Source organism: Lampetra fluviatilis, chromosome 42 (genome assembly GCF_964198595.1).
Source record: "Lampetra fluviatilis chromosome 42, kcLamFluv1.1, whole genome shotgun sequence".
NCBI classification, from domain to species: domain Eukaryota; kingdom Metazoa; phylum Chordata; class Hyperoartia; order Petromyzontiformes; family Petromyzontidae; genus Lampetra; species Lampetra fluviatilis.
Window position 1 is genome coordinate 1,407,290 of NC_136316.1, and position 144,179 is coordinate 1,551,468.

Here is a 144,179-nt window from a genome sequence, read left to right on the forward strand (position 1 = left end):
AAGTGACCATTATTAACAATTGTCCTCTCTGAGGGCAACACCCCTGGACATAGAAAACAAAGTAAGATGTATGGTTGACCTGAGTGAAATTACATTTTCCAGAATGTATGTCTTTTTTACAGGCAGCAATCACCACTTGATAGGTATTTCACATTGTTTCGCAAATTTCGCTGAAAAATAATGCAGCCACATATTTAAACAGGCAGTTAAATTTGACAGCATGAAGAAAGATGCCCGTTGTAATTCATTTTACCTTGAATCGCCACAATTTAAAATGTCCTTTAATATCCGTATCGTTTAGAGTCGCAGTACAACGTCGCATATCCGACCGTCAAATATCCACCCTGACCTATTAACCGCCCACACCCAGTCCAGGATTTGTCCAAGGTGCGACTGCCATTGCATATATATTCACTTATCCGACCCTTTCACATATCCGCCTATACCTCAGTGCCCAGCAAGTCGGATACGCGTTGTTGTACTGCACCCCTCTTTGAGAGGAGAGCCGATGTGCCAACTCAGCGCGCAATCACAAAGTCTGGTGCAATCAGCTCATCGTCTCGATACGACATCTGAACGAGCATTGCCTTTGCACAGCTGCTTCACTCTTCAATGTCCTCTCCATTGAAATCAAAAGCACAGTGGATGTGAGAAGAGGCAGTGGAATCCTCACAACATCAATCACCGTCATAATCAGCCATGAGCTCTCCGCTGCTGCACGACGGCCTTCTCCTGCTGTCCGCCATCTGTCAGAGTCTAACGATGTTGCAATCCGCATTGCTCCCGCACACGATTTAGAGTGTGTCTGCTCCATCTCCGCGATGGATGTCCTCTTGGGCAACGTTGAGCTCCCACTGCGCGGTTCGTCTCAACCACCGGTCATCATCCCTTCCAGGGACGGATTCTGCCCAAGCCCCCCCCCCCCCGATCTGTTTTGTGCACTCAATGTGATGTCTCTGACTTGCATATGTTCTGTAATCCATGCGCCCCGCCCTCTCTCGGTCTCAGTGTAACAATCGATGTTTCTCACAGAGGTGTTAAATACGATTGGTATGGCAGGACGGGGGGGGGGGGTTGATTTGAAGTCAGGATTAAAACAAATTAAAAGGTTAAATGCATGACTTCATTAAAAATATAACAGTTTATGCGAGGGCCGGTCACAAGATATTTGCTACTGCTAATAATGACGGGAGCAAGTGTATAGCAATGTGATTGCACAGCTGTTTGGGAGGTGTGTTTGTGCAACCTCCAGCAGTTGCATACCATTAAGGGCGTGCGCTGGAATAACAAGACCTCCCGTTGCATTGCTGTTTGCGCTGTCTTGACTGACAGCTGAATAAATTGTATTAATATATTGCTTCATGTTAACACATCGCTCGTTAGTTAACCGCCGGAGCAGGCAGAGTGTTTTGCGGCAGATCTGCGAGAGAGAGAGAAACACGCTCGTTCGCGCACACTACACACGAGTCACATGTGTGTCGAAGTGTGCGAGAATATCGTCTAATTATGAAATAAGGTGTGCGGATTAAAACAAGTTGCATATTTCCACTGTGAATTCCATCCAGACTCAAAGTGCCTTATCACTGAACATTTAACAGGAGAAGGACCATTATGTTTTTGTTATTTGATTAAATATATCGAAAAAATACATGTACACAATTTGTTTTTTGTTTAAGTGGACTGATACGTGTACTCGGTGCATGGCCAATCTACCACATGACAGGGTTACTTTGATTTCTGGGATGATGGTGTGTAGGGGATCACGTAAAAAAAGGTAAAAAGAAAAAGTAAAAAAAAGTTTTCAATGCACACACTTTTATTTGCACAAAAAACCAGGCTGCCAAATCCTGCTACCCCCACTGCTGTGTCACCCGCAAGCCGGAGCCACGGTGATCCCGATCTTAATTTATCGCCGGAACGAGACGGGTTCGCTAAGGACGGTACAGAGATACCTGCCGGGTTTGCATCGAGTTTTACGGATGCATCGACGGAGACTGTGAACGCCGTACAAGCAGCACGTCACGTGACGGATACGTCACGTGACGGATACGTTACGAGAAGTGACACGGGGTTTTTTTTTAAATCGGAGGATGAATTCATGATTTTCATAATGTAGCACTTTTGGCATTTTGCTCAATTCAATTTAGCTCAGCGCGATCGCAAAGGTGCCATGTGATTCACAGACATCATGGAGGCGTTTGGGTTAGATCGCGTAAATATAAATGCGTCGTTAAACCCGCCACCATCCGACACAGCCAATCAGTAAGGTTTGTCACGTAAACGAAACATGCCAATTCGTTACTAGTTAGGCACACCGCCCGTGTGTTGGAGAGGAAACCCACAGCATGTATCATTCGATTACCGTGACGTCTCGACAGTAACTAACAACCAGCACCATCAGATGGACAGCCAACGTTGTGTAAGAACCCCCCTGCTCCGCTCGTCTTAACTAGAGGGGGCAAATGTGATATCGTCACTTGTGTGGGGGTATCGTCTTGCCAATCGGTCGGGATGTTGCTGTGTGTTCATCCCTATTGAGTAATTTCAGGATGAATTCGTTTTCAAATGTGGACCATGATGCCAGCAGCACACGGTGGACTGCTCATTTTGAATGACTTCAAGATGATCTTTCATGTCCGTGCAGCGGCAGGCGTCTACCACGGCGTGGTTAAGACACGTGCAGTATTAACCACGATGGCCCACCAGGTTCGAACTCACCACGAACCTTCGTAAAAAAAAATCGATCTCATGACGTGCAGGTCGTATATGGCCGTGCTTCACAATGTGGGTTGGTAACGGTGGGCAGCATAGACTTGGAGGCACAGAAGTACAGTACAACAATGGATTGTATTGCACTGCGTTTGGAGGGGGAGGTGGGGCTAGGCAAATATATTTTCTGGAGCTCTGCCTGGAACAGCTTCGGCTGAATTTAACAACCAAAGAAAATGAGCTTACGGAAAACAATATAACGCAAGAAAGAAAGCTGGAACAGTCTTCATTTATTTAACGCAATAAAACGTGAAGAAAATATGCAATGGTGCAACCAGCACATCACTTGTATTGTTCTGTCTGGGCAGCCGGAGCGGGTGCCTGGCCAGCCAAGGGCGAGTGGCCAGGGGCGAGTGCCTGGCCAACAGGAGCGAGTGGCCAGGGGCGAGTGGCCAGCCAGGCGGGTGAGAGAGGCGCGTGCGTGAATCGTGCTCGCCACGCGGCGTCGTGGACGTTACGCGTAGTGTCCGCCAGGGTGCACTGCAGAGACGCGAAGGAGCGACCCGCTCCCGCAAGAAGCACATTCGCTTTGTGAACTTGCCAATTGTGAATATTAAAGAGAAAACTCTTAAATCCAATCACAAGTAAATCGAAATTTTTTTTTAGGGGGTGGGGGGGTGAACAAAGTCTGAAAACATCGATGCTACATTGATCAAATATAACCACAAGCATCGTGCTGGAGAATATAAATAGACACGCTGACAACACTGTCCTCCTGCACCGAACCGTCTTGTCCACATACAACATATACAAGTTCCGTGCAGTATTTCATATGCCACCAATCAGTCGCACGACCTTATTGGCGTGCACAGTAGCGTTGTCTCAAGACAACCAAACTTTGGACCGGGTTCGACATTCAGTGTTTCGACAGCAGAGGCAGGATACATTTGATTCATAGGTAGTTGTTTCGATAGTCTCAATGTGAATACTTTCGATCACTACCATCTGCAGCTCCTCATCTGTCTCTCGGTTAGTTTGTTGGCTTGTGTTCATACTTCGCACCGTCAAACAACTGTATTATTCAGAGAGTTCGGTTAGTGATTTTTTTTTCTTTACATTTTTGTGTTTTTGCAATTGTCAAAATGTTTTCCCGTTGTTCCTCGTTCCCCTTGCGTGTTGTTTGTATTTGTCCGTTGCAACCCAGGTCTCCCTGGAAAAAGAGTCTGTCTCAATGAGCTCTCATCATCATCATCGTCGTCGTCGTCAACACGTTCATTCGGAGTGGACAGGTAGGAACTTCTTCTTGGTTCTTTCGGTAAAGTCACGTAGAATGGAAATAATAAAATAATAAAAATTAAACATAATAAAATCATTCTCACGGCGTTTCGGCCACAACGCAAGCAGCCGTCCTCAGGTGAAGAACAGGTCTGTCAAGAAGACAGTCTGAATGACAACCCCAGGCTTGGAGCGTCTTTTTTAAGCTGGGATGGAGGGGGGGAGAGCGCCTTGACAAAATAATTTGCATATCAAGAGGAATTTAGCATATTTATGGGAAATGCAGATATGCGATTAGTACTACTTGTGAAATGCGTAGGAAGTTTGGCGAGGGGTAGGAACTTGGTTGGACAGCGCATTCGTGCACGACAGAGAGCTCGCGGTCACGTGATGCACTTCAACCAATCCGGGAGCGTACATGTTTGGGAGGGGCGATGCACGACAGAAAAATAATCCCTGGTGGGCAGTGTGGAATTGTTGTGCCTACCTGTAGTATTATCATGAGCCATGAGCAATCCACTGCTGAATGAAGGCCTCCCTATGAAGCTGTCGATCATCGCCCCAGGTCTCTGCGATGTAACAATGCACCAAGCGGCCTGCACCCCGAGTGGATGCAATCGTTCCGCATCCAGAACAAAAACGTCTTTGGGCAATTTGATGATGGCACCGGCCACATCAAAGGAGCCTGTGTGGATCCGATTATTGATTCTTTATTCAAATAATTGATTTGCCTATGATAGTTTTTTGGGAATTTGGGGATTTTTTAGGGAATTTTGTACTTTTTACAAACTTAGAAAATACCTAAATTGTATAATTATACCGTGTATTAATCACGGGACTCAGTTAATACAAGCTAAACCCGTTCCCTATGAATACGGTTTCAAGGTAGAAAGTGCTACTGACCGCTAACTATTGCCTAACGTCTTCTTCTCTCTGTCCCGTCTGGCATACATAGGGAGCACAGTCTTCGTGTATCCAGAATGTTTCACTAATATCACGTTTGTAACTGATTATTTTTTTTCGTCTTGTCTGTACTGAATTGTTGTTTGTACTCTCTTGTGCATAGACTTTCTTGTAATGTCTCCTCTTTTGAACTGATGTGCTGTGTACACCGTCGCATCCATACCATATTTGATGTCTGTTGTCCATCCACACAAATATCTCCGTCCCGTAACATCCAGCCACATTCTGGCTCCATCACATTGCCCAACTCCCCGCGCTGCGTTGGTCATTCAATCAACCGGTCATTTGCATTGAGAACAATATGAGGGATACATTGCGAAGAGCAACATTGATTCTTTGATAAATAAATTGATGCATGTGTCAGTTTGGTCAAGAATGTTTTTTTTGTTAATTCATGCACCGAAGCATCATTGCAGCCTTAGTTTTGAATAAATATTTCCGACTCAAAATTTCCAACTCGAAACTAAATATTCTGCGCTTCAATTAAATTAATATTTGTATTTCTTAATTGTTTTTCTTAACACATTTCTGTTTTTAATCCAAATAACTGCCCTGCACTTATGCTTTAAATCACTACATGCTTCAAACCCGGGATAAAATGTAAGTTTGTCTCCAATTATGCATATAAATTCTGTCACAGCCATCATAAACCCATTATGCATCACTAATGTCCTAAGGATCCAGGACCACAAGCAGTGACATTATCTCAAATTATGTCGGCATTGTATAAGATGTTTGTCATAACCATGTCCTATTTAGTGCTGTCTGTAAGAGTCCTCAAGCTGGATTTTCTACTGCTCAAAGTTAATGACATTTAATTACACAGTGATTTGGAATGACAATCTCTTTTCCTTAAATTTCTCAAGCACACTGTTACCATGCATTGTTAACAGTTAGGATTCACAATTAATGTCATAAATTGCAATCTTAGCAGCAGCTAACAGCAGCAGCAGCAGCAGCTAACAGCAGCAGCAGCTAAGAGCAGCAGCAGCTAACAGCAGCAGCAGCTAAGAGCAGCAGCAGCTAACAGCAGCAGCAGCTAAGAGCAGCAGCAGCTAACAGCAGCAGCAGCTAACAGCAGCAGCAGCAGCAGGTCGAGTGCTGGTATGAGATTTATCCGCGCCGCGGCAACACTTCCAGAGATGCTCCTATATATTTTATTTCCAAGACAACCGCCTATGATGCCTGCCCATAACACCGCCGGTGCTAAACACGAGTATTTTTGTGCATCTGAATGGAAGTTATTTTGTCATCCCATTTCTCCAAGCTGAAGAACAAAAGCAGTAGTGCAGAAGGGCCAAGGCAACCACTGCCGCTGTGTTTCCATGGCAACCGATGAAAGGCCCAAGCCGTGTTGTGCCATTTTCGGCTCTTTTTTTTCTTATCCCAACATTTCAAAAGTCACGTGACTCCGTGGATTTCGCTCCTCCAGCCCGGTGTTGCAACCTGTCCTGTTTTTTTTTCTCTTTCTCCCCATGATCGTCATCTTTTGAGTTAGCTGTCCTGGGAAATTTGCAATTCTTCCTTGGACATTAAACGTCCTATATTTTTTTGTAAGTTGTGTAATAATAATGATAATATGCCTCCTAGGTTTAACATACAGTTGGATTAGGTGAATCCAGCGGTGGGAAACCCATTGCTCACGAACCAGACTTCATTCTATACAGCCCTCGGCCACTTAAAACCTACCACTTTGAAATGGCCCGCAAACGATATTTATCCATCACAGCAAGCTTCTTAGCCACACTAATTGGATTCTATAGGGGAGTGTTTTCAACCTGGCAATAACACACCAACCATGCTTCCCAGGTCTTCAATAACCTTAGGTTCACAGATTCTCAAGGTTTGGTTTTAACAATGGCAATAAGCTTTGTGTATGTCGTCATACTCAATAATAACGGCATAGAGACACTTGCACATTTCTGCAACAGCCAAGTTGAACAGACCCTGTCAAATTCGTTGGGTCTTTCGGTAAAGCCACGTGGATGTCAACTACAACAAAATTGAGGCTAATTTATTTTTTGATCAGATCGCGTGAATAAAATGTGTGTCGTGCACCTTTCTCCACCCGACAGCCAATTAATGAAGTAATTACGTGAACAAATGTAGCCAAATAATTACTGCTTTCAGCATATCGGAGTGATAGAGAAATCAACAACATTTAACAATTGGATTTCTCTATGTGCATTCCGCAGAAACACAAACCTCAGGGGCCTGCTAGTACACAGCTCCAAGTGAAACACAAGCAATACATAATCGCAAGCCAGGCACCGTCCCATCAAACGGAGAACATGCAGCACGTGTATCTTCGCATGAACTCATACACGGATACAAAAAATGCACCATGGGCTTACACGCACCTCCACCAATCTGGTGTATTGCATCACGTGCAAACGCTGTGGCCTCCATTACACTGGAGAAACCGGTAAGACCTTGGTGATATATTTGCCCAACATCTGTCGACTCGCTATGCAGCCACGTTCAATCGGTGGCTCGTCGCTGCGGTGGTGGGGACCACAGCCCCAAATGACTCTGCTGATGCGTGGCCTTGTCTTGGCCGCTGGTGGGAATGAGACCAGAAAGAGGACAGGCCCCCTAATATTTAAATTGAATACCATTCATCATACCATTCAGCCGACAGGACTGAATTAACGCATCACCTTTACTTACAACATAACGTCATTCATAAGTGCTGGCCAAATTTTATTCTTTAGTTTCATTTCGTTTATTTTAGTGACATAGTTCTGCTCCACATTTTATTTCTGAGACTTCTCAACTAGAGGAATGTTTGGCAGCAAAATGTATTTTCGTAAGATGGTGATTGGACCCAGGAATGCACTACCAGGGGTCCTGCCACCTTTGTTCTCACAATAACAATATTGTGCCAATCTTGATTTTAATATTGTGCCAGCAACATTGAACAAAAAAATTACTTTTAATATAAATTACTTTATTGAGCAATACGAGCGAAGACCCCGGGGCCGGCCCAGGATGTCCTGGTGGAACGATGTCGCTCAGCTGGCCTGGGAACGCCTGGGAAGTCCCAAGGAAGAGATAAGAGTCTGTCGCCAGGGAAAGGGAGGTTTGGACCGCCCTACTCAACATGCTGGCGCTGCGACCTTCACCAGGACAAGCGGACTGAGAAACGAATGAACGTTTGATTATTGAAAGGCGTGTCCTGGTACTCAATCACTTCTATTCGGTCAATATGCAAATGCTAATTTCCAAATTGGTGATCAGAAAACATTTTTTAAATGTAATTCTCATCAGACCCCATGGTGTTAAGTCCAGTCTTCAACCCGTAATTGATTGCCATCTCTGGCCTGTCCGTTAATGTGTTTTGTAGAAGGCTATCGCTTCCAGCGGTGCATATTCTATATTGTTTGTTCTTTTAAGGCAGCGTTGTTGACGAACGTGTATTGAGATTGGTGTCGTTGATTTTAACACCATGCTCAGCTCACTTCCCACTGCAACGGCTTCTTTGCAGCGACGGAAATGACCGACGTTTGGCCTGCATTTTTTAAGTCCTATTCGATCCTCAGTGAGGGGTGAAAAAAGGATTCCCCTGCCCTTGGCTTATGCTATAACAATAAAAAAAGAACTTCGAATTTAATATAATTTGTCATTTTGAACTTGTCTTCACAACACACTCGACCCCCTGACCCCGTGACCCGGTGATGTCATCATGGTTTCCGAAGGCGAGTTGCTCCCACGTGAAAGCGGTCAGTGCTGGATTCGCCAGTTTGAGAACCAGGCTGGCTTCCTGTTCAGTGTCCTGCATAGAGTGAAATGTTGAGAATTATGGTTAAATTATACAAATTTAAGCATAAAAAATGAACAAAAAAACCCGTAATGCGCATATGAAAGTCAAATTTTCGCGCTTCTTTTGTTGGGATAAAAATGCACTGTTGTTTCAAATATGGAATTTTCTTCAGGTTTATGCAATAAAGGCAACACCAATATTCATTAACTGTGGAGTACAATAAACGACAGTTAAAAAGAGCAGGCACAAAATATACACGAAGGAAGTGCATTAGAACGACAAATACACTTATTAATAAACTGATAATGTTTACGCGTCGTGAGCATTTGTGATTCGCGTGCAGTCGTGGCGTCGAGCTGAGTGTGTCCCTGTGCATCACGGGGCACGGCGTGGTCAGCGGAGCAGGAACTCGCACGGCACGCTTCTAGCCTTCGGAGCCAAAGCCGCCTACACGGGCATTTGCGTGCGCGATTAGGGGGGGTGGGGGGGAGGCAGCGCAAACCTCTGCGCCAAGGACTTTGCGCTGCGCGTAAAAGGCACGCGTGAGCAAAGCGCACTTGGCATGACGCTCGCGCTCTGCGCCTCACCTCCAGCCCTCTGCGGCCTGTTTGCGAGACCCCGCTCCGCTAACGACGAGCGAGCATGAGCTACTGCCACTTGCCCCCTGCCGCACCAAATTGTGCAATTCCCCCTGCTGTGTTTACAGCATTCACGCATCTGGCAGCGCCTCTGGTATATCCGCGCTGCGTGGCGGGAAGGGATCCGCGTCTCTAAAACCGAACATTTGTTTTAACTTTTTTTTACACCCCCTTTTCTTCCTCCCCCTTAATGAGTTTTGCAAGCGTTCCCGAATTATCAGTCAATTCCCCCGAAACTTTCCCTGGGCATGACTCCGCCAGATTCCCCCCCCCCCACGACACGTGGCGAGCAGATGGGAAGCCGCCTCTGCTGCGAGGGTGTCTTGTGGCGGTGTTTACGAGTTGCTCGGTGCCGATTGCACGGCTTGGCCTCCTACCGCAGCGGTCGAACACGAAATCACGGCGAGGAAGGGATGTCAGCCTGCACAGGGATTTGCCAATTATTTACGTCATGCGCGGGCCCCATAAGAAATTGCCACATGCCGCCAGATGTAATTTTGCCGAGAGCCAGGCGGCTCGGCGGTAGAGCAGTCAGAGAAAACTGCGAGTTCATCATTATGGTTGCAGGTTGATGCAGCCAATCATCCTTATAGGAGGGGGGGTCGATAAAGTGAGTACCACTTTGTGTGAAAGTCAACAGTGCTTTTCCTATGGATAGACTCGTTCCCACCATAAAAATGTGGAATTGTCACCGCTGGCTCAGGGATATGAACAGGAGGTGAGCGCTTTTTGAGAGCGAGCTGGTGGGAGCGTTTTTTGTTGTTGTTTGTGCTTCCGTTTGGCTCATGAAAGTTGTAAGCTCACGCGGCACCCTCGTAGACACACGGTTTTGGTGTTAAATTCAAACTAAAAATGCACTTTGTCCACACAGAATAAGTTACGGCTGTGCGGTGTGAACGAGAGGTGGAGGGGGAGTGCCAGGAGCAAGAGTGGAGGATGCACGGCAAAGCGCTGCGTAGCAATTGCCGTGGCGTGCACAGCCCACTGCATCCACAACATTGCAACGTGTTCATTTAAAACACACACACATACTTGTGATTGCTTCACATTTGGTTTTTATTCACATGAATATGTGCGAAAGCTTAATGACCCACAGTAACGACTGCATAGCGTGAGACCGAAGTCAATAGAGCGAACATCATCTTCATATAGTCGCTGTTTTAATTTCTACGAAGGAATATTTCACTCGGAAACAGTCACCGAGCATTGCAAAGGCACAGGCGCGACACCAGCGAGAGGACAACGTTTGAAATGAATTTTGCCAAGAATCTTGGTCACACCACTCCAAGCAGAAGAGCTTGCAGCAGAGGGAGCTCTAAATAGCCGCTGTGCAGGGTACATTGGCCTACTCTTCTTCTTGGTTCTTTCGGTAAAGTCACGTAGAATGGAAATAATCAAATAATAAAAATAAAACAATAAAATAATTTCACGACGTTTCGGCCACAACGCAAGCAGCGGTCCTCAGGTGGAGAGCAGGTCTGTCGAGAAGACAAAGTCTGAATGACACACTCCAGGCTTGGAACGACTATTTAAGCTGGGATGGAGGGGGGAAGGGCGCCTTGACAAAATAATTTGCATATCAATATGAATTTTGCATATTTATGGGAAATGCAGATATGCGATTAGTACTACTTGTGAAATGCTTACTCTTCTTTGTTGGCCAGACATCTTTTAATTAATGTTATATATATATATATATTATAAAACAACAGTTTTTGGGCACAGGCCCAAAGACCCAAAATGTCAAGCGGAGAGCAACAAACGGCGAAAAGTTGCACAACGCGTTTCTTGAATCGAGCAAGGTTATTTCGCGCTTGCAACAAAGAGTTGAAGGGGGGAATTCAAAAGTCGAGGAGTGCACGGCAAGAAACAAATAGTCAGGGTGTTGTGACTCGTGGCATCTGGCTGATGATTATTATTACTTTTATGATCTTTCTGTATATTTGTAACGTATACTTTTTTTATCAGTGTGTACTCTCTTCTATGGACGTACGCTTCAGACACACGGTCACCAACACAAAAATACAGAATAAAAAACTTAAACGTGCACAAAGAAGCGTGCCGAGGCGTCCTGTTAGAAAGGTAAGTGGGCTTGGAGAGGTCACATCGTGATGGCCAATGGCTAAGAGTAACAACGGAGTGGTCGCAAGGGAGCGGAACGCATCCAGGAAGTCCCACGTCCGAGGAGATGGAGCGACCAACTCAGTTGGCGTGCAGGTCCTGGGTGGACTATTGCATCACAGGACTGTGAGAGGTGGCGGCTAATTGGGGAGCCTTTCAGCCAGCAGTGGATTGACCATGGCTGATGATGATATAAATCCACTAAGGGGCGTGTGCAGTGGGCCCCATTTCACAATCATACAATGGATCGGGGAATGCTGTTGGGGAGTAGGTGTGTGTGTGAGCAGGGGCAAGTCATTCAATCTCAACAGACTTCCCACTCGTGTAACATGTATTTATTTGCATATGTAAATAGTGGCTTCTGAAATGATCGACTCCTCTTGTTTAAAAAAAAATGAATTTAATGATGACTGTACCACACATCTATTTCCCGTGCAAAGCAAAGCTAACGGCAATGTTTATGTGGAAAATGTTTCACCACAGATATAATTAGTGCTAACAATTAGTCATTCGGAAGCCCCTGCATTACGTAAAATCATAGAGAGCTCTGGACCAGGAATTGACGCTATAAATTTGAAATCCCCCCCTCCCTCCCGTTGCAAGTGATTACCGTGACTGTCGCCACATGTAACATGTCTGTGATGGGACACGTGGGACCGGGGTTCGTGCGACGCGCTACGAACCCGCGAGCTGAGGCCGGCAGCGAAGTGGTGCCTACACCGATTCTCCCGAAGATCTTCTTCTTCACCAAGCTCATTATTACTGCGGCAGTCGATAATGATGATGATAATAACACCACCACCACCAACACGCGCCGTCTGCTTCACTCACAGCGGACGTTAAAGATCTACTGAGGTCAATCACAAGAGGAGGCCATCGTGTGCTGGCGTCAGGGTCCAATTTTTTGTTCGATTTTTGAAAATGACACCGCAAAAATTACTCAATTTGCGACGCTGTGCACTCAGCAGTTGGTTTACAAAAGGGCTATAAATGATGAGTACAGTGTGATTATTCATACATATATTTGGATAAGGTGTAACAGAATTAAGATGAGATAACGTTTCAAGCATGAAAACAGAGCCGACCTGTGTAGCAGTTTAAAAAATTCAGCTTTGACATTGCATGTACTGGGAAGTTATTATTTTAACAATTTTAGATAATTTCAATTTGCAATTACTATTTAAATAGGGGGCAAGAGGCACAGGGCTTCGTAGAGCACCTGGTCAAACCGGGCGTATTATACATTCACGACAATGTGGCAATCTCAGGAACGGAGTGAGCAGCAGCCGCTCCCGCCGCATTAAACTTCAGTGCGCGATTCGTGCTGCTGCGATTGGCATGTTAATAGATGCAAGGCCGTTTAAATACGTCTACAAAAAAAAAGAGTGTTACAATGTGTATGCAATGATATGGATTAGGGGCACTTACATGATATCGAGTATGAGGACATGCATTCTATAATCATGCGTGCAATACGATCTCCAGGGTTGGACGTGACCTCGGGTGCATTCTCTCCTTTGACTGCCACTCTTCCCCCTAGGCTCTACCCCTGGCCATGATCGTTATCAACGATGCAATGGATTCTGAACGTTGCGGTCCGGTGGACACAGTTGTTAAACAATATCAGGAAACGTGGGCATATTCCTCTTGGTAAGTGCACTCCTGCAAGTATCTGCTGAAGGCACTTGCCTGCGAAAGGGTCTCCAGTCGAGGGAGCTCTCGATAGCCTCTCTAGAGGGCATTTAAGCCTGCTCTTCCATACTGGGCACACATCTTGGAAGAGATGCGAGTACCCGTACCTCACCACACCACACATGACTCACTGTGGTAGACGTAACTGATCTATATACTGCTGCGTGGACAGAGGCGGTGAGAGGATAAAAAAAAACCTTTTCCCATTGTTTCAACTGGTCACTAACCACTGTGCCACCACTCCCCACACTCAACCACTCACCGACTCATTCACCCACCTACTCAATTACCTACCCACCTAGTTTCCCACCCACTCATCCACTCACCCACCTACTCACTCACCCACCGGCCCATCCACTCATCCACTCACCTACCCACTTACTCACTCAACCACCCACCTAGTTGTCCACCCACTCATCCACTCACCAACCCACCCACCCACCTACTCACTCACCCATCGACCCACCCACTCATCCACTCACCTACCCACCTACTCACTCAACCACCCACCTAGTTACCCACTCACTTATCCATGCAGAAGTGCTTGATCGGTAGAGTGATTCAGACATCCCAAAAAAACATGAAGCACAGTGTGATGCGCAAAACCATTGTACCGGCAAATGTAGCTGCCGCTGCGTAGGCGATCGGATAGCAGCACGGATGGTGGCCAATCTGTGGTGATAGCTTCTATGTGAGATTGCCACTTGTCCAGGTTTTCCTAGAACATCCTCATTTTAAAGCAACTCTTCTGAAAAATACATTCTTCTTCCCGCGGCGTTAATAGTCTTGGATTGAGTCACTTGCATAATAATAATAATAATACACCACTCAAGACAACGCATTTACAAGCAGATCTCCCAACTTTCTGGTATTGTGTGAGAGTATTCTTCCCATGACATGTCCTGGTTTTTTTTATATATCATATCTCCTAGGCAGCAACGCAAATGATATAGTTTTGGGCTTGCGTTTGCTCCTTTTACTCAGATGAAGGACAAAGGCTCCTTTGCGGAAAGCGTTAATGTCGGATGAGCTCAGTTCCACCCACTTAGCCCAACAATTGAGGCATTTCCAATAAATCCTAAATGTATCCTTCTCATAGGTCAGTGCACAGTGGTCTAACTAAGGGATATTTTGACTCACCTTGCGGCCAAGCACAATCCAGTGCCGCGTTCATAATGGAACGGCGTTAACGGACGTTACTCCACCGTTTGTCGGAGGCTCTCGGTCCTTGCGTGTCAGTGGGTAACTCTAACACAGCGAGCGTCTTTTAACGGCAATGAGATGTGGAGGTTTGTGTTCAGGCGGCGAGTGTCTGAGGTCAGAATGTCACTTTACAGCGTGCGATCTGCATTCGTCCATCGTATTCCTCCAGTCTACACGCAGGATTCTGACTCTGAGATGATGATGGGAGAATGTAAACAGTTGCAACTGACGCCCCCAATAGTTGATCTGCATTGGCCGATCGAAATCAACAACAGTCGTGCTGTCCACACATGGCCGAAAGGGCACGTGCTTTCATTTTTATTTTAAGTACTTGTGCAGGGAGAGAAATCAATGGGCCTTACCTAATAAAATAAAAATACTGTCATTTAGTTTGAGTTCATTTGGGGGCCAGCTCTGGAGAGAAAGAATCCCGATCGATAGAGTGGTACTTGGTCTACTCTTCCACGCTGGCGAGATGTCGCCTTGGAAGAGTTTTGACAGTATTGCCACCCACACTGTACCCCACCATTTAATTTTGTATCGTTTGTTGTAACTTGCTGACCCGCCCCATACTGTACATCTGTGAAAAAGAGCTTCATAGGTCATCGGATTCCTCCTGCAGTCTAAAAATAAATAAATATGCTGATTTGTTCTACCAGAAAAATGCAATCAACTCATATTTTTGCTAATTAAATAGTGCCCGTACGGTGCTGTGCGCCTTCATTTTCAACCAGTAGATATTGCCTCGCGTCTTGCACCAATACAGCGATATGAAATTAGCCCTTTAAATTGGCAAGACCTGATCGTTTTTAAATTACACTTCTCTCCCCGCAAAGTAATTGTTTTGCTGCAAACATTTATTGAATGTTACTTGCTTGTCCATGGCTCGTGCAGTAATATCGTCTCGGTGGTGGGTTTACAAATTGTGTGTGCGGCACAACCATCGCTGCCATCACACACAAACACTTTTCGCTGCTGCGTCTTATTCGTTAATGGCCGCAATGTTCACGGTTCACGCGACGATCTCAGCGGTTGATTGCGGTGTTATCTGCCTTCGAGATCGTTAACACAAATGCCCCCCCCCCATATGGCGTAAACATTTCAAAAACATATCTGCATTGGCAAACATATTCATGTTGCCCGTCCTTTGAGCGCACTGCCGTCGCTGAGGCATTAGTCCCCGTGGTGGCTGTGGGGGCTTATTCCACGTTTTTTTGGAGGTGGGACAGGCCGGTTGGGGGGGGGGGTATGAATAGAGAGGTCATCCATTGAAACAACCGTGCAAGTTCTTGACTTTCCTCTGTCCACCCAAGCGGCAGCAGCGCGTGTGCATTGAACTTCTTTGGCACCCGCGACGCAGCAAACCGTGCTCATCGGAGGTGAGAAATGGGCACCGCCACAGTTGATCGGCAGGTCGAATGCGGTGGGGGTAAAGTGTGGGCACTCCCAACTCTTCAAAGATGCCTGGCCAGTTTCGATTTAAAGCTTTCGTGACTGCAGGGATTCATCTTCTTGGTTCTTTCGGTAAAGTCACGTAGAATGGAAATAATAAAATAAAAGAATAAAAATAAAACATAATACAAATATTTTATTATGTTTTATTTATTTTATTTTATTATTTCCATTCTACGTGACTTTACCGAAAGAACCAAGAAGATGCCTGGCCAGCTTTGGAAGAGTAGGCCAAACCTACTCCAGAGTGGCTTCCGAGAGTTTCCTCGAGTGGAGGCCCTTCCAGGGCTGCACCTTTACCTTTTTCATTTTTGCTAAATGCATTGCCAATGTAGTTATTTGAATGTTGAACAGCAGAAAATAGTGTAACATTTAAAAACGAATATATTTAATATTGGTAGATTTTCACAACATATAAAGGATGTTTGTCATTATAATTCAATTCACAAATTAGACGCAGCTAGTTTTACAGCCTTTGTTTTATTTTCATCGTTTTAGTAAATGCCTCGCCTGTGTTTATATATCCTTAATAAAGGATGAATGATCTTACGTAAGTGACCCGAGTTTGATTCTCCGTCATGGCTAATGTCAGTGGTGAGCGATACCTCAACCGGACAGGCTCTACTTCATCAGCTAACACTGATCATTGTGCTGAAGTATGTTCAAGCAGCCCCTTTGCAGACACGATGTGCAGAAGTTGTCATCCAGCAGTGGAATGATGTAAGGCTGAAAATTATTACATTTTATTCTTACTATTCTCATTCAACAGATGTTTTTCTTCTATTGTATGTGCCAATATCGAGTGGTCACAAAGTCCAGCAAATCCAATTTACCAAGTGTGGTAATGAGAGTGCTTTCATTGCGTACACAGCATTGTGAAGGTAAGGCCATGATGAAAACAAGTATAACCCGTAAAAACAAAGTTTTTCACTATAAATCCTTTATATGCGTGGCGGCTAGAGTCCTCTCGTCCTCTGGCTTCAGATGGCTACCACCTATGGGTCAGATGATTGCATTGCACCATTAAGCAATTGGTAATTAAATATAATATTTTAGCCCTAAAAAGTGTACAATTTTGGAATTTTTTTTCACGAACATTAATTGTCACGCACAACGAGTCTGTGTGGAAAATGTCAGCTCGATTGGATCACGTGAAGTGGGTTAAAAAACGACCGAAAGATTTGCACGGTCGTAAGCAAGCAAGCGAACTTAACATAAAGGATTTAATGATATTGCAGATGCTGATAGTGATGGCACAGTTGTTGTTATTACTCCGCTTGTTTACCTGGGGATGTCTTCCGAGTCCTAGGACCCTATCTTAGGAGGCTCCCACCAATTATTTTGCTAAATTGTCATCCCAAAATTGAGAAATGTGCAGGTAGGCTTTCAGCGCTGGGATGTTTGACCCAATGCTAGTTTAATTATTGCATGTTTTTTTGTTTTTGTTTTTAGCTATGGAAGGAAACCAGACTATCCGGAGAAAACACATGCAGAGTGGAGGAAGAAGTGAGGAATAAAACCCAGAGCCTTCTTGCTGCTGCGAATCGCAAGTGGTACAGCTGCGCCAGGCTGCCGCAGTCATGATGGGAGCGGTATCTTGCTGATCGTAATGGCGGTGATTGTGATGATAATTGACTCAGATGATTGATTGTAAAAATTATGATGTTAATAAAGCAGGTGCCCAGGTATACAATTTATTAGGGGGAAAAAAAGTCTGTCCTTTCAGGCCATAAATAACTGTGCATTAAAGGAGAAATGAGAGGCTCCGACGGCTTTAATTGATTTACTCAGTGCTGACATGAAATTGAAGTATGATTAATGGTCATTATTTTACCTCGGCCCTGCACTGGTCTAACATCCCTTGGACAAATATGAGTTACATATCGTGGCTCCATTACTTAAGAAAAAAAATACCCACGGAAATTCCGTTTTTTCCCTACACGCTTAGAAAATTGGCACATATATACTTTACACTAATTTGCACACAATATGTGCAGAGGAATGTTAGTTTTACGTGTGATTATGTATACATATATTTTCCTATATGTAGGACCCTTATAACCATTAAAATTTTAGTTGCATTGTTGATTGTTTTCCCACATACATTACACAACACGCTGCAGGCAGCAAACGGCAGTGCAGAAACATACATGCTTGTCGGCTACTTCGATGCTCCCATGTCTTTAAACCCCTCCCTTCAACCCGCATTGACCATCGTGGTGAAGTATGGCATAGTAACCCCCACACAACCTCCACAGCATGGGCAGGCTTTGTTATCGAGCAGTCGATTGACAAAGGGCTGCTGTACAAGTGGAGGTCCATGCCAACCTTGCCGAGGAGCCTGCTCTGTGATGCCACTGCTACGTTACACACATTTCAGGTTTTGTGTTTCACGTGTGTGTGTGTGGACACTGCTTACATCTTTTATATGGATGCCTTGCACAGCGTTTTGAGATTCTCTGGTATAAAGATGCTTTTGGCATTTAAATTGTTATATTAAGGTTACATGCTAATTATACATATAAAGAGTCCGTACAATTTCGCTACTGGACTAATGCATAATTTATTATTGTGAAATAAAAAAAATTTCAAATACATGTTTTCACTAGAGAGGACATTGTTGTTTGGGTACGTGGCTTTTCTTACAATGCACCACGCACCAACTCGCACGTAATGTGTCGTCAGGGCTGTTTGGCACTGGAAATTGACTTGGGTATTTGTCACGAAAATGGCCCACTCTCGTTCATAATATTGAGGGGCGGCAGCTGCCTGTAACTAAGAGCCATATTTTCGGATGGTGGCCACATGCAGCCTGGGTTAAATGATTCAACTAATCTCACAGCTGGAATGACAGACACACCATTTGCCTGGGCTCCCCCTCCTGTCAGTGACACGTGGACCTTTTAAATTCACATTCAGGCAACCCACACAACAGTGTCTTCAATAAGGTAGAGCAGCTTTGTATAAAAGATAGAGAGAGAGAGGGCCCTTTAATTGACGTTACCTATTTTTATGAGGTATACAATATATGTAAAGAAAAAGAGCCGATACAAATGTGGTTTAAATTATACAATTTTCGCCTCTGAAATAAGCAAGGGAATGTAATGCGGTCATGAAGCCAATCGTGGAAAATTTGGATATTTCTGTAAGTGTTTGATGAGACCAAGTCCTTTAAAAAAGATTACCGCACCACCTCTTTGCCCCTGTTTCATACGTGCCTATCCATTCCATTTAGGGCTGTACAAATCGATTACAGTGTATACGTAAAATTGTATTTAATATCAACGGTTTGCCCCATTAATCAAGTAAAAACGAATGCAATGAAAACAGTTGAAGAACTATTCTGGGAAATGCTACCGACAGTACCATTTCATTTTTCGTTGGTTTTGTCATTTGAATGAAACAAACATCCAAATACAATGGTGTAGCAGAGAATGTTGATATTTGTCATTGCTGATTCAGTTAGCTGTGAAGGGATGTATTTATAGCTGCATCAGTACTTAAACATCTGTCCCATAGATTGAATTAGAGCTTATTCAATCGCCATTTAAAAATTCTGCTGCAGTAAAAATGTAACGGTGGAGGTGAGGTTAGGCAATTGTGGATGGGCCTCCACTAGACGGAGCTCTAGAGAGCACCCCTCGAGGTTATTTTGGTCTACTCTTCCACACTGTCCGAGCTGCCACGGTAGAAGTAGGAGTGCCTAAACTTTACTCCACGACACGTGACCCGTTCACCGTGGTGCACCCATTTCCACTGTTGGATGGACAGGCATTGTGGGGTTTATACTCTTAGATTTCTTCGGTAAAGTCACGTAGGTAAAAAATGAAATAAAAATCAATAAAAATAAAATAATAATTTAAATAATTTGTATTAATTTTTAGAAAATTTATTTTTATTACATTTTTTACCTACGTGACTTTACCGAAAAAACAAAAAGTATGAATCCTTGCAGTCACGAAAGTTTCAAATCTAGAATTGTGGAGTTTACAAAACTTGCTGCGCCAGGAGGTTGGGTTGAAAAAGCCACCTCTGGGTAACAAGACCAGTGTGGAGATAAACCATGAAGCCACAGGCGGCGTCTGGACAGTCGGTACACACATTTCTTTTGGTGGCTGAAGGAATTTCGATTGGTCCCAATTTTCTCTTTCAAATTATAGAACACGTTGGTAAATTACACATTTTCAAGCACCACTGGTTTGTATGACAATTGCGTTTCGTTACATCCAGCCAGTGGGACACATGCACAGTCACAGCCCTTAAAACATGCGTGGGCACATTGTAAAACCCACACATAATTCAGCACGGTTATATTGCTAGAACAAGGCACATTACAAATAACGCAGACTTTTTTCCAACTAATATTTTCATTCCGTGAGGCACTCTATATGATATCACTTTTGATATTGAAATCCCCTTTTTATCGATTTAACGCAGCGAATTGTTTATAATGATGTACATTGATACGTAGATAAAAAAAAACTGACGCCCAGATATACATCAAATAATTTATATCTGTAATTCTGTTATCACCTGCTGCCATTTCTGTGTCAGGCCTCCGTTGGTGTTCTAAAAGAAGGCGGTTGCATGCATTCAAGGTTAACTGTCCGATAAGACGCAAACCACCATCCTTTTTAGCTAAATGTCTGCAAACTAAGAACGTTATTTAATTTATTTCAGCCTTTAGTCAGTGAAGGCTGATAGCCTTTTTGATGCCCTTAACACGAGCTGTTTGTTCATATCTTTGAAGATCTCCACTGGCTACCAACGAGCAGTGCTTTTTGCTGTTCCCTTTGAAACGGCGTTCGGCTCGTGGGGTGATCGAGGATTTTGGGAGTTGGGGGGGGTGGGGGGGGTCTAAAAAGAGAGGTTTTTGGTTTGCACCACTAATTTAAGCCGACTTGCAAACGCAACAACAGAAAAAAAAGCATCGGTGAGCGTTAAAAGGTGACCTCGGAGTGACGGGCATATTTAACCGGCGGTTGAGTGTGCCCACCACGGATAAGCGTCGCGTTTGACTTTGCTCTGTCAAGTCGGGACTGTGAAGGCAAAGTCAGGGTCACTCTCCATAATTCTTCAGACTGGGCCTCTCTTCCGCAGGTTAATTCAGAGTTTCTCAATACGCCAGCCATCTGTTACGAGTGGGTGACGAATTGCTTTGGGATCTCACTTTCATAATTGGCCTGATAGCAGAACCATGTTTGGTGAATGCCTCGGAGGAAAGGATTGCTAGAAAATTCCAATATCACAAAAATATTCAATTGACTTAACAAATAAAAAAAAAGATGACTCAGAAATATTGTGAATCAGAAGTAAAAAAAAGCGTGAAGATTGTTTTTGTTAATGCTCTGAAAATAGTTTCAGAAATGAGCAAAATGGCAAAATACATTTTAAATGGAGCCGATGCTTGCGAATGATCATACTGGCAGCGGGTGACGCGTGAGAAATTCTCACTCGACACCGAGCGGATTGACAGGAGAAAATCGGGATTTATTCTGGGATTAAGAGAATCTCAATCGGAGAGGTGAAGACCTGGCACTGTTGGTTTTAAGAAGCGCACAGGGACAATTTAGCACAGAGAAGTAAGATTGAACAGACTATTCGTTGGCCAAAAAGATGTCATTAAAATAATCCAAATGTTAATTTTAAAATGTAGGAGTTTGCTCGTGCTGATTGAGTACTGTGTTTTAAACATCATCAGCATGCTTGTGGAATCCTCACAATAGAAAAAACATGTAGATTAAGATTACTCAGTGTAAGTGCATATATGTTATAAATAGGTACATATTACAAAATGTATAATAATTATGTATAATTTACATCCCTTTATGAACCCCATACCATGCCAGTCATGGGAGTTGTTTGACCATACTTCACCACGCTGTTGGGTTTATGCAACTGATGTCTCCGATGGTAAGAAATCAAACTCAAGCTGTGGGGTTTGCGGCACAAGTGTGCGAAACACTGTGGCACCACTCCACCTCCACACCTCACCCTCCTCATATGTATGTGAAATGAAAATTAAAAAAAACCACGTAGGTTATGATGTCTAAATGCAATAAGCTCTTGTTTTACTTTCCACTGATGAGAATGTGATTGCTGCGGTAGACAACATCGTGGCTTCCCTGGTGTACGCACATCATTCATGTACATAGCAGCTGCAGCAAAAAATGAAATAAAAAGGAGTTAGAAAAAGGGAACAATAAGATGTAAAAATATGTTTGAGTTTTTCTGGCTATCAATTGCCAACTGTGTGCATCCCAACAGACTCGTGCCGGTCTTTTGCTCTCCGCAGGGTGCTGTCGGTCGCGGAATTGCCGCGTATTTGTTCGCCAACATGGCTTACGTAAGGTTGTACGATTCACCCAATTGTTTCTAGATTTGAAGCTTTCGTGACTGCAAGGATTCATATTCTTAGGTTTTTTCGGTAAAGTCACGTAGGTAAAAAAATTAAAATTAATAAAAGTAAAAAAAATCACAACGTTTCGGAGGCAACACAAGCTTCCGTCTTCAGGTGGAACCGTCACAGCACGCTTGCTGTATCAAGTAAATGAGAAATTCACCAATTGTCATCTTTATTCATTTGAGTTTGGGTGCTTAACGCCTCCTCCGGGACATCTGGCCAGCGTGGAAAAGTAGGCCAAGTACCCTCTCAAGGAGCCCACTTCTAGTGGAGACCCTTATGCCAGCAGTGGGACGAGCCAGGGCAGGGCTGCTCCTTCGCCGATTTAATTGACCCAACTTGTACATGGAGTTGAGGCCCTTCAAAGCCTGGCAGGAAACGGTGACTTGGAATGAGAAGACGAGGCAGAATAGAATAGACTATGGGAAGGATTTCAAACGGCTGTGGTCGAGATAGCGACAGAGGTGCCAGGCGCACATCCGAGTAGCACGATTGGCTACGTACGGTGCGAAAGAAGTTCAACATACACACACACATACAGGGTGCCATACTGAAAACGAGAGAAGCTTTCCATCTCAAGACGCCACAGATTCTTGCGGGTGACTTGGACAAAGCTGGGATGGATACAACAGAAGAGCAGTAGAGGATGCATGCCACATTGAAAGAGTGACGCAATTATTTAGAGAGAAATTAGAAACTATTCTTGGATCTTTCGGTAAAGTCACGCGAAAGGGAAATAATAAAATAATAACAATTTTACATTATAAGATTCTCACGACGTTTGGGCCACAACACAAGCAGCCCTCCTCACCTGTGACTTTACCGAAAGATCCAAGAATATGAATGCCTGCAGTCACGAAAGCTTATAATCGATAGTTAGAAACTGTCGCAGAATACGACTGACGTTGCAACGCAGATGTCCTCAGTTGCGCTGCGCAACTCTCCGATGTGCTCACTGGTTGGACCGCGTGCTGTTTGGCATGACGTCTGACGTTTCACTCCACGTGCTGGAAGCTTCATCAGCAACGGAATACTTCAATTCTTCAGCAGATGACATAACCAGAGTTAAATGATCCAGTTCCTGAAGGAAGCTTCCAGCACATGGAACTAAACATCGGATATGATGCCGAAACCACACGTGGTATACTCAGAAATCCCATCGGAGAGCAATAGGACTGATATGTTTACAGTGTTTTCTATATATGCATACAATGTAATATATTCAGGCCATCATAAATTGCTGTTAAAATAGATATGGTTATAGCGATCACTTAGGAAATCCCAGACAAGCGGTTTTCATTTAATGCACATTACACAAACACTATCTCATAATGCGTGGCATTTAATACTTTGAAACGCCAGCTTATGTATTAAAACAAAACTCTATTTGATGATTGGTGTCCCATCTGGGCTCTGTAAGTGCTATATAATGTTATGATATCGTGTGTTTATTCATAAGAGGGGTCATCGAGTTTTGGGTCTCACTGACTAGTGGAGTGTTTGGTCACGATTGGAAGCCTCCTCGCGTGAACGCACTCATCGCACACAAACGTGCGGACATTAAAATCGACTATTTGGTGATGCTGCTGCGTTGGCAGGGGTGCATAGCCACAATTAACAAAGCACTCCCATTCATCAGTAACACTGGCCTTAAACACATTTTTTACTTTTGATTTAAAGCTTTCGTGACTGCAGGGATTCATATTATTGGTTCTGTCGGTAAAGTCACGTAGAAGGGAAATAATAAAATAATGAAAGCGACTTTTCGTTTATAAATTTATTATTTTATTATTTTCCTTCTACGTGACTTTACCGAAAGAACCAAGAATATAAATGTTTTACTAATCTTTTATTTCATCAATGACACTACGTATGTACGTAGACCTTCTTCGGCACCGTACATATCCATCCATGCTAATCAGAGGTTCCTTTCAAGAATATAATAATACAATACGAATTATATATATATCCAGGCTCAAGCCAGCTTAGCTCATTCCAGGCAATTTTGTCAAACACCTTAAATATGTATGCCAATGTATTAATTATTTTAAACCCTTTGCCTATCCGCTGCTAGATAATACAATGCATCACAATAAAGTCCTCCCAACACCGCGTTGGTAGGGGCAAGACGATAGCCTCACTACACAGGTTCATACGGGATGGTGAAAGGGTGGCGAGGGAGAGGGTGGGTGGGGGACAAGACCAGTTCAGATATCACTTGTCACTGATGCTAGCTGTGGCCAGAAATCCAACTCGGTTTTCCGAAGTTCATAGCGACAGTGCGCCGCCAATGTGTATACGCGCGTGTACAATTGTTTTGGCTGAATGAAGGGGTGGTGGTGGGGGAGAAAAGTCACTGTCAGGCAAAATAACTTAATGATGATTGGCAGCTGGTGGAAAACACACGAGCCCGTGTGTGGATACGTAAACAGTGTGTATAATTTAAAATTCCATTTCAGTTAGCTTCTGAGATACAGAAAGTGTGTTGGCAGCCGTTAAATAAGCACAGCCATTTTAATCCATTCAGAAATGGAATACAGTATTAAGAAATAGGAAATGTCAAGAAGGTTACATCCTAAATGGCTGCAGGGCGTATTTAAAAAAAAAAGCAGAAAAGGTAAGCTTTATTCTAAAAGTGTAAAAGTAAAAAAAAGTTGCCGACATGTCAGGGATAGATCGGCTGCTTATTCATTGGGGATATTGTGGGTCAGAGTGGGAGAGAGAAGCCCTACGGGGAGCCAAGCGTTCATCAGCCACTTATTTCCGTCTGTTGTGTACAACATCGCACAACAAGGGCCCCGCATTTGTCGCAGGGAAAAAAAACCCGTGCCTGGCTTTTTGGCACGAGCAGCATCGAGCTCCGAGCATCGGCACGCATCCGTTGCTGGCTCGACCCCAATGCAATTGTTGAATCATCTTCAGCGCTTTGGCTGCACCAATCACACCGCGCTCCAGCAGATGTAGATATTCTAAAGATTTTCAGATGAGATATTAGGTGGCGGACTTGAACTTAAGACGGCAATTTATTTTTGTATTTGTATCCCACCCCTCCCCCCCTATGAAAATATCGCGAGACGCGAATGCGTTTTTTGTCCAACTCTGCGGAGCCGGTGGCAATCACGAGTTTTTTTTTTACACCTGATGATGATTGCTTGTGTTGCTTTCCCTTCTACGTGACTTTACCGAAAGAACCAATAATATTAATCCGTGCAGTCACGAAAGCTTTAAATACAAATTTAATCACGAGACTGTTTGCTGGAATATGCGCAAAGCACGGCAAAGTAATTTTGACCATGCAAAGCATGCCGGGATTTTCGTTATGGTTTGTCGTGTGAAGACACATGTTTACATAATGGATCTCATACACACCAACACCGCTAATGTGAGGGAGTAGGGCTGTCACACGTATTTCTAAAACTAATTATGCCGCTCCAATCGGAACGAATCGCATATATTTTATGAAGAAAACTAAATATTTGAACGCCATTTGTCCTTTGAAAATCGGTGTGCAGTCACGGGAGATTAAACATTGCCAGCATACAAGTTAATTCGATATGGTTAGCAAGTTAAGATATGTAACCATTTTTTTAGCATGCACATACATTTTTAATCTAGCTTTAACAAATAAAGTATTGCTGCTTCATTGGCAGTGATGCACAATTAATGTACACTCAATTCACTTCACTACACTTTGGCCTTCAAAGTAAACATATAATACAATATCTCGATGGATCTTCATTTCTATATCACAACTTCGTATACTGAATAACTTATAACATTGGTACTATGAGGATGCGTTCCCAGCCTTCCTAACTTACCATTTCATACTTAATAACTTAGCATTAATATTATAAACAAAGGCAATTTATATTAAAAAGAAGACTATATTTTATACTGTACAGTATTAAAAAGTGACATAAATAAAATAAACAGAGTGTATTGTAATATATATTCACACTCATTGTTTTTTTTTGCATTTGACTGCAAGTATTGTGGTTAATGTTAACATGATTCCTTGCAAAAGGTGTCAGTTTTGTTGCCAGAAAAAAGGGGAAAATCCCTATTAGTATATTTTGGTACTGGCAAAGGAGGGCTCATGATATAAATGCGTCGTTTAACCTGCTATCACCCGACACAGCCAATTAGTAAGGTTTGTCACATTAACAGAACATGCCAATTCGTTACTAATACAGCACACCGGTGTTTTGGAGAGCACACCCACAAAATGTACAATTCGAGTACGACTTTTTGCCAGGCTGTCACGTGATGATGCAAGCTGCAATTACTGGCAAAACTCACTCCCAGCGCGAGGCTGACTCTTTATATCTGGCGGAGCATCACTCCTCTGAACAAAATAGCTCCACGGTTCAGTTTGAAATTGCGACTTCGCGTTTTAAGTCAAGGTTAATTTGTTTATATTTCATGGAAGCTGGTTGGTAAGTACGGGTATTCGTAAAGTCAGGGGTTCGTAAGTCAAGGAATGCCAGCAGTACTGTGTAATTGGATAACTGTGTTATTCATGCGTACAGATATGTTTTACTCTTAATATATTATAATGGTAATGAATCGAAGGCTCATTATTCGTAAACTTCGTGCTCTTTTGGAAAATGTCCCTTCTTCATAGCACGTAACTCGAGACGCCAGAGTGTTAATAATAGTTGGAGTCTGCACTTAACACCATGGGGCCTGATGATGATTACTTTTTTAAATGTTTTCTGATGACCAATTTTTAAAGAGGCGTATGGATAGTTACCGATCAGTAGCTATTGAGTAACAGACAAATCCTGGAATTATATAAAAAAGTATAACTCCCAAATAAACGAATTGATATGAAACATATAATTGTAAAATGTTGCTGGCACAGTGCATTGTGGGAAGGTGTATTCTTGTGAGAAGGCACCATCCACTTGGGACCAATCACAATGTCAATATTAAATAATTTATTCGCCCTCCATTCCGAAGGCTGAGATGACTGAGAATTAAAATGTGAGGTACAACTAATGACACTAAAATAGGCAGAACTTTACACAGAATGGGTTTATTTCACACTTTTGAATTCCTCTTTGATAAATAAAAATCTGATATATATAAAATAACATTTGCGCATCTTTTGTACGTTCTCAACGGGTGTGGACGATGCTTTGAACAATGGCTGAACACAAAAGAGACGTTTCATCTCATCAGCGTGACAATTGGCCACATCTAACGTTGGCAAAGTGCGGGGGAAGGAGGACCGATTCAAGTAGGAATCACAACGTTGACGCGCAAAGCCTCCGTGTTGAATTTGGGGAGAACTTGGTTTTCCCCATGTTCCCCCAGCTGTGGTGGGATTCAGTGTGGACACCTGCTGGGAAACACAACGAGCATTCGCCGTGGGAAGCAATGGCAGTGTTTGACCTCTGTTTTGGAGTGTAATATAAGCTGTGAAACTCTGGATACTTATACATAAAAAATAAAACACAACATGCTTGTCAAGTAAGGGTGCCACATTCTAAGGTACAAAAAAGCAGGATGTGATAGGAAAACGAATATCTCGCAATGCTGGAAGCGGGGTAGAAATGCATGTACATGCCTTGTCTTGAGTGGTGGATTATTATGACTATTATGCAACTGACAAAAAGCTGTAATTTAATGCATTGGAAACACACTTTTTTTGCCCAGCTTTGCCATGACAGCAGCTACCTTATAAAGAGGATGATCCTGGGAAAACTAAGAACCGGTGGCAACTTTCCTTGCAACTCCAATCAACTTGGCTATGAAGGGTAACAAGCATCTTCCCTTCCCAACTGTATCTGCACATCATCTCCCGTTTGTGCGCGCGCCTGCGTGCGTTGCAACACAGTATTGAAGTCGCCACTTTTTGTCAGTTTAAAGAATCAGTAATTTGCGTTAAATTCCTGTTATCGGTAAACCACGTTGGGCCGGTTTAACACCATTTAAGCGTGTAAATGTGGCAATTTTGCTGAACCCCCAAATGATACAATTGAAGTGCGCTATCAGTTGAAGGGACATGCTTGTAACGTCGTGCTAGGATACGACTCACGCATGCTTATTCGCGTCTAAAATATTTACATAACCAGAGGGCTAAGGAGGCCTAACCGTAATCTCCCCTTTCCGCATAAGGACTTCTCGTGGAAGCTATAAGCCTCTAGGTGTCGTGACTGTTTCCGAGTTTGCATCACAAACTGAGGCAATGCGTCGCGGTGGGTGCTAAATCGTAGATGGGTCTGTGCAATACGAGTGACACTGAAGTGTTTTGGTTTTGAAACGCACTGAAGACAAAACACTTTTGGTGAGCTGCGCTTTAACAAAAATCAGCTGGAATCGAAGAGAAGCTCGCGCTGGTCTCAGAAGCTACTGACGGCCGGTTTAATGCCGTAGGTGGCTGCCGCCCCACGGCAGGGACATAGGCGACGCGACTTTGAGGGTTCGGAATGGAATGTGGCAAGGGAACACGATTCGGGAACCGGGGAGGTTGTGATGGGTGGGACACGTCTGCACAAATGGAATATGGCAGTTTCGCCAAGACGGGAATTGGAGTGGCACACATAGGGATCAGCGACTTAACGGGACAAAGCCCTCGAGCTAAATGGTGGGGGTAGTGTAAGAGCACAGACCTTTGGAGGTGGATATTGACTTTTGAATCGCTGCAAGTCTTGGCAAAAAGAAGGATTTGACTGCAAGGTGCGATGGCCATCACCAGCTTTTGACTGCAGTGACCTATTGACCTTGACCATATTTAACGAGCGTTATTAAAGTGTTAATATGCAGCAGTTTGAAAGTGGGGAGTTTGTTTGGCTGACATAACAAGCTTTTAAAATCTGGCATAAGAAGAGCAGAGTGGTGCCACTCCACGCAGATTATTAATTGGCCTTTTGTCAAATCGTGGACGGACAGCACTTGAATGCAGTGTATGGCTTAGAAAATAAAATCCTATTCAAACTCACAAATGAATTGAATAAATAATTGGTATTCAGGGCGTAGCCTGAGGAGCTTGTATAAGTGTTGTGTTGTCGATTGCAGTATATTTTCTTAATACAAAAAAATACGTTTAAATGCACATATGTAAGCAATGTGATATTACCTTCACATCACTTTTTGTGAGTGTAAATCGATTACAGATTGCCTTTTACCACATTGTGATTTCTCGTGCGTAAAATTTTGTTCTTAAAACATCACAGGCCAAACGTTTGGCGCGGGGAAAATTAGTTTTTTCGCACGCACGCACGCACGCCATGTGTGTTTCCAGTTGCTTGTTGCATTAACGGGGCCTGCAATCGAGAGCAGTTGTTGGGAACGGCTGCTGTGGCGGCTTGCTTTTCACGAACCTGCTGCGTCTCCCCAATCGTCCTGGGACCACGTGCCCTGTGTCAAGGTGAAATTTCAGTGTTCTTCTGAAACGGAAATTTTCGGATTTTTTTTTGTTACACCCATTCGTCTCATTTGATGACCTTCTCTTAATAATTAATGGAAATATTCTAATGCATTACTTCCAGCTATGAGGAGCTGTGAATATTTCATCACCCGCAATTTTGATTTATGTGCAAGAAAGTAGTGCATTCATTTCCTCTATCTGAAAAGCAATAAAAACACTTTTTTCAACATTTACGGTAAGATGCAATATACAACCAGGCATAATTGCTTATGGAAATGTAAAAAAAATCATCGCATTGTTTGCACACGCGTTAAGGTCGGCTATATCTCATATTTTGATCAATTGTCAGGTTATTTTTTATGTTTCTAATATTCCACACGAGGCATTATGTTTATCCATTAATTATCTGACCATTGTCACGCGCACGTTCACTTTTGATGGCGAATTTGAATCGTTTTTTTCCATCTTTGGCTACGTTAATAAACATGTATTTTTTGTCACAGTGATGGCATGTGTTCATTGCAGCCGGTCTGGAATTTTCACATGTTACGAAATGCAAACTCTTTCTCTGACAGTGGCATTATGTAGTGAAATCAAAGTGATTAGCCTGAAGCTATCGAACGCAGCTTGTAATCGAAGTGTTACGGACCAGCATTCACGTTGTGCCTGTAATAAAAGGATCTGCTTTTCAAGGTCACCGCAAGAAAACATTGCCTCCACGCATGTATCTTATCAAAATCTTCCTATCTACACCCACTGTCTATAATGATTTTTTCCCCTCTGCTGCTGCTTTTGTGACTAATGTGACCGTAGGGATTCTGCTATCTGGAGTTCTCAAGACATGGCCAACCCATTGAAGCGACTCTCTGAATTATTAAACTAAGTGGCGTCCGTTCTGACCTATTATAAAGCTCGTAAATTTTTGCACGTTCTCTGCAGTCGACTGTAAGAATTCTGTGAACTAAGGGTATTTAGAAAATATGCTTTTCCTTTCCCTCCTGGCTTGATGGGCCATGCGAAGCATAACATATTTGGGGTCAGCTGGACCTGCACTTTTTTGCTTTATGAGAATAATAAAAAAAATACCTATCGTGACTGATAAAGGTGGGTGCGGAGTTTTCCGTTAAACTAGATCCTTTGAATGTATCCGTTGCCAATGTTGTATATAAAATCAGCACATCAATGAACCTGGTCTGCTAACAGCACTTTCCACAGCAATCCATTGAAGCTATAGGAGGGGAGGGGGGGGTATTTGTTCTTGTAAAAAAAAAACATTTACAGCTAATTCTCCTCTTCCGATATTGTGAGCTATAATTATTTGTGGGCGGTGGTGGTAGTAGCTTTGCACGCGTGTAATTCAGCACTGTGGAGGGCGAGTGTTGGGGAATTGTACGAAACAACTGCGGGACTTCTGTTCCCTGTGGGTGTGTCGAGGAGGCGCCTATACGTTGGCTAGCTAAGGACAAGGTGGTGGGAGCAAAAAATAAAAGTGGATTACCGTCTGTTCCGTCGGTGTGGCATGGTGTTTCCCCCTCGCACGTGTGGGTTTGTAATCAATTAGCCAGTGACACCCTTTTAATGTGTAGAGGACCGTGAGATCTTGGGCAATTGTTTGTGTCGGCTCATGTGCGGCTGGTTTCCTGCTTGTCTGTGAGAGCGAATACGGTGCCGTGCGTTACGAGATGAAATTTTTCGTTGCATGAAATGCCCCTTTTTTTTGGTATGTCCAAGGTGGCAACTCTAGCGTGTATGTATATATATGTACACACATGTGCAAGCAGGACAAGTAGCACACAGACCGTGGCGCCTCGTAAGCTGTTAGTGGGGTGACCGGATACTGGTGTCTGCGCCGCGATGCGCCGCAAGTCCTGTCCGCAAAACGAATGTGTGCAAGGCTGGCACAATCCCCTGCTGAAAAGTATCTCCGCTCACAGTTTTTTTGTTGCTTGTTTTATTTGCTCACAGTTAGTTACATGGCCTCGGGGTATTTCGCTGGCTTGAATCCCAATGAGAAAAACGACGCGTAATTTGGCTTATTTTGCAAGAGATATAACCCTTAATAGGATTAGTGTTACCATTTTATATATATATTTTGCTGCTTTTGGGTTGATATTCACTGAATATATTAAAGTACTCAAGCTTATGGGAGTCCTACTATATTTGGACAATAGAACAATACATTTATTAAAGATTATTTCATATTAAGTTGGCATTTACTGAATTTAAATGTGTACTGCAGAGAAGCCCACCTATGCATTGCCCTTTGTGTGTTTTTAAAAGTGCGATGGTCAGCAGTAAATGAAGATTGCAAAAGGGATGTTTGCAGATTATTTTGCACAGATAATAGATGTGGATCGTAGCAATATAATGTGCCCAATACACTTTCATCATGAGCCATGATCCATCCACTGCTGGATAAAGATCTTCACCCAGGCTGTCACCATCTCTCATGGTCTTGCGATACAACACTCCGCCTAGCACCTGCACACAAACTAAATTCAATAATGATTTAGAGCCCTTTTCAATCTACTGCTAGATGATTAAGGCCTTCCCACACCACGGCGGTCTCGGGGGTTGTTCGATCACGCTTCACAAAACTAATCGGCACGTGTTAGTAATTTGTTTTACATGTTGGTAAATTCAATTCGATTCAAAGAATGCTTCTTTGGGCGCTTTTCATTAATTGCAAATGATCGATTGTGTTAGATGAACCAATATTTGTACGACTGCATTTGTTCAGTTGTTTGCAGATCGACACTCGTGACTACTTTGCTAATTGAGCGAGTTGTTGTCATTATTAGTTTGTATTCTAGATCTTAAGTTTTCGTGACTGCAAGGATTCATACTCTTTGGTTTTTTCGGTAAAGTCACGTGGGTAAAAAATAAATGAAAAAACTACTAAATTAAATCACATTTAAGTGATTTAATTTAGTTGTAAATGAAAAAAACAACCAAATTTAATCACATTTAAGTGATTTAATTCAGTTGTTTTTTCATTTAATTTTTACCTACGTGACTTTACCGAAAAACAAACAAAGAGTATTAGTATGTACTCATTTCATGACCTAATTGTGTCATTGGATGTTCATTTTATAGCACACACATTGCTGGCCATCAATACGAACTTTGCTGATTTATTTATGAAGCGAATGAGAGTGAATTCCTTGATAATTCACGCATTTCAAACGACCATCGCATAATTCACTGTTATTGCGGGGGGGGAGGGGGATCACATAACAAAATTATAAAATTTGAACGACTAAATGTGTCACCTCAGGTGGCTCCACCAAGTGAATTATCCAGTCTGGGCCCATGGCCGAATGCTAATGGCTCACAGGACACTTCTCGCCCTTTTAAAATGCAGTTACAAAAATGCATAAAATGGAATCCTGGAACAATACGCACCAAAACTTGCTGGACGTGTGTATGTGTGTGTATGTGTGTGTATGTGTGTATGTATGCGTGTGCGCACATTTGCTTACGTTGAAGAGGAACCTATCGCCACTCAAGACGGCTGTGTGTCACTGATGTGTGGCCCCTTTTGGTGTTTGTATTTGTCTGGCGTGATTTTGTATGCACCGTGGATTGTTTTCCTTCTGTTCCTGTCGAAGCTGCAGGGATGTTGAGACATTTAAAGAGCGTAAAAGCATTCTTTTTTACAGCGTAAGCTCTTGATTACAATTGAGCCGTTGCTTTGGATCAATATAGGGATTGCTTGCTTACATCTGTAGTGTACAAATTCACAGACACTAATAGGAGTTACTCTCTCTCTATTATTCCAGCCTTCACTTCCGTAGGGGATAACCACACACCGGTTCGGGACAGCCAACATGCTGCCAACCCACAGCTTGAAGAGGGTGAAGATCACGACGACGACGGCACGACAAGTTCCACTCCAGATGGCAGCAGCCCCGACTGTGAGTCGGAGCTCGACTTTTATCCTCCCCAGCGTGGCCAGGCTCCGCCCTTGGCCACGCCCCCCTCTGGATCCCCCAGAAGGCTCCGGGCTTGGCCCACAGGTCCAACTGGTAGAACGGACTGCTACCCATAATTCCATTGTCTACCAATATCCCAGCGATACGCGCTACAGTGACTCATTCAAAGTCACTACACATATTTTGTGGAGAGATTGATTGAAATGCTGATGATTTTACTTGTGAATAACAAAAACTCAACGCATTCCTCCATACTACTGCCTTAAATGAAAAATAAGAATGAATAATATACGTTTTATTTGTGATTGGTGGCTGAAAGTCAATCCTTGCAAAGCTATAATGTAATATTAATATGCACGTTTTATTTTTTAGCTATGCTAATGATGTAATAACAAAAAACACAAACACAAGAATATCATAATCAATGTTGTGAACGGTGTCTGATGCCAAATGTTTGCAAAGTAATAGCATGGCATTGTAAAAACTGTCGTATTTTCATCAACAGAAAATTACACACCACCGCTAGTGCGCAGACTTTTCATAAGAGAACAATACCGCTTTTGCAGCTTTCATTTTGATGTCCTCAGAGTTAATATATGTTGGCGATATTCCTCTTCATTATACCCTTGCTCTAGCATGCAAGTGTGAACCACTTATTATCTCTGATAAGCGTGATAATTGCCGCAGTGAGCAGGGAGGACGCCGGGTCAACTTGTGCACATGCTGGTAACAGCCCTTGCTGAACACATTTCAGTATTGTGGACCCGGAATTTTGTAGATTTAAAATATATGTGTATGCACACAAAGTGCGAATCCGTTGCTCTGCAACACAATAAGAATTGACTCGCGTTCTTGTTCTTCTCACAACCCTGTACTCTGAGCACGAAGAGTAATCTGCCTCTTCGTGTGGTAAAATCGCAAGATAATACGTAATTTTAAAAACATAATTCTCATAGGATTTAAAGAATACTCCATTAATGAATAGAGTATTCGGGCGAAATAATTCCCTTAATATAAGTAAACATTGAAGTGTTAGAGACAATTGAAATTAACCGGGTCTGTCTTCTGTACCCGTAACTGCCACATCTTCTATGGCATGATATGTATTGCTATGTTTGAGTCTTTATAAATATTCTTTGGGCCTTTCGGTAAAGCCACGTAGATAGATCAAATAATAAAAATAATAACAATATCACGACGTTTTGATCGCAACACAAGCAATCGTTGTCAGGTGAAAAATATAGTGGGAGAGCTGCTGGGGCAGGACAAGGATATGGTGGGAGCGCTGCTAAGGCAGGGAGTTATAAAGGTTTGAGATGGGTGTAGCCCAAGGGTCAGTGGGAGGGGCTAGAGATGAAATTTGCATGTAAATGTAAGATCGGAGAAATCTTGACAAACGAAGCTGTGGGGGTGGCCATTGTATTGTGAGAGATTAGCGTGTCAATGTAAAAAATTGCTTGTAACTGTAAGCTCAGAGAGAGCTCGGAAAAGAACATCGCCACATGGAGGTGGAAAAGGATGGCAAGCCGCCATTTACTAATACAGCTAACGGTGGCTGTGTTAGTGAATGTAACTCAGAGAGTCGAAAAGAACTGCTAACATAGGTAGGTAGGAAGGGAACATCCCAGCCAGTTATGACTTCAATTGGTTAATAACGTCCTTCCAATGATTGCTCAGTTTGTACCCATCTTCTCGGTTGAAATTGTGTCTGTGTTTATATATCTGGATGGCTTCATGGACAAATCTTTGCTGATAGCCAGTGGGTTTGCAGAGTACCTTCGTCTTGGCAAAATCAATTTCGTGTGTGCCCGCAGCATTAAAACAATGAGCAGCCACGGCCGAGGTATTGGTCCTACCGTGTTTCAGATCTGCCTTGTGTTCGCGAACCCGGTCCGAGACATGTCGCTTAGTTTCCCCAATGTAATTGCTGCCGCAGACACAGCTTAGTTTTGTAGACGCCGGGGTATTGCATGTCAGGGATCACATCCTTCACAGATGGGATCAGATCACGAATTTTATGTACTGTGTTGAATCGTACCTGGATCTTGTGTTTGCTCATGATTTTGGAAATATTTTTGGTGACCTCTGCTATGTATGGCAGGGTGATGGTTTTGATTGGGTCCTCAGATGGCTCTTTCCCAACGGTTGGGGTGATAGCTTTATGGATTGTGTAGTCTGAATATCCATTCTTCTTGAGGGCTTGGTGTACGTGCTCCAGTTCACTGGCTAGGTGGTGATGGTCGGAAATACAACGAGCTCTATGGTGTAGAGTTTTGATGAGGGAATTCTTCTGGGATGGATGGTGGTGGGAGTCAGGTTTTAGGTAGGCATCCGTATGGGTGGCTTTCCTGTAGACAGTGTCCCATTAATCGATCAGGTCTTTTTTCGATTAAAGACCCAAAGAATATGAATGCCTGCAGTCACGAAAGCTTTAAGTCTTTATATATGTTTGATTTTCGTCAGCATATTTCAACTTATTTAATATATTCTCTATTATTGACAAAATATTCACTTAAAAAAATATATCCTCCATTATCAACAGCATATTCAATCATTTTCTAGAGTTCATATTTAGAAACATGCGTTTAGACTATTTAGATTATTTGCTGCTATAAATGTCCAAATTATCATTAGTGGCCAGGTCGCTTTTGAAAAATAAGTAAATTCTTCAGCGGGCTCTGTCTGGTAGAATGGGGATGGTTTTAATGCTTGTGCTAGGGTCATTTGTTCACCTTTATTGTGCTTTACACTCTATATCGTGTGTTTGTATTGTTTATTGTTGCAACGTTCTTACCCGCTCCAACTGGACATGTGTAATAAGAGCTTCATGGCCCATCGGATTCCTCCAGTATAAATAAATACTTTGATTCTGATCATGCTTTTTCAGAAGTTGCGCATGGAAAGGCGTCTTCCGCAGCAATTCTCTGAGGTTTCCGAATGAATTCTGTCTCATGACACGTTGCCTACGGCACAACTGACATTTAGCGATGTGTGTGGGGCGAGGTGGGGGTGGACTAAAAGCCAATGAAAGCCCACCCACTTATTTGAGAATATAAGCGGTTTTTGTTTGTAGATAGCAAGGACGATTAACGCTTATTCACCCAGACCATTTTTAAAATTTACATCCTGGCCGCAAACTCGTCTCTAAAGCCTGCAACCTCAAAGTATGGTGCGTGTGTGTGTGTGTGCTTGGCTCTTGAATAATATCTCGTTACAGTTCGCACATCTCATATATTATATAAAATACTGCATATTTTATATCAATTTTAATGCATCGGGGGGGGCAGGGAAGAGGTAAAGTTGCCACTATTTGAGCCTCTGCAAGCATGTTCAAAATTGCCACGCATCACTGCACAGCTGCCATCTACTGTATAATGCACACTGGGGGAATAGAGGTGAAGAGAGTGACGCAGCGTATGGATGTGTATCAAAAGTGTATGAGTTGCTGACAGAAGAGCAAGCCGAATCCCCGCTGATCACGACCCAAGCTGCTTCTCCGAAAGGCAGAAAAAAAAGAACGCACGCAAGGCGTGCGGCATTGGAAATCAAATGATCTGCATTTAAAAGTGGCGCAATGTCAAGTGAGTTGTCAATAATTTATCGTCCTTTCTATTAGTAAAGAACTCGGAGCTGTGTAATCCACTTTGTACTTGCAGCAGACATCCTCCGGGGCGGTGATGTGGGAATGCGGCGCCTGCCCCCGCTTCGCTCGTTGATGCTCCTGAAAATCGTCCCTTTGTTTACTTTTCAGAACGGTGTGTACCTGACCTCAAGGTCATCAGCGTGATTTGCCAAGCATGTCACTGTTGTGGTTGTAAATTCGACGTCTTGTGAAGCGTTACATTTCCTGTCCGATCCCATTACGGGCGGAAATAATTCGTTGAATCGCTCGCCGCCTCGTTTGCCCGCGCGCTCTTCCTTCGACTGTTGGACAAAGACGTGTGGGGCCCCTGGGTCGCCGGCGTTGAGGTCGTCGAGTGGCAGCAGCAGCAGCAGTAGCAGCAGCAGCAGCAGCTGCAGCAGCAGCAGCTGCAGCATCCACTGCGTAGCGTGCGAGAAGAGCAATTGTGCGTCGATCGGAGTTCCTCGATGTCAGCAAAAGTTGGGACTCGAGACTTTGCCACCGAGCAGACCTTTCTGCCCATTCGCTTACCTCCGCCATAGTTCCCGTTTGACGGATCTGTAGACTTTACGACGGGGGAAAAAACATGTAAATTAAATCCTTTATGTGGGCTATCTGCATCGTGAGGCCTCGGCAGGGACACGACTCCCCGTTGCCTAATCGCGATCGCGGCATCGACAGCGCGCGGATAACAAGAGAGACTCAGCCAGCCGCGCCGACAGACTTGCGCGCTCGACACATCTGCACGCTCTTATTCACACAGCTGCAATTCCCCGTTGCCAGATGGCCGGGGAGTTTAGCGCATCTCAAGCTATACCCCAGGTACTGCTATTCGGAAGGGAGTAAAAAAAGAATATAATGGCACTGGGTCTGGGGAGGGAAATGGAAATGAGCCCCCCCTATCACTCTCATGTGGGGGCAATGGAAATCCACAGCAGCGCAATTGTTATGTTGGGGGGGGGGGGCTAGAAGATGAATTACTTAGCAATGTGTAATTGCTGAGAAATGTGCGCGAGTTTATGCGCGCCGAGTCATTTCGCAAATTTATCTTAAAATAATAATGCACGCGGAGAGCTTGTTGATTTATATTTTGCTCTTTTCACAAACCATTTTTTTTCGCCGCTGGCCAAAACAAAACCCTCCGCGCGGATTTGTTGCGCAGAGAGCAGCAATGCCTCTCCACCTCCTGAGTATTTTTTAATGTGTGGTTAGCAAAGATTTCCATGTTGGAAAGCAAGTTCAACATTTTAACGTGCATTGTTAATTAAGATTGTCATCTTTTGTAAGAGGTGTCTAAGGTACCTTGTTCAAATATTGTCATTGTTTTTGTTGTTGTAAACATCTTGTAAAGAAAGTGCTGTTTGACAATAAACAAGTGGATGCGTTGAAGAAATGTCCTTGTTTTGATAAACTCTACCAATGTGTAATAACATGTTCACACATGATGGCAATGTAGTCAATATTCCTTGCTTGTCACATCCCAGTCTACAGGTTTTCAATGAATCTTCTGCTAAATTATCTCAGAACAACTATTTCGAAAAAAATAAATACCCAAGCGCTCGGATGTGTTACTCAGTTCCTGAGGAAACCTCTCAGCACGACGGAACATCGTGCCAAACAATCGGAATCAGAATCTTTATCTGTCCTGGAGAAATCCGATGAGCTATGAAGCTCTTTCTCATGCTACCGTCCGAAAGACGGTAGCATAGACGCATTATCGCGCAATGCATTATTTTGCATTTCACGAATAATCACAGTTTAATGTGTTTTTGGCTTCTGATTTCGGCCAAGTGAGCATAAACAAACAACAATATATACCGCCGCTGCTTTGCCAACATGTGTTGAAGGCGATGCACCTGGAGGCCACCTATTGTTGCACGCAATTAGGATTTAGCGAGGGTTCTGTTTTCCGTTTCGCGGTACAGTGCACCATCCCCTCCAGGAGGGAGACGATAAGTGGTGAAGCCGTTTAATGTTGTACGTGTCGTGCAATCGGATGACTTGATCCAGGGTGTGGGTTGTTGACTGGATCGGGGTATAGCGTCCATTTAAAAAAAAAGTGAGATCTCTGTTTTTTTAGCCCTGCGATGTGTGGTCCTGTTGTACTGCGTCGTCTTCGTCTTCTTCTTCTTCTTCGGCACGATGTCTGACGCATCAGTTCGTGTGCTGGGAGTTTTCGCTCGGAAGCGTCGGTTCTTGTAGAAACGTCGGACATTGTGCCAAACGGTCCAGGACACAATGCTCCAACCTAAGAACAAAGCGGAGGGCCATAGAGTACATCCGCAGACACCTTTTGTGAGGAATTTTTTGGGAAGTTGAGTGACTGTGGATGTTCGGCAGGGCTAATGCGTGATAGCTGAGAATGAACGTGCGTGTGTAGATCTGAGATATGCCTTGATCTTGACCGGTCTAAAGAGCAACTCCCACCAAAGAACTCGCTGTCGCTGCCAGGACATTTTCTATTTTTGATGCCCGAAACTCAAAAGCTCTGCGACTCTTGCATTGGTGCCTCGAGAATGGAGCTCGTGTTCTCTCTTACTGGGTCTTTTCTTAAAATGCTGATGAGAAGACGAGCGGATAAGGTTTGTGTCTTGCTGAGTTGCGGGAGTTTGCACAGGAGTGCCTGTGTGCCTATGCAGGCAATTTAATGATTTAGAATATGCCACATCCTTTACTCCTCTGATCGGCAACATGAAAGACAAGTTATCAGACTAACATTCCCGTAGTTCCGAATTGAAAACCATATCCCAGACGAATAAGAAGCGGCATTTTTGTTTTACTCTTCTGCGGCATTGCGGAGGACTTTATTTGATACGTATTTATGGTTTTAAAATATCACAAGATGTGTGCTTTGCTGTGTCCTCTACCCAAGAGCGCAAGCAATGTCATGAAAGCACCAGTGGGATTTCACGAGGGCCAAAACTTTTTTTTTTATTGTAATTTGCACAACAGAGTTTGCGAATGCTTTCAACCACATTGCTATGCTATTTCTTTTTACACAATATCCCAGCTGTTCTTTTGAGAATTTGTTTTAACTATATACATACATCGGTGTGTGTGGGTGCAAGCACGTGTCGAAGTGTTACATCACAGGACTGTGAGTGGTGGCAGCAGCAGCAGCTTGGGTAGGCTTTCACCCAGTCGTGGATTGACCATGGCGGAGAGTGCAGTGGTTAGCCCACTGCCGTTTCCACATGGCGCTCTAAGTTTGATTCCTGGCCATGGCTGATATCAAACTAAACTAAAATGTTTTATTTTACCTGGAAAAAGGAACCGATCCCCCAAATGATAGCTTAACGAAGTGACATATCACGTAGATATTTATAACAGCCAAATACTCTGAACGCATGTCTCTAAATGTGGAGGGAAAACCGGAGGACCCGGAGAAAAATGCAAACTCCAAATATACAGCAGCAGGCGTCAGGGTCGGGATCGAACCCAGGACCGCCTGCACACCAGGCGAGGTAGTTAACGTCTCAACACTGTGGCGCCCATCTCATTGGGGAGTGGCATCTGAGCCAGCTATCGTTGCCCACTTAACTAACGCGCACTTGACCAGCATACTGAAGTATGGTCAAACAACCCCTATGACCAACGTGGCATGGGAAGGCATTCATTCCGCGTAGAATTGACAAAAGGCTGTACATTAACTACTATATATTATTATGAATATATCAGTTCATATGCACGTGCTGGGTGAATAGTAACATCGCAGCATCGTGAGACGCCGGTGGCTTGGAGAGGCCATTATCTAGAGGTAGATTGACAAATTGCTTTCAACTGACTATTGTTATAAAATCATCATACGTTCAATTTAGCTTACTCTTAAAGGGGTCCATCTGATATCATACCAAAGGAAATGTCCATTGCAGTTGTGGCCATTGGCACAGCATTATAAATCTATACTCTCGTAGGTTTTTTTTGAGAAACGATGGTTTATTGCAAAGGCGAGTGTTAGAAATGCCAGTTCACTTCATAGCGTTGCTGTGGCATGATGTAGCACTAAACTCAACTCAAAAGAGGCTATTTGCAAAAAATGTCGTGGGAATTAACTGATAACAGGGTAATTATTTTTACTTTCGGTATTGAAACCAAAATTGGATCCCAATTTTTCATCTGACCAGCTATATTTTTGTGCTGGTGGGATTTTGTGCCTTGATGATAATTCACAAAAAACTGCGGATGGAAAGCCTGCACAAGCCGCGGCTGATTAATTGTAATTTTCTTCCGAATCTTTACAATTGATGAATATCTTGGAGGACCAATTACGCATATTCCATTACATTTTTTTTTCATAATCTTTAAACGATCTCTACTTGCATGTCAATTCCTACATCGCCTTGAAAGACGCGGCCACATTTAGAATGCTTTATAAATGCAGAATGCGTAGTGTTGCAATTACGTATTTTCCTAATCAATACCATGCAAAAAGCCTTGTCGTATACTTGAAGTAGCCATGGCTTTAGTCGTAGTGATATTTTTTCTTACGCGTCTAAAAAAAGAAAACATTTAGAAGATCTTGTAATCGTGAGATGCATTCGGTTGACTAAATGACATTGCTCGCTGACAGATCACCGCTGGCGTGGAGGCTCGCGATGACAGTGGCTTTCGCTGAGAAGCACACGTGTTGCGGTCAGCACTCTCGCTTTGCCCCGAGGCAGGGCAAGCGTCTTGTCACTTTCCTTCTTGTTAACATTCTTGCTCACTGCCAGGCCGTCGTGCACAGCATAGGGCTGACTTGAGCACACCCTGAAGGACCTCTTCAAAAATACACGACTCCTGCTCGATGTCAGGAACAGACGGCGTTTTTTGGCATCTTAAAGAATAAAGGGATGGGGGGATGTTTGTTGGTATCATCTGGGATGGTACAATGTCTTTAAATGCAATTTAACTTTCGTTTTTCAATTGCTCTCTATTTTCTTTTCCCTGTTCGTTTAATTTGTTTTTTTTCCCTTCCCCTATCCTCCCCTCTGCAATGTTATCTGTGAGGACAATTTGATTACGCGGAGTGGCAAGCCGATCGTAAGTGTACGGAATGAATGCGAGCCCACAACCTGAGCCCTGAGGCCGACTGCAAAAGTCAATTTTTGCGGCCCTTATTCTAGATAGAAGCCCTGGGGGGCTCTTGGGGTAAGAACTGGGGCTCGGGAAGGATGTGGGCGAGATGGAGGAGGTTTGGGGAATGAGAAACCAGCGAAGCAGACAAGCCAAGGCTGCTCTATTTCATACTCTCCACTTTGGCAATCTGTGATTGGCTGCTTTCACTTGCCAGCACTGTGAGGATTGCAAACATCATCAGCCATGATAAATGGACTGCTGGATGAAGGCCTCCCAAAGCCCTCGCGATTTCTCATTGTCTTTGGATGCAACAATCCACCTGGCACCTGGGCACGAGCGGGTCTGATCCTCCCAACTCTGTGGTGGACATCATTCTCGGTGCGCTCGCTCCATTGGCTGCTACTCCGTTCATTTCTTTGCCGTTGGCCGTTATCCCTTCTGCGCGTGTTCTCTAATCCACGTGGTATTCCTCTGCTCTCACTCGCCAACCATCGGGCAGAATAGTGACCCGCCCTTCCCACCTGTCAATAATTAGTATGGACAGTGCATATTTCAGATGGGGTTTTATTCACTATAATACTCTCTTTAATTATATAAATAGCTAGCTTGAATTGTATGGCATTGTTATATCAAGCACCCATTTGGCAGTATATTTGAAGTATGTGGCCTAGCTGCAGCACGTTATGCAAAATAAGAATAGGTTCTACCCTTTCTAGCAATAAAATAGGTTTTAAGATGTTGAAGGAACGAAACAGGTGGACTTCTACACAAATCTGGCTGTCGCCTGATGAAGCGAGTTGTAATTACTGGCGAAACGTCGTACTCAGATTGTAAATGTTGTGGCTTGGCTCTCCAACACACCGGTTAGTGCTGTACTAGTGACGAATTGGCCACGTTCTGTTTACGTGACAACCCTTACTAGTTGGCTGTGCCGGGTGGTGGCGGGTTTAACGACACATTTATGTAATCACGCGATCTAACCCAAGAAACCTCTATTATGGATGATATTGGTCACAAAAGTCTACGTGTTAAACTGACCAAATATAAACCTTTTGCAAGGAATCACGTCTGCCTTACCCACACGTACTTGTGGCGAACATGCAAATATATGCATTGTCTTTGAAGCCGATTGGCCTACACCAGAGACAGCCTTCTTTAGGGCCGAGTCTCACCGGTGTCAGACCAGAGAACGCCAAAAGGCAAACAGTACGAAGACAATGCGTGTGTATCAGATAATTTATAGCTCGGGGTTAGCAGCTATATCATGAGACCTGTTTGCCAGTATCAAAGTATGGACAATAAGAATCGTTTTTAACCTTTCTGGCAATAAAAACAATGCATATATTATCAGAGCGTGTTTGTTTGCATGTTCGCCACAAGTACGTGTGGTTAATGCCGACGTGATTCCTTGCAAAAGGTTTCTATTTGGTCAGTTTAACACGTAGACTTTCGTGTTTCCCGTTTTATTGCTGCAGCACGTACGTTGCACACTCGATGGCACGTAGTCGACTCGTTGCATAGGTTCGTGGTTTCAAATCAGGCAGGCTGCCCTGAATTATTGCTGCAAGTGTATTTCCTGAAAAATGCGTGCCGTATGCTTCTATGGCATATACGTTAAAGATCCTGTGACATTATTCCAAAATTGGCCATTTTGTGCCAGCGTCACGGTCCAAATGAGCAAAATTAACTGCTAATTAAGCAATTGGGTTAAACTTAAATTCTCCCCCCTCCACAGATGTTTGTGAAATTACTGCATACCGTGTCTGTGAAACACAGCGTCTTTATAGCATAGCCTCGCACGAAAAGAATGGCGCGGAACGTAATACATTTAACAAATGTCAAATGCCATAAATGAACGCGATGCACTTTCGTGCGCGGTCCGTGTGTCCTGTATTTCGTTAAATCCCAACAATGGCGAGCTTAGCGCCGGTGGTCCACTCGGTGGATTGTGGCCTCCACTGCGTGTGAAGATGGCCGGGCAGAGGTGGCACATGCGAGGTTGAGTGAGCTTATACGTTGCGCTGGGAGCGGGGTCCTGTCGGCTTAGACATTTGACGTCCATTTGATTGTGAAAATGAAACCAAGCATCGTAAGGTGGGGCCGATGTTGTGCGTTGTAACCTTGACCGGGACGAAAAGAATGCTGGGACGTTTGTTTGTTTTGAAGATCTGTCCCTCTGTGACATGGGCTCGTGATAACTCTCCTAATGATGAGTCCAATACGAGTGAAATTTGAGTTTGGTATTATGGACTTGCGCTGTCGAAAATGTATTAAGTGGATACTAAAAATGTAGCAAACAAAAACCCTTTCTATAATGAGTAGTACGCCTTTTTGGCCTTAGCATTGACATCGCAGGCCTGCGCGTGCTCACCTCCTCCATGACATCGTCACGTGTGACATCCTTATGCAACGTCACGCGTCACGTACTGGGTGACATCTTGTTTCGTCACCGTTATTATCACTAATTAAAGACCGTACCTCAGTGTACAATCACATTTTGGGATGCGTAAGAGAAACCGTGCATGAACTCGATGACGTCTCCGCCTTGTTTATTAATTTCTGGTGTTTAAAATTTTTTTTTCTCTTGTTGGAGCAGGGGAACACAACAGTTTTATACAATTTGCATGACCACGATCAAATCAATTGCCGATTGTTTCTCCCCGAGGTCTGAATTGTGTTACTGGATCCGGGGTTTTTTTTCTGTCACATTCCAATTACAAGGCAAACATAAACATCTTTCACAATAATTTTGTCGGGATGAATTCTTTTTGCAAAGGTCGTATCCAATTATATGCCACAACGGTAGTGAATATGTTGTATATTTGTCGGCATTAAAAAAAGGGCACAATTTTGTAAGCAGTAGAAAATGTTAAGTGGCCTTTTCTTTACATAAAGAGATGGGATATTTAGTGTCCCAAAAAACGTATGCATTTGCAAATATATATCTGCGGCTGAGATCACAAGAAGGCATTGCAGAGACGCCTGAACTGATTTCAGCTACACCGGTCGCGCTCGTCCTTTTGTGAGCTATTTTTCATGCTCTGTGAATCTCCGCTCTGGACACTAAAACTTGTTCCAGCACAAGGTTGTTTTTGGCCCTTTTTTTAAGTAGCATGGATAGCTTTGCAGAACATGCTTCGTTGATGAATACACATTTCTTGCTGTGGTTGTCACACCTGATGACGATTGCTTGTGTTGCAATCGAAACGTCGTGATTTAATTAATTAATTTGTTATTTTTATTTAATTGTTTCACCTACGTGACTTTACCGAAAGAACCAAAGAATATTGAAAACGTGCCTTTGCGACTAGATTGCAACAATGCCAATTGCAATCTGCAAAACCTTAACGAGACTCACATTTATTTTCCGTACGGGTTCTGCAATGGGATGTGGGCCTGATTCCTTTATAAATATGGAGTGTGAGTGTGGGGGGGGGGGGGGGGAAACTGGAGTACTTGGCGAAACCCACCACATATGTGATGCGTTGACCCCTCGATGTTCCACACAGATGGGCTCACAACATGAGTTGCTGCATCTGCACATCTCTCAGCCGAGCAGGTTTGGGAGTTTCGCTCATCGACATCCTCCAGCCAACACGTTGCCTCACGACAGTCCTGGATCACGGGAGTGCACTACCCAGCACAGCCAGTTGATGGATCGTGGAGCACGACTCCATATCGGCAAATATTGTGGTACCTGGCACACCACATTCAGTCTCCCAGCGACCCGTCAAGTATTCAGTGAGAAATGAAGATATGGTCATGGGTCAGGTCGCGTAATGGATGAGGCTCGGGTTAGGTAATGGGTCAGGTTGCTCCTGTAATTTGAGACGATATTTTGTGCAATACACTGCAGTGGCAATGAAAGGCACCTGCTGTGTTTGTACGCTCTAAATGCAATGTGTTTTCAGATGCCAAGTTTTACCCCCTCACTCATTTTTCTCAGCAATTGCCAACCCATATCAAGCACAATTTTCCCCCGATTGACGTAGTGAATTAAGATTAATTTTAAAACTTTGCCTTAATTGGAAATGAACTCTAAGTATTGTTTAAAACCTGTGCACAAAGCAGAGGCTATAATGTGATCCCATTCATTAGGCTGCGTTGCCACATCTTGAACGTGCAAATTGCTTTTGCTGAAACAAAGGAATGATATAAAGTGGAATCTTGCTTATTTTAAATTGCCATTCTCAACCCCACAGGACCCTGTTTATTGACATTAGATATGCAGACAGTACTTTGTTAGAACACCCTGCAAATATGAATTCGTACATGTTGGTGCCTATTAACACATTTTTATCTTAGAAAGCTAAGCACGATTGAGCCTGGATAGTGCTTGGATGAGGGACTGCCATACATAACACATTCCTGCGGAGGGAGCTGGTAGGAACGTTGGGTTGCTCGGTCAATGGCCAGGGTCAACGGCGGCGTGGTGTATTCCGCAAATATACCCGACTGTGAAGGCGGGCACAAGCCGGCGTGAGTAGGTTAAACGTTGAGTTTTATAAGGGCACCACGGGGTGACCAGCCCCTCCCCACCCAGCCCTTCCCCACCCTCCCTTCTCCACTCAGCCCCACCACTCCCATTTTTGGATGCACGACGGACGGACGGACACAATAATCCCATGTGGGCTGGTGTAACCAGGAGGTTCCTACCAGTAACAGGTGTTACTGGCTGCAGACTTACTACTGTGTGGACAGCGGACTGCAGTGCAGGAAAAATCCAACGTTGCACTCAACGTCCATTCCCTCGTGTTTATGCTTCCCGGCTTCACAAGCCGCGCTGATCAGCGTGGTGACGGACGGCCGAGCAACTGAACTGCACGGTTTTGAGCACGCGTTCATCCAGCTGTGGATTGGTATGGGCTCTGCTGGTAGATGCACATTGGCTGGTGGCAGGCGAGGGCGGGGATCGTCGCGCGGTGCAGACTGGCGTGCCACGGCTGCCAGCACCGCTTCTGAATAATCAAAATGAGTTTGACGTGAGAATCGCAGTGTCGTCAAGCGCGACGTCTTATGGGTGGGCACACAATGGTCTCAACCACGAGAGCGTTGGTTGTCTAGGGGTACAAAAATGCGATTAAAATGTAAGGGAACATTTGGTTTAATCAAGCAGTGCTGTAATTGCTCGCTTATGTTATCATTTGTGGCCAAGTCACTTCTGAAAAATAAATACAAATTTCAGCGGACTTTGCCTGGTAGGATGGGGATGCTTTACTTTTGTGTGTGTGTGTGTTTTTGGGTGATTTGTTTACCTTTCTTGTACTTTGCACTCCGATCGTGTGTTTGTATTGTTTGTTGTTGTAACGCTCTTACCTGCCCCTACTGGACATCTGTAAAAAGAGCTTCATAGCTCATCGGATTCCTCCAGTATAAATACATATCCTGATTCTATGACGGTTACCACAACTATATTCGCAGGTGAGCATCACTGAGTCTCAAGATTAAACATTTTCAGGGAGGGTCCTACATCGGAGATTTTGAGAGTTCTCTTGAGAGGACATTGATAAGTCGGCGACAACCCACCAGGCACACCCAATACTGGGAGCGCCCAATACTGCCATCTCCTGATCGTATAACAGCCCCACGGCGTCATCTGGCAAGCCTCGGTGGTTGATTATACGTACCTACCAGGCTCAAATCTGTTGAGCTTAAGATCGGGTGCAGTTTAAATTATTTGGTTGTAAGCAGACTTAAACTTTTGCCAACGCCAATGTGGTAACGTTTAGTTTATTTTTGTTTATAACCACTGAGGCTATATTTCCCACCAAGCTTGTAGACCTAACGCACAGTTAGATTTTACACTTTCATGATTATATACGCCTCCTCGGGGTTGCATCTAAATATAAACCTGTAGATGCGCCTACACGAGTGCCAGATGATTGCAGGATGGAGGCTTGTTTGAGAGTGAGGGCTGGTGCTGGGGGTTGTCAACATCTCTAATTCACTTACTCCAAGTTTCACTTTAATCACAACCATTTTAATAATCAACTGCGCAATGAAAGATCGGCTTTTTTAGAACGCCACTCAAAATCTTTGGAGGGATTCGAGACCTCCCGTTTGAGTTCGTAGAATTTCACACGTGAGCTTTTTGTTTCATAAGATGTTTTGCCACAAGGCGTTTTTATCTTGGTAAAATGTCAAAATCTGTTTTGGTAAATGTTGCTTTCCCTACCATTTTCATTATTCCCACCTAAGATTCATGCGGCCAATTTTTGTAAGTGCAACTTGAGACCTGCACAGATTTGACTGCACAAAATGATGCGTCTTCCTTCCTTTTCACGTTCAGCCCCTTGCTATGTTGCCTGTTGCTATGTTACCTGTTGCTATGTTACCTCTTGTTGCTGCCTTCGTATTTCTCTCCGTGTATACTGTATCGTTATCTGACCATCTCCTCTTCGCGATTTTTCTCGCCGCCTCGCTTTCTTGCACTCCCTCTCTCTCTCTCTCTCCAGATCCCAGAGTCCAATGTCTCAGTAGAATGGAGAGCGAGCCCTGAAGCAGGTGGTTTGACCTAGGCTGTAATGAGCCAAGGACTCTCTAACGGAGAGCCCTGTCAGAGCCCGTCAATGGGTGGCCTGGAGCATTGTAGGCTAACACGCAGGGTTTTGACCCTCCCGACATGCTGAGCGAGTTGGAGCGCCCATCCATCATCTCTGGCTTCCAGCCAATCAGCTTGCCACTCGGTCGGGCGTGTTAACTCTTTCGCAATTCAAATGTGGATATGGGGTTTGTCTGCGTACTGTTGTGTGCCGACTTGGGTAATGCGCCATAGCTTGCCTGGTTTATTTTTCGAGAGTAATGATGCTACTTTCTGGAAGTTCCGTCGAATTGGACTCATTGTTTGATGTTTCACAAACATTTATTTTAGTTGAGTCACATTTTAGCTCTAAAAGCCGTTGTAGAAGTTTTTCCATCTTTATCACTCACGAACAAGGAATATATATGCCGTTTCATACAGCGGGATTAAAGAGCATAGTTAGTTCTGCCATTCTTCATGGAATGTAATGTCCATGTATTGTGACCTGTAGGGGAGCATGGGTTGTGAATATATTTACCCGTGTATGGCTAAACACACGCCTCGAATGAGTACCTGGTGTGGTGTGTAAACATCGCCACTAGGGAGACAAAGGCGGCCGGGCGTGGTGCTGTCCACCCACCCCCCCCGTGTTCCGTGCCGGCCTTTTCGGTGCCCGCTAACAGCACTTGCCCCTACAGTCTGTTAAGGCTACACGGGCATCTTTGTCTTTGCACACAAGCATGTCAAGCGAACACACTCGGCTAATTACCCGCGACATTAATGACTGGGCACTGGTGGGCGTTTGACCTTTCCTCTGCTAAAACTTTGCTTTCGGTAAAGGCAAGTGCACTATAACTAGACAAACATATTCCACCACCGCGCGAGTTGCCCGCGGATGTGCTCCACAGCTCTCCGAAGCCTTGATGCGGCTTGTAGCCCGTGTGTTGTTCGTCCCGACGTCTGATGTTTCGCTCCACGCACCGGGAGGACAATTCATCGGACGTCGTGGCAAACGAAACGCGGTTCGAACCGGAATGCCCATCGCAGAGCGGCACGTGGACATTTGAATGTTGGGTGTAGATCCACCGGCACGGTATGCCTGTGCACATTGCCAGAGCGGTCCAGACGACGTCTGTGGTGACGAAGGGAGATGTCTGTGGTGTAGGGGGAGACGTCGTTCACCAACAGGTTTACTCTTGGTGGAGTTTTCAGAGACAAGAGAAATTGACAGCCATGAAATTTTTTTTTTATCTTCTGCATTGTTGGCTTGAGGCAACAACATATTTAATGTGAAAAAAAAACAAAGCCATTTGACACCAATTGCTGCTTTTGCTCTTTCGCTAAAACGCTGCACCTTTGTTCCGTGCTGCGCCGACCTAATGAACACTTCTTCTACCCTTCCACATCCGTTTAACTTTAGAATAATCGATTGCTTAGCCACACCATTTCCAACGTGACCATCTTTGCAGGCAGAGGAACTTAAAAAATCTCGATTATCTGGCAGGTGACGGACAGTTCCCATTCGTGCGCGGATTGTGAATGAATTATGAATGACCATAATTCATTGATGGGAGGATGGCGCAGAAAGGAAAATTGGAATAACAACCAATCTCGCAGGGGACGTTTTGACAGCTATCTTGGTAAACACATGTTTCCATACAATAACAGTTTTTAACGCCAACATATTGGCGAATCCGGGAGCCGTGTGGCACACACGCAAACACACATTGCAGTCACTGAAAGATGGCATGTGTGTGTGTGTTCTCTGAGTAATAATCTGATTGCGCGCCATCTTCTCTCCGGGAACATTTCTTGTGTGTTCGATGCAGTGTTGTCGGGAGTTTGAGCTCCGCTTATTACATTTACAGTCACTTGTCATAACCATACATCTGGCACTAATGTAAAAAGACATTGGAATTCTATTTATTCAACAAAGTGAACTATTGAACACACATTAATATGGAGCTTTGCTTGCTTTCCTCCAAGTGATTTCATCATTTATGAATCCCCCAAATAATAAAGCAAGTTTCAGCAACATGCCTTGCGCAGAGCTTGCATTATTCATACTGTATCATATAAAATCCCTGCACGTCATGCATTTATGCATTTCCTTTTGTATGCATAGCCTGCTAGAGTTATTTACAGGAACAATAATGTAGAAAATCTCCCTTTAGACAATTAAACCAAATTACCATTTCGCATGTGCTTCTCTGGCCCCGAGAGGGCTGTTTTTTCGATTAGCTTAGAGATGTACGCGGCGAGCAAATAAAACACAATTCTAAAAGTGCGCGTTCAAGTTTTGCCGGCATTGTGCATTCATCACTTAAAATCGTCAAAGAAATGAAAATAAATTGTAGGAAAATATTTGGACCATGTTATTCCCCCGTTCAGAGCTTTTATTAAAATAAGTCGATTCAAAATGGAAACAAAGGTCCCCGTCTGCATAACGCTCTGCCAAGTACTCCGACGTGCAGTGAGCGGCCCACGGGAGAGAGAGAGAGGGCCAGAGAGATTGATGCCGCCTTGAAGCCATCCCACGCAAATTGCGATGCCACCGTGCCCACCATTCTGGGACCAGCCACGAGAGAGGCACAAAGCCCCCCCTGGTCCGAGAGCGTAATCCGTTCACCCGTAACGTCCAAGCACTTGATGTACATGTTTGGAAACGCCGATAGCAAAATTGCTCCCTTTTCTCCCATGTACAGGCTGGTTGCTGCGTCCACCTTTTGGCGCACAGGGTCAGCTGCCACTTGGGGTCCCATGGGCTAGACTGGAGCTGATATCCTTATATTTATTCAGCTTTATTATTACTACCAAATACCCCCCCACCATTTTGGTTTTCATAGAGGGAGGGGGTTAAGAGGGAGTGGTGGTGCAGTAGTTGGCGCACTCTGCTCTAAATCTGGCTGCTTGAGTTTGATTCTTCGTCACGTCTGGTATCGGTACCGGTCGTGAACCCCTTCCCTCCTCCACCAACTCGCAATGGCTCAGGTTGGTCGAACACCCCCCCGCCCCCTGACCAATGTGGCATGGGGATGCTTTCATAAAGCAGTGGATTGATAAAGAGCTGTCAAGTAATAGCAACAACAACAAATTGTGTAGGGCATATACTGCACCCTTCAAAATAAGCCTCGCATCAGGTTCTCGTGATTTAATTTCGCTGTTCAATTCTCAAGGCTTTTGTTGGCTTTTCACGTGGGTTTATATTTTAAATTACAGATGGTGATCATCATTCATTTTCTAAAATTACACTCTTGCCCGGGTCGCATTGGCATCGGTGTTGCGTCACGTGTGTGGGGTCTCTTGTGCCTGCTTCTCGTCACCCAATACAGGTGCTTGTGCTGGTGAAGACTCGAGGCCTTGTTTTCACACCCGTTTTACATTGTTGTTTTGTCGTACAAGGGATCGTTAATTGTATACTTTCGCGATTGTGTTTTTTTGTCACAACGGTGTTACATTCATGTTGTAGCATGTCATCATCATCATCAGCAGCAGTTTTGATTGATCCACTGCTGGATAACTCCTCCCCATGGTCACATGATGTACTTTACTGATCCATACAACCCCTGCACATGGGCTTATTTCATTGCTTTATCTCGAAAGTAGATGCATTCTTGACCACGCTCTATCAATTGGCTTCCACTCCATCATTCTCTGGCCATATACGTATGTATGTTGAACTTCTTTCGCACCGTGCGTAGCCAACCGTTGCTAATCGGAGGTGCCGGGGGAAGGACAACAAACTAAACACAAGAAGAAGTAATACAGAAATTAGTTATAAATCTAAATTTTTAAAGCGCACAGCTCTGGTGGCTTACTCACAACGGAAGGAACAGCGTCCCAGATCGCCGCAGAAGCGTCTTAGAGTGACGGAGCCTGTCCAAGCCCGCTGGCATTTCTTAACAGTCAAAGTGACGTCTCTTACTTGTGTATATCAAGTTAATTTGAGTTTAAGTGCATTGATTGGTGGTGATAGAATTGAACGTAAGGCACTCGGGTTGATTGATGGTCCAGCATTCACTGACTTACTCCAGTCACTCGCTCACCAGGAGTCAGTTTCCTCCTTATCACTCTTCGATTGCTACTACCATGGTTACCATTCCTGTGACATCGATTCCTCCATCCATAATGAGGGCTCAGTCTACCAGACTGACTGTCTCACCTCTGACTGTTTTTACGGCTTGTTGTATTTCGCGTGGTGTCCTTCCCCTGCACTGCCGATTAGCACGATTGGCTAACGCATGGTGTGAAAGAAGTTCAACATACATACATCTCATCTTTTCCGTGTTTTACTACTACGCTTCTCTTTACTGATCCTTGCCATCGTCATTTTCATAAGCTCTCGTAATAACCTCGCTCAATTAAAGAAATGTGTTAGCTTTTATCTCTTGCAACTGTAATCGTGATGATTGCTCCTGGCAAATTAACTTTTTAGGCCTCGGGCGCCAGGCTGAGCAACTTTAAAAAAATACAACAATGCATGTTGGGACACATTCTCAGATGAATGGGTCTCATGAGGTCGTTGATTTGAGTACAGAATAAAAATGTGTGATTCTTTTTTTTTTATAAATTCAAATTTTTACAAGATCTATTTGGTTAAGATTAAATACAATGGTTGCACATGTTATCATGCTAGATCGTACAGTGTTGGTGATTAAATTATTTCACGGAATCCTCCAAAATTACTGAGCAAGCTAGCCCTTGCATCTGATAGCTTGTTTCACTTGGCAATATTACAAGGTGTTAATGGCGATGCACGAAATTAAAAGTACAGCACACAAAAGTGAATGCTGTGGCTGATTGGCCATAAAAACATCTCTCTTAGTTGAACCTGTAGTTATATCCCCCGCAGGCAAATTATAATTGCCTTGTATTTTTTTTGCATTTTCTGTTATTGAACAAGGTTCATCATTTGCGCAATGCTTCCACGGACTTTTGAGGGGTACACCAGGAGGTGACGTGGCGTGGCAAACACTGCAAGGAGCACATGTTTGTCCGGGTGTTGTGAGCTGGAGTAAAAGATCTCTCTCATTTAATTTGGCGACATAGTCAACGTTTCGCTAACAGGGTGTCCAAGGGCGTGAGCCATGGGTGGCCCTCGTGTTGGTGAGAAGAGCCAGCAATGCATGATGAATGCGGAAAAGCAGCAAGGGAGAGTGTGCTTGGACAATTCCCTCCCGTCTTAAATATTCCCCAGTAATGCCATTGTGTGCGATTTTTCGAGGTTGTGCCGTACGGCTCTCTCCGATAGGGTTTTTGGGCCACGTTGTTCGACGTGATGTCTGACGTTTCTCGGAAATACCCAATTAATTTCCTGAATATCCCAGCATGTGGAGTAAAATGTCAGACATTTTCCCGAACAACATGTGGGGCTATGGGAGATGTATTTGCCTAATAGCTATGCAGTATTCATAAGAACTTATTCGGTTGGGAGGTTTACCAAAATAATAATTATGATCATCAGATTATACCATTTATTTTAAGACTGCATATTCTCGCAACCAAGGAATAACAAAAAATGCCATTTATTAAAATATCCTGTAGGTTTACACACAAATCGAATGGCAGAGCAGTGCACTGGACATCATGGTATGAGGACACTAGCACATCACAGGAGACGCCAGGGCATAATAACTCATTAGCAGTGACTGATGGGCAGGGTCACGGCAGACGGCCAAATATCAGCAATCCGCAAGGTCATAAAGAAAAGGGAGGGGGGGGGGCAACGGCGTTGGCGATGGTATGAGCGGTTGTAGTTGGTGGTGCGGAACTGGGTGGTAGACAAATGGTGGCAGTCCACGGGACGCTGATGAGCTGAGCACCAAACGGTTTTGTTCGTCCCAAAAGGCAGCAGTGAGACAAGGCGACATCGTTCCAGCGTGTGAGATAATACATTTTTTTTTGCTTTAGCAGGCAACGGATGAAGATGACACTTTGGTGTATTTCAGCCGGGCTCCAATTTGGTTGAATGCACCAGACGACACATTAACCTACGACCGTACGGATTCCGTGGTGGTGGGGTTTGTGTGTTCCAATGACCCTCAGAGCTATTTCGCCTGGAGTCTTGTACTCCTGTTAGGATCTCCCTTGGCGAGCAGGTCTGGTTGGTGGTTCCAAATAAAGCCCTTCATGAACGGTTAAACAATACAAATATCAGAGGACCTCGCCCGGACAAGGGATACTGGGGCACACCCCTGGAGCCAGGCCTGCGAGTGGTGTCCACCAGCAACTGCCTGGTGGCCGGGTGACCCCCCACTTAACCCGGTGGGGTCCAGCCCGAAATGGCTACGTTGTGCCGTCCCGTGGGTCCACCATCCGCAGGACGAATGGTGAGGGCAGGTGCAATGCCAGTGTGGCAGAGAGAGGGATGGTCTCAGACGGACCGGGCCTTGTTGATGGACACTCGCTATTGGGACGTGGACTGTCTCCCGACTCGATTAAGAGGCACCGGCTTGCTAAGATGGCGGCAGCTGCAGCAGTCACTACTCAACACGCTGTCCCCGCGATCCTCAGCAGGACAAGTGGATTGAGAAACGAACGAACGGACGAATAGTATAGTTGAAATGTTAGTTGACGAAAACAAACACATGTAAGATGCTGCCATAGCGCAATGGTTAGCACACTGGTCTGCAGAGGTCAACCAGTTAAATTCCCCAGTACGGCAGTTGAAGCTATGGGGTAAGTGTCGTCAACCTCCCGGCCCCTGTCCACCCAGAAGTATAAAAGGGCTCACAACCACAGTGGGTCCGTTGGCAAGTCACGCGTGGTGAGATAGAGCGTGGGTAACCCCCCACCACTCACACGATTCCGGGACCGCGTGGAAGAGTACGCTAAACTAGCCCCTCGAGAGTGATCTTCTAGAACTCCCTCTGTTGGAAGCCCATCCCCTTGCAGTGACAGGAGTTCGCTTTTTGCAGGGATGCATTTCTACCTTTCATAAATGTACCATTTTATATGTCGCAAAGGGCTCGAGTGATCATGTGATGGAGAAAGGTAAAAAGTAACGTGCGGCGGGTTCTTTGACAAATGAAGTCACTTTCGACACATTGTGCAGGTCAGCGTGAGTAATACCCACGCATGCCTTACCCGTTGCTTTTAAAATTAACCTTCATACTCGTTTGATTGTGTGGCTGTTGCTTTCATGCTTCGCTCACACACTGCATTGGCAATGGGGCACGCTGCGAATCAAACTAATTTACATTTTGAGATTATTCATTGAATTTAGTAAAAAGAAAACATCGTCATGTTTTCACATTCGGCGTTTAATGTCGAGGCACGTCTAATGTTCCTGCCGCCGAGCGTGCCCAGCTTCATTCAGAGCGACGGGGAGAGATCTTCGCTGAAGAGAATTTGTTATGAGCCGGTGACAATGGCCTTCACGCGACTTGGGGGGGGGGGGGAGGGGAGACTGTTTTAAAAAATATCTTACAAAATATGACGTCGTCAAATATCTAGGACCAGAGGTGAGACAGGACGAGGAAAAAATAAATAAATGAAAAAGCAACTAAATTAAATCACGACGTTTCGGAGGCAAACACAAGCTTCCGTCTTCAGGTGGAACCGTTACAGCCAAATTCACTGTAATTCACTGTAATTCACTTATGAATCCTTGCAGTCACGAAAACTTCAAATCTAGAATTAACATTCTACTTTGACGGTCTAACCAAAAAGAAACTCAACGTGGGGATGGGACAACCAGCAATGAGCAGCCGCCACTAGCCATGCTTCTTCCACAGTTGTTCATCGGTACAAATTCTTTGTGCATTTGATGGACTGCTCTTCCAAAACTGTCCGGACGTCTTGAAGAGGTGGGGAGTACCCAACGCTTAACCCCACCACATGCAACACCCGGCTCTTCGACTCACCAGCGCGCACCATTCATCATCCTGGGTGGACAGAGGCAGTGAGACGACAGGCACGGGAAGGTGAAAGTAAAAAACTGTATTCTCCATTTTCTTGGTTCTTTCGGTAAAGTCACGTAGAAGGGAAATAATAAAATAATAAAAATAAAACATAATAAAATAATTCTCACGACGTTTCGGCCACAACGCAAGCATCCGTCCTCAGGTGAAGACCAGGTCTGTCGAAACGTCGTGAGAATTATTTTATTTTGTTTTATTTTTATTATTTTATTATTTCCCTTCTACGTGACTTTACCGAAAGAACCAAGAAGATGAATCCCTGCAGTCACGAAAGCTTTAAATCAAAGTATTCTCCATTGTTGTCACCTAGCACTGCCATAAACTTAAAAAATACTAATAATGAATGAATTGGCGCTACACCGGTGCACAGTATATGAAAAAAGCTAATTTTTCGCAACAATAATTGATTTCACCGCGATTCGCAACTCCGGTCAGAAAATCTTGTGGGTTGTGCGTCAAAATTAGTTCTCGTGATGTCGAAGCAGTCCGAAGACGAATGTCGGTTAATATTTTGATTTTGGACTGTTTGACGAGGACCGGTTTGTTATGATTTACCGGTGTACCGCCAATACGTCCAAACGTGTCAGCCTGTTGCCAATTGCTGTAAACCCACAGAGGCTTGTCACCCTTTAATGCTTCGTTTTGTGTTAAACGACTGCAAACGGTTTTCAGCCCTGACGTGTATAACGAAAACAACACCATTTGTGGTAGAGGGTGTTTGTGTAGTTGTACGATTTCTTTTTATTTCCACCGATCGGGCCAAATCGGCCAAAATGTGTCCGATCGTGTTGGATCGGATACCGGGACACTCCCACATGAAGTCACGCACACATTCAAATGCGAAGTACTCTCCTGACAAATACAAACCTCTCGAATCTCAGTCAGGTTTTCCCAGGTAAATAATTCGCATTACTATCACTGCTACTTTTTATATGGAATGGAACACGTTTAAGCGGACGTTCACCAGGGAGATGGAGTGATGAAATCCAGCTTGTGTGCAGGTGCTGGGCGGATTGTTACATCGCAGAATTGTGAGATCTAACGGCTGGGCTTGGGGATGCCTTTATCCAGCAGTGGTTGATGCTTGTGGAGTGAGTCGCATTCATGGACAACTCAAATTAAATCGAGTCGTCCTCTCTGCATCCTTCTCTCTTTGTGCGGGCAAAACACGGATGGGAGAATTAACAATTGTTTATCGCAGCTCTGCCACTCGATCTCTTCGGCTCGCTCATGTTTCCGCGCCTTGATCATCTATTCCTTTTGGCCAAAGTCAACGGCTCGTGCTGATTGAGCCCTCTTCATTGACAACGCAACACATGTCGAGACCATTTCCTTGTCATCGGCTTCTTCGGGCTCTGTTTACGCGGCCCTGGGCCGCACAGCAAGCACTGCTGCAGAGCTTTGCGGTTCATCTTTTGTTATGAGGTCTCGCTGATTGATATGCCGCTTGCTGCGGTCGTTTCTGCAAGTGCTGACGCATACTTCTCCGATCAAGAGTTCTCGACATTCCCACGGGAACCTATCAAAACAGTGTTTGTTACGTGTCCCGTATGTATTTTCGCGAGTTTTTGCGATGGAACTGCACTGCATATCTAGCGGGTGTTCTGGCAATTGGAACTCACGAGACGCTGTTCACGTCTCTGTGAAATTTTCTCCGCAACTTTCTTTTATTAAACTCGGCACGCGCACGACTGCCGCTGGGAACTCCCTGGAGAGCAAACCGTTCGTATGAACTTTTAATTAAACGTGTCCGTTGCAGCAGCGTATTACACGGAATACAAACGTATGCTGTTTTTGTTAGCATTCAAATGCCGTATGGGTCTATTATTGATTATAATGTATCGGCACACACAAAAAGAGCTGTTTTTTGCCTTTTCCAAAATGGTATTCCCTCTGTGGTAGTGGCGTCACGTCTCGAGTTGGGTCCTCCATCCAGACATCCCGCAGAGCAGCGCAGCCCACAATGTGTTACAGAGACCGGCACGTGGAAGCAGATATCACAGATCTACTGCTGGGCTCCCTCCAAGGGATCCTGTTTTTGGTGATGAATCATGCTCAGAATCACGCCGCCGAGTTAGAAGTGCACTGGGATTGTATGGCTCCAGTCAATAGCGTGGGGAGATCGTGAAATCGTGGTGTGTAGAGCACTGGGTTGTGATTTGGTCCAGGCCACATTTGGGTTTACACTCCATACATCTGGATGCACAGAGATTGGGGGGGGGGTATTTAAGAAACTTACATAATTGTTTCAACCCATCTTGCTAGGATATGGAACTGAATCAGTCCAGTGCATTAACCGTTCCAGCATGGCAGCATCTCGCCATGAATATGTATGACGTGTGAAACAAAGCGTCAGCACGATGTGACACATTTTGAGAGTGTAAACATGCCTGCATTGAAAGGATAAAAACGGTGACGTGTGTGCCTTGTTGTTGTTCACACACTCTACTCCATTACCTCCGGGGGTGGTGTTATCCGTTGCTATCGTCCCTGCCTCAAGAGCCCAGTGTCTCGGCAAAGGGAAGTTTTAAGGCGAGGACAACTGATTTGCATTGCAGTGAGATGTGATGTTGTGTGTGTGTGTGCGCGCGCGCTTTCAGACAGATGAAAAGATAGCATTTTGCTAGAAGCACTTTTACTGGTGATTGCTTCTGTTGCCTCATTGCCCACTGGAAAAATAATGGCACCTGTGACTTGATGTTCAAAACCATGTCTTCTGAGGCATGTGTCACACCGCAGAGTTGATTGCACGTTAACCACTGCATGAATACAAAATCAGACACGCTGGGTATGATATGCATTAATATTCATTTCTAATATCCTTACTGACAGTACGGCTTGAGTGAGAGTGCACTGGCTTTGACTTTTGCTGTAGGTTTAACTTTTTTTTTTACATTTGCAATATAATTCCATGTCTGCGGCGGTGGCCTCCGTTAATCCTCGAACTCTAAAAGTCACCGAATGCAAGAGATGAGATGAAACCGTGGCAAGGTAGCGCGTCGCACAACCCGTTTTGCGTAGAAAGTATGAAACTCGCAGCGATCACTCAATGGGGATGAGAGCATTGGGACTGCGAGAAAAATAACACGTGACCCAGAGTAGTGAGATGAATTCGACGGGAATTCAACCACATCATATGACTTGGCAATGGCGTTCATAGTAAGAATAAAATGGCACAAGGACGTACATAAACAGTTGGTAGAATGGAGGAGAGCAGATGTAAAACATAACGGACATTTTATCGTAATTTTATGCAGAATACAAAATGTTCAGAGTGCATTAAAAATTAAGTTTAGACGATCATAGATGGATTTCTTTCTTTCTCCGCAAAAAAAACTCAAACTGCGGACTGAATGTGCTCCTCCATCATGTAGCACATTGTCTCGTGTGCTGGAAGCGATAAATGAGAACATTTACAATGGAAACATTTCCCTTCCGCTGAGATTGTGCGAGATATACAGAGCGTTGTGGATTTAACGCACATTACTCTGGCCACTACGGTGTCACGAAGCGGGATTTAAACCGTACGCAATGTGTGGTGTTATCAGAATTGTGCAAAACTGCCGCTTACATTCTGTTGGGTTTTCATAAATGTACTGTGTTCCACCAACAAAAAACTAATGGGATCGAATAAATGTTCCCCCGTTGGCCACCCACCAGACACGGACAGAATTGCCGTCGGCATTGCAAAAGGCGGTGCCGAGCGTTGCACACGCTACATTTTGATCTCTCGAACGCACCTTCGACCTGCCCTCATCGCCCAATCATGTCACTCACAGCATGAGTAATACACCGCTCGCTTTTCTCTTTATTGTAATGCACCATTAATTAGACAGGTTGTCCATCCTCAGTCCCCACAGCGTTTTTTTGCAACCACACCAAGCCCATCCACTACGCAGTTAATTTATCTTCTCTCGATTCAAATGATTGCATTTGCTCTCAAATTGACGTAGTTTCATGCTTTTGGGACCGTTTGTGGTATCATCTGCAGCATTTAATTTTGACTGCCTACTGCACTTATAGATTATATGCTTTCATTTCCTTAAATCAACAGGAAGATTATGGTCGAAGCATTCCCCCACATTGGAAGTTGGATTATTTTTAAAGTTGCTGTCGTTTTTCGAGAGTAGCAGGTGTGAGTTTTTTTACGTCTCTTGTGATCAGACGTCATTTATTTGGGGCTTCCTCTTTGGGCCCTACTCCTTCCTGTTTAGACCCCGCCCCTTCCTCTTTTGGTTCCACTCCTTCCTCCGGACATGGGCCTACTTTTAAAAGCAATGCCACTTTTCGTTTCCTGTGAGACTTGGCCACTCTGGACCAAAGCCAAGTCGATTTGAGTGAGGTGGTGGTGGGGGCGTGTTGCTAAATGAGGTTGCATCGCAGCAATCGGATAATGTCCATCACATAGTGAACAACTCCCCGCCCCGCATAGTAAACGAAATCATAATTACCTGAGATAGTGGTTATGAGCTTCCCACTTGTTTCGCATGGAAAGGCAGTGAGTAAAGACAAGACTTTTGGAACTGACCCCTTACATAAAACCTGAACAATCGGCAGCTGCAGGTGCACTGCAGTGATTTATTTACAGCAGGTAAACAACAAAAACAAATGTGAGAATCCATTTCACGGCCGCGAGACACTCAACATTGTGGAAATCCGTGAGTCTCAAGGGTAACAATCCGTGAGCCTTGACATGGATGGGGCAGTGCTGGCGGTTGTGGAAGGGCAGGGGATTGCGCAAGCGCATCAGTAGGTCGTGGTTGGTGTGGACATGTACGTACGCATGTTGAACTTCCTTAACACCGTACGTAGCCAAGCGTTGTTAATCGGAGGTTGGGGCAGTGAGTAAGGGATTGGTCAGCTGCACGATGATGAGCAAAGTTCCCCTTGGAGCAATATAATATCACATTTAAATGCAAGGCCATTATTTGCAACAATCTAGAGCATGTTGTCTTCAATGCAGATCTCCGTTATATTATCTCGGGGTGCTGCCGTGGTGCTGATGGTCGGCATGCCGGGCTTGCAATCTAGAGGTCGCAGGTTCTCATTTCCCGGCGTGGAAGCTGAAAAAATGGAGAGGGTTTGTGTGTGTGCGTGGTGGGATTAAGTGTGCTCCCCACCTCGTCCCAAGATGCCTGGCCAGAGTGGAAGAGTAGGCCAAATACCTAGTTGGATGGGCATACCAGAGCTTCCTCGAGTAGAGGTTCCTCCTCCCGCAGTGACACGGACAAGTCGTTGGACAGAGGCGAGGTGCGAGTAAGAAAGAATATTGCTCCTTTTTTGAACTGCCATGCCAGGAGAAGCAATCCAGAGGTTACTGGTGAGATTCTAAGTGCAGTTTGTGAGTGTAACCATTGACACATCGCTTGAATAGTTGGGCTTGCACTGATGTCCAGTCTATATAAGCTGACATATTTGTCCCAAATAGCTAGTAAAAGAACAATAGTAATGTATAGAAGGATCGATAAAAACACACGCCTTTGACACTATCATTATTTCTGGACAGATGGCAATATAGGTGGGTACAAAGTCACTTGGCAGCGGTTGTCAGCGGAAGTATCTCTGACTGTTCTCTGAAGAATAATCTAAATGGAATGAGGTATTACTGTTTTTGTCTTTTTTCCACCATTTTATCCAAATTGCGCTGTCGGCATCACGTCAAGAGCAAAGTCTTCTTGCAAAGCCGGTGCAATCCCTTCGTGCTTGACAATGTCCCGCGGAAGAGGTTATCACGGGACGACTGCTGTGGTCCCCTATAAGGGATTTCAATTCCACACCAATGGGGAGGAGGAGGAGGAGGGGGGGGGTCGCACTTATTTACCCACTCTGCCACTTACAGTAATACTGTTCGTCACATGACAGCTGGAGTTTTTGCCAAATTAGGTGCAGAAACAAATGAAAATGTGGCGATTGCTAAATCATTGGTGACTGTGATGAGACCCTCAACTCCCCCATGCGCCGCCCATGCTACCCCGGATCTCAGCGGTGCCAGCTCAGCACTCTGCTGCCCTCTGAGCCACACGGCCACTTCCCGGAATGAGCTTTACAATACCCTCGAACCCGGACCTTCTCCTCTCGCCGAGTGAAGGTGTCTAACAATATACTAATAGGGTTTTTCCCCTTTTTTCTGGCAACAAAACTGACACCTTTTGCAAGGAATCATGTTTACATTAACCGCAATACTTGCAGTCAAATGCAAACAAAAACCAATACTCTGGTAATGTATGCATTGTCTTTGAAACTGGTTGGTCCACACCAGAGACAGCTTTTTTTGGAGCCTAGTCTCAATTGGTGTTCGACCAGATGACGCCAAAAGAGGTCCCATGATGGAGGTGACTAACAATGTTTAACAGATGGGCGCGCACTTTCATGTAAATTGTGTCTGACCACAGATACCTAGGGTTTTTGGTTGTTGTTGTTGTTGTTTGTTTGTGTATGCTTGCTTGTTCAACTTGATGAAAATGTATTGTGAGATTGGCCTCTCCGCTTCACTTGCTTTCTCCTGAAGTAATCCGGAAGGGGAGGTCATTTAGTTCACAAATGGAAATGCTACACCGCATGCATAACCTCACAATTAACGTCATTGTTATTCAACGAGTTTGGCTCTGTAGGGCCCCAGGAGTTTCCCCCCGTCCCCGCTCACCGTCCCGTTCGCTCGTCATGCTCTGACCGCACCAATTTTCTTGTCAAAAAGGCCGACAGTAAATTCGGAGTGATTACACCGATTAGTGTCACAGATTTTCGCCGGTTTGGGGCGCGGGAGGGATGGCCCAGCGATATTGCGGCGCTCATTTGTTAGAGAAGTCTTGCACATGTTTGGCTTAGATGAATAGTGGTCCAGTTGATGATAATAATGATGATAGTTTAAATATGTGCTTGTGAGTTTCGGAAGCGTTAAATTTGTCGTGGGTCACATGTATGTAATTTGTTAATTATAACCAAAGTTCTTGGTGTGCAACGTATCACCCGACTCTCTTAAGGATTTTTTTTATCTTAACATAATTTTAGGGTAGTAATTAAATGTTGTGTTAACGTAAATAATTTACAAAAATACCATTTAGCTTCATTATTATACGAGTTTTAAAGCTTTGCAGTTTTCAAAGTGGGAACAAAATATGCAATTGATTTAACACAATATAACTTTATAAACGATTAGTATTTAAGTGGGGTGCTGTGGTGGTGAGATGTTATCTCCCTCACCTGCTATGCAAGAGGTCGTGGGTTCACTGCCGATGCTGATGCCTATATGGTTGGAGTTCACATGTTCTCTCTCTGTTGGCTTGCGGATATTTCTTCCGGTCTCCAGTTTATGCCCTCATTTAGAAATAGCTGCTTCGATTATTTAAGCTAATAGCTGAGTGGGCTTTTGCCTACTTAAGTAAAATAGATTCGTTTCAAGTGTGGAAATTCGTGTTTTCTGATGATTTTGAAACGGGTTTCAAAGAACGTGGTGAATATTAAACAATGTAACAGATGGAAATTGTAGATGTTTGCGAATGTTACATTTTTATTTTGAGGAAAGTGTGAGGACTAAAGTGGCCACGACATGGAGATCCTGTGTTATATCGTTTAGTATCAGATCATCGATAATTGTGCAGTATGTGTTGCAAATAATCGTCATATCTTATCGTTGGCCCTTTAATAAAAAATAAAACTATTCTAAAATAAAAAACAAAGTTCACAATAATATGTAAACTTCTAAAGTATAATGATTAAACAAATCCGTAAAATGAGTGTTCATTAAAATGTAATCGAGAGTAATTGACACTGCGTGTGTGTTTATAAGCACAATAGACTGTGAAGTTACAATGGTTATACGCCTTACGGCAGGCTTATGTCGAGTGAACTGCAGTTGATTCACTTTTAAGCAACGTTTATTTTAACTTTAAGTACATCAAAGCTCAAAAAATGTACATGATAAATACAACTGCAAAGTTATAGGAAGCTGATATATTGATAATTGTCATTTTGTGAAATTTAAGGAGTTGTATCATATTCAACGCAGAAATCTTGCGGAGGACACATGAAACCAAGCGTCAGGTGACTTAATACATTCAAAGGGTGTGCAATAGCGTATATGCTGTCCGAGTGATGCGCTTTGGGAGTTTAGTAAGGTCTGAATTAATGAATAAAATCAAGTCGATGCAGCACCCTTTTAACATTCATTTAAAATAATGGCTTATCTTTCAAAGTGTGCATTCAAATAGAGGAAGGGCAAATTTATATTCCGTGCTGCCCATGGGGGTTCTTTATTGGCCTATTGTCATGAGGTGCCACCACAACATCTGACGGCAAAGCTTGTTTGGGTTTGTTTCAAATGAGAGTTTCATTTTAAGGGATTCTGTGATTGTGTAATGAGGCCAGGTGGCTCGGTAGAGTTAAGGGGGGGGGGGGGTGTGCTCGCGTTCGGAAAGTGGCGAGTTTAAATCCTGCTTGGGGGTTGTTGGTTCAACCCATCGTCCCTCTGGGGTCGATAAAGTGTGTGCTACTTCCATTGGAACCTCATTTGCCAGTAAAAAAACATGATAATTGTTTTTTTACCCTTCTATCTGGCAACAAAACTGACACCTTTTTTTTACAAGGAGTCATGTTTGCATAGACCACAATACCTGCAGCCATAATGCAAAAAAAACATAACTCTGATAATATATGCACTGTCCTTGAAGTTGATTGGTCCAGACCCGAGACAGCTGAACATTTACGTGCGAGGAGATGACACGTGACGATGCTGAATGTAATCTCCGGCGACAAAAAAAAAATACTGAAATGCCTCTTGCTTTTCAACCTTCCGGTTTTGCTGCCAAACCAAATACGTTTCTGCTTTTGCCCATGACGTGACAACTTGATTTGCTTGGCTCTGTCGGGTGGTGGAGGGTTACTTAAAAAAATCACTTGGCATCATACCCACGACACGATCTAACCCCAAAAGAAAGTTCGTGTAAAAGTATGCACAGAAAATATGTTTCCGGCAGAGTTTCAGTGCTCTCCGATTGTATGCCTTAGCGTTTAGCGTATATCTGAATATTAAGGTTTCTCAACACCTGTAAGTCAAAATACACAACCAAGGATTTGGTCATATATGATCCCAATGTAGGAACCCCCCTGTAAATCTTGAAACTTAGTGAGTCTTTCCTAAGTAAAATAAAATAATAAGTACATATTATTGTAAGATGTTTGTAAATGTCACGATTGAAAATGAGTGTTGTTGCCATTGACTATCGGTGACCTAACCTATTTATTATACAAGAAGTTCAGTTTCATAATTATAAAATTATTGTCACCGTTCCTTCTATTCATTCATTACCCGTTGCCTCAGGCACACAATATGAAGGTTAATTAATGGGTAATGAGAATGCTTTGTAGTTTAAAAAAAATACAAAATGCAGACCTTGCACTGCATGAGGGACCTCTAGGCCCAATTAACAGAGTAAGAATACTTAATACACCCTAGAGCTATTCATATACTATGCAATGTTATTGATGCACTGTCTGTAAGAGCAACTGGCGTCCTTACAGACTCATAGTGTATTTATTAGGCTCTCGAAAGACGGTCGCCTCAAAGGAATTAAAAGTTAAACAGGGCCTTATAGTAAGGCCTTTCATCTTTGACCTGCAGAGGTTTTCATTTAAAATCAGAAAACACTTTAGGCACAATTTGGATATTTACTGCAGTGGAAAGATAAACCACATTACCCCACAGAACATAATTGTCAGGCCATACAATTATTGAGCATGCTAAAGTCATTAAAAAATATCCTTTGGGTAATTTTTCTTGCAATGTCATCTATGGTATAATTTCGTTGTGAATTGTTAGCAATCTCGTGTCACGGTTATATTGGAATTGTTTCTCGAGTGCCTTATGGACTCCGGGGTGGGTGGGTGGGTAGCCTTGCTGACAAGCGGTGAAAGCGGAGGTTGTTCCTCCAGGAGGAGGGCTGCAATGTGGGGGGGGGGGCAGGACGGGGGGGGGGGGGCAGTCACCAGGGGAGGGGGGATTAAGAGGGTGAGAGACGGGGAACCGTTTTGGCTTCACGTCCCAGTTACCGTTTTAATAAGTCCAAAAAATAAACCAACGTGTAAAAATACTAAATAATAAAAAACAAAAAAATTCATGCCAAAACTAACTTTTGTGTTTGCCTACGCAGAAATTTGTTCTTATGTGGAGACATTCAAAAATGTTGTAAAAGTTTTATTCAAAATCTGCAGCCCCTTCTCACCCTTCTCACCTCTTCCTCCCTTCCCCCATCGCAAACAGATTTCAAAAGACCCAGGTCACAAATTGCCTCTACAAACCCCAACGACGATGGGGATAATCGTTCTGCCATTCAATAGCCGCAGTAGAACCACCACCCCCTCCCGCCCCCCCATTCTTCACGCTCCCTATTCTTTTTAGGTCTCCGCACGCTCGCCCACCCCCCCACTTCATTCTCTCTATCCCCAGATAAAACACAGAGCCACTGAGCTGACAACAGAATCAGTGACCCACTTGATTGTTCTGTGTACAATGTTTAGGGGAGAGAAAAAATAAACTGGAGCACTCCTTATTTGCAGCGTTCCACCGAGCATTGAAAGGAGGCCGCCGAGGTTATATGGTTAAGGTGTTAGTGGTGTCTTGGCGTGTGAACTGACATTCCGTGAATGTAAAGCTAAGCCTTAAATCAATACGAAGGCCAGAATACCTTTTATATTTAATACATGATTTGTAAATAAATAATTAGCTTAATTATTTTCTATTTATTCTCGTATGCTTAATTTTATACGAAGTATTTGTCTCGTAAGAGAGTGCCAAGTGCATTCATTTTGTGCTCCTGAGTCGTGGACGATTAAAAAGAGGTCACGGTGAGATTGTAGTCGCCAATCTCAAAACAGGGACCACATGATTTGAAGCTTTCGTGACTGCAAGGATTCATACTCTTAGGTTTTTTCGGTAAAGTCACGTAGGTAAAAAATAAAATAACTTTTTTTTTTATTTTTTTTATTTTTATTTTTTACATACGTGACTTTACCGAAAAAACCTAAGAGTAGGGACCACATGGACACCCACACTGCCCGCGCTCATGGTTCTCCGGCAGCATTTCAGATCGTCACCACGAGGCTGCCCCTGAAGCTGTCCACCACGGGGCTCACTCTCACCAACCCGGACGTGAACAGGAAAACATTGCTGATCAACGATGCACCACAAGCAAGGAGATATTTCGGCATTGCAAATTATGCCCCATAACCTCAACACACCTGCCCTTTGGAGAGTTTAAGAATTACATAAAAAGGTGACAGCAGTTTTTATTGTATTTGAAATAATACATCATTCCTGGAGATGGGAATGTATACATTTGTCAAAAGTTAAATTTCCAGAGCACTCACGATTATTACAGTATAGTATGTCATATATTTGACCATCGTATATGATTTATAACTGATTAACTGCCCACGCCCAGTGCAGTATTTGTGCAAATTGTAACTGTGATTTCATACAGACGTTCACAAATCAGACATTTGCTTAATCTCACGCTCGCTTCTAAAGCACAGCAAAGTATTTCCGCACGTTTAAAACCGTTTGCACTTCACTATTATATTTTTGCCCAGGAAACCACAGTTTTTGCCCTGTGTAACTGTAATTTTCTACATGAGTTCACATTATTTTACCTTTTCACAAATCTGCCTCGGACTCCAGCGAGTCTGATATGTGAGACGAGGTGCGGCGAACTACCCTGCTGCTGATGCTGCAAACTCAGTCTCTCTGAGATTGCCGCCTTTTCTACCACGTCCTACGAATACAAAATAAACCCAGTGGATTTAAAGTTGATTCTGTTTTCAGCAGGTGAGAGCTCAAGAACAGGATAGTCTCATTTGCAAGAGTGACCTGGGGCATTAGTCTGCCACGAGGTGGCATGACAATGACGATGTATAGTCCCAAATGAGTAGCAACCCGCGGGTAATATTTGAAGTTTGGCACCTTTGGACTTTGACGCTGGCACAAAAATGACCTACCTCTTGCGAATGAGGTCAGGGGGAGATCTTTAACATCCACTGTGCAGTGGACGGCGTGTGGTTGTATTTTTACGGTCGTTACGCCCACGGTAATAGTCAGGGAGGCCACTGGATCCACACCATGAACCTCTTACAACAAGCGGCGAACGTGCTGCCACCGAGTCACACCGCGGTCATAAAATTGGATGGTTCATATTCAAAAAGCAGGAGCTTGGAACGGGAGTGATGCAAGGTAATTGTGGCTGGCTGACTAGCTTCTTCTCAAGGGGCCTTCATTTATTCATTACGCCGATGTGCCCAAAGGGGAATGTCCAGGGGATTCTTAGCTCCCACCTTCGCCCTTATACATATTTTTGTGACCCAGAAAACTCTCGTATCAACACCAGAGTTTTAGCATAAAAACCTAATTAAAGAGGCACCGAAACTGAAGTTTACCTGCTTGTAGGCAGGGTATGGATTGTTGAGTAATAAAATATTAATGCTGCCACGGTTTGTGTGCTGACTTACAGCCGAACACTCGTGCACATAATTAGAAGGCTCCCATGTAATGGGACGTGAAAATCACAAGTAATAAATGTGAGCACCGGTATGGCTACCGCACACACTCACGCAGCTTGGTGTTCCGCGCACACAAACCCTCCTGTCCATTCTCACCGCAGCACACGCAGACCACTCGCACGTACACTCGTGTGCCATGCACTCTGAAAGCCGTCCCACTCTGCACACACCCCCCCCGCTTCCCATAGTGCACTTAAAGCTCCACGAATCCAGACATTGTCACCGCTCGTGCGTCTAAAAACAAACAGCGGTTAGCTTTAGGAAAAAAAAATGTAAGTTGCAGGGTTCAACTGAAGGCATGTCACCTGCTCGCAGTGTTCAACTATTGCCTCTCAGGACGTGTGCGTTCTACTCCGAGTGCACGCAACTCTGAGAGTGATGCCTGTCGGCTTGAGCCCGCGAGGCTAATTGCAGGTTGTTCCAACCACCGTCAGGATCGTTCCGAGGTGATCGGCTTATGATCTGGCCTGCCCCGTTCCTATTGTTTGGACGAAATCAATTGCCCTTCAGGGTCCACTTTACGGCTCGGTAGCGTTGTACGCCGCAAATGGGCAGAACACATCAAACGGTCTTCGAGCAGCGATTGCATTGCAGGCGGAAGAGAGCGTGGCGAACGGGCCCTCTTGCGCAGTGCTTTGGAAAGACGCTGGGCATGGTCCAAAAGTGAGATCAAGAACACCTCAAATATTGTCTAGGATAATAACAACAACCACAACAATTTGGATGTTTATCGTATCTAAATACAATAATTTGCTCAAGATGCTGTGATTGTTAAGAATACAAACACCAACAGCACCATAGAACATATTACATAGAAACAGCATAAAAAAAACAAAATCGTATATGTAAATGCATGTCGAGTAATGTTTGTGAATGCTCGCGCTATGTTATCAATTCCGTTAAAAGGATTGGATTGGCGGGGGGGGGGGGGTGGAAATTGTGTATTCCTATGGCAGGGATGAGTCTCGCATTCGAGACAAACATTTTCAACTTCCCTACAAAATTAGTACTCGTTTTATCAACCCCACAGGGATGATGATGATGATAATGATGATGGGCCAAGTCAACCTTCAATCAGGAGGAGTTGAGCTTGCAACATTTCTGAGCGTAAGCTCGCTCACTACCGCCGAGACATCTGGTCGGATGCCCCCCTCGTACAGTATGGTGTGTGTGTATATATATAGATTGTGTGAGCACTTTATGGGGCGCACAATGTGTCTTCCTAATTGTCATCATTGTCATTGAAATTCCAATTATCCTTGGGTTGACTGCACGTAAAATGCTCACCGTGAACACACCTGCGCAATGCCAGCTTGCGTCAGCCCATCACAGTGGCCGGCCAACACTGGGAAGGAAGCCAGATTCTCGGCTGCAGGATACCAAAGTGGCTTTGACAAACAGAACGGAAAAAAAACAACCCACGAACGCAGCTTATGTAAGATCGGCCGCTCGCATGCATTCGGAACAATTTTCTAACAAGGCAATTCCGGGGCATTCGCGTGGCCATGGGGCATGTGTTGGCACACGCTCTCGATCGCAAATTTACTATCCCTTTAAACATATTTGAGATTTTTCTCTTTGAAACTGCAGCTGCTGGATGTATTTGCAACCGTTATTCCGATTGGGAAAACATAGAGCACATTTTATGCGAGTCTTTAAACTGCCCTACAATCTTTATGTTTATTTCGGTAAAGTCACGTGACTTTACCGAAAAAACAAAGAATATGGATTCCTGCAGTCACGAAAGCTTCAAATCAAGATTGCCCTACAATCATCGGGCAGGCATTCAACAGAGGGCCTTTGTTTGTTTTCGACAGTGACCACGTTGAAATGGTTACCCAACGTCGGGCAAGCTATGCCACCACAAAATGTCTGCACCGCATCCGATTGACTGGTGACAAAAACGAAGGTGCCGTGTGTCCTTAGTGTGAGCGCACGCACAGCTGGCGATGATAACCCCCCCCCATCCCGCGCTCCTCTGCCAGGTAGGCGCGCACACCTTTTGTGAAGCGTATCGAGACGCGCTGTTGCAGCCGCCGCCGCCGCTGCCGCTGCTGCTGTGCCCCATTGTGTGACCGGTAAAGCCGCTGTTAATATCCAGACCGCTGTTTTACTTCTGTTGATTGTCTAATCCCCTCCGGCTTTTGAACAAGCGTCCGCTGAAGCCTTTTCATCAGATCCTCGCAATGCCGTTTTGTTGCGCTGCCGTGGTCGAGATTGGAATTGGCGCTCCCGTTTGCTCCAGTGGTTTGTTATTCTTTCACCCCACAGTTTGCTCGGCTCAATTATCCCTTTGCAAAAGCTGGCAAATCGATGACGTGATTCTTATTGATTCCTTTAGCGTTTTCTGCATGCTCTCCTATCGATCATACGTCACTGCAAAAAGGTGATAAAAATTACACCTGCAATGACGAAGAATTATAATTGCTAATGCCCTTTGTTTCAAGGTCTTGCTTAAGGATCCGCTATAATTACCTGCTAATGATGTTCATGTGCGGTTACGTGCTAATATCATCTCAAAGTTTAGGCCATCATTTGAATTAAAAAAGGAGAGGAAAACCCGTCAATGTGTTCTAACATTGGACTCGATGCATTTCATTACAATGGTAGGTTTATATAAAAAAAATACTTATCCAGGATTTGCCGGAAATTTTCATATAATTTCCAAATAGTTTCACGAAAATCAATCCGGAAGGCTCGTGGAATGAATGAAAGAATCCCCAATTTTGAATCAAACATGGATGAGTGGAGTGAGCGCCCGGGTCTGCAGTCCGTCACCTCCGATTCGAGTCACAGCTGCTTGGCTATCGCGCCACGCCGAGTGGGATTTACAACGCTGCCTCTCCATGGTAACCCAGTGGGATTCGCTTAATAGGGAAGATTAAAGACGCATTGTGCAGCTCCGCCAAGTGCCGAGGTGATCATAGCGATCACAAAAGCTACTTCGGTTTTCAATTTAATTGCGACTAAATGCAGCGCACACGTTTGCCCGCAAAAGGAAAGAAACTGCTTTCCACGCGGCTCTCGGCTTTTAAAAAATTCATGGCTTTTTTCCCGCGCGCGCACACGCTAAGTCCTAGCGGCTCCACGGTTCGTGACATCGCGTTCAAAACTACAGCGGCCATGGACCTCTGTTTAGCTTGAGTGCGAGGGCAAAATAGTGATTTGTGTTGTCGTATTTTTTTTTATGTTGAATGCTTAAACGTTAAGACTCTGACATTTTGTTCCACATTCGTTGGATCATGACATGGAGGGTATAGATGTACGGGCTGCCAATTTGCTTTCATTGTGTGCGGTTTGAGTGTGCACGCTGCTTTTCAAGTGTCATGTTTATCTATCGCGGTATAAAACGCATTCATTTTCACACACAAGGAACCTGGAAAACAAAAACAAGAAACCGGTAGTGTCGTGTTCCTAATTTGGTTTAGAATGAGCTTCACTCTCAGGCACATTTCATAACGGTATAAAACGTCGTCTTTGGAAAATTCTCATATATATATTAAAAAAAATTGGAAGTGGGATCTTGTTTTGGCCTCGCTTAAATGTCTTGGTTGATGAAGGATTTGATAGGAGACTGCACGTCCAGCGTTTAGCAATTACTTTTCAGTTTGAAGCCCTAATATAATGAGAGCCGCACTTGTAAACTTATCGGACATCACATGGAATCACTGTTGTTCACCCCGTGGAAAAGATCTGACGTGGCATACGAGGTCCACTCCAAGCCATTGTCTCCCGTTTGATGAAATTCGACATTAATATCATTAGCCATGAAATAATCACTTCCCCAACGGCAGATTTATAAATTGATTTAATTAGAAGGGCCATGAGGCTCCCATGCCTCCCTTCAGTGCAAGTAGCCAGTTTCCAGATTAAGAAAAATCGCCCTGTCCTCCTTACTTAGTATGAAGGATGATTTCAGTTTTAACGTCGTTTCACGTGCGCGGTGCTGCGAGCCCAACAGCGGATATGCAGCGGTGCTGTTCCGCTTGCATTGGGTGCTCCAGGAGGCGTGCAGACAGACGTCGCTATTGTTCAGTTCACAGTTTGAAGAATAAAATAAATACACGACAATACAAAAAAAGCACAAGCTGGCAAGCCAGTCCATTGAGCAAGCTGCCGGTTTTGCTTGGATATTGAACTGCGTAAGAATTACGTGGGCATGGACTGGTGCAAAAACTCGCAAACGTTGGGCGTGGTGTCACGTCGTTGTGTTCGCATCCTAATGCACGCGTGTCAGTCGCACTGCTATGCAACGTGTTACATACCGTGTATACAGACACATACAATTGTTATGCTTTGTTGAAAATATTTTGTTGCCATTCTGACAAAAAAAAAACTAGGCATGCGCATCACGTATTAGTCTGACTTTTTATTTTTATTTTGAAGTGCCAGTACATGTGGCTGCATTTAGATGCTATAGAAATTGAAATTGTAAAAATCTGGGCATTGGTGTTGGCGAGCCATGCGGCAGGGTTTCTCAGAGATGGGTTTAGGGATTTGTTGTTTAAAAGCGCGTGACGTGTCCTCAGACGGAGGGGCGGACGGGTGAACGTGGATGTTTCCAGTAAAAAAAGCATGACATATCCTATCGGTTCCCTAACAAACTGCTCTCACCAGCAGAATGAGTCCCGAAGTCACAGAAACTTGTCGAGGATGACGTGGACTGCTGTTGTTGACGAATTCCATGCAGAGAATTCCAGGTGCACATGTTTACAATAAATGCGCATTTGTCTCATCAAGAGATCTTGAGCAATATTCTAAAACGATAAAATATAAGCAAAATCAGGTGTTAGAATTTGTTAAAAATGATTAATTGACATAGTTTACAGATACACATATTGAGACTGTGGATCATCGAAAATAAATCTGATCACCCGGCCTGGCCACGTTGTGCTGTAATGGGGGTAAGTAAGTTGGAGCACCAAGAAGCTCGATTTGAATGCTGCGTTTCCACAACCACCGGGTGAACCGGTTTTGTTTCCTGGGTCTATTCCTGGGCTGCTCCAGGATCAGCAGCCCAGCTTCTCATCCTTGTGCGCCCACACCCTATTTCTCACGCAGACTCGTGGGCTCGGCCTGATATCTTCCAATTTCTAATATTTTATAACGAAATCAGAGTGTTTTTATTGTTCATACATCCCAGAAATTATCCTGCCTCCCGCAGCAAATCCGAGCAGCACGGTTGGCTACGTACGGTGCGAAAGAAGTTCAACGTACATGCATTCGTGCAAGTTGACTTGAGCGAGGGACTTCATTGACCCACGAATTCCATTATCTACGCGCTGACCCCACGACATCGCAGCTGTTTCCGATGATGCCCCAGGTAAAAACGTACGATGTGATGATGAGAATGAGCGAACCAGCTTGCGCCATCCTGGCCATGCCTCATGCCCCCTGGCCCACTTACACGGCCATATTGGTGCCAGGTGACCTAGTAAAGACACTGTGGGAATTTGGGCCAAGTTCACAAACCAAGCTGGCTACAGGAACGCACTTGCATCACACTGGGATATTTGCACACAGCGTTGTAATACGGTGTTTTTTTTCCTGGAAGATTTGCTGGTTTATCCAGGATGTTTCTGTTCCGCGTCGTCACTTTAAGATGTTCTCTGTTCATATTTTGTTTGTTGCGGTTGCACCCAACTCAAGAGCCGCATGGCTCACAGGGCGATACCTAATAAATGAAACTTGAAAACTTGAAACTTGCTCCCAGTCATTCCTCCGCAACTCCGATTTAGCACAATTGACTACGTACGGCGTAAAATAAGTTCAGAATGTGGTATGTTTGCATGTTGAACTTCTTTCGCACCGTACGTAGCCAACCGTAATCTCCTCGGCTGCTCCCGTATTTTGAAACTTCTCTCTCCCAGCTCTCTGTGCCGTTGACCACCACCTGCCCCTTTTCAAGTCCAGGCTCAATACCTTCATTTTTCCCCTCGCTTCATGACAACTCGCAGTCTAAAGTAAATACGTCCCACTGTTCCTGTACAGCATCTTGAGATGCGGTCGCATTTTCCACGATTTAAATCCCAAATTGTGTTAGGTCATTCGCTGGACAGATCCAGCTCATTACACTGGTCAACACACTTTTTCTGGCATAAGGTAATTTTGGGGTGCTGATTCCAAATCTGGCATCAGTTTTTTGTCTATCACATCAGGTTTTTGAGATATCAAATATTGCATTTTCAATAAAAACTGCAGAAGAAAAATATTAAATAAATGTGGATATCTACATGAAATGATATTATAAACACACTATCCTAAAAATACAGCACCATATTTTAACACTAAAGCAGTCACTGACTCGCAACAACTTGCAATCATAAGTTACAGAGTTAATTTCGGGTAAAATCAATGAAAATGGGGTATGCCGATAGCATAAAAATGATGTGATAGAGCAAATCTGAGATCAGATTTGGAATCAGCACCCTGAAATTAGTCTAAAACAGCTGCAAAAGTCCAGGCCAGAAAAAAATTATTTTTTTGTTGTTGACCAGTGTAATTGATTTCTAGCCATAATGAATCCACTGCTGGTTGAGATTGTGACGGCTCTCGATGCCGTCACAATCTCATGTGCTCCACTTAGCACCTGCACATGAGCTGAATCTGAAACTCAACACATTATTAAATAACACTGCCCTAAAAGGAAAACATATTAAGAAGAACCATTTCCTGAAACTTCTACTATATATACATCTGTTTTCTTTTAAGGCAGTATTATTGACAAATGTGAGTTTTTGTGTGTGAAAATGTCCGAGGTTGATTCGTGCAGCTTTGTCCTTGTTGTGTTGTTGCGTCGTGTATCTCATGCGTTGTTGGATACATAATTCGATTTCACATCGAGCACTTAACTACCGCTGTTAATGTCCCTTTAATGAAAAGTCATATTTTACATTTCTCAAGATTGAATGGGGGAGCTGTATACTTTCCCCCCCGCCCTGCTTCTGATGTCTGTGCACTGCCGTCTTTTAAATGTGCCCTGTTAACATGCCCTTACGTTGGCTGTCAGAGCCTCAGGCATTTTCATTAAGGCTGAGGGATGGGAAAGCCGTGCACGCTGTGTTCGCTGCAGGTCACCCATGAGCCGCTCTCTGCTGGGCTTTAAACCATTATGTACACTCAAGATCAAACATGCACATTGAAGTAAATGAATAAGCTGCCATAATGTACAATTAAAATCGCACAATTGTTTCTTTGCAGGGCAGTTGTGAAGTTTGCTATGACCGTGCCTCTTGCTTGTGGCTGCCAAAATTTAAAATAGAACACGCCGTAAATCCCGTTTGCGTGTTGATGGTTATTAGACGACCGAGTCTGTTGTTTGCTCACCGGAAACCGGGGCTGTCCCTGCGCGCTTCAACGCTTGCCGAGGAATGAGGGCACGGCAAGAGAAATAACGGCGCAAGTTCCTTAAAATCCACCCCACCCTCCCCCCCAGCAGTCTAAATGGGTTCACCACGGTCGGTCGCGCCACAGGTCCGCGTGTGGTGGGGTCAAGTGTGGCTACTCCCATGGAAGAGATGGCAAGAACACCTTTGAGGGGAGCTCTCTAGAGGCCATTCTAGTGGATGCTCTTCTGCCAATAGCGGTATGAACGAGATATTTTTTGGGGGCTGTAACTTGCCTTCTATAGTTAATTTAAAGTTAACCAATACAGAAGCTACAGAAAGAAATGCATATCTATACACAATGAGGGTGAATTTACAACAAGCTTTCAAGGCAGTATGTTAAGGTAGCCACCTCCCGAGGTACAAAAAACCACGACCTATCATTGGCTTAAGATCTGTCAATGCTGACAATATTCAAGACTTATAATTTCCCAGGAAGACTTTCAGATTTCCCAGGACAGCTTCCTGAAAAGAGGACAACTCTGGGAAAACCATAACAGGTGGCGATCCTACGTGTACATCCTTCACTGTTTTCTGCCTCTATTGTGGTGGTGTGGTGTGGGGGGGACAATCCATGGAATTTCTGCTGCTGCTGCTGATGCATTACATCCGTGTGAGAGTCTCTTCCTCGGCCTTGCCGCGACTACGCCTCAGCATCGCGAGGGCTCTCCCGGGGTCTTCGCTGCTGCTTCATGGCTGTGTGGGGACCTTTGCCGGGCCTTACCACTCTTTCATCGCGGTGCCGGAGACTCTCGAGGGGCCCATGCTGCCTTCTACATCACGCCCTCGTGACTCGCCCCGAGGAATTGCCGCGACTTCATCACGGAGTGTGGACTCTCGCCGAGACTTGCCACTTTTTTTTTTAGCGCAACGTGGGGTCTCTTGCTGTCTCAGTGGTGGTTGGCTGGTGGTGTGAGCTGGCGGTTGTTTGTGGTGTGCGAGTTGTTGATTGGGGTGGTCTCGTGGGTCGGTTGTTGATGGAAATCGGTGGTGGTTGGGTGGGATTGTGTCGGATTGCCACATTGCCTGGATTTCACAGAACTGTCCTCTCTTAGAGGTAAGTTCTTCGACATTAAAAAAACCTGGGTTTTGTACATCAGAGGTGGCAACCCGAGTTGGGTCACATGCCAGGAAGGTAGTACTTTTTGTCCTGTCGTGTGCTAAACTTTCCCTTGCATTTTGCTGATGCTGGAATTCTCAGTGGCTGTGTGTTGCCATCGTGTGTATCTGTGGTTCATTATCTCTGGGTATGTGGTGCCCTTCTAACATTGTTATTTTGAGTTTCATTGTTTGTTTGTCCCTCCGACTGTTCCCCTCCTTTGCCCCACATGAAGTTTTCCTCATTCCTATCTCCCCAAGGCGTTTGGAGACGCCATGGCATTTTGAGCGCTAAGTAATGGCAAATATTTATCCTTCTCTTCAGCTTAAAAAAAAATCACCGCACATTAAAATTTTACGACGTCACTTCCCACCGATTTACATGCATAAAGTTGACGAGCGCATGTTAAGCTAAGGATATGCTTTGATGAAAGCCTTCGGGGCTGCGCGGGTCATGTATTTTTTTGTGTATGTGTGGCAGTTTTAATTACTCCTATCGTATGATAAGGAGTTGGCGAAGTCTCCGAGTCTCATGGGCATCTCGGGGAATTTGAGAAAATTTTCACAGCCGCAGAAACTGCGTTGGGAGCACAATGGGAAAACAAAGTGCGACGTTGCATTTTGCGCTCATGGGTGTGTGCTTGCGAATTCAACACATTTGTTATTTTGTTTTTTTACATACGCGTTTCATTTTCAGCACGACGATCGCACTCGTAAGGAGGTTCGTCGTTTGTCAATCGAGGACTCGACGGAAGCCCTCCCCACGAGACGGAGATAACGGGGGGCCTGTTTGCCCATACTTCACCACGCCTGTCAGTGAAGGTTGATGAATGGTGGGGAGTGATGGTGTAGCGGTTAGCGCTACGCTGCGCTACGAACCCGGCGAGCCGAGTTACATTCCCGCTCACGGACGACACCAGTGACGATTATTTGAACCGGTCCTGGGCTTCCCCTAGGTCGACTCAGCCTCAAATGAGTACCCAGTGCGGTGTGTAAACGTCGCCACCTGGGAGACAAAGGCGGCCGGGCGTGGTGCTGGCCACCCACCCCCTCGTGTGCCATGCCGGTCTTCATAGGTGCTCGCTAACAGCACTTGCCCCTACAGACTGTTTAGGTTATATGGGGGATCTTTGTATTTGGGAGGGGGGTGCAGAATTAGTTCAGATATTACTCAAAGGTCAGCGCGTAATCATTGCCCCACCCCTCTACCATTCCTTTTCTGGGGTAACTTATTATTAAATTAGTTTTGTGTGGATTTGTTGTGGTTGTTATTATAAAGGCAAAGGTGTAGCCCTGCTTGCTCACAACTCTACTGGCAGACGGAAGGGCCTCCACGAACGGGAGCTCGAGAGAAAGGCACACGGGAAGGTATTGGCCTACTCTCCACACTGGCCAGATGTCTTGGAAGGCTTGACAGTACCCAATACTTCACCTCGCCACATGTCTTTACAAAGACGATTACTGCATTGTGCTCCTTCAGATGCGCTTCTGCAGCTGTCTGGAGCGCCCTTCCTTCCAATTTTAAGAAGCCACTGGAGCTTTGCATCTTTCAATCTAGATTGAAAACTAATTTCTTAGAAACTGCTTTTTGTGTTTAGTTTTGCCCTTCCTCCACACCTCCGATTAGCACGGTTGGCTACGTAGAGCGTGAAAGAAGTTCATCATACATACACGCATGTGGTGGTAACCATTCGAACTGCTTGGTGGACAGAGGCGGAGGAGGGAGGATTTAAGAAACTTGCACCAATGTTTCAAGGGTCACACTGGGAGATAGTTACAGCTGCCCTCTGGATTAATAGCATCGGTAAATGACAAGGAAACTCTTCATAACAAAAAATAATAATAGTCTTCCAGCCGACCTCCGGATTGCAAGCCCATCGTGCTAACCATCACACTACGTCAGCATTGTTATTGTTGATAATGCCGGCACATCTCACGTGGCGTATAATGGATGCTTTAATCTCCCATTTCTCGAGAGATGGTTGAGAATAAACGGTGAACCTGAGGGAGTGATTGATGGGTGTTTGAGGAAAATCACATTTCGGTATTTTTCTTATTCTGTTTTAAGCAATAAAATTGACTAAGGAAGTTGTCGACAATAGATTTAGAACTGATATTAACGTATTTTTGTTCCGAAATTCCAAATAAATTCTAAAAAATATCTGAATACAATATTTCCATGAATAGTGTAAAATACTAAAACCAGCTTAGCACGGATGGTTTCACACCAACGTTATTTATAACAGATGTTTTTTGGATTAGATCGCTTATTCTGTTTTAAGCAGTAACGTTGTGTTGCACTGGTAACGAATTGGCATGTTTTGTTTACTTGATAAACCTTACTCATTGGCTGCGTGGTGGCGGGCTTAACCATCGGTTTATATTTACGCGATCTCACCCAAAACACCTGTTATGATACTAAAGCCAATAATCTGCTGTTTACTTGTATAAACATTCTACAAAGTGTGTCGTACAATCGTACAAAGACGCCCCTCCCCACAACTATAATTTGATATCAAATATAAACAATTGTTATTACGGTCCTCCATAAATCCACTACTGGATGAAGGCCTGTCGACGACCTTAGAATCATGGGGGATGTTTGATCATACTTTAAATTGGACAGTGTTTTGGTGAGAGGGCGGTTGGCTAGGCATTTAACGCACATCCCAGGGTTGATAGCACAGTGCTGTGACCACTGCACCACCGTTACTTCTCCACGTTTTTTATTAAACCTATAAAAAACATCACCAACATTTCGTTTTCCCGTGTTTTTTTTCTTGAGAACCAATTTTAGTGATACATACACGTTTCATAATCACATACAATGTATATTTTAACAAAGAAGTTACATTTTCGGGGCACTTTTTCACTCTGTGTTTTGCACAGGTTGCATATCGGCCTTCGGTTATGGGAAGACCTGTTTTTCCACGTGTATGGAACTATCCAGCCCTATATATATGAAAAGTAGAATAAAGGGATATCAAAGTAGCATCATATTCCATCATTATCATCCATCATCATCCATCATCCTTCATAATTGCCCACCATCCTCCATCAGTGCCCATCAGTCATCACCTCACGCGAGGGTGACCTTCAACATTGATGCCAACAATGTATTCCCATTTTCCTCCATCTCGCACCCATCTCTGCCAGGGGAACTCTTGACTCGGTTTGGTGATATTTTTTATTTTGGTGCCACTCGGCGCTCCGTCACTCTGCACGGCTCTCGAGTGCCCCCTTGTAGCATCCCTCCCCCGCGGTGGGGGTTGGTGGGGGGAGAGATTTCTGCTAAGCCATCTCTTGGCCATTGCCGTGTTCCCAAATAGCACGGTCCAGTCGTGCAATTTTTTCGCCCGGTGGCGCGCACGCCAGCGCCATTCTTCATGTGTTCACGTGGTTTTTTTTGTCCGACCAACTTTGAAGAACATTATTTTTAAGCCGCGCCGATTCCAAGTGCTTCGCTTTTGTCATCCTAGACGTGGCACGTTGTCATGGCAGCAGTTTAAGGTGTGTGGTATTGCCAGTAAAAAAGAAGGATTTTGTTTGTGGGCCCGAGCGTAGAGAACCTGGCAAGAATAAATAAAGTCTCACACAGGATATTGATTGCAGCTGCACAGGTCTATAATTTAATCCTAAAATTGCAATGGCTCTTTTATCTGGTAAAGAAATGGTGATCATGAAAGAAGAATTGTGGACATTTTAAACATCAAAATCAGGCGCGCTTAACTCATTCTTGAATTTTGAAACCGTCACATTAACAAAAAATACAGTCATCGAGACAAGCAATCTGCTATGAAATGAAACGGTGCAATTTACAAGATAATTGAGGATCCACAACGATTGTAGATGAATAATGGGGCCACCAGACAATGTGGAAGAACTGACCGGGTCTTGTTCATGCATTGGATACAGTGAGGGAAAAAGTATTTGATCCCCTGCTGATTTTGTAAGTTTGCCCACTGACAAAGAAATGATCAGTCAAAAAATTTAATGGTAGGTTTATTTGAACAGTGAGAGACAGAATAACAACAACAAAATCCAGAAAAACGCATGTCAAAAATGTTATAAATTGATTTGCATTTTAATGAGGGAAATAAGTATTTGATCCCTCTGCAAAACATGACTTAGTACTTGGTGGCAAAACCTTTGTTGGCAATCACAGAGGTCAGACGTTTTTTGTAGTTGGCCACCAGGTTTGCACACATCTCAGGAGGGATTTTGTCCCACTCCTCTTTGCAGATCTTCTCCAAGTCATTAAGGTTTCGAGGCTGACGTTTGGCAACTCGAACCTTCAGCTTCCTCCACATATTTTCTATGGGATTAAGGTCTGGAGACTCGCTAGGCCACTCCAGGACCTTAATGTGCTTCTTCTTGAGCCACTCCTTTGTTGCCTTGGCCGTGTGTTTTGGGTCATTGTCTTGCTGGAATACCCATCCACGACCCATTTTCAATGCCCTGGCTGAGAAAAGGAGGTTCTGAAGGTACATGGCCCCGTCTATCGTCCCTTTGATGCGGTGAAGTTGTCCTGTCCCCTTAGCAGAAAAACACCCCCAAAGCATAATGTTTCCACCTCCATGTTTGACGGTGGGGATGGTGTTCTTTGGGTCATAGGCAGCATTCCTCCTCCTCCAAACACGGCGAGTTGAGTTGATGCCAAAGAGCTCCGTTTTGGTCTCATCTGACCACAACACTTTCACCCAGTTGTCCTCTGAATCATTCAGATGTTCATTGGCAAACTTCAGACGGGCATGTATATGTGCTTTCTTGAGCAGGGGGACCTTCTGGGCGCTGCAGGATTTCAGTCCTTCACGGCGCAGTGTGTTACCAACTGTTTTCTTAGTGACTATGTTCTCAGCTGCCTTGAGATCATTGACGAGATCATCCCGTGTAGTTCTGGGCTGATTCCTCACCGTTCTCATGATCATTGCAACTCCACGAGGTGAGATCTTGCATGGAGCCCCAGGCCGAGGGAGATTTGACAGTTCTCTTGTGTTTATTCCATTTGCGAATAATCACACCAACTGTTGTCACCTTCTCACCAAGCTGCTTGGCGATGGTCTTGTAGCCCATTCCAGCCTTGTGTAGGTCTACAATCTTGTCCCTGACATCCTTGGAGAGCTCTTTGGTCTTGGCCATGGTGGAGAGTTTGGAATCTGATTGATTGCTTCTGTGAACAGGTGTCTTATATACAGGTAGCAAGCTGAGATTAGAAGCACTCCCTTTAAGAGTGTGCTCCTAATCTCAGCTCGTTACCTGTATAAAAGACACATGGGAGCCAGAAATCTTTCTGATTGAGAGGGGGTCAAATACTTATTTCCCTCATTAAAATGCAAATCAATTTATAACATTTTTGACATGCATTTTTCTGGATTTTGTTGTTGTTATTCTGTCTCTCACTGTTCAAATAAACCTACCATTAAAATTATAGACTGATCATTTCTTTGTCAGTGGGCAAACGTACAAAATCGGCAAGGGATCAAATACTTTTTTCCCTCACTGTAAGTAACCTTCTCGAACTCGGGTCCCATCTGAAACAAAACTCACAATCCATGACACATGGCAGTTTATTCCACAAGTTGGATGCGAGTCCCACATGAACATCGTTGCTCTTAAACCACTTCACGTGCAGATTACGTTTCCCCCCGCCCGGTGTGACCAATTCACCCAGAATGCGCCCAATCTCATCAGATCTCAGAAGGCAAGCAGGTTTGAGCCCCAGACAGTGCTTGTGATGGGTGTCCATCACGCACAGAACAAGTGTCTTATGCTGCTGGGCTACGTAATTGGCCGAGAGCAGTGCGGCAAAATCCATTGCTCCGGCACCTATATTCTGTACCAACCAGTGCGAGTGAAGTCTGGTCAAATTAGCCCGCTTGCCCCTTGACCCGCACGACTTCGGGAAGCCCTCCTCCACCTAGCAGCGGATTTGACACAAGCGGCTGTGCGCAATGTGCGTTTCGGAACTCGTGACATGGACCCTAAGTGGCGTGTGTGACCTGACTTGAGAAAAATGCATTTTCGGCAACATTAAATTATGGGGGTGGGTGTGGTGAAGGTCCCACGAGCCGTCCCCGCGAGGTGCGTGGAAACCTCGACGGAGACAACCGCGGCCGCCTGCCGGGCGGTCTCAAGAACAATCTCTCCTCGTGTGATTGTTTTTTTCCTGCAGCGTTTCGGTGGCTTGTCCCTCCCCCCCCTTTGCCGCCGTCGCCCCCCCACCCCCCCCCCCGACATTTATGGATATGCACCGTGGGCCCGGCGATACAGGTGGGAACGCGCTGCTCACATCGCATCATCACTCGTTGCGTGGGCACCTTCCTACCGCGCGTCCAAAAGCGATTCGATAGGACACGCGGCTCACGGAAATAAAATCCCATGCAGAGCGAGCGGGAAGTCTCTAAGTGCCTATTGCACCCTGTCCTACACCCACCCACTGAACCCAAAGAGGGACTACATCAGAGTGGTTCTCAAACGTTTTTGTATGGCGCCCCCCCAATCTAGATCACTTTGTCCCCCCCCTCCTTCCGCCCCCCCCTCATTCCCCCTCCATAACACAACTGAGGTCACGAAGGCCACAACGGAGAGATGGAGATCACATGTCCACGCCACTATTCAATGCAGTGTTAATAAGCCATTTGTTCAATGTTGTGTCGTGTGGTGGTTTGTGCTAGTAAGGCACTTGCTTAATTTTTATGGGTTAGAGAATGTTTTGTGCTGGGTAGGAATTTGTTTCACATTGTGTATCCAGGTGTTTTGTGTTCGAAAGGCACGTGTTTCACATTGTCGGCTAGTCTGCTTTGTGTTATGAAGGCATGTGTCTGATGTTGTGTATTAGTGTATTTTGTGTTAATAAGGAATCTACAGATTGTGGTAGTATTTTGTGTTATCAAGGCATGTCCTTCGTGTTGTGTTGGCGAATTTTATCTTAACAAGAAGAAGTTGCTTCGTGTCATGCTATTAGTGCATCTTGTCGCTGCTGCTGCAACGTGGCGCTGACGCTTTCTGCGCATATTGCTTAAATACTCCTGTATGGTTACCCATGCCGCAGTCGGTACCCGCTGTCTAAGACTTGTTTTCTCCGTGGCTTGAGGTTGTACAGACTTTAGTTTGCTCTGTTTGGTTAGCTATGTGCAGAAAGCACCAAGTCTCATTTAAGTAATGCTTCATTTGCAAACGCGAGTGTGTTCTGTACATTTTAAACAATCACCTTTACATTTCCATTTAAAGCTTTCGTGACTGCAGGGATTCATCTTCTTGGTTCTTTCGGTAAAGTCACGTAGAAGGGAAATAATAAAATAAATAAAATAAAACATAATAAAATACAATTCTCACGACGTTTCGGCCACAACAAAAGGATGGCTGCTTGCTTTGTGGCCGAAACGTCGTGAGAATTGTATTTTATTATGTTTTATTTGTATTATTTATTATTTCCCTTTTACGTGACTTTACCGAAAGAACCAAGAAGATGAATCACCTTTATAATTGCCACGTGCATTTAATTTGACTGGCATTTTGCTCTAAACTTTCAGTTGTGGTATAGTCTTATTATGAAAATTTAATTTGCTAATCAGAATTGGAAATGCTGGCTCGTTCATCAGTGATTACTTTCAGATTTCCCAAACAGAATCTAGATGACAAGCCAATGCCGATGTTGCCTGCAGTCAGTTGCTGAATTTTTTGTTGGTTAGAGGAAAACTGCCACTGCTGTTAGAATGTTCCAAAGGCGTTGTCGCGAACCGAGTAAACGATTTACAACATTTCTGCATCTGACTGATGGCATTGCCATTTTTGGACTTTTGGTTAAGGCGTTTGGATACATTTATTTTTGCCTGCCACATTTTGCATAACTGACATTTCATACAACACTGTCATCTCGATTAAATCCAAGGAATGCAGAAGAAACACATTTTAAGCTTCCCTCCGAAACGTATCATTCCTTATTACTCGGCTGTCAGAATTGTTGAAAAAAAAATTCTTAATACTATTCGGTTCATATACACAGTTTATTGTTTTCAAATATATAAACATATACTTATCACATATATGTCTCAAATTATGGTTTCAATTCATAGAGGCTTTTTTTTACAAAAATTGCATATCTCCTCAAGCTGCCAAGAGCGGATAATCGCAAATTGGCACGGCTGTCCGCGGGTGTGATAGATGTGGCTTTTATGCAGATTACGTGTGCCACCAATCCTCAGAGAGACAGAGTCACTTAATCTTAAAATCTACAGGAAAAATATTAAATCTGCATGAATGCAGCTCATTCCGCCGCTTTCATTTCTTCGCACAATGCCTCGCTCGGCCGGTCACGGTTGCACAAAGTCGGCCTATCTCGGGCCTTGAGGTTACTCCGTTAACAAAAATGCGAGAAACGACTTCCAGTAGATTTCACGACAGTCGAGATTTTCCTTGACAGATCGATGATGGCGAATGACCACGTTTTGTCATTAAAAAAATATATATCTTTGCCGCTTTTTTTGCCCGCTCTTCCTACAAAGGCTGTTGAACTCGCCGCTCCCGACGATTTGATTGCCGAGTCGGCAACGTCGTCGTCCAACGAGGCCCCGTTCGCGCCGGGGAGAAGTGTCTTTGCGTTTGTCATGTAGCAGCAGCAGCAACAACAACAAACATTGAGCTGCAAGGCTAAATGACCTAATTATCATCTTCAATAGTCTCACATTATCATTGCTTTGTCACTAATGCGAGAATATCATTATTATTACGATTGCACATGCATCTGCATATGCCAACATCGTTCTGTGAACTGCGTAGACGCATTTTTTGCCGAGCACTCGATGTGCGAGGAGATGTTTAATATATTTATTTCAATAACGCTAACTCATGTAACTAACGGGCCAATACGCGAATTAACTTGAAATTACACAGTTGAATCTTGACTGCAGGAATTCATATTCTTTGGGTTTTTCGGTAAAGTCACGTAGATAGGTTCAAAGAAAATAACAAAAAAAAAACTACGACGTTTCGATCGCAACACAAGTGGTCGTCATCTTCCTGATGACGAACGCTTGTGTTGCGATCGAAACGTCGTAATTTTTTTCTGTTATTTTCGTTGAACCTATCTACGTGACTTCACCGAAAGACCCAAAGAATAATACGCAGTTGGTTAATACAAAATACAATAATAACCTTTTGTAAGATTTACGCGAGAAAGAGGTGCAAAAAAATTAATGACCGAGAACTAATACACAGTCTCAGAGAACAAATGAACATGGCGTGGATGTGAGCACCATGAGTGTAGTCACACCACATGGGAAAGGGGATGGGCCGGCACAAGGGTGGGAGGGATGGGGTTGGGGGAGGTGGTGGTATGAGTCAAGGGAGGAGGCATCTCTGTAATGGGAGCCGCAGGACCACTGTGGGGTGGAATGCATTTTTACAGCCAAAGACAAAATTACCAGTAATTGGAAAAGCCAGCAGTCGGCCAATTTTGGGCACAAATTTGTCGAGATGAGAGAGGCACCGGGCTCATCGAAGTGGGGGGGGGGGCTCAATTGAGGAGGATGTGGCGACTCGGGGTCCTGGGGAGCATGGTGTGCGAAGGTCTGCTCGCAGAATTGCTTGGTGCTTACGACGTCCGCATCAAGGGGATGCTGCTGCTGCTGCGGCTACTGCCGCCGTGATGTAATGGTTATCAGCATGCTGCACTTATCATCCCGAGGTCGCCGGTTCAATTTTGATCTCGTGGTGCAGCAGCTGAAACAATCTAGAAAGTTTCTTAAATCAACCCCCCCTTCCCCCACACACAGCGACCAACTCTGTTCAGTCACCGGTATCAATGGGCACTCCACAGTTAGTCAATCGGAAGGTCGCGTCTTGTGGGGTACACGGAAGGTACTCCCAACTCTCCCAACTCTTCCAACACGCCTGGCCACCGTGGAAGAGCTGGGCAAACGTACTCTCTGCGGGGGCTCTACTGTTGTCCGAAAGTTCATCGTGGGCTTCTTAATTTCGAGCGAGATTTATCTGCTTAACTCAAAACGGGAAACTTTGTCGAGCTACAAATGTAATACGTGCAATTATACGTTGCTTTTGTATTGCAATATTTCCCATTAACGCCGTCCAAATGCGTTATTTATAAATGCATTTGTCGCTTCACAATTACACTTCAAAGCGGCTCGTTGCGTGGGGTGCTCCTACTTCTCACTCACAAGATGTCTAAGCCAGTGTGGAAGAGAAGGCCAAACATGCTTTTTGAAGATGTTCTCGAAAGGGCCCTCTCGTGGGAGGCCCTCATGCAGCCAGTCGTGTGAGCAAGAACTTGCAGGGCTGCACCTATACATGTTTTCTTTGCCAGGTGGGTGAAGCAGAGCTGTGGGTGTTTCGGCACCTTTTTTTGTCGCGAGCAGACCTGCGTCGTGGTTGTTTTTGGGATCACGTACCACCCGCTTGGACTGACTTACTCTGTAACTGCGTCGTGGTTGTTTTTGGGGTCATGCACCACCCGCTCGAACTGACTTACTCTGTAACTGCGTCGTGGTTGTTTTTGAAGTCACGCACCACCCGCTCCGACTGACTTACTCTGTAATTGCGTCTTGGTTGTTTTTGGGGTCAAGCACCACCCGCTTAGACTGACTTACTCTGTAATTGCGTCTTGGTTGTTTTTGGGGTCAAGCACCACCCACACCCTCACGAGTGCTCACGAGTGCGCGCGCCCTTCGGACTGCGCCGAGCGAGCCAGCGCGACTTGTCGAAGACTCCCCATTGCCCATGCGTCAGCACCTCCCCCCGGCCCACACGTCCCTCTCCCCTCTCTCTCGCCTCCCCCCCCGCGGCCGATCCGATCCGTTGACTGTGTGCAGGTGTTTTTTTAGTTTGACGTCGTTGCGTTGCGCAGCCAAATGAAATTAAGCCCCCTCCCCTCCGTGCAAGCTGGCACCGGGGGTTGGGCGGTGAGTGCTGAGTAACGTCTGAGCGGATCAGCACCGTCCGCCTCGCGGTTCCCACGCTCGCACAATGGCCACGGAGCCGTCGCGGGGTGAAGTATGGTATTGTAGCGCCCAGGATATTCATCTGGGCGGGGAGAGCTTCTCATGTTTACACAGAAGTTCCCGGTATAAAATATGTAACGGCTATCCGATTTGACTGAATGCGATTTCCTCCTTTTTTTTCTCTCTCTCTCTTCTCCAAGCGAACAAAGAGCTTTTATTAGAGCCTCTTGAATAATGATGATTGTTTTGCATCTCGGCGGTGATTTACCTGTGCTGTTTGCTATTCTACAGCTGCGTCGTATAACATCTTCCTATTTTGTGGTTAGACTCTTGCAACGTGCGATGATGCTTCACCTACAGGATTTCTGGACCCCCTAGCAAAGCCCAAAAATTGGAATGTAACTTACAGTATTTACGATAAGAAAGCACACATTTTAGATATTCTATATGAAAATGTTACCTGTTCACAGTTAGAACACTTTATTTGGCCATGCTGCATTGGCAGTGCTACACAAGCACAATGCCATTCTTCAGAGGATTTGTGTGCTATGAACGAGAACCATTTCTCCCAAAAACGTTACTAGTTTTATATATTTACATATATATTTCGAGGCCGTGCGGTTGACGAGCATGCGTTTTTTGTATTTCCGATTTGTTAGTGTATAAGCATTGTTCGTATAAATGGCTATGAATTGTGGGAGCATACTCTGCATTGTGAGGAGTGCTGGATCACACGCTGCACCATGAGATCCGGTGGTGCAAGCTCGATTTCCGTTGACAGATAACATCGCTGGTGAGTGATATCGATGGCCAGGTCTGGGTCACAACCCCTTCACCATTCCGACCGTAGTTTGTTTTCTGGCCAAGGCTTAAATCGGTGGCCAGTGGCATCTGCACCGTTTATGGGTGCCCACTGAACTTTTTTTTAGTGTTGAAAATATATATACTTTCAAACGCGCCAACTATACGGGAGATATATTTATGGACACCTCCATTCAAATAATATCGGATAACTATATATAGAGAATACAACATTTTCATCTTAAGGCTTCCACACTTCTCCAATCTAAACACGACGTATTCAATCGTTTTAACGCTCCTCTCGAAGCCCTTTGTCCCGACATAGGCGGTGCGATTTGCTTACAGCATTCACTTAATGCATAAAGCTGAGGTCATCGATACCCTCGCGATTTCGTCACGGACAAAGATCCCTTGTATAGCCTGAACAGACTGTTGGGGCGAGCCCCGATGAAGGCGGGCACAGGACACGAGGGGGTGGGGTGGCCAACACCGCCTTTGTCTCCCCAGTAGCGATGTTTTTACACACCGCATAGGGTACTCATTTGAGGCTGAGTCGACCTAGGGGAGGCCCAGGACCGGTTCAGACAATCGTCATACTGGTGTTGACCGTGAGCGGGAATCGAACTCGGGTCGCCGGGTTCGTAGCGCAGCGTGCTAACCGCTGCACCACCGCTCTCCGCGTACACAGACACACGCACACGGTCTCTGATGCAACCCCCATAAGAAAAGGAAGCCAGCCGGGGTCATGTCAGGTGAGCGCTGGGGTCACACAACGGTCCCACCGTGGCCCAATCCAACACAGCCGCTTACCTGTGACCAATCACGTGCCGAGTGAGACGGGGGTCATTGTACGCCATTGAGGGGGGGGGGGGTATCGTACTGTGTTATAATACTAATTTTCGTTTCGTCATTTCTTATTACGCTTGTTTACACAGGCAAGCCTCGCCGAGTGTTGAGACTTGCGTCGCAGTGAGGAGCGAAGTTGCGACGCACAATCCCAATTGAGTAATTTGCAGGTAAAGTTTCAGCGATAGTATATTTGGCCAATACCGGTTACATTGTGCGGGTTTTTTTGGTGAGCTATGGAAGGAAACTGGAGAATTCAGGGGAAACCCGATGCAAAACGGGGGGGGGGAGAACACAACCAAAAGTTAGCCGAGTTGACGAATAAAACCCAGGCACTTCTGGCTGTGAGGCACAAGTGTTACAACTGCGCCATCCCTACCTTTCTGAAGCTGAACTCGTGTTAAGCCCATACTTGGCTGGAGTAGCCAAGAGCTCTTACAGGCGTCGACGTCTCCCACGCCGTTCGTAACAAGGGGAGGGCGCTCACTTGATGTCCATGCTGAGAGACTCTGTTCGATTTCATTTTGTTCATCCGAACCGACTTCTAACGATTTGTTATAGCTTCAAGCTGCAGTGGGCAATTCGCGAATAACCGACCGCTCTTGCTGCCTTGAACGCGCACGCGTAGCCCCCGCTTGTCAATAATTCAAGTAAATTATTTGTTCCGTTATAATTGTTATGACTGAATATGGTGGCCACCGGTGACTGCAGAGGTCACGTGATTGACTGAACGATAGACTTTATTTGCCGGCTCAGAAACCACTGACACTTAAGGTGTCTCACTCAGGGTGACCTGGGTCGGCAAGTGACAGCCGACACAGCTCGATACGGACCTCGCGTTCTGCGCTGAAGCAAAATAAACGAGAGAAACGTCAATTGTACAACAGCAAAAGTTAAATACATTTGTCCAAAGAAACTCGCAATAACTTGAACAAATCAGACATTTTCATAACACACTTAAAAAATATTAGATCAAGCACAAAATTATAAACGGAATGTAACGTGCAACAGACCAATATTAATCCATTCCATACAACGTATGCTTTTACATGTCAATCCACTGCTGGATGATGGACCTCCCTATGCTGTGTGGGTCATGGACGTTTCTTTGACCATGTGTGGGTTGGTGAAGGTGGGAATTAGAGATGTGATAGCATAGCAGTATAGTATAACAATGCATTTTTCTGCAAGATCCTCTACTGCTTATCTGCATGTTGGTCACCTATCCAAGCACTATCCAGCGCTAAAACCCTGCTGAGCTTCTGAGAACCGGTCGTGATCAGTTGCATTAGGAGTGATTTAGTCAAAGGTAAGAGTCTAGCCCTTCAATTTCTTGCTACCACTATTGCTGGCAGGTGTGTCTCCACTCGCCCCTCTATAAAATCCCTTTAGCGGGTGGTATTGGCTTACCATTCCACCCCGTCTAGACATGTTAGAGTGAAATGAGGGTACCCACACTTCTACCCCACCACAGACGACATGTCAATCCCTCTTGTCATCGGCAGCTTTTAATAAACCAAGACCAATTGAACCTTATGGCGGTACCCCGGGGTACCAGGAGTAAACCGGCTCTCACATGATGTCCGTGATGCAGTCATGTTTAGTCTGTTGATGGTCGGCGATGCGGCAATCGACTCATCTCGACGAGCTGTACTCACGATGCACCACCACGGTCCGTACGAGCGTTCAGGATTTCGGCGCAATCGTCCTCGCTGCGTTTCGACATCGCGGAGTGTGGCACTAATTTCGCATTGATTGGTACCCCAGTCGCGGAGTGAAGTACACCCCTGGAAAAAGTAGTGTCCCAGATATAAAATATTCAATTGCCTCGGCCAGTTTGTATTATTTGGTACCCCGGGGTACCGCCAAGAGGATCAATTAACTGCGTCTAGACCTGGATCGGGAGTGCATCAGCATGCAACCTCGTTGCAGAACACGACAAGAACACACCAACTCCACACACACACACAGAGGTGGCCCAGTTGGGAATGGAACCCAGGTCCTTCTTGCTCTGAGGCACTGGTGTTTTTGTACACTGTGCCACCCTTTGCAGTACGCTTGTGGTGACATTGGAAGATATAACATTTTAATGCAGCAATGCTGCAGAAATGAGGAGTGTATTTCAGGCCGAGAAACTGAATGCAGTGTTTTCATCAAGCTTTGCATTAATTATGCCACCAAAGTGTTCCAGTGTTTGAAGGCTTGAGAGTTTAGTTATTTAAACAACAACAACAACAAATCAAGCTGTGGTTTTCCCACCTGATGATGATTGCTGGTGTTGCTATCAAAACGTCGTGATTTATTTTATTTTATACCTACGTGACTTTACGGAAAGAACCAAAGAGTATGGATTCCTGCAGTCACGAAAGCTTCATATCTAGATTTTTTTCAATAATCCAACAAAAAAAATGTAATTAGTTATTCTCATAACTCGTTTTCTATGCACGTAGAGATGCGTTTCGGAAGGAAATGCTAACGGATAGTGGCATTGGTGACGACTGACCAAACTTCCAGTCAACATTTCCTATTACTTTGTAACTTTTTGTTAGATAATTGATCAATTAATTAAACGTGCGATTATAAAGTTGAAAAAAATGTAATTGGATTTTTGTGGAATTAATCCATTTTACCATTGTACTCAATTTTCACAGATACAAGTTGTAGGCCGGTTTATCAAAGTGGCAACTGATACAGGATTCCTTTGATTACTTCTTCTTAACTGTAAATGTTTTTTTTTTACCTACCATAGAAAACAACCAAAGCACAAAGCCGAGCGTGTCTGTGTGTTTTTTTTTGGGTCCTTTACGTGCGGGCAAGACTTTCAATCTTAATGAAAACTATTTTTTGGAGCTTTTGTTTTCTTTCCCAGAGGAACTTGAGAAAGTGCTTTCTGCCAAACAACTGTAAAACTCGTCTTTTTATTTTAATTAGTGTTCGCTAAATGAGAAGATAAACAGCTGCAGGTCGTGGCAGCTTTTTTGGAACCGGAAAGAACAACGCGCAGCTTATTTCCCCGGAGATATTAGGCAACCCGCCTCCAAGTTAATACCCACCTTAGAGGGAATAAGCTTCCGTAAGAAGGCAGTGGCTGGTAATTAAGGCTCTTGAGTGCACTAAGTTAATGCAACTCCCCTAAGTCATTACGGAGACAAAAGACATGGCAAATCTTTCCATTTCATTAAACTGCAGTCTACCAACGTTTACACACTCCATTTCTAAATCTGAGCAATAACACCTCTGTATTGGAGGGGGGGGGGACAAGAAAAACGGTTGCAGAACTACACTGGAAATAACCAAAGAAGGAAAATATATACGCGTAAAAAATAATAGTTTCTGCGAAGGTTGCTGATATCGCAATGCAGATTTCCCGAGTTAGTAATGCATTGAATAGCAATGCGTCATCGAGTACATCGTCCTGCTGAATGTTTAACATTGCAGGCGACAAGAAGCGATGGTCAAACCGCCCCCGCGGCCGACGCAGTATGGACAGGCTTTTATCAACCAGCGGATTGAGAAAGGGTCACACATTCTCGGACAAGGGTATGACCACGAACATGTACACTCGGTACAGAACAACGCATCCATGTATCTATTCATATCACTTCTTAGCTAATGCTTCGGATCGCATGTGCAAGGACTGATGTTTTTCAATTGGTATATTTTTAATATAATGGGTTCCCATCAGGCTTTGCATCCATGAGAGGCATTACCATTCACGGGAATGTAAGAATAAAGAAAAAACACGGACCCTGAGACACAACAATGCATCCCTTATTACACACTTCACATTTAATGTGTAAGTTCATGGACTATGCCCGACAGCATGGCCACCGAGGAGATGGAGTAGGAAGGAGGTGGGAGTGGCTTCATCCAGCAGTGGATAAACCATGGCTGATTATGTCATGTGCCTTCGCATTGATGCATTTTGTCAACTCTGCTTCCTCTTTTCATAGGCCATTATTATAGGACACGAGACGAATCGCATTTCAGGTCAAAAATCCGTTCATATACTTAGTTATCAGTTCACTTGTCCGCACACATCATTATAGAACACAAATGCCTAAACATTATACTTAGCCAATGTACATTTAGCTTATTTTAAGCTGAACATTACGATCAACAAAGGATTTGACAGCCCGAGTTTAATATCTTAAAGAACACATCCACTTATTTTTGAAAAATATAGGCCCAACGCAAATGGACGAGCAGTTTTGTGTACACATCTGTGTGCATTATCTGCACTTTTAGAGTCCCACTGCGATAAGAATATTAATAAATGTGTCCCTCAGTATCGCATTATTGTGGTATATCATCCCTCACGTTGAATATCAATAACACTACCGCACTGCTGTATATCACCAAAGCATCCAGAGGAAATAACTACTCTAGTATAGCCAACAAAAACCTAAATAATTTAGCCTAGCCCCCTGTGGGATATGTATTAGTTTCTCGTATCATACGATAGATATATATTGTATTATTCGGGTGCCCCGGAGGGTAATGTCACGTCGTATGAGAAGACCGGAGGCCTCCATTCGGGGATGTTTGGGTCAAAAGCGTATTTGGGGAAGGTCATTTTCTCTCGCCGCTGGTGTGTGCAGAGGTGTGTGCAGAGGTGGGTAAAGAGGGGGGGGGGGGGGGGCAGGAGCCACGCAGCCTCGAGGCATTGGGCTCCGAGACGGTGATTTGAGCACCCGAGGCAGCCCGCGCGCTTGACGAGCCCTCCCCTGACAGTGAATGATGCATTGTGCAATAACCAGCGATCGGGCCTTGCAGGGGGAGGCGCGGGGGGGGGAGCAAACTTCCTCCAGCAAGCGCGTTAATGTTAACAGGGGTGCGAGCATCTCTCTCAAGAGAGAGAGAGCCGTGTGAACTGAAAAAAATACGGACTTTTGAAAAAACACACGTCGGTGCTACGTGATGATGATTATTATTCAGTTATTGAGCTGCCCTGGAACCCACAGCTACGGAGGATTTTCGCGGTTGCGCGTGCAGCTGTCCGATGTGGTCTTTTTTTGTGTTTTTCACCGCGTTGCTGTTCGCCACGATGTTTGACGTGTTTTGCTCCACGTGCCGAGGCCTTCTTCAGGAGCTGAGAAAGTGATGAATCCAGTGAAGGATTAAGCTAGTGCGGGGCCTGTAGTATATGTTATAAAGGGTCCCTAAATAAAAAAAACTGTTACATATTAAAACATACATTTTTTACTTGCATAGTAAAGTAATTGTATTTTTTCATTTCCTAGACAGCCAGATAATACGACAAATCGCTAACCTTAAACACCCACTCGCTCATAAAAGTTGGAAGCAGTATAGTTCTATAGTAATAGAGCAAGTGCAGAATCACTGAACCGGAATTGATAGCTTGAAAGCATTTAGCGTAAGGACCTTGAAAGTACGGGGCCCGTAGCATACTACTACTAGGATAATCCGGCACTGGATGAATCTCTCCCTCGGGTGCGTGAAGCGAAACGTCGGATATCGTCCCAAGCAACACATGGCATGACCTGGAGAGATATGCACCCGCAGCCAAATACACAGCTCATCTTTCACTGAATAGCATCTTCTACGATGCCTGCTGTTTGACAAGGCCAATGCAAATAAGTTAGCCACGTACGCTGGCCATAAAACTGTCACCCTTAATTGAAGAATTATGTTCATGCTGCAGTTTGAATTTTGAAAAAGTTGAGAGCATGTCCCAAAAATAATGACGTTAAAGAGTTCGTGAGAACTAAAACGCTCGAGAGATCCTTGAAACGGCGTGCAACATTTGAAAAGATTGTAAGCGGCGAACACCTGGTGGATCACGTGGACATTTCCTTATTCTCGTAACATTGCAGCCCATGGTTATATGCTGTACCCCCGCACAAACCTTGTTGTGATACGGCCATTGCAGTTTCAGTTTTTTCTCCGGCCTGAAGACACGGAACCAGTTGCCGGCAGATGTTGGGGATCCGTTCAAAGTCTGAGCCCGTTTTTGCAACAGACTTTAAAACAGCGTTATTCTGGAGCGCTTACTGCGTGTGATCAGCCACACATTTGTGATGGACTGGACTTATACGGGCGTGCGATAACAAGTGTTCAGACTTACTGACATACGCTGGTAGCACAATTGAATTATAATATGGAAAAAGCTAAACATTTAACACATTTTGTCAGACATCAACTCGACAAGATTGATGTGAATAGACATTTTATTTATTTGAGTACAGTATAGCCGTTGTGAGTGTTTTTAAGGGATTAATATTGACAAATGTTGGCTCAAAAGAGAGAATATACTAAAGTGCCATACCAACATTTCAAAACTAGTGAGAGAATTGGTACATGAATGAACATACATTTTTATTACTCATATCATTTGTCTGTGTGGATGTACTTTACTCGTTTTTATCACTATGTTGCATTGTGGGCGATTGGTTGTGTTTGCTGCTGGCGTATAACGCGTCTCAGTATTTTCCAAGTTGAACACTCAATTTTGATTTATACTGAGTAACAGGACACGTCCCACATTGCAAGCACGAGTCTTTTGGTTGAGTAGCGTTACACAAATGGAAACAATATATTTTTGCTGTCGTAGAAAAAAAAATCACGTCTAAAGCGAGCGAGTGTAATGCATCCCATTAGCATTGATTATCTAGTCAGAGAAAAGTCATGGCGTTTGTTTGTAAAAAAAATAAATGCATTGAGAGAAACCTTCACATAGCTTAATGAACAATTCCGTAAACAAATATTAAATATTTACTCTCCTGACAAGTGAGAGTCAGATACACGGGATGCGAGTCTTTCATTTTTATAAAACGCAAATTCTGCTTTTGTGTTGACATATACTTACTCCGCAACGAAGCGTGCTGCCAGCGGCATGTTGTGTAATTAAACTTGACATTCGCTCGCTTGCTCGCTCGCATATTTCTACTCCGTCCCATTTGAAGACGCCGTTTTTTTCTCTCTCTCCCCATTTTCAATGTCAAACACTCTCCTGCATCGACGTTCATTTAACACGTTTCACACGTGATGGACGCTCACTCAATGCGCCGTGGCCTGCACGTGGGTCAAGCTTCACCGTTGAGGTTTAACGAGCGGATCCGAAGGTGGAGTTTCGTGCTTGACTGAGAGTGTGACTGAAAGGGTGCAAGGAACACAACTTTCTAATATCCCACCAGCCAGATTAGGTGCAATGCTACCAGGAGGTCTTTCATTGCAACTGTCATGATGTGTGGCGCTTACGAACAAAACTACAGTAAAAGTAGTCGCGGGTCATCTTCTTGAGCCCAAAACACAAGGCGTCAAAGAACCGACAATCAGTCGTGCGAAATGTAACACGTTACTTTTTATTTTATTTTTTATAACAAACCTCTAACCTCCAGGATTCCGTCCTTTGTCCGCGGTGACCTCATTACGTTCAGGTGTCCAATTAGGGCGAGAATGTTTTGAGGTCTCTTGTAGATCATTGGCTGGCCTCACATTGTGCTTCAAGGTGCTGTAAACCACGAGGCTCCTTTCATTCCGGGTGTCCGTTTTGGTATTTGGCCAAATATACTCCAGTGCTGTGCGCCAACTAAATCAATTGGTCTCGTGTAGGAGGTGGATTCGTTTTGATATGGACCCGCTGTTGTCATCTGCACAGCGTGGAACTTGAAAGCCTCGTTGCCAAAAGTCAACAATGAATTTAGACGACCGCGTCTTTTGCGTGATATCTAGAAAGTTTGCCAACGCTTTTTTCAACAGAAGCATGTTAAATAAGTGGCTTCATAGGTAGCAAGGCAACTGACATTAAATGCAATGCAAAATGTGTTTTGTATGCATGTGTGCACCTAATAGGTGAGGAGAGTGGTGGCGTAGTAGTTGGCACACTTCACTACGAAGCCGATGACCGGAGTTCGGTTGCTCCTCACAACTAACATCTTCTTCTTCGTCCACGCGTTTGTCCCACTCATGTGAGGGTCCGCTGCCTTTGCCAACCTTCTCCACGTTGCCCTGTCCTGCTCACAACTAACATATGGACGAATATCTAAACCCATGAAATAAGTACTTGGCGTGGTGTGTAAATATCAGCACTGGCGAGACAGAGGCGGTCAGGCATGATTTTGGCCTTCCCTACCCCTTCATGCTCCATGCCAGCCTTTATAGGTGCTCGCTAAATAACAGAGCTTACCCCACCCAATAGCCTGTGCAGGCTATATCTGTAAATGTCACACATAACGGTCGAAAACCTCATCCTTGGCAAATTCAGGATGGTGTGATTTAAAATAATTTGTTGGAAGCACTTACGTTAGGTGTGTTGGGATGTGATTCGCGGTTCGATGACAGTGTGAAGTTGGTTTGACTTGTACAGGCAATTTTTTGTCAGCACCGTGTGATGCACACTTTAATCTGCTGTGTGCTGTGCGTATTGAGGTCATTTAAAATCTTTGAATCTCAAACTTAAGTGCCAATTGTAGATCGCAGACTTTATACAAATTCGACTCCAAAACTCGTCACGTGCCATTGCACTGCTGGAGAGAACGTGTTTGACCATCTTTGACCAGCGAAAGTGATGCATTTCAGATGGAAACGATGGTGCAGTTTCACCTTGGAAAATGTAAATTTACTGTATAGAGCAGTGGTTCTTAACATTTACTGCAGCCTTGCACCCCTTTAGTTTTGAATCGTAAAAAAAGTATAATGTCAATAAATACATAGGTTTGATGAAACAAAGTAGTTGTGCTAATTTTCCCGTGCTTAATTTGTGCTTTCGATTATTTACTTTCCAAAAATCTCTGGGCATGTCTCGCACCCTAAGAAAGGCCATCTCGCAGACCCAGGGTGTGCGTGCACCCCTGAATTAGCTACAAATTATAATGAACTCCTCTTTTGTGATTGATTACTTGGTGATGTATTATATATTGTTATTCGCTGGATTTTGTGTGTAATTGCTTTTGTAAGTATGTGTATTTTATAATTATTTGAACATTTTCATTCCGTCAGCATGAATCAGGTTGAAGAGAGACATTTCAGGACCGGTGATATCACTGCCAAATTCTCATGCGTCGTAATCACTGGATTATAATGGCGATGTCAAATATCACATCATGTTTCAGGGGGTGTGAGTGACTTTAAACAAACATGGCATTACATGTTTTACAAGTGTGGGCAAGTGTGTGTGCACTGTCCATGGCCAATTTACCCAACCAGGGTAAAAAAAACACATAACGGGGCAAAGCAATGCAGGTCTAATCAATACAATGGGCTTGAGGTTAATGCATTATATTAAGAGAAGATCAGGGTCTTATTGACATCTGTTAGTGTTGGACAATCAAACGTTTTTTCTTTTCTTTTTTAAATTACTGGCTGCACCAATTTGTCCACCTAAACACCGACGAACCCTTCTTAAGCAGCTGACACGCGGCAAAACAGGCAACACTTTAAATCCCAGAGGCGGCGGCGGCGGCGGCGGGGCGAACGGAGGCACCAACCTCAGGCGGGTGGTACAGAAACAAATGTTCGGCGTGCCAGGCGTTCCCTGGGATCTGACGTGGGTGGCCCCTCTGGAGCGTCTCAGACACCTCACTAATCAGTGTGGCTGCAGACCGCACGGCTGTCATGCAGCTTAAGCATTTTGTCACAGACAACTTTCTCCCCACAACTCTCCTCCCCCCCCCCACCTTTTCCCCCCACAACAGAGACACCACCCGGGTCATAAATCAAAAGCGAGCAGCTTGGGTCCTCGGAATCTAGAACATCTGCCAAGAGGCCACAGCGCCCCATTACTAGACGCTACGGCCGGGCTCCAGCCGTGTTTGTTGTGCGCAGTAACAAGTCTCCCTGGTACCTCCAGGATCCATCGGCAACAAAAAAAAACAGTCGCTCCATCAGGATTTCTACATCCTTTATTTCTGTTGAGCAGATAAATATTACGCCTCCTTTAATTTGAAAACAACAATCGGCGCTTTTTTTTTTTAAGTGCGCGTTGAATTTGGCTACTCGCGCTATGAAGTTTTGTTTAAACTTTGCCGCCGTTTCACGCACACACGTTGACTAAATAGATTTGACGAAGGCAATAATAATGTCGCTAATTTATTACATCTCAATGTTGTGGCTTTCAATAAGTGCAGCACAATGTTATATATCCGACAACCCGGTGACGGACATATGGACGGATATGTGAACAGGTTGGGTAAGTGAACACCTACTAAAAAATAGGGATGGTTCTAATGAAGTATTTGCACACAAAACCGTGAAGGTGTTTCAAGGTTACGTAGCGGTTTTAGGCATAGAAAACGTGCCGGTAAAGCCAAGGGAATTAAACCTACCACATATTTTCCTATGTGTATTTACTTGTCCCATTCGTGTTATAGCACCTTAATGCCAAAAGTATATCATTCTTTAGTACGTGAAAGAAGATGTCCTTATCAGTACCTATCAAGACATCCCTAGCAGGACATCTGTTTTAAAATATTAATAATTCTTTACCAACTCAAGACTGTTTTTAAACCTTTTGCACCACTCAAACACACGGGGGAGAGACACCTAATCATCAAACTATACAGGTAACCTGTCAACAGATATTTAATTAATTATGGAAAGATGTGCAAACAGCACACCACACACACACTGCTCACCACCATTTTCAAAATACCCAGACTGCTTTGCACAGCTGTGCTCCATCACCACACACGGGAGTTGCCCAAATGTTTTCTCGGACCCTCCGCAAACACTCGGCAATCTCTAATTCTTCTTCAACTACCTATGTGGAATAGTTGTGTTGCTTCACTGCCCCCAGTCCCTGTTCCCGCCAACTCCACTCGTTCATTCCTGTGCCCGTGTCGAGGACTCGTCCTACGCGAGTCTTCACTCGCCGCGCTGCAGCTCGCAACACTTCTCTCTCCATTCCCTGCCATCACCTCTTTTCCAAAGTTCTTATAACCTTGCTAAAATTCAAGTGTGCGTATATCACGTATTATCTCCTACAAAATACCTTCAACAGAGCCCGTACGGTGCCGACCTCTGGTCATTTGTGTCAGCTTTGGGCCTGCGCTTGGCAAAACAAACAGGAAAATAAGGTTACCGTCATGTATGTTTAAGAACATAGGATACCAAAAAAAAAGGAAAACCCTCGTCTTGCTTATTGGGCTGCACACAAACTTCGACGCAATATCGTTGCCAAGTCTTCATGTGCATTGTTCGGTGATTTGATGCGGAACCAGAGGAGTGGACATTTCCACGGTTAAGGAAAGAAAATGTTGTGTTTTATCTGCCTGTCGACTTCGGCAAGATCCTTGTTTGGTTGACCCTCTGGCCTTATAGATATATAGATTCATTCATCTTCTTCCTGCAGTTCGATATCGGTGACTTTCAGATCCCGTGTGTAATGGCACCGAGTTTACCATTGCCTATTAGACATCACGCCTGCTCTAGCATTATGCATACAGTGCAAATACTAATTAAACCGCGATTATGCAAACAGTGCTAATTTGTTGTGTAGTGTGATCAAAACAAATATTTTTTCCCCCATTTCCCACAAGAATTGTATATTTGTGTTAATGGACATTAAGGATATGTTGACGCCATTAATGCAGATCGAAGCTATTTCTAAGAATTAAGCATCACAGTGATAAATATCCACTGGGGATGAGTAAGCCAGGCAACATGAAACACTTGGGCCTAAATGAGCGCTTGCTTTGGTTTACATATACACACATCGCCAGCCGCTTTAACTCATGCCTCATTTTTATACCAACCTTCACGTATGCTATATTGTGCACATTTGATGTTGACATGTAGTAATGTTTGGACAATCTAATTACGCATGTATTTACCATTACGGTATTTTAGTATGCTGCGGATTATATAAGGCACTTCTGTCCCTGGTATTTTAAAGCAAAAAGTTGGGGGTGTGTGTCTTAAAATCCAGTAGCTGTGAATGTGTGAAATCAGTTTTTTTACTTTATTGACACCAATCCCACGTTTGCATTGCATCTAATGTTCTGGAGTTTCTTATAAGGATACGCTGTTGGTTTTATGACGAGAGACATTTGATTTAATTTGTCAAGAAACTCGATTGACCTACCACAGTAAAATTGAGTCCTTGTACTACACACACAGTACTATGCTACGGTCTAATTATAATGAAAACATATTCGTGTTCCAAGCAAAATATGTCTGCTTCTGAATGATCACGTCCCAATATAATTATTCCATTTGGTTCGAGTAAAACTTCCACGTTGCGGTTGTTTTCTGAAGAGCTCTTGACCAGATCCACTTCTCGTGGTTCCTTCCATCAGTACACGTTTGGCTATTAGGACAGCGTCATCACATTCACATCATCAGTCGTGCGTCTCTTCCGTTCAGTATTTTGAGTCTTTACCCAAATCCACTGAGAGAGAGGCAGGCGTTCCTAACCACTGTGCCAGGGCCCAGCTATTTCAAGTGGCCTCGACGGCAGCGCTTGTCTAAGGCGGTCCATGCGACCGCTCACGTGGTACGGCTTTCCGTGATTACCAACCGTCATGTGCAGTATTATGCTCTCGCATAATGTCCATGATGCAGTCATTTTTAGTCTGTTGATGGCCGGCAATGTGGCAATCGACTCATCTCGACGAGCTGTACTCACGATGCACCGCTACGGTCCGTACGAGCGTTCAGGGTTTTGGCGCAATCGTCCTCGCTGCGTTTGGACATCGTGGAGTAGCACTGATTTCAGATTGATTGGTACCCCAGTCGCGGAGTTAAGTACACCCCTGGAAAAAATATTGTCCCAGAAATAAAATATTTAATTGCCTCGGCCATTTTGTATTATTTCGTACCCCGGGGTATCGCCATGACGATCATTTGCAAAGGAAGAAAAAATTGGTAATCTCGAAAAGGTGGACCTTAGGGGGGTCGCGAAGAGACGAGTTGAGAAGCACTTTGGGAATAGCAATGAACCCAAGCAAGTGACATCAATGAATCAATATCGACATCCTTTAGTTTAAACCAGGTAAGAACCTATTGAGAATAAAAGTAAACATCTATTTTTCAAGGGAGACCTGAGTCATGAAAGCAATATGGTGACGATGCGATCTAAAGGCAAAACAATAAGATACTGTATTCTTGGTTCTTTCGGTAAAGTGACGTAGAAGGGAAATAATAAAATAATATAAATATAAAACAATACAAATTCTCACGACGTTTCGACTGCAACACAAGCAATCATCATCAGGTGTGAAATCCACAGCAAGAAAATTTGAAAAACGTCGTGAGAATTTGTATTGTTTTATATTTATATTATTTTATTATTTCCCTTCTACGTGATTTTACCGAAAGAACCAAGAATATGAATCCCTGCAGTCACGAAAGCTTTAAATCAAAATAAGATACTGGGTCAACATATTCGGCAATAAAGAGGAAAAAAAATGTCAAGCCTTTCTCAATCCAACCAATGGATGAAAGCGTTCCCATAACCGTGTGGCTCGTTATGGAATGTTGACCATGCTTACCTTTGCTTGTATGTGCAGATTGGTGAAGGGCTAAGGGCAGGAGTGATTTTGACATGACTCGCCACTGTTGATCGTCGTGGTTGGGAATTGAACTCGGGTCACCAGCTTTAAAACCTGAGCGTGCTAACCGCCGTACTCGCGTTGGACAATACATGAATACAAGCTGTTGATTAAAGCAATGGAAACGCATTGAGTTGTATGATGTTTAACCTAGAATTTAAAAAAATTCAAGCGAGATATGTTTTAAACGAGGCATAAGGTGTGCTGCAAACAGCTATTTTACGTGGCGTCGACAAACCCCCCTCGTTTTTTCCCCTCCCGATTTAGCGCGTGTATAATTGGACTTTAAAATTAATATTGCAAAGGCACTTACATTATCAATAAGTAGTAGCTCTGATGTCCACCACGGTGAAATTAATGTGCGATAGGTAATTATAAATCAATAACCCACGTGGACAAGTGGGGTGAAATGCTTCGCGTTGTCTCTCAAAATAACCCCGGCGCCAGTTCTGGGGAGCCTTGTGACTCGCCCCTTCATCTTTTGACCAGAAAAAGCAATTTAAATTCGGCTGAAGTGGTCATTGGCAATCTTTGAACATTTCGTCAACATTGGTTAAATGGACACGGAAAGAGATTGTGGGTATGCACGGACAAAAATGCGGTCAGACAGAGACGGGGATTATTACCTGCGCCCTCTGAACCTTTGGCAGCGGAGCATTGGCGACGGGCTCAAATTTCCCACCGTCATCCGCATTCGATTGTCCATGCTGTAAGATATTAAAAGGCTCATTTCCCCATTTTGGTTGAGCCCCGGTTTGAAATTGAAAGGCTTTTTTTCTCCTCATGCATGCGCGTTCATTCATTGCACACACCTCTCTGATGACCACTCTGTGCTTGGGCGCTGCAATTTTCGGTTGTGGGTTGTGGCCTTGGGTTTTTGCTCTTCCACGCTTTGTTTCTCAACACCCAACTCCCCCCCCCCCCCCCCAATTTATCCCTCCTATTCTAGCGGTGTCATGAGATGAGATGAAGAATCCATCCGGAATTCTGACTGCGTCTCAGAGAAATGCAATTTGTTTTTTCCACGTAACTTTTGCAAAGAGCAGTTGGGTGGTATTTTTTACACAGCAGGGCACACTAAACTGAACTGTTTTAATTTTTTTTTGACCAGGTAAGGCCCCCGGAGCTCTTTAGTTTTTTCAGAAACGACTTGAACATAAATGATAGCTCAACGAAGTGGCTTATTACGTGGGAATTTATAGCAGCCAAATACTCTGAAGGCGTGTTGATTCTAAATGTGGAGGGAAAACCGGAGGACCCAAAAAAAAATCCACACGACCACGGGGAGAGACACATGCAAACTTCAAAGATACAGGCATCAGGGTCGAGATCGAACCCACGACCTCCTGTATAGCAGGCGAGGTAGTTAACATCTCGCCACCATGGCGCATTTTCCCACACACTCTGCTATGAGGTTGTCACATGACAGTCAAACTGATGTTTTGATTCTCACAGTTGGACTCTAGCCACATCCATTTTAAAAGCAAAACCTAAGATGATACTTGTTTAGCACTTTCATCGCTGAGAACATCAACTCCCAATCTTTTGAGTATCTGGTTTAATCACAGGCAGCCGCCCAAACTCAGTCCCAGGATCTCAGCGCTGCAAGCTCAGCACTCTAACCATCGATCAACCTGGCCACCTCCACTCTCACTTGCTGGTATATTACACGTTCTTACATGCATGAACATCCCATGCATGCAAGAGCATGTAATGTACAGCAGCAAGGTGGCTTCAGTGCAGCACCCCAAAGCACCAGTCCTGATCTGACAATAGGTGAAATTGCACAGGTGCCAAGGCTACCGAGGCCATTGCATTGCATTGCTGAATACCCTCAGCGCCAATTAAAATAAGAGCACATTGCCATGTTATATTAAAGTAAAGAAAATACTTAAAAAATAAACATGCCACGTCAATCAACATTGCGAGCCCAACTTCATGATTTCTCGCACATTTACTTTTAGAATGCTAAAATGTAAGGCCTACATTATGTTTGTGGACTGCTTGCAACAACCCTCTATATATATTTAAAAAAAAACATTAAAATAAATGACGGGGAAAAAAACCCACTTCCAATCGTGACAGCAACTGTGCCGTGCGTTTCATTTCGCCCCCTAATTTACATTTTATGGCTTGAATGATGTCTTGATTGGCTGGTCTGACGGACGGTGATGAATGCACGCGGAAGCTGACGTGGAATTCGTTTGAGTTTGACGCTGGCCTCTGCAATCGGTAAATATGCCTAGATTGACACGGCAGTAATGGCGTGTGGACGTACGCGGGAGAGGTCACCTTCCAGCAGCCCGCTTGACCACCGCTCGTGGGAATGCGGAGCCTAAACTTTGACCCGTGGCAACGCTGGTACACAGTGCACACGTCATCTTCTGGACGTGCGAAGCAATTTTGGTGACTGTAATGAATGGCATTAACAAAAGCCACGCGCCTGCGTGTGATGACTCGCACAGACAAAACACACGGACGCATAGAGCCTGTCACTTAATACCCTTTCACCGCTGATGATGTTATGATAGAATGTATTCTTTTAGGCGAAGGTAACAATCATAATTTATATTTATAAGGCACCTTTAAGCAATGAATCTCATAACTTCATGCATGTAAAGGAGGACAATAAGCGAGAAGTCACCGGGGAGGGAAGGGTGAAAGAGACGAGATAGAGAACCAGAGAGAGAGAGGAAGCCGTTTCAAACAGGTGGTGGGGTCTTTAGCCAGAACAAAAAAATATCTTAATTGAACATTGACCGAGAGTTCCTAACGTCCAAGGGCATGGAATTCCAAAGCCCCGGGGCGGCACCATGCAGACAAAAACCCGGTGGTGTTCAGCCCAGGTTCCAAACCTGGAGCCGTGGGTACGTCGGGTAGGGAAGGATCGGCAGATCTCGGAGATCTTAATGGAGTGTGTGGCTGAAACAACTCTTGGATACAAGGTGGCAAAAAACCCATTTAAAGCCTTAAAGTGCACGTATAAGAATCTTAATGGTGCAGCCTTGCAATTGTTTATACATTCCACTGTTGGGCCACGAGTGCCCCATCTAGAGGGTTATCTGGCCTACTCTTCCAAGGCTTGGAAGAGGTAAGATTACCCAAACATTTCCCCACCACATGTGACCAGCGGATTAACTTTTTGTAGCGTTAACCAATCATGCTGCTGGATGGACAGAGGCCGAGGGATTTCAGAAACTTGCACCATTGTTTTAACTGCTGCATCGGGACATAGGATTGGGTTACCTCCGGATTGCGAGCCCCTTGCTACTTACCCTTATATATCAGGAACCCTTTATTATTTGAATCATACCGAAAATGGAATTTATAAAAAAAAAAATACTGAGATATGATTCAGAAGTGAGATCCATCATTGCACGGTGGTGGTAGCCTTCCCTTGGCATTTTCCACGACTTTTACCAAGTGTTTAATGTTGTAGTTTCACACGCAAATGTAAATGTTGCTACAGCTGTTACATGAATGCTTGCTGAGAACTTCACACCTGCCCATCCATCTTTAGCATTTAATACCCAGCATCAATCAAACAATAAATTACACAGTTGGCTCTGTTGAGCAGCAGACTAAACCCGCATGTGTACTCGCCCACATATTTTTTTTGCAGACTTTTCATGAACACTGGGAACCGGGGCTCTCCCCAGTCCGTTTTGGCTTCAGTTCTGGCCCAGAACGTGGCACTCTGCTATTGCAATCTGGAGGTCATCGAATTAATTTCCCGACGTGACAGTTGAAAACTATCGTGCAAGTTCATTAAATCCCCGCCTCTCCTCCACCTCTGCTTCTGCCCACTCAGCAGTCGGTATTACATGAGTACACCACAAGTCAGTCGATTAGCAAGTCACTTGGGGGTGGGGTAAAGTTTTGGGTGCTCTCCCAAGACGGTCCGGCCAGCGTGGAAAGGAAAAGAGGTGTTCTCTAGAGTTCCTTCGAGCGGAGCAGTGGCATGAGCAAGAAATTGTAAGAACTTTCAGGGCTGTGCCTTGACCTCGTGTGCCAGTTTCGAGAGCGAGTGCAAGTGCCGCATGGTTTGTGATTGATATGAAACTGCTCGATGGTGCCATCCTTCACAGAATCAGCTCAGATGACTGCAGGTGCATGACATTTGTTAACGGTTGCGCTATACTCCCAAACAAAATCGGCATTATACCTTGGATTATTTCAAGTTCCCGCCTCTGTGGTTTCTATTCATTGTCTGGGGGGGGGGGGGGAGCGAATTAAATTCCAGATTGGGAAAAGTAAGAATTTGTTGAAATCTTGGCTGATGGGTCTTTGTCGTTCCCGTTCTGACTCCTGCGACGAACAAAACCAAACTTCAGAGCGAGTGAGTGCGGCGGAATGGAATCCGTCACCACGTGGGGTCTGCGTGCCCACCTTGATCGATGATAAGAATCACTGGTGGGTATCTATCGCCTGTCTGACGGAGCGTCAGGCAGCTGGCCGGATACGTGCTAACAAACTCTTCCCTGACATTTATTGGAAGGGGAAGCATTTAATGACTAACATCCTGCTGCTCCACGCATATTTTTTAAACACACAACTGAAGCATGTGATGCTGAGCTCACTGCTAAGTCGTTCAGTAGAGGACACTTAGTTTCACTCAGAATTATGTTTTTTGTTATTCACGTGTAAATTATGCATAGTCAAGCCCGAGACCATGAAGAGAATTCACTGAGAAAACGGAATGGTAAAGTGCGGCCCTGAAATGTCTTGCTTAAGCCACTGCTGACAGGAAGGCCTTCCACTAGAGGGAGATCTAGTGAGCCCCACCAGAGAGAATTTGGCCTCCTCTTCCACACTGGCCAGCCGTCTTGTGAAAGGTGCGAGTGTCCGCACTTTACCCCATCACACGCGGCCTGCCTATTAACTGTGGTGTGCCCATTCACATCGCTCGGTGAATAAAGGTGGGGGGAGGGGGGGATTCAAGAATGTGTCCATTTGTTTAGCTGCCATGCCTGGAGATTGAATCAAACCGGTGACCTCTGGATTGTAAATCTCGTCTGTTAACCATTACCCCACCGCAGCGAACCATACAAAATTCAATGCATCAATTATCGTTTAACAAGGAGGCTTTCGCGACCAACATTATTCATAATAAAGGTTTTTGGGTTAGATCGCGAAAGTATAAATGCGTCTAAACCCTCTACCACCCGACACAGCGACTAAGGTTTGTCACGTGAACAACGCAACAATTTGTTTACGGCAAAAACCTTACCAGCTGTGTCGGGTGGTGGAGGGTTACGACACATTTATACTTACGCAATCTAACCCAAAAACCTTTACTACGAATCAAACAATTACCGTTATAGTTTTGAAATGTTTCAAATCTGCGTGAAAGATATATATACCCACACCTAGTTTGTTTTTTATGTTAATCAAGAGTTCACCCAATACAGAACGCGAACGTCGGGGAGGGGAAAAGGCATCGCAGCAGGGTGTACAGAACTGCATCTGGAGCGTGTAAGTCTTCTGAAAGAAAATTAACATTTGTCATGATTTTCAACCCCCCTCCCCCCCCCCCGGAGATTTGAGGAATTGGCAGAATTCAACATGACAATTTGATTCGAGGGACTTATATTTTTTGTTTTTATCATTGATGTGTAACGAATATAGCAGCCGCTAGTGGCTGCAGCGGTGAGGTGATCAGCAGATTGCACAATAGACTTTATTTTAACGAGATCCCACTGTGAGACGAATTGTCCCTCTTTCAACGGTGACCTGTCGGCCAGTGACAAGCCGATACAGCTCAATAGAGACCTCACGTACTCCGCCAAAGCAAAGCAACAGAGGGAGAAGTCAATTGCCCAACAACAAAAGTTAAACATATTTGTCAAAGCCAACTTGTAAGATTTTGTCAACAATCGAAAAATCTTTAACGCGGATACTTATTTCTTTTTTAAACAAAGCAACGTTCAATAAACGCTGCGAAAGTAAAATGTACCGATGTGACCCCTGCAGCATACAGCGTATGCTCGTACAATGCGCAGTCCATTTGTCAATCCACTGCTGGATGAAGGCCGTGTGGGTCAGGGAGATGATAATTTTCCACTAGCTCTGGTAAATGTGGGTCGGTGAAGATGGTGAGGATCGCTGTGGGAGCATGTACGCACTGTGTCACGAGTACAGTACAACCGTGGCTTTTGCTGCATTGCCCTCTGCTTGACAACGTTGCCCCACAGCAGTCTATTACACAGCTGTTTCTTTTATGTGTGCTAGGGGTGATAGGCACAAACGTGCAACACGTAGGAATTAAATTACATGGATTCTTTGGACATGTGATCCAATGATTTGTTGGGAGCTTAAGAATTGAAATTAATTATTCGATCGATGCATCGTTACACCTCCAGTAAATAATGTTGACCGCTAAACAGAAGCATCCACACAGCTCAGAGTGTAAAGGACTTTGTGCATGCAGTGTGAGTTTGAAGGCATCATCATGGGTAGTTGATAGCGGATATATTATAGTTTAAATGCTTGTTTCATCAGGATAGCCTCGTTGAGTCCCATCACTTATTTTTCAGGAGGGTCCTGCCAAGTTTACACAGGTAGGAGTTGACGTGTCGATGTGTAATCCCAATTGAGTAATTTGAAGGTGGGTTTCGAGCCTTGCAACATTTGGCCAATACCAGTCACGTTGTTTTATTCCAACTATGGGAACGAAACTTGGGAAACTGGAGGAGACCCTTGCAAAAAAAAACCACTCCACACAAAGAGGCACACGGGTTGCGAATCGTATCCTGACACCGCTTGCTGTAAGGGCACAGACATCACCACTGCGCCAACCTTGCCCACGTGCGTTGGCAAAGAGCTACTGGCATCGGTGTTGCCGGTGCCGACGAGGCTACCACGCCGCTAAAGGAGTTTGTCGCGAGCAATTCCCCATTTCTCCCCCTCCCCCCCGCTGTGCTGGCCCACCGTCATAAATCAAACGTGAGCAGCGCGGGTTCCCACATGCAAATCAAAATGTGGAACATCTGCCAAGAGGCAGAGTTATTAATCCTGCGCCGAGGCGAGTGAGGGGTAACAACTTAGCATTTGTTACTCGTTACCGAAACAGAACTCCCCTGAGTCGTACTGAACTGGATCATTCCCAAGCTAAATTAAAACTACAACGGCTACAGTTAACCGGATGCTGGACTTTGCAATCCGGATGTTTCTTGGTCGATCTCCCAGCGTGGCAGTCGAACCAATGCTTGCAGGTTCCTGAAATCTCTTCCCCCCGTCCTCCCTCTCTCTATCCGGAAGTAGAAATAGGTCCACCACACCATTGGAATCTCATTTGCCAGTAAAAAATATGATAATTGTTTTTTTACCCTTCTCTGATAATGTGCACTGTCCTGTGCACAGTATCAGAGTTATGTTTTTGTTTGCATTATGACTGCAGGTATTGTGGTCTATGCAAACATGACTCCTTGTAAACAAAAGGTGTCAGTTTTGTTGCCAGATAGAAGGGTAAAAAACCAATTATCAGGTCCACCACAGTTCGTTGATCGGCAGGTGGTGGGGTGAAGTGTGGGTACTCTCACCTCTTCCAATGCATCTGGCCAAATGTGGAAGAGCAAGACGATTTCCTCCCCTCGAGAGGAGCTCTGGAGCTCCTTTCATAGTAGCTGCCCTTCGACCAGCAGTGGCACGAGCAAGTCATTGCAGGGTTGCACCTTTAACCAAGGACATTTTTGTATTCTATATATCTGGGAGGGGGAGAGGGGGGGGTGTCGGGTGAACGTGAAAATACTCACAAAATAAATTGAAACAAAATTGCTCCCCTAAAATTCCTAAATTGAACGTCATTTCCACATAAGTTGCCTGCGAGCGAGCCAAAGTTTTGTTAAAAAGGTCTGGCTCAGTGAGGTCTGACACAATAATTACGTGTAGTTATCTACAGTGCCATCACTCGTCATCTTACGAGCAGAAAGCACGGACAACAAAGCCGTACACGTGTGCATGGGCTTGGAGCTGCATACGTCGATGCAATAACTCAGTCCCTTGCGCTGTTCATATGGCGGCAAAATGTCAATAAAACCAGAGCCTGCATAAATCAGGCATGCGACGCAGGAAAAGGTCACAAATCCGAACACGTTGATGCCCAACGTTTTTCGTTTCCATTTATGCTCAACGTGACGGTTAGCATTGTGGTCCATGACCAACGTGAACACTCCTGCCACCGTTACAACTGCTTTCTTACATTTACGTCTCCTGAGTAAACTCTAAAATCAAATGGCAAATCTATCCGTGGAAGCTGCCATGATGCTTCCCATTTCTTGTTCTTTACAGCTCCTCGGAAATGGACCCTGCTGGTCCAGTAGTGAAACTAAAAACAAAACTATTTTTTTATTTTACCGGGTACAGTAAGGCCCACTCAGCTATATAGCTCTTTTTCAGAAGCCATCTAGCCGCAAATAATAGCTCAACGGAGTGGGGTATCACGTGGACATTTATAGCAGCCAAATACTTTAAATGCACGTTGATTCTAAAAGTTGAGGCAAAAAACGAAGGACCCGGAGTGAAATCCACGCGACCATAGGGACAACATGCACATTCTTAGGTTTTTTCGGTAAAGTCATGTAGGTAAAACATTAAAATTTTAATTTATGAAAGTAAAATAAAAATAAAATAAAAACTTGATACAGCTATTGTGCTGTGACGGTTCCACCTGAAGACGGAAGCTTGTGTTGCCTCCGAAACGTCGTAATTTTTTTAATTTTATTTTAATTTTACTTTTATTCATCTTAATTTTTTACCTACGTGACTTTACCGAAAAAACCTAAGAATATGAATCCTTGCAGTCACGAAAGCTTCAAATCTAGAAACAACATGCAAACTTCAAATATACAGCAGCAGGCGTCAAGGTCGGGATTGAACCCACGACCTCCTGCATACCAGGCGAGGTAGTTAACATCTCACCACCGTGATGACGAGAGAGACACGCAAAGTCCACATACAGCAGCAGGCGTCAAGGTCGGGATTGAACCCACGACCTCCTGCATACCAGGCGAGGTAGTTAACATCTCGCCACCGCAGTGGCCCAGCACTGGCCTCGTGGTGACCCGGGAGCTGCCCAAGAGAAACCCCAGGCAAGGCCCACAAGTGGCCCAATAGTAGCAGTGGCCTGGGCCATTGGTGCTCATGCTCATGAAGAAAAAAATGTGGCCCCTTTGACCTCAACCCCATGTAATTCTCCTGACTTAAGGGCATAGCGATCATAAAGCAATACAAAATACTATATATATTTGACATGTTAACAGAGCTGTGTATTAGGCTAATCTATTTAAAGTTAAATATATTTGTTTAAAATAGATTGTTTTAGCTCCGTGATGCGATTTTAGGTTGTATTGCGTGTTGTTCGGCTTGATATCCGAATGCGTCGCTTCATGGAGTGGAAATGTTGGATATCGTGCCGAACAACACACGGTACATGACGGAAACATACTCTTTGGTTCTTTCGGTAAAGTCACGTAGGTGAAAATAATAATAAAATAAACGAAACGACATGTATCTGATCGCATTCGCGAGCACAAGTCAGATTTGAAACACGGTAGGACGATACTCTTATGGTTTTTTCGGTAAAGTCACGTAGGTAAAAAATAAAAATAAATAAAAATTAAAAATAATAATAGATATAAAATAATAATAATAAATCTATTAAATCACGACGTTTCGGAGGCAACACAAGTCTCCGTCTTCAGGTGGGACCGTCACAGCTAAAACTACCGTATCAAGTGAGGAAAATTCCAAGAGACAAGCTCTTAAATGCAAGTTAAGGGGGAGGGGGGAGGTGCTTATCTGAATGTGGTAGCCAGGGAATGGAACGGTGGGGGGGGGGGGGCTAAACGGCAGGACGAACTCTTCTGCCGTGGCTGACCATCGCTACAACGCGGTGGGCTCTCATTGTTTTCTCCGATACCAAAGTGCTCTGCAGGCCGTCTGGATACCACCAAAGATTTGTCCATGAAGCCATCCAGATATACAAACATAGACGTAACTTCAACCGAGAGGGTGGATTCAAATTGAGCAATCATTGGAAGGATGTTATTAACCAATTTAAACTTTAGCTACCTTATAGTTTATATTCATATCCACATCTCCAGTATTTTACTCCCAGCCTTGCACACTACCATCAGTAGGACATTTGACGTGCAGTGTTTCAATCGTGCAAATTTGTCCCCCCCATCCCACTCTCCCCCCCCCCCATCCGATGTACAGGAGCATCACGTCCACCCTGAGGATGAGCCTCCATAGCCCACGCCCCGCCCCCACACTCACCCTGCCCTCGTTTCTCCCCCCCCCCCACCCACCCTCCTCAGCTATATAAACCCTTGTCAAAGTCTTCTTGGTTTTTTTCGGTAAAGTCACGTAGAAGGGAAGTAATAAAATAATAAAAATAAAACATAATAAAATGAAACAATTCCCTTCTACGTGACTTTACCGAAAAAAACCAAGAAGATGAATCCCTGCAGTCACGAAAGCTTTAAATCGAAACTTGTCAAAGTCATCTCTTTGGCATACCTCAGCAAATGTTTTCGTTGTGGTGGTCCCCGCCTGATGAAGGGCGCTTGTGTTGCGCCCGAAACGTCGTGATTCAAATTAGTTGTTTTTCGCTTTTTAATTATTGTATTATTATTTTCACCCACGTGACTTTACCGAAAGAACCAAAGAGTATGGATCCTTGCAGTCACGAAAATCTAGAATGACGGAAACAGTGAGAGAACTCAACATTTTATGGCATTTTCAAAGGTGTGCCGCTCTCAATATGGTGTCCAAATTACGCCTGCTAATGAAATTGTATCATTGCAACGTGTTGGTGTTGAGCGCCAATAAACACACGGTGGCATAAATGGCAATAGCAGTAGTATGTGCTGTGATGATAATAGGATTACAGTATATGCGTTAGTGGTACATCACTATTGTGGTTAATCCATTGCTGCGTAAAGCAGGCCAATAAATGCGTGCCAGGTAATTTGCATAAATCAATACAACACTATAATTCACCTAAAAGAATAGACTGCTATGCACCTATAGCCTTGGGATAATTCACAAACTACGTTTTCCGCGCAACAGGCCTGATAATTCTGCTGGTGAAAGGTAATAACACATGTAAGGTGTAGCACAGTACTCGCAGTCCGATAACACGTTTTTAATCATCATTATTTTAAACACAAACAATCCATCCTAGATTTGAAGTTTTCGTGACTGCAAGCATCCATACTTCATTTGGAACCGCCACAGCAAAATTACTGTAGTGAATAAAAAAAAAACGGAGGCTTGTGTTGCTTCCGAAACGTCGTGATTTAATTTAGTTGTTTTCATTTAAATTTATTTTCTTTTATTTTTTTACCTACGCGACTTAACCGAAAAAAACAAAAAGTACAAACAATCCATTGTTGGATAAAGGCCTCCACATGCCATGTCCGTCATAGGGTTTGTTTGACCATGCTGGGTTAGTTCAGGGGAGACCAGTACGAGTTCACACATCACTTGCTGCTGATATTAGCCATGGACGGGCATCAAACTCAGATGTATGGGTTCATGGCACAGTTTGCTATTCAATTTAAATGTGATTAAGTAACTTATAAACATGGATTAACACGTCTTACTATATCCATGAAATCAAAATAAATTGGTACGACAGATGTATAAACTCGAAGCGAAAAATGTAAACACTGAATAGTTTGTAATGTAACACATTTTAAGCAGTTTACGAGACCCATCCATAATTGTGTTACGATAGATGTGCCACTGTTTGAATTTAAGAGAGAATATAATAAAGGTGTAATAAACGACTGGACCACGATGTCTGGCTCAGTGTCCTTTATTATTCGGTTCGTGCTGTACACCCACACGGCCGTCTTTACTCTGTAGCTTCTCCACGGTGCTGACTCCAATGTCGGCCCGATCCACAACAGCAGCTCCGCTGCTGTTTCTCTCACACCGCCCCCCTTGGCTGTACTCGCTGCTGCTCTTCTCCCTCCGCAGCTCTCACAGCTTCTTGCTCTCTCTCTCTCTCCGCAGCTCCTCCTGGCAGCCACACCGCTGCCTCTAACAAGCAGCCCCCTCTCTCTCTCTCTCCGCAGCTCCTCCTGGCAGCCACACCGCTGCCTCTAACACGCAGCCCTCCTGGCTGTCTCCTCTGCAGCTGCACACCACTCCGCAGCTTCCTCTTATCTTCGGGGTTGGCTCCCGATGGCCGTCGGCGCCCCCCCTCTCCACACTCGCCCGCGTGGCCTCACTCTTTTCCGCTCACACCCCGACTGCCTTCCCCTTCCGGTTTACCCGCTTAAGGCCCCGAACCTTCCCCCCACGTCACATGACTCCACCCCCCGTGACGTCACCTCCGGAAGGTCGCTTACGCCCGCATTACACCACCCTCCCCCGTAGAAAAATCCCAGCCGACCTCGGCTGACCAATAGCAAATCGTAATGCGGCGAACCGAGCTTCCCCCCCTAAAGGACACTAAGCATACAATGTAACAGCAAGAACAACAACAACAACGCAATTAACATCTACGAACGTACAAAAAGCATGCAATAAATACAACTGTAAGAAAAAAATAACAAGACAACAACAATCAACGAAACGTAAGCGATTTGGAACGTGTGCGGGTCGCCGGCCCGTCCCGGACGGTCGGCGGCCCACTCGCAGAACGGGAACGCGATGAAAGTCGAGGAACGACAGGGGGTAATCCCCCCGTCGCAGCTGGAAGTCCACCGCCGTCCCGTGTCTCTAAAGAGTTAGTCTTGGGCTTTTCCTGTGACCGTGCCCGCAGCTGGGTCGGAAGGGCTGCAGGGCTCGAAGGTCCCGCAGACCTGGCAGGCGTCCTCCGAGCAGGGCCCCTCGTCCCCCGCAATGTCACGGCCGGCCTGTCTGTTTCGGAGGATCTTTAGCCGACTTGACCGGTGCCGAGGCCTCCTGCTGCGGCGGAGCCGGGAAGCGGGCCCAGCAGTCTCTGGCGTAGTGGCCCCTACGCCCGCAGCGGAAACATTCGGCCTCGTTGCGCCGAAGCGCAGGCCTCGCCTCCTGACGGCCCCGTTCTGGTAGCACCGCGCGCGGTCTCGGCCCGCCGCGTCCCGTCCATGGAGCGGAGGCGGCCGTCAGTTGTTGAGGGCCCCGGTCATCCGGAACATAGACGGCCTGCGCAGGGTTCCACCCCAGCGCATCCCCTTCTTTGACGGGCCCCCCCGTCCACGCCGTCACTTGTTTCCAGCGACGGAGGTTGAATTGCGCATCGAGACACTTAGCAGCCGTCCGGGAAGTTAGCTTCTCATGCCCACACACAGGCATGGGGATCCCTAGATCCCGAGACAGCTCCAACATTTTCCCTAATATGAGAGGCTCGAGCAGGTCCTGTGGCGTCTCAGGATAAGCTGCCATGGCCAGCTCCAGCACCGCACCCCTGAACGCCACGGGCGACTCCTCTGGTGCTCGTTGTCGTTGAGCGAATCGCCGATGCGCATCATCTGGTGGCTCATAAGCATCGGCCATTTCTTGAAAAACACCACATAAAGTTGCCTTCTTATCGGTCGTTATGGAACGGAAGAATCGGACAGATTCGTCGTCCAGAATAGTCGGCAACACCTCCAAAGCCTCCGCATCGGTCCATCTTGCTGTGCGTACCGCCGCCAAGAAGCGGCAGGCGAACGCGCTCCAGTCCCCACCGACGGAAAATTCTTTAACCGTTGTAAGGTGGCGACTCCGACTCCTCTTCCCGCCGTCTTCCAATGGTGGTGGTTGTGATGGCAAATTCAAAATGGCGTCGGCCCGCGGCGTGGCCAAGATGGCGGTTTGGCGCCACGGAGCGCGCAAAATGGCGGCCTCTTGCCGCGTGGGCAATGGCGGCGGCAGGACAGGCAACGTGGCGGCCCGCGGAGCACCACTTGCATCATCCATCGTCCCTGGCGCGACGAGATGGCATAGATGCGCCAGGACGTCCTTAAGTGCCTCCAGTTGTACCGCCATCGCTTGCCATCGTTGATCCGCGTCTGATGATATCGACGGACCCGCCACCCCGCCAACATCCTCCACTCCCGTTCCCGTGGTCGCCTCAGCCGGGCTCTCCTCCACCACCCCAACAGGATCCGTGGTTGGAGGGAGTTCGTCGTCGTCGGACGAAGAAGCCGATGCAGGCGCCGGATTAACTTTCTTCCTCACTTGTTTCGACATGCCGTTGCACTTCCGACACCAGTGTAATAAACGACTGGACCACGATGTCTGGCTCAGTGTCCTTTATTATTCGGTTCGTGCTGTACACCCACACGGCCGTCTTTACTCTGTAGCTTCTCCACGGTGCTGACTCCAATGTCGGCCCGATCCACAACAGCAGCTCCGCTGCTGTTTCTCTCACACCGCCCCCCTTGGCTGTACTCGCTGCTGCTCTTCTCCCTCCGCAGCTCTCACAGCTTCTTGCTCTCTCTCTCTCTCTCTCCGCAGCTCCTCCTGGCAGCCACACCGCTGCCTCTAACAAGCAGCCCCCTCTCTCTCTCTCTCCGCAGCTCCTCCTGGCAGCCACACCGCTGCCTCTAACACGCAGCCCTCCTGGCTGTCTCCTCTGCAGCTGCACACCACTCCGCAGCTTCCTCTTATCTTCGGGGTTGGCTCCCGATGGCCGTCGGCGCCCCCCCTCTCCACACTCGCCCGCGTGGCCTCACTCTTTTCCGCTCACACCCCGACTGCCTTCCCCTTCCGGTTTACCCGCTTAAGGCCCCGAACCTTCCCCCCACGTCACATGACTCCACCCCCCGTGACGTCACCTCCGGAAGGTCGCTTACGCCCGCATTACAAAGGTAAGACATAAAGTGACCCATTCATTCATCTGCATCAATTCTCTGACCACTTGGATCTCATTTAATTTGTTTAAAATTATCTCTTAATCGCATTCAATACCTAGTTCTACCACTCTTCTTGTGGATTCCAATTAACGACATCAATTTTCGCCTGGATGATGGCATTAGTTGTGATTAAGGTGACATGAATACACGTCACAGGTGGGGTCAAATGGAGAAGGCTACGGTCTCCCACCCATGCACATCTCCTTCACGAATGGAGCTGCAGTGGTGCGATCGTGGCCATGCAACCCAAACTGTGCACCATACGGTAAACCACCGTAGTCTGTGTGCATTCAATGGAGAATTAGCAGAACTACGCAGATATTCTCCGTTGAAGCCCTCTCGTGGCTAGCAGACCTCGACATTGGCATCTCACTCCAGAGCTTTACGCCATTACGCAGGAATAGCACAGAAATACGTTGTGGAAGAATACTGATTTGTTTCCTTTTTTACATCCATGGACTTCCAGTTTATATCCAGAAATGTTTACAAACCTCATTCATTTGTTACGCCAATGTCTTTCATATCAGCAGTGCATTGGATATTACCTCCCTAAGTTGTTCCAAAATATATATTTTACAAATTGTGTCAGTCCATGGCAGAGTAAATAATTTGTTGATTTTTTTTTACTTTGTCGATGCCAGAATCACTCTCATGTGACCAATCTGGTCAGATATTGAAAGAGAAACAGGGTTGAGCATGGCTCGTGATCACCAGGGCCTTTCAGGTGTTATGGTCACGGGGCCCTTTGATCAGGAGGTGGCAGTGTTGAGTGTCACCCCCGCATATTAATTGGGTTAGTTTTCTTCGAAATGTACAGTTTTCTCCCACACAAATAAGCCAAATGCTCATTAATGGCATTGGTCAAATATCCAAATTCAGCAGGACGTTTCTTGACATATCTCTTGAAAAAAGAATGTCTTGCTGTGAGGCTTTCCTGGGTAAGTAATTGATGATATAATCGCGTGATCATACACAACTCGTGATCATACACAACTCGGATAAATTCAACCTACAGAATGCAAGTATTGCAATGCAGCAGCACGCATGCAGAACAATACAAAGTACTGTATATAATGTGGTGATAATTCAAGTACATGTTCGAAAATGTTGTCCAGCATAGCAGAAACTTACATTGGACACACATTCAGACTTCCGTCAGACTAAGAAATATATAATTGTGTTATCTTTGCAGAACATTTGAATAATTTTGTTGTTAAGAATCTGGCTAAAATCAGATAACGCTGCTTAAATAGATAGTTTTTGGCCATTCTAGGGACTTCATTTACATGATAATTATGTTCCAACAGAAACATTGTTTTGTGCATAATCAAGTGTCATTGGCCATATGTATGCAATACCATGCTCACGACAGTTTGACCCCATCCATCATTTCATACACCTGCCCAACACCGTCTGTGACATTAACTCCGCACTGCACACTCAGACTCATGAATCATTCACGCTGGCAGTTGATCATTATATTTTATGCGACAAAACAGATTCTTATTTCATGATCATTTTTTCCACAGCCTAATATTCAGCACCGGTCTATTCCCGTGGGCTCGCGCATTGCGACCGTCGGCTGTACAAGCAATGCCACACGCCATATTGACAAAAACAGAAATGCCTATTTATTTTTGTCTTAAAAAGAAAATAAAAACCGAATCTGCCCTACTGTCACTTTCGTATGACATATATGGACCAAAACATATTATATCCCTCGGAGCCTCAGAAATGTTTCGCATTTTAACAAATATAAAGTTTTGTTTTCCAAACAAATTACGTGGGAGGGGAGTGGCTTGCATTCTATTCTTGCGTATGGTAATACGTTCAGGAGCGAAATGCCAATGTCGAGGTCTGCCAGCCAGCAGAAGGCTTCAGGAAATAATTTGTTGCGTTTTGCTATTCCTCCTGCATTGAAGGAGTGCAGACCACAGTGGGTTCACTGTGTGGTCCATAGCTTGGGTTGCATTGCCACAGTCGCACTACTGTGGCTGTCTTTAATTTTCCATTTTACGGAGGATATGTTCACAGTGGCCTGTTGATATTCTGATGCGCAGTTGATGGTTACACCGGTGACTTCGAAGAGGAATGCAAATACCGGGAGGTGCGATCTTTTGGTCTCCAACGAGGCGTTTATTCTGGACGTCTGTGTCATTCCACTCTGTTCAGTGGCACTCTTCAAGATCTGGGTGAGATTCTGAAGTGGTGACAGCTCGATCCCAGAAGGGGGGATGGGGGCTTAAGTCAGCGGCGAGGTACATTGTTGAGGCCTCCCCAGATGGGTAGGTGGTTATTATTGTTGGAAAGGAAACGTGAAAACTCCCCTTAGAGTTTGAATGTTTCTGCGGATATTTTGTGGCATAATGTTTGCCGGCACAGGGAGCCAGGGGATTTGGTGTCGGTTTCAATGTCACGGTTATGATGCACATTGGAATATTTACTTGTGCATCGAGCAGTTTTGTGTATGAGCTCCCGGACTAGGCTGGAGTACCTTACCCCTGCCACCGAGTAGATCAGTGAGAGGGTGGCAGTTTGCAGCATATTAGTTGAGCTGTCCCGGGTCATCCCTGCAAGTTTCTGTAGCAGGGGCAGTTCTTGATCTAGTCTTGTCACAGATCTGTTTGTTGTCAGCCTTGAAGGTTAGGCTTCTATCCATGATAACCCCTATATTGCTTTGAGTTGGGTCTTAGCACACTGGGCTAACACAGCTGGACACATCAAGAGTAGTAGCATCTGCTGCATGATTGTTTCGGTAGAAAGCACTTCTGGTGGTTTTGGAAGGATTAAATCAATGTCAGGTGGTGAAAATATGCCTTCAATAAAGTGAAATAATCTGTTAGTGTATTGGAAATGTGCAGCGGAGGATGTGTACTCTGCATATGTGAGCCTGAGAGACAATGTACATTGCGGGTTACGTATATATGTTAGTGACGGTGTTTGGGCCGAGCCTTGAGGGAGGCGATGGTTCATAATTATTCTCTTGAGGCTGTGTTTACCAGCGAAGTGTACCCTGAAAGTTCGGAAAAATGGTCAAACAACTCTCCCCTTGTCCGTGAGGGAGGTTGTTTGACCATTTAACACGTAAGCTTTCAGGACCTATATTATCTATAATATCAGCTTTTTAGGGGTGGGGTTAGATTGCATAAATAATGATGTGTCGTTAAACCGACCACCACCTAAAACATGCCATTTCGTGACTCATACAGCACACCGATGTGTTGTTGGAGAGTAAACCCAATTGTAAATGTTGTGGGTTTACTCTCCAACCCACCGGTGTGTAACGAATTTGCTCGTTTTGTTTACATGACAAATCTTACGAATTGTCTGCGTCGGGTGGTGCCGAATTTAACGACGCATTTAAATGTATGCGATGTAACCCAAACAAACCTATATTATGGATTGTTTGACCATATTTCACCACTGATCAGTGTGGGTTAGTGATGGAGGAAACCGGATGTTGCTCTGATATTACTCACCACTAAGGTGAGCCTTAGCTGGGAATTCAACTCGTATATGTGGATTCATGAGCACGGTGTGTTCGGCATGAGGAGGCCTTCATCTAGCGGTGGGTTGACAAACGGCCGTCGATTTCATCCGTAGGCTTTCACTACCGATATTAAAATGTATCATCTTTGGTTTCTTTTGGGTTCTGAGCTCTCGCTGTCAGCTGATAATGCCGGTTGTAATCTCCAGCGAAACGTCGTACAACAGCTCCGCTCGCTTTTCAGACGTAACCAGTTCGGCTGAAGAACACACTCAATCGGCGCATTTGTCCACGTGACAACTTGATATTTTTTTGCCGATTTTGGGTGGTGGAGGAGTTATAGCACAAATTGTGCGTGATATGTATACAATCTAACCCAAAGGAAACTAATGTATTAATGAAAAGGTTGTCATTAAACTAATCTATCCTTTAAACTAAAGTTATATGACCAGCATTCAATAAATGTACGATTATAATACAACTGACAATATATACATAGCCTTTAAGCACACTGATGGTATTTTGTGTGCGTGACAATTAAAGCATCCTTGACACCACATTGAACCGTGATTTCTCTGCTGGTACAGCCTGCAATAACCAAAACCTTATTGTTAAAATTATAGTTATTAAAGATATTCGATTTCCATAATAACATAGCGTCAAATAAAAATTCCCAGCCTGGAAATATTCCCTTCAAGCAACCAATTAAATAAACAATAGCGTTTATTCTTTCATATCACTGCAAAATAATTCAAAGTGGAGGAGAAAATACAATACACGTATTAATTACACTTAAAATGAGTTGGTAATTACTCTTATTTGGAGCGCACCTCTCGTTAGAATGCATTTTGATCAGAGCGTGGTAATTCACCCCCATTGATGTAAGTCCAAAAAACAACGCAGCATTGCATTGCAGTGTAAAGGATACCTCTCTAATGATCTGTCACATTAACTCGCAACCGAAGCATATATGCTCGTCACTAATGGACGTTTTAACATCCCCGTTTCTACTCGCAGTTTCCGTTAATAATGAGTGACAGTCGATTGTTAGAACTCCCCTTGCGTGCCAATATTCTGCTCACTACTAAGCATAATTTAGCACACAGGATTCGCAATTCAGAGGTCGCCTGTTCAATATCCTGGCGCAGCGGATGAACCAATGGTGCAGGTTTCTAAATTATCTCTGCCTCCATCTATACAGCAGTGTGAATGGGATGGGTATACCACGGTTAGTCACTAGCTAGGTTGCATGTGATGGGATAAACCGTGGGCACACCTACATCTACCAATATGTCACCAACGTGAAAGAGGAGGTGAAATGCCCTCTCGAGTCTAGTGGAACTCTATAGAAGTCATTCTAGTGGAGGATCTTCTGTTTGGGGTGGCGTGAACAAGTAATTGCAGGGCTGCACCTTTACCTTAATACTTTTGCTGAGTGTAATACTCAGCTTGGCGCTAGGCCACTGATTTTCCAGCTGACCTTACATCAATGCCACCCGGAGCACAAACAAGGCGTGACCCTTTCTCCGGTCTAGCGCTTTGTCCCTTGCTCTGTTCGCACATCAGGCCAGGATTTCTAGTCCCGAGTTGGCACCGAAGGATGCCGTAAATGGGACACGCTAACCAGCTCTTTCCACTCTGGCTCAAACTCAGAATCCAGCAGGTGCCACATTCCTCAGGCATTCTCTCTATTACAAGACCACTAATATGTGGTGGTAAAGTTCAAACCAAAGCAGTCATCTTCATCATAGGATTGTTATATATATACTGTCTATTAAAAAAAACACCCCATTTATTATTAAAAGCTTTCTTGGGGAATACACTGAGAATACATTTTCTTATCAGAAGGAAACTGAGTTTTAAGCATTAATTTCAAATTATAATTAGAAGATTCCAGTTTTCGGTGGGAGTGAGATCAGGTCAGCTTTGCACATAGAGGCATTACATTTCTTTTACCTGCAATTAGTCTTGGTTTTACCACAAGGTTTAAACAAATTGATTAGGTGGAGGTTAAGTGCTAATCAAGGTATTGAGTAGCTCTGCAGCTGCAGTGAGAACATCACTTAGGACATATCAACGAGACATTTTAAAGACAATAACACATTCATGTTATTATTGTACACTGTCCAATGGAATACAATTTTGCTCAGCTATTTAAAATGACAGTAGGTGTTCCGCATAACATTGTTAAATGTCTGGGTGATGCATGATCCGTGACCGTGACTGGGGGCTAATATGCATTGAAGTGATATTATTTGGCTTCCATGGTGTGTTGTATCTATAGTTACATATTTAGCGGAATCTAATGCTGGGTTTCCAAGTCGCGTTTTTGTTTGAAATATAAGAAATGTGCCATTTCATTAAAACAGAGTTAGTTGATCACGTGGTGGGGTTAAGTGTGGGTACTTCAACCTCTTCCAAGATGTCTGTCCAGCTTGGAAGAGTAGGCCAAATACCCTATAGAAAGGTTCATCTAGAGCTCCCCCTAGTGGAGGCCCTTCAGCCAGTAGTGGCATAAGAAAGCTATTGTAGGGCTGCACCTTCACCATAATTTGTTTTATGTTGGGTAAATCAAAAGGATGGATACAATTGTATACGTCCTTACAATATAAAATATTCAACTTGCGAACAGGATAAACATGTAGGGGCCCTTTATGTTGTCTAATAGATGCATTTTGGACTCCGTGAATGCATTTAAATTTATAATAAGCTACATGTGATTGATGCGATGCAGTCAAAGTTAGTCACGAATAAATGATGAAACAACACAAATCACAGAAACGGTGTCAGCTGTTATAGAGAAACAATGCCATATTACCCAATGGTAAGTTACTCAACTTGCACGTTTGTATTGTTAATCTGAGCTGTTCCTTCTGATTCTTATTGGAAAAAAACTCGCCGAATACCACACAGATTTTTTTTTTGCACCTGCCGATAGGTTGTAAGGTAATATCCTGCTTTTAAACACTTTGCAATTAATGTTGACAGCATGAAACACAGTAAGCGGGTTTCTTCTTCTGTCCGGAATATAGGGGTATGATAACTCTCGTGAAGGTACAGTACTCCAAAGTAAATCACATTTTAGTGTGAGGTTTCCTTGATATTAAGAACGTAATCGAGAGAAAACTGAGAACATTGATCAAAGGGTTGCTCAAAGCTTGACTCCCCATGACATCATGACACGTGATGTCATCTCACGGCACCGCACACCATGCACCGTGTGACGTCATCTCATCTTTGTTTATTGTTGTTATCGCCAAATAATTGGGAGAACAAACGGACGTTGTAAAGCTGTGATTTTTTTTCCTTGTTCTTCCTAAGCTCTGATCTCAGTGAAAGTGACCAGAAGATGACCCAAATGATTATTTCTGACACAAAGTCGTCAGTCATATAACAATAGGTTTTACCCTTTCTGGCAATAACACGGGTGTTAAGATGTTAAAACACCAAACAATCCTTTCTCAAGGAATTGTGTCTGCATTAACCACACGTACTTGTGGTACACATGCAAAAAAACACATGCTCTGAGAAGAAATGCATTGTCTTTGAAACTGATTGGTCCACACCAGAGACAACTTTCTTTATATGTGCATATATTATGAGAGCATGTTTTTAGTTTGCATGTTAACCACAAGTACGTGTGGTTAATGCAGACAAAATTCCTTGAAAAATTATTTTGTTTGGTGTTTTAACATCTTAACACCCGCGATATTACCAGAAAGGGTAAAACATATTGTTATATTTTGATATTGGCGTGAAAGGTCCCATCTAGTAGTCAGTCAGTAAGCCCCTCCATAGGGAATGCACCATCACAGTTCGATGGCTTGCAAAATATCTCCGAGTGTTCCCTGCATGCAATAGATGCAGTCTATCGACTGGAACAGCTGTCTTCATTACACGGATCATGAGCCACATGTAGCTTACTTAGGGCTAATTTGTGGCGTGTGGTGCCTTGCCGTTTTGTTGATGCTTGGAAATATTGTTGCGAGGGCCCAGCGTGAACATTTAGAGACATTAACGCTGGAAGAAAAACGTGTGGCGTTTTTACACAAACCTCGGGCTAGTCGTGCACGAAAACATTGCGAGCTACTCGCATTTTGTCGCTCGCATGGCGGGGGAAATGCGGAAAGCCTCAACCTTGAGAATAGGTTTTCCCTTTTTTTCTGGCAAAAAAACAGGTGTTAAGATGTTAAAACACCAAACTGAAACCCTTTACAAGGAATCGTGTCTGCATTAACCACAATACTTGTGGTCAGAATGCAAACAAAAAAACATACTCTGATAATATATGCATTGTCTTTGAAACTGATTGGTCCACACCAGAGACGGCTTTCTTTCGAGCCTAGTCTCAAACGGTTTGAGCCTAAACCTTGGCTTATGAAATTCCGTTTGAATTTTAGGTTCAAGGAATCTGGAGGTAGCATTGGCAGATTACTCAAAACCGTGGTATCTGAACCAGTCCGTGGCCTCCTCCCCACATCTGTATCAACCTGCATGGGCCAGTGCAGTGCAGTATGGTCTACGCATGGGGAAGTCTTCATCTAGCTGTGAATTGACAAAGAGACATGCTTAATTGTTATTTAAGTAAACGAGTTGGCAAACAAATCGTGAAGAAATTAATGCGGACTGAAAAATACGTGAATTTTTTTGTCGTGGTACAATTTCACTGTATTCAGCTAATTTGTGACAAATATAAATATTTTTACATCAATCTTACACCGAAGTGTAGTTCTTCTCTACCGCTCTCAGGCATGAGTTATCAAAATTCGAACTGAAAATATTTGAATTTCGATTTAAAGCTTTCGTGACTGCAGGGATTCATCTTCTTGGTTCTTTCGGTAAAGTCACGTAGAAGGGAAATAATAAAACAATAAAAATAAACCATAATAAAATAATTCTCATGACGATTCGGCCACAACGCAAGCAGCCGTCCTCAGGTGAAGAACAGGTGACTTTACCGAAAGAACCAAGAAGATAAAAAATATTTGTTTTATCAATAATAATTTAAACTTGCAACGTACGGCACAATATTCGCTCTTAAAAAGACAGAGCGCCTGAGAGGTGGCTAGGAGGAACCACAGACAGGCAGGAACGGCAGCAACCACGTGGTGAGCTGGTGCCAAATGTATCCTCGAGCTCTGTGATTCCCTATATATGATGCTGTTCCTGGCCACTTAATGAGTGTTTGCATTTGGGAGGAAACCGGAGCACCCACAGAAACCCCATGTGTGATATCACCAGTCGAAGGACCCTCCATGTGATGATGTTCTGATGACGTTCCAATGACGTACGTACACAGAAGAAAAACTTTATCAGGACGTCTTTAGGCCGTAAGACGTACCGAGGCTCCACCAAGGCCATGCGGGAGGCCATGTGGCACAATTTGGTGCTGGCTATCATAGAGTGTAGTTGTGTCGGTCGTGTCGCTACAGTTCTAAGCGGTGAGTACATTGTAAAAAAAACCGCGCCACCCCTCTAAATACAATTAATTCTGAGCCGCTTGCAACTTGCAGACGTCTCTGAACGAGAAAGGGTTAAATATAATTTCATAGCAGTCGTATAATTAATATCCGTCCACCACATTGGATATTATGCGTGCAAGAGTTTTGCAACTTTAAGCTACACTCGGAATTGTTGAAATGTAAGTGGATGCTCTTGTGCCTTCTAGTGGCACGTTCATGTTGGTGCCTTTGGGCTGAAGTTACCAGCGGACGGTTGGTCACATTTCTTGGTGAAGCGGTGCTGGCACTACTACAAAATTGTAACAGTGGCTCGGCATGGAATTATTTTAACTGAATCGGCCAAAGAGAGTGTGTGAAATATCGATCTAATTCTCTATATAACTCAATTTCACCTGAATTGATTCAAATATAATACACAATGATTAAATTACTTAAATTAGCCACTTGTTTTCGTAAAATTTTAAACATGATCTTAAAATTTTCTACATAAAAAAATGCATTAGTTCTTTTTTTTTAAAAGCCACCCGAATGCCCCTTCCACTCTCATACATACTTCACCATTCTAGTTAATGTGGGTTGGTATTGGTGGTGGCATGAGTCTGGCTTGGATATCGCTCACAATTGATGTCGTCTTTGGTTGGGAATCGAACTGGTATTGGTTCATCGTGCAGTGCACGAGCCACAGAACCATTGCTCCACCCATTCTAAAATCTAAGTGCACTTTCAGCATGTTCTATCTTCACAATGATAAACAAAAAAATGTCGATGTTATAAATAAAACGTCTGAGTGAAAATAATAATCTGTAAGACCCTTTGAAAAGTTGATGTAAGTCTTGCAACAACAAAAAAAACCTGAATACGTGAAAAAAATTCTACACTCAAAGTTCACCTGTGAAGTGGTGCAAGGCTTGATGAGAAGAGCAGATGTTGGCGAGATTGCCCTTTGAAGCCGCATCGATGTTGGAGTATTTTTGTTTGCGCAGAGAAAGTAAACCGCACGCCAGCCCGACTTAATTTCCTACCAAGCCCAGCGCTTGGTGGTGGCCACGAGCACCATGCCCGCTATTAGTATGAGCAGCAAAAAAATTAACCCGTAAAAACAAAGTTTTTCACTCTAAATTCTTTATAGCCGTGGCGGCTAGAGTCCTCTCGTCCTCTGGCTTGAGATGGCTGCCACCTATGGGTCAGATGATTGCCTGCCAGCATTAAGCAATTGGTAATTAAATCTAATTTATTTTTCTTAAAAAGTGTAAAATTTTGGAAAAAAATTTTCACGAAAATAAATTGTCACGCACAACGAGTCTGTGTGCAAAATGATAGCTCGATTGGATCACGGGAAGTGGGTTATAAAACGACCAAAAAATTTGCACGGTTGTAAGCGCGCAAGCAAGCAAGCAAGCGAACTTAATATAAAGGATTTAAAAAGAAGATACTTTTTTGTTTAAACGACGTGACATCGGCTGTCAGCGTCGCTGCTAATTGTGCGGCAAGACCCGGGTTAAGGGAGAAAAAAAAATAACCTGACGCTCGCAAGTGAGCTGCTCCACGGGCAGTGACAGCTACATCGGCCACGGAGTGTCCACTGCTGCGGCGGTGGGGGCGGTAGTGCGGAGGCCACAAAGTGCATCGGCGCCCTGATGCGGGCAGCCAGTGGCTGGGGGGAAGGGCTCACACCCCCCCCACCCACCGACTTAATTAATTGTCCCCGTCCAACATCGACAAAAGAACTTTGAGTGCGAAGTCTGCGGGATTCTTGATTGCACATTTGGGGCTTGACTGCTGTCGATGGCAATCGAGTCAACTGTGGGGGCGGCGGGGAGGCGGGAGCAAGATTTGGGGCTGCATGGTAGGAGGTGTCTGTGGTGTTCTGTTGGCCACCCACTCATCGATTTAATGCATATCATCATTAGCGAACGGCTTGTCATTAGCACTAATTTGAAAATCGTGCTGTAATTAAGTGCCGCTCCAACTTTCTGCTGCTGATGCCCAATTGTTCTTCTTCTCGTTTTGTCGCTCTTCACAGTGCCAGGCGAAGCAAGCATCTTTGAATGATTGCTCTGTAGGTGGACATTTTAACATTTTAACTTTAAACTTTGTTATTTCTTGTAACTCGTAAGAATCAACACGAGTCATAGCCAGCATAATTTTTACAAATTTAACTCAGTGTTTCATCGGGAACTTAGAGGCGCAGTCAGCTCAAGGGCCACTTGACTGCCACTTGAAGGTGGATGCTATTTGGATTCTGCATATGTGCATAGTTTGCGACGTACGGTGCGAAAGAAGTTCCACATCCAAATATTGGGAGAGAGGTCCTGATGGCTGCTTGTGCAGCTACGGAGAAACGCCATTCAGCCAGGACGGTTCTGCTTCTGGATACGATGAGCTGATTAGTTAGACGTGCTCTGTAGGACGTGCCGTTGGTTTGCTGTGGTCAGTGGCGTCAGAAGGGTGCAGAGGTATGGCCGGGAGACCTTGAGAGAGAGAGAGAGCTCGGTGAGACAGGATAGTGCCCTTGTCCTGTACCCTTGATTTGATGGGGAGCCAGTGAAAAGTTTTTAGCAAAACCACGTGGCCATGCCACATGCACGGGACGGCACGAGCCTGGTCGAGTACGTTTATGTGTTTTATTATGATGCCCGAGTAAGTATGTCAATGCGACAATCAAGGCAAGTGCTGACTGCGCTACAAGGCAGAGTCATTGCTTTGGCTGTCGTCAACATTGAGCGGATGTGCCACAAGGCGCTGAGATGGCCATTGCCGTGTCTTTATTGTGTTGAGGCTGTGGTTGTCGAATGAGGGAGGGGATGCCAAGGATTTTCAAGCGATTTGCGACATGTATGGTGGGAGCCAGCAATGGGTAGATTATGAGGGGGAGCGATTCCACGGTGCTGGCTGGAGCCTAGGAAAATAAATATGGATTTTAGAGGTGGAATAGGAAGAGATTTGATCAAATCGAGTGCTGTAAAGTTGAGGTACAATTTGCAAGGTTTTAGTGGGCACTGATTGGAGGGTAGACAGGTGAAAATGAAATGCCATCGGCATTAGTGTGATATCCATAATAGAGGTTTATTGGGTTAGATCGTGTAAATGTTTTTGGGTTAGATCGGGTTAAAACGCGATCTAACCCAAAAAACCCGTTTATTATGGATGATATTGGTCGCGAAAGCCTACGTCTTTAACATCAGTGTGATAGTTGACAAAGGTGATTAGCTGCAGTTTATGCATTCGTCTGTTTACGAAGTACACGTTGGTAGTTTTACAAGCAATACGATATGTGACGTGCTCAGTTTTAAGTCCGGAGCATAAGTAGTTTGTTTCCTTTCGGCGTCTGCAATGCTTTGATGCAACAGCTGCTGCTGCTGCTGCAGCGATCCACAGATTTTCATGAGAGGAGAATCGGCTGGCGAAGCATTTGACGAGTCCTCGTGTGTCGATGGCATGTCTAGGTTGAGGTTAAGTTTATTGGCGCAGATTGTGGCGTCGGATGATGGTGAAGCGAAGGAGAAAGCAGAGGTTAGTACCTTCTTCAAATTGGTGGAGTTTAAGTGGCACACGTTACGAGAGTGGTGGGTGATTTTTCTGGGGTGGCTGATTAACAGAGGGTGCCTTGGACAACTGTAAAGTATCATCATCAGCCATGGTTAATCCGCAAGCCACCGCCACACCTCATGATTCCACCCAGGACCTACACATTAACCGATTTCATCGCTCCGAACCCATCAGCAGACATGCTATTCTCAGGCGCGTTCCACAATACAGCATGGCAATTGATTAAACATGTTTCTAAAGCGTAATAAACATAAGAATGTATTTTCATCCGGTGATAATGCCAGCAAATGTTTAAACAGTAATGCTATTTGTTCGCATATAAAAGGAATGTCAATATTTCGTTCATCGAAATGGAAACGTGGACACTTAACGTCCGTGCGTCGTACTCTGGGTTAAGTGTTATGCATTGGGTAACTTCATATCTACCTTTCTCATGTATGAATTTCAATTTTTGCGATATGAGGCATGAGTGCGAGTCATGGAGTTTGATGGTAATGCGCTTGATGGGCTGGATGAAATTTGCTCATTGGTATAGGTTTATAGTTTAATGTTCCTACAAATCACTTTTATTGTTAAATCTGCCATGTTTACATTTTCTCAATGCCACATCTTCAATGCCAATACTCTGATGCAATATCAATAATGGGGGAATGTTTTTTTCTTCCTAATCTATGGATATTACATTTTGCAAAGGGATTGCCTTATGTTATATATATTTTCACATGCTAGAGTAGATAATGCATGTACATGAAATATTTAATGTAATTAAAAGTTAATATTACCTACCTCTTTCAAGATATCTGCCCTGTGTGGAAGAGTAGGCCAAAAGTACCATCATAGAGGGGCTCTGAAGAACCCTCCACCCTCTCGTCCCTTAGAGGAGATCCTTCTGCCAGCAGTGTCGTGAGCAAAATATTGGAGAGCTGCAACTTTTAGTTTAACCTTTAAATTGGCTGTCTGGCTAGCCTTAAAAACAATTTAACATTAATTTATTTCCGAGAAACAGACTATAATATCAATTGAAGATTCATGGCATCATCCATTTATTTTTCTGCTGACTTTTAAAAAAGCACGTTGGCAAAATGTGCAAATTTGTTTTTATCAATCCAATAATTTTTCTGAAAGGCATCACACCAGGGGCTCTTTGCCACCGATGCCGTTGTATGTGCTTGTACGCGGTTATCGATACCGAGAGAGTGTGGCCGTAAACCTGCGTCCGAGGCCGGCAGTCAGCGCTTGAGGATGTTGGCTCTGCATCGCGAGCGCGGAAGCTCACGTATTGTCGAGGCACGGGCGCTACGCTGCGTGCCCGCGCGCATCTCTGTGAGTGATAGAAATCACAGCTCCGTGTGCACACAGCTGCCTTCCACAAGCGAGCAAAATTAACCCTTGGGATTTGGTCCAGATATTCAAAACATTGAGGCAGTTTTGGTGATAGCCGGGGCGGGGAGGGCAGTGTGGGGGAAGGCGGTGGGTGGGGTCCTTAAGCAGAAAGTATTTTTGGGCCACTTGCCTTTCAATGTGTCGTGGGCTCTACGGAGGCACACACTTTACACCCCAACAGGGTAACTACATAAACGTAACACTGTTAACTAGACCACAACGGGATAACTACATAACCGGGTCAGTCAGTAACACACTGCCTGACCCACTATGCCGAGCGTAACGACCGAAGACCGAAGAGACGCAGCACCGAGGGCTGATTTCAGAAGACAGCCGCGATTCCTCTCGGGCCATCCCTCTTATGCTGCCGAGCGTGGCCTTGCTCCGCCTCCGGCCACGCCCCCTTTTGGATCTTTCCAGAAGGATCTGGAGCCAGTATCACGTGTCCCTCAAGCCCCCTTGTTGGCCTCCTTGCTACCCCGTGCCTTCACGTGCCCTCTTGGGGTCACCCAGACGTCACGTCCTCACCCGACCTCTCCCTCACTGTCACCAGGACTATGCCCCCTAGGGCCCGCTTCCATGGCATGTTACACCCACTCTGGTGCCATAGAGAGGCCCAACACACACAGCTCCACTCTTGTGATGGTCGCTGGCGCTAAACGCCAAAGTGACTCCATTTACGTCACTACAAATGTATATACTCCTATTGATATGACAGAATATATAGACAATAGATAGAGATGTAGTCGGATAAGAGAGATGCAGACAAGATAGATATTCAATTAATTGCAGTTCTTTACATCATTGGACTTGTTATGTTTGTCATAATTTTAATCCGAGCTGATAATTAATGCACATCTATTTTTTTATTCCGAAGGCCCTCGAGCTTCTTGGGATGCTAAGCTTTAGCTCGGTTTACTTGGGTCAATGCTTTGGGGGGAGCAGTGAGGCAGTAGTTAACCTACTGGACTGTAAACCCATTTATCTTAGTTTGATTCTAGGGCAGGGGTGGGGAACCTTTTTTCTGCCAAGGGCCATTTGGATATTTATAACATCATTCGCGGGCCATACAAAATTATCAACTTAAAAATTAGCCTGTTATATTTGGTCAAACGTTTAATTAACTCACCCCTAATGTGATGGCTGGAACTGCTTCTCTTTGGTGAGGCGTGTGATGTTAGCTGGTATTGATGATGTTGCTACTCGCAACTGCTTTTCCAGGTTTGCTCCGAGATTCATTGAATTTCGAGTCCCGCCTGCGGTTGCCTTGACAGGGCCAGATCAAATGATTTTGCGGGCCTTATATGGCCCGCGGGCTGGACGTTCACCCCCCCTGTTCTAGGCCATGGCTAACCTCAGTCACGAGTGAAATCAGAACCTGATTACCAACTTCACCAACCTGCACGGACCGGCGTGGTGAAGTATGAAAAAAAAAGAGAAACCCCATGTAACTGAAAACGGGTAGGGAGGACATCATCCAGCAGTGAATGGCTGATGTTTGAGAATAATGATGGAGGTTGACAATAATGATGGATTTGTAGCCAAGGAACGGACTGTGCCCAAGAGTATTCCCACGAAGGAGATTAGTTCACGTGCAGATGTCAGGGATATTTCTATATCGCAAGATTGTGAGAGATGCCAACAACAGCTTTGGGAGGCCTTCATGCAGCAGTTGATTGATCATGAGTGCTCCTGACGATGCTGATTATCAAACGGTGTTTGTGTACATGTCATTTCATGCATCATTCTACCTTCCAAGTCGACTCTGAAGAGCATGTATATCCAATGGCCATTGACATTTCAGAGGTCGGCAAGTTTAATTTCTCATAAAACTATGCTGTAGTGCCGACTTACAAATTAGCTATATTCAAGTGGACAGGTGGGACTGAGAGGTGCAAGTCATCTGGCACGGTGTGTGACCATGTGGGACGCAATTTACTGTTCCCACCTGGGAGTTGAACAGAAAGACACCGTCAATGATTTGAATTCATGTTGTTCGCAAGCGGTGTCAGTGTCGTGAATTCATATAAATGTATTTATGAGTCTCAGTGAATTGGAGATGACTGCCCGCCTGGCACAAGTAGTGCTGATTCAGGTCACTGCTTCCTCTGCACTGGCACATTTCTGCTTCATGGGTTTTTATCGGTGCTGCGAATTGACAAAAGTCACAAAGTGTATGTTAGTTCCATGTATCGAAGAAGAAACAGTAATCTCAAGAATATACAGCATTGGGTAGTGGTGGTAATAACGTGGGGTGACAGTTATCATAGTTTAGATATATAAATATAATGAAGGAATGTTTTTTAGTAGCTTTACGTAAAAAAACAACATGTTGCAGCAGGCATTCATGGACAAGAGGTAATTCAAAAGAGCTTGCCAATTTATTTGAAAATATACTTGAATTATTTTGTAGCCATAAATTTCGATTTAAAGCTTTCGTGACTGCAGGGATTCATCTTCTTGGTTCTTTCGGTAAAGTCACGTAGAAGGGAAATAATAAAATAATAAAAATAAAACATAATAAAATAATTCTCACGACGTTTCGGCCACAACGCAAGCAGCCGTCCTCAGGTGAAGAACAGGTCTGTCGGAAAGACAGTGTCTGAAACGTCGTGAGAATTATTTTATTATGTTAAATTTTTATTATTTTATTATTTCCCTATTTTGTAGCCATTCAACAAAATGATAGCCACAGAGTGTCAGTGAACACCAAACCAATGTGGTTGAACGTGTTTCTAACCATCATGACCAGCCATGATCAATCCACTGTCGGCTGAAGGCTTCCCCAAGCTGTCACAATTTCTCAGATGCTAGGTGGATCGTTGCCTGGTAGTTCTTTTTGTCTATTTCAATGCTCCATCTCCTCGATGCATGCCATCTCGGGCACGTAATTTACATGTTTAACAATGATAAACATCACCCCTAGCTGTGTGGCCAAGTGCTACAGTATTCCGATTGCTATGCGAAGTGTGCGAGTTCAAATCCCGGTCAGGGCTTGACTTGGTGTTGATAAAATGTTACCCCATTGTCATTGCATCTTTGAAAGACTGGGCCGCTACCATCAGAATGCGGAATTTCCACCGCTGGCTCAATGCTGAGAACAAGATATGAATATCGCCCCATGCTCATTTGAGGAAATCACTTTGGCCAAAAGCTGAGGTAAAAGCTTCTACGATTCGCAATTATATTGTGAAGAGCACCTGCAGCATTTGCAGAAATGTTACTACTTCGTCGGTTTTTGTCGTTGTGCTGTGTAGCTCTTCACTGTGATTTCGGGTTGTACTGCGTGTTGTTTGGCATGATGCCCGACGATTTGCGCCACATGCTGTGAACTTCTTCAGGAGCTTAATATTCCTGAGGAATCTCGCAGCCCATGCAACGAAACTTCAGACAACATGCCTCACAAGATTTGAAGTTTTCGTGACTGCAGGGGTCCATACTCTAATCAGCAGTTGTCCTGCTGTATCGGTTCCGCCTGATGACGGTCGCTTGTGTTGCGATCGAAACGTCGTGATTTAATTGAATGTATTTTATTTTATACCTACGTGACTTTACCGAAAGAACCAAAGAGTATGCCTAACAAGATGCGGTAAAACCTGAAAACATATCGGAGAGCTAATGAGCCCCATAGTGTGGATGTGGGGCCTCCACATATATGGTTCCCATAGTCAGACTGTGTAGCAGTGATCATTGGTGCTGATGAGTCCCAATGAGGATGAAACCAGTCCACAGTTGTCTATCACTACACCACTGCTGCTGTCGGTCAACCACATTTGCTAAAATTTATTTTGATGGTGGTCAAAGATTACAGGACCACAATACACTTCTTCAGGAAATGCTGATGGTTTTTGTTTGGCTTATGTACAATGGCTGTGTTCGAAACATTAAACAGTTCTTGCAGATTGTTCATGAAACGGAAATGAGTGAGGTGAGTAAAGACTAAACATACCACTTTGAACGCAGATTAATTTCCATGTGTTATTAAAATAATCTCAGTTTATTGCTCATTTCCATGTAACTAAGCTCTCGGATTACAATATTTGCGTCACACGTGCAGTTTGAAACATACATGTGGACATGATTACTTTCCATATTGGCTTTTTTCCCTCCCCTCAAATATTACTCTGATGATATAAGAAGCCATAATACTATTTATACTGGAATAATTACACAGCAGGCATGAGGTGGAGTTTTAATAATGCCGAAATGGTGTGGAAATTAATAATTTAAAATGTCATTACCAAAGGTAATTTCATTATCCTTTATAATCACAGTTGTGTTCGTGACGGGCAGTGCTTGTGGCCCTAGCTGGCGTGAATGGGTAATTGAGGCGTGTGTACCCCGGCACCTGACCTACTGAGTTCCCTCAGAGTTGGAATCTTTCATGACTGATTCCACAAATCCACTGTGTATAATTCTCATTCAGGTCCGCCTCTCCCATTAGGACAAACACAATTTAGGGAAAAGGTCAGCCAATTTTAATGTGATTGCAAACTATGATGGTGGGGGGTGCAACCAGGAATGCAACTATTGACTGTCTTGGTGAAGGTCAAACCTTTAACAGAAGTTCAAAACAAGATGTCTGTTTTGATACGTATTTTTTTTATTTGTATGCAAAAAAACTTCAATTGAAAGCCTGCCTTTTTATTTGTTAATTACTTGAATGTCCACCCTGTTTTATATTCCAGCTTGCTCGCATAACCTGCCAAGTATTTTTTTACTGGCAGCAGCATTTAAAAGAACATAAAATAAAATTTACATCAAAATCCCCTCGTGACTTCATGCCCACCACTTTTGCTTTCAAAATATGTTAATTATACACTCCGTGCAAGAAGAAAAATATGCAAAAAAACCCATTACCTTTCCACTCAAAAGCATAATTTTTCCTGAGCAATTTCAGTCACATTAAGAATACATCAACGACGTCCTGATCGGGCTTGCATAGATAAAACTGACTCAGTGCTGTACTTGAATCAGCATTTTAGTTTATGAGCACTGGGAAACGTTATTTAGCTGCATGGTTCATCAGAGCTGGCTCGAATAAGTAGAAGAGCTCGCTTGTGTGTGTCCTTTCAGATCTAGTGATGAGAAATATTGTCGTGGTTAGCGCGCTGTGTCAAGTTCTCCATGACACGAGTTTGATTCCCACCAAAGGCCAACACCAATGATGACTGCACTACAAAGTGTCTGGGTCATTGTATTACAGAGTGGCTGGGTCATTGCACTACAGAGTGACTGGGTCATTGTATTACAGAGTGTCTGGGTCATTGCACTACAGAGTGACTGGGTCATTGTACTGCAGAGTGCCTGGGTCATTGCACTACAGAGTGTCTGGGTCATTGTATTACAGAGTGTCTGGGTCATTGTACTACAGAGTGTCTGAGTCATTGTATTACAGAGTGTCTGGGTCATTGCATTAGAGAGTGCCTGGGTCATTGCACTACAGAGTGCCTGGGTCATTGTACTACAGAGTGCCTGGGTCATTGTACTACAGAGTGCCTGGGTCATTGTACTACAGAGTGTCTGGGTCATTGTACTGCAGAGTGCCTGGATCATTGCACTACAGAGTGTCTGGGTCATTGTATTACAGAGTGTCTGGGTCATTGTACTACAGAGTGTCTGAGTCATTGTATTACAGAGTGTCTGGGTCATTGCATTAGAGAGTGCCTGGGTCATTGCACTACAGAGTGCCTGGGTCATTGTACTACAGAGTGCCTGGGTCATTGTACTACAGAGTGCCTGGGTCATTGTACTACAGAGTGTCTGGGTCATTGTACTACAGAGTGCCTGGGTCATTGTATTAGAGAGTGACTGTGTCATTGTACTACAGAGTGACTGGGTCATTGTATTACAGAGTGACTGGGTCATTGTACTACAGAGTGTCTGGGTCATTGTACTACAGAGTGGCTGGGTCATTGTACTACAGAGTGACTCGGTCATTGTATTACAGAGTGTCTGGGTCATTGTACTACAGAGTGGCTGGGTCATTGTATTACAGAGTGTCTGGGTCATTGCACTACAGAGTGGCTGGGTCATTGCACTACAGAGTGGCTGGGTCATTGCACTACAGAGTGTCTGGGTCATTGTATTACAGAGTGGCTGGGTCATTGTACTACAGAGTGACTGGGTCATTGTACTGCAGAGTGCCTTAGGCACTGAGTAAAATGTTGAAAATTTGTCAAATCGGTTACTCTAAACATGTAACAGAATTGACCGGTGAGGGGGTATAACATAAGTTTGCCCTTTATTTCCTACGTGGTACAGAGCATGGACGCACTGGGTGTACTTCCGGTGTAGGTTTTACAGAGTTGATGATTTTTTCTGCTACTTAATTTAGTGCAACATACTTGTCATTTGTAACGTACCCAATGAATAAATCCCGAGACAAGATAGCCTTGAAGATGATTAGCAACTACTTAGATACACATAGTGCCTGATGTTGTTTCTTCCATCCTCATTGACGATAAAGTCGCATGCTGAGCATCTTGCGACCTGTGGAATAATTCATTGTTCAGCAGGCGGTTTTCACCTCCAGGGAAAAGGGTTGGCAAGTGGATTAAGGGATAGTGTTAAATATTAATTTATTTATATGCATCGATCCTACAAATGCATAGTTGAAAAACGTTGGACTAAGTTGTGTTTTACGATAATGGTGAGATTTTAAAAATATATTAGGATTTAGTGCGTTTATATTCTTAAAGGGCTTGATAAAAAAAATCTGAATGGGAACAACTGCAGAATGCTGATTTTCCTTTAAGAAACAAGGTGCGTTTTCACGTTAAATGCCATTCCAAGTGTGTTTTTACTCGTGATCGTTTATAGGAATACCAACATCCTATTTGTAGTATGAATTACTTTGAGTAAAAACAGTTACTGTATCCAAAATTGCGGCACTATTTGATTGGTAGCATGACCCTCCAATAGTTTTTTCCTGCCGCGCCGGGAGATTGAAGCAGGCCCGTGACATCTGGATGTCATGTCCCTGTGAGCCTCCACATTACAGCAGGGCAGCATCCAAAACGAGTGTTTGTGAGCTGATGAATAGTTTTAACGTTGGGCTAACAATAGCCCATGAGGAACCGTCACTTGTATTGCATCTCCAATCTTTGTCGGGGCCAATTTGTGAGTAGCCCTGAATAAAACAAAGTGCAGTTGTTACGCAACATTGCCTAAAAAAACATAATAATTTTTAGTGGTGGATACCTTTACGCGAACAAAAATACACGTTTTTGTTGTTTGCCTGGGAGATCTCACAGCTTGATGTAACAATCCACACACAATTTGTATTGCACACTTCTTGTTTACATTCATCCTCGTCAACGGCCAGGAACTATCCACAGCTGGACGAACGCCTCCCCAAAGCCGTCACCACCCCTCACGATCTCACGCTGTAACAATCCGTCCGGCTCCTGCACAGCAGCTGACTTCACCATGCACTCCATCTCCACAGTGGCCACGCTGTCAGGTTCAAAGTACTTTTTACTGGTAGGAACCACCTGGTTCCACCAGCCCACAGGGGATTATTGTGTCCGTCCGTCGTGCATCCAAAAATGGGAGGGGTGGGGCTGGGTAGAGAGAGGAGGGTGGGGAGGGGCTGGGTGGGGCTGGGTGGGGGGTGGGGCTGGGTCTGGAGGGGCTGGGTGGGGAGGGTGGAGAGGGGCTGGGTGGGGAGGGTGGGGAGGGAGGGGCTGGGTGGGGAGGGGAGCGTGGGGCTGGGTGGGAAGGGTTGGGAGGGGCTCGGTGGAGAGGGTGGGGCTGGGTGGGGAGAGGCTGGGTGGGGAGGGTGGAGAGGGGCTGGTCACCCCGTGGTGCCCTTATACAACTCAACTTTTAACCTACTCACGCCGGCTTGTGCCCACCCTCAGTCGGGCATATTTGCGGAATACACCACGCCGCCGTTGACCCTGGCCATTGACCGAGCAACCCAACGTTCCTACCAGCTCCCTCCGCAGGAATGTGTTTGGAAAACTCATCTTCACATAAATGCGTAAATAATGTTGCTTTCATAGAAAACCACGTTTGATACCTGTCGTATAGTCAGGACTCAAAACGCATTAATTTGCATTGCATTTTAAATGTCTCTCTTCCGTGAAGCCTCACGATGCACGTGCAATGGCGACCGACACGTTCTTCACTTTACTAAGAGCCTTCATTTGTGGACACGAACTCTCTCTCCCAGCCCGAGCTTCGTCTTATATACAACCGTCCCCTCCTCCCCCTTGCACTTCCCCCCTTTTTATATCGCCCGCGCCCTCTTTCCCGAAGGTTCCCTCCACCTATCACCTCAGACAATCCTCTTGTCCGACGGTTCTCAACCTTTGCCTCGCGAGTCAACCCTCGTTTTCCCGCCTTTTACGTTTGTATTTCTCCTCCAATCACATCAAGTCTCTGCATCCAGCCAATCCACTTTCAAGGCCTTTCCGCACCAATCAGAGGCCTCGATTCGCTTCCCTACTGGCCGTGCTTGCACGCCCACCGTGTGAGGTGAAGTGGTCTTGTTGTTTCGGTCTTTGGGGCCGTCCATAAATGACGTCACGCGATTTTGGACGATTTTCTACCCCCCCCCCTCGTCACACGGCGTCACAAAAAGTCAGACCCCCCTAAAATATGACGTCACAAAGCTCTGTTCCCCCCCCCCAAAAAAAACATGCTTCAAATCGCTTTAAACTATTGTCATTGAAGTGCGTATTTAATGTGGCGCTGAACTCTGATGTTGTATAACATTTATTAAAACGTCTATTTAATTAAATAGAACGTGTTGTCTATATTTATTTAAAGTTGCACATTTTGATGTGACGTCACATTTCTCAAACCCCCCCCCCTCGTCACACATCGTCACACATCGTCACAAATGTCTGACCCCCCCCCCCCACCAGGTGCATGACGTCATTTATGGACGGCCCCACACTCATCTCCATCCTTCTCTCTCCGTTTTACACCAGTCCTCCCCTCTTTCCCGCCAGTTATCTCTCATATCTCCTCGCCTGCTCATCCCTCTTCCACTGCCCCCATCCTTGTGGCGGGAAGCCTTCCCCTGACATCCCTTACATATGTACGTCGAACTTGTTTCGCGCCATACAGAGCCAACCCTGCTAATCGGTTGCACCGCTCGGCGAGATGTGGAAATTGGAATTTCATCTCGTGACGTGACGCTAATAACACGCGACTGGGGGCAAATAACAGACAATTATGTCATCAAAGAAAGTAAATGAAGCTTAGATTATTGCATCAGATTACAACCCTGAATGGTAAGAAGTTATCGAATCATGATGGGTGTGAATCGCTGCACCTCTAATGAGTATCGAGGCTTATAAGGTCAGGTCGGGTTCATGTCCCTTTGGTGCAACATTTGACGACCTTGTGTTTTTTTTTAACGCGAATTTATGCAGTATGCAACATTTCCCAGAAAGCGAACATTGCCCGATGAGGTTTGAGAAACGATGCCCTCTGAGAGTTGAAACGCCCGCCGATTGATACAAGGGAACGTAATGGTGTGGTTAATTAACGAGGATACGTAATGCACTTGGGGTCCACTTCTCGTAACGGGTGAATTCGTCCATGTAGCCCCCCCCACCCCTTTGGACAAGCCTTCAGCACACATCGAGTCCTGTAGAATTATAATAATGCATGGCCTGAGAATTGAAGCAAGGTACAAAGTCTCCGAAATGTTTTTGGGATCTTCTTCTGGAAGAAAACGTCCTTCGGCTCCTACCACGTTGAATGAAACGTCGGACATCGTGCCAAACAATATGCGATACAGCTCGCAAGCACGTCGGAGAGCTTTACAACCTACATGGCGATGCTCAATTTAAATAAAAATGTATCAAATAAATATAACGTAAGATTCGTCGAATTATCGCAATGGGACATTTCGGCATTGTGTGGTGTTGTGAGGGTTTTAAAATGGCAACTTGGTGTGGGTAGGGTGGTGGGGGGGAGTGTGGGGAGCACATTGGTAGTAGAGAAGGAAACAGGGCTGGATTTGTGGGCCACCAGTCTGCAGGGGTGATCTCACAAACGCTTGGGACGTGTTTTATTGGCACTTATTTCACTCCGGGAAGTTACCGGCAAAACTGCTTTATTGATTTGCTAAAAATCCTGGATGTTTTTTTTCGTTCCTTAAGGCTTCCTGCCCGCGGGTAGAAGCTTTTGAGAGAATTCCGAGCTTTTGGCAAGCATTAGAGTCATGCTTGTACACAGCCAGAATTGTTTATACACTACAGAGTCGTGCAAACACCCTTCATGGAGATAAATGTAAAAAAGAAAATAACAATTTACAGTCCTTTTTTCAATCTACTCACAGATAAAGGCTCTCCCATGCCGTGTCGGCAAATTGACCATACTTCACAATGCTGCTCAGTGCAGGTTGGTGGAGGAGTCGAGAGGTGCAGTACCGGTCGATTTTACTCGCCACTTACGTTAAGGCGTGGCCGGATATTGAACTCGGATAACCGGATTCAGGGCACAGTTCACTCACCGCTGAACACACTATGGCACCGCGAGAAATACGGCTTCATAAAATAGATGACTGAATGAATTTTGTACCAAAAATAACTGAGCGTGTGCTCCCAGTATTTACAACAATTGCTCACCCATCCATTCAGAGAGGACGGGAATGCATGGTAGTCATCCAGTGTTCTCTCGACAGTTCGTTTGTAGTGACATAAACGGTGTCACTACCGTGTAGCGACAGTACCGAGTGAAGAGTGATACTGTATGCGTGGTGCCGCTCTATGGCACCAGTGTGGAGCCTGGCACGGAATGGCTCACTCGAGGGCAGGGTCCGAGTGTCACTGAGGTCGGGTCAGGACATGATACCCTGCGTGAACCCGAGAGGGCACGTGACCGTACGAGGGGGCAAGGGGACCCCCAGATGGGGGTGTGAGGGTCACGTGATGTGGACCCAGGATCCCTCCCGGTTATAAGCCAAGTCCCAGGAGGGCGCTGGGATGTTCTGGGGGATCAACTCTGGGGAGGAAGTCGCCATCTACGATCCTCGGTCTCGTGGACCAAGCTGCCTGTTAGCTGTCCTGGTCTGACTATATAGCTATCTCCTCGAGTGTTAGTTAGGAGCGGTGGTTACCACCCTATGTTGTCATCCTGTTAACGTTAAGAGTTACCTGTTGTGTTAGCTAATAAAACGTGTTGTTTTTAAGTTCGAGTGTGCGCCTCAATAGAACCCACTACACGTTAATTCAAACTTAGTTATAGCAATTGGAGACGTTCGACTGCAAGTTACTTTTAGTGCAATTGCTTTGCTTTGTCACAAAGTCAATATGCAATGTAATACTCGTAGCAAAACAAGAGATTGTTAGCACTGCGGTGAATTCACACCTACCACGCACACTGAAGTGAATTGTTTTTAAACACAATACATACAAATAGCAAAACGTATCCGATTAACTATGAAAGTTTAAAATGATTTTCAGCCCTTTATCAATCTACTGCTAGATTAAGTCCTTCCCATGCTGTGTCCTTTGTGGTGGGTTGTTTGACCATATTTGACCAAACTCGTCAGTGTAGGTTGGTGAAGAGGCAGTCCAGGACCGGTTCGGATATGATACGCCACTGATATTAGCCATGTTCTAGTTCAGTGGTTCTTCTTAACCTGGGGGGCACGCACCCCCTGGGGGGCACGCACCCCCTGGGGGTGCGAGATGCCCTTTCT